The 142435-nt window shown below is 46.8% G+C and overlaps 4 protein-coding genes across 6 annotated transcripts; 3 read left to right on the top strand and 1 right to left on the bottom strand.

Annotated features, from left to right (window-relative positions):
• The first annotated feature begins 38156 nt into the window (after window positions 1-38156).
• On the top strand, window positions 38157-45094 carry fosb (FosB proto-oncogene, AP-1 transcription factor subunit). Its single transcript, XM_087983878.1, has 4 exons — window positions 38157-38626; window positions 42245-42526; window positions 43246-43353; window positions 44388-45094. The coding sequence occupies exons 1-4, from the start codon at window positions 38498-38500 to the stop codon at window positions 44832-44834; spliced, it is 966 nt and encodes a 321-aa protein (XP_087840004.1). The 5' UTR covers window positions 38157-38497; the 3' UTR covers window positions 44835-45094.
• A 21821-nt stretch (window positions 45095-66915) lies between these two features.
• Window positions 66916-108567, top strand: LOC122542835 (snake venom vascular endothelial growth factor toxin ICPP-like). 2 transcript variants are annotated; one of them, XM_043680918.2, is made up of 8 exons: window positions 66916-67141; window positions 69840-70019; window positions 85360-85381; window positions 89521-89717; window positions 93823-93902; window positions 98165-98194; window positions 98330-98395; window positions 102301-108567. In XM_043680918.2, the coding sequence occupies exons 2-8, from the start codon at window positions 69954-69956 to the stop codon at window positions 102338-102340; spliced, it is 501 nt and encodes a 166-aa protein (XP_043536853.1). In that variant the 5' UTR covers window positions 66916-67141; window positions 69840-69953; the 3' UTR covers window positions 102341-108567. The 2 variants fall into 2 exon arrangements, with proteins under 2 accessions (XP_043536853.1, XP_043536856.1); XM_043680921.2 differs by lacking the exons at window positions 66916-67141; window positions 85360-85381 and having other exon boundaries at window positions 69889-70019.
• Window positions 108568-112222: 3655 nt separating this feature from the next.
• Window positions 112223-127652, top strand: LOC122542834 (CLOCK-interacting pacemaker). Of its 2 annotated transcripts, none has more exons than XM_043680914.2 (4): window positions 112223-112365; window positions 118927-119131; window positions 122296-122462; window positions 125395-127652. In XM_043680914.2, exons 2-4 carry the CDS (start codon window positions 118933-118935, stop codon window positions 126352-126354), a joined length of 1326 nt encoding a protein of 441 aa, XP_043536849.2. In that variant the 5' UTR covers window positions 112223-112365; window positions 118927-118932; the 3' UTR covers window positions 126355-127652. The 2 variants fall into 2 exon arrangements, with proteins under 2 accessions (XP_043536849.2, XP_087840163.1); XM_087984037.1 differs by lacking the exon at window positions 112223-112365 and adding an exon at window positions 116276-116417.
• A 6987-nt stretch (window positions 127653-134639) lies between these two features.
• On the bottom strand, window positions 134640-138387 carry LOC122542833 (melanoma-derived growth regulatory protein-like). The gene is made up of 4 exons (XM_043680913.2): window positions 138137-138387; window positions 136195-136328; window positions 135679-135789; window positions 134640-134790 (listed from the first exon to the last, which is right to left on the bottom strand). Exons 1-4 carry the CDS (start codon window positions 138270-138272, stop codon window positions 134770-134772), a joined length of 402 nt encoding a protein of 133 aa, XP_043536848.1. The 5' UTR covers window positions 138273-138387; the 3' UTR covers window positions 134640-134769.
• Between the last annotated feature and the right edge of the window lie 4048 nt (window positions 138388-142435).

The following is a 142435-nucleotide window of genomic DNA, read 5'->3' as shown; positions in this document are numbered from 1 at the left end:
GTCAGCACTAGAAGCTCTATTGTAGACAGGGTCAGCTCTAGAAGCTGTATTGGACACAGGGTCAGAACTAGAAGTTCTGTTGTAGACAGGGTCAGCACTAGGTGCTCTGCAGTAGACAGGGTCAGCACTAGAAGCTCTGCAGTAGACAGGGTCAGCACTAGAATCTCTATTGTAGACAGGGTCAGCACTGGAAGTTCTGTTGTAGACAGGGTCAGCACTAGAAACTTTGTTGAAGATAGGGTCTGCACTAGTAACTCTGTTGTAGACAGGGTCAGCACTAGAACCTCTGTTGAAGATAGGGTCGGCACTAGAAGACAGGGTCTGCACTAGAAACTCTGTTGTAGACAGGGTCAGCACGAGAAGTTCTTTTGTAGACAGAGTCATCACTGGAAGCTCTATTGTAGACAGGGTCAGCACTAGAAGTTATGTTGAAGACAGGGTCAGCACGAGAAGCTCTATTGTAGACAGGGTCAGCACTAGAAGCTATATTGTAGACAGGGTCAGCAGTAGAATCTCTGTAGTAGATAGGGTCAGCACTAGAAGCTCTGCAGTAGACAGGGTCAGGACTAGAAGCTTTGTTGGAGACAGGGTCATCTCTAGAATCTCTATTGTAGACAGGGTCAGCACTAGAAGCTCTGTTGCAGACAGGGTCCGGCGCTAGAAACTCAGTAGTAGAAAGGGTCAGCACTACAAGCTCTGTTGTAGACAGAGTCTGCACTAGAACTTCTGTTGTAGACAGGGTCTGCACTAGAAACCCAGTAGTCGACAGGGTGAGCACTAGAACCTCTGTTGTAGACAGGGTCAGCACTAGAAGCTCCGTTGTAGACAGGGTCCACACTAGAAGCTCTGTTGTAGATAGGGTCTGCACTAGAAACTCTGTTGTAGACAGGGTCAGCACTAGAGACTGTTGTAGACAGGGTCTGCACGAGAAGCTCTGTTGAAGACAGGGTCAGCACGAGAACCTCTGTAGTATACAGGGTCAGCACTAGAAGCTCTGTTGTAACAGGGTCTGCACTAGAAACTCAGTAGTATACAGGGTCAGCACTAGAAGCTCTGTTGTAGACAGGGTCTGCACTAGAAACTCAGTAGTAAACAGGGTCTGCACTAGAACCTCTGTTGAAGACAGGGTCAGCACTAGAAGCTCTATTGTAGACAGGGTCAGCACTAGAAGCTCTGTTGTAGATAGGGTCTGCACTAGAAACTCTGTTGTAGACAGGGTCAGCACTAGAGACTCTGTTGTAGACAGGGTCTGCACGAGAAGCTCTGTTGAAGACAGGGTCAGCACGAGAACCTCTGTAGTATACAGGGTCAGCACTAGAAGCTCTGTTGTAGACAGGGTCTGCACTAGAAACTCAGTAGTATACAGGGACAGCACTAGAATCTCTATTGTAGACAGGGTCAGCACTAGAACCTCTGTTGTAGACAGGGTCTGCACTAGAAACTCTGTTGTAGACAGGGTCAGCACTAGAAACTCTGTTGAAGATAGGGTCTGCACTAGAAACTCAGTAGTAGACAGGGTCAGCACAAGAAGCTCTATTGTAGACAGCGTCAGCACGAGAAGCTCTATTGTAGACATGGTCAGCATTAGAAGTTCTGATGTAGACAGGGTCCGCACTAAAAACTCTGTAGTAGACAGGGTCAGGACTAGAAACTCTGTGGTAGATAGGGCCAGCACAAGTAGCTCTGTTGTAGACAGGGTCAGCACTAGAAGCTCAGTTGTAGACAGGGTCAGCACAACAAGCTCTATTGTAGACAGGGTCAGCACTGTAAGTTCTGTTGTAGACAGGGTCCAGACTAGAAGCTCAGTTGTAGACAGGGTCTGCGCTAGAACCTCTGTTGAAGACAGGGTCAGCACTAGAAGCTCTATTGTAGACAGGGTCAGCACTAGAAACTCTGTTGTAGACGGAATCAGCACTAGAAGCTCTATTGTAGACAGGGTCAGCACTAGAAGCTCTGCAGTAGACAGGGACAGCACTAGAATCTCTATTGTAGACAGGGTCAGCACTGGAAGTTCTGTTATAGACAGGGTCAGCACTAGAAGCTCTATTGTAGACAGGGTCAGCTCTAGAAGCTGTATTGGACACAGGGTCAGCACTAGAAGTTCTGTTGTAGACAGGGTCAGCACTAGGTGCTCTACAGTAGACAGGGTCAGCACTAGAAGCTCTGCAGTAGACAGGGTCAGCACTAGAATCTCTATTGTAGACAGGGTCAGCACTGGAAGTTCTGTTGTAGACAGGGTCAGCACTAGAAACTTTGTTGAAGATAGGGTCTGCACTAGAACCTCTGTTGTAGACAGGGTCTGCACTAGAAGCTCTGGTGTAGACAGGGTCTGCACTAGAAACTCTGTTGTAGACGGAATCAGCACTAGAAGCTCTATTGTAGACAGGGTCAGCACTAGAAGCTCTGTAGTAGACAGGGTCTGCACTAGAAACTCTGTAGTAGACAAGATCAGCACTACAAGCTCTGGTGTAGACAGGGTCAGCCCTAGAAACTCTGTAGTATACAGGGTCAGCACTAGAAGTTCTGTTGTAGACAGGGTCTGCACTAGAACCTCTGTTGTAGACATGGTCAGCATTAGAAGCTCTGTAGTAGACAGGGTCTGCACTAGAAACTCTGTAGTAGACAAGATCAGCACTACAAGCTCTGGTGTAGACAGGGTCAGCCCTAGAAACTCTGTAGTATACAGGGTCAGCACTAGAAGTTCTGTTGTAGACAGGGTCTGCGCTAGAACCTCTGTTGAAGACAGGGTCAGCACTAGAAGCTCTATTGTAGACAGGGTCAGCTCTAGAAGCTGTATTGGACACAGGGTCAGCACTAGAAGTTCTGTTGTAGACAGGGTCAGCACTAGGTGCTCTGCAGTAGACAGGGTCAGCACTAGAAGCTCTGCAGTAGACAGGGTCAGCACTAGAATCTCTATTGTAGACAGGGTCAGCACTGGAAGTTCTGTTGTAGACAGGGTCAGCACTAGAAACTTTGTTGAAGATAGGGTCTGCACTAGAATCTCTGTTGTAGACAGGGTCTGCACTAGAAGCTCTGTTGTAGACAGGGTCAGCACTACAAGCTCTGGTGTAGACAGGGTCTGCACTAGAAACTCTGTTGTAGACGGAATCAGCACTAGAAGCTCTATTGTAGACAGGGTCAGCACTAGAAGCTCTGTAGTAGACAGGGTCTGCACTAGAAACTCTGTAGTAGACAAGGTCAGCACTACAAGCTCTGGTGTCGACAGGGTCAGCCCTAGAAACTCTGTAGTATACAGGGTCAGCACTAGAAGCTCTGTTGTAGACAGGGTCAGAACTAGAAGCTCTATTGTAGACAGGATCAGCACGAGAAGCTGTAGTGCAGGGTCTGCACTAGAAGCTCTGTAGTAGACAGGGTCCGCACTAGAACCTCTGTTGTATACAGGGTCAGCACTAGAACCTCTGTTGTAGACAGGGTCTGCACTAGAAACTCTGTAGTATACAGGGTCAGCACTAGAAGTTCTGTTGCAGACAGTGTCATCACTAGAAGCTCTATTGTAGACAGGGTCAGCACTAGAAGCTATATTGTAAACAGGGTCAGCACTAGTAGTTCTGTTGTAGATAGGGTCAGCACTAGAAGCTGTATTGTAGACAGGGTCAGCAGTAGAATCTCTGTAGTAGATAGGGTCAGCACTAGAAGCTCTGTAGTAGACAGGGTCAGGACTAGAAGCTCTGTTGTAGACAGGGTCAGCACTAGAAGCTCTGTCGTAGAAAGGGTAATCACGAGAAGCTCTATTGTAGACAGGGTCAGCACTAGAAGCTCTGTTGTAGACAGGGTCTGCACTAGAACCTCTGTTGTAGACAGGGTCAGCACTAGAAACTCTGTAGTATACAGGGTCAGCACTAGAACCTCTGTTGTAGACAGGGTCTGCACTAGAAACTCTGTTGTAGACAGGGTCAGCACTAGAAGCTCTGTTGTTGACAGGGTCAGCACTAGAACTTCTGTTGTAGACAGGGTCTGCACTGGAAGTTCTGTTGTAGAGAGGGTCAGCATGAGAAGCACAGTTGTAGACAGGGTCAGCACTAGAAGTTCTGTAGTAGGCAGGGTCAGCACTAGAAGTTCTGTTGTAGACAGGGACATCAGTAGAAGCTCTATTGTCGACAGGGTCAGCACTAGAAGCTGTATTGGAGACAGGGTCAGCAGTAGAATCTCTGTAGTAGACAGGGTCAGGACTAGAAGCTCTATTGTGGACATGGTCAGCACTAGAATCTCTGTTGTAGATAGGGTCAGCACTAGAAGCTCTGTCGTAGACAGTGTCTGCACTAGAACCTCTACTGTAGACAGGGTCTGCACTAGAAACTCTGTTGTAGACAGGGTCAGCACGAGAACCTCTGTTGTAGACAGGGTCAGCACGAGAAATTCTGTTGTAGACAGGGTCAGCACAAGAAGCTCTGTTGTAGACAGGGTCAGCACTAGAAGCTCTGTTGTAGACAGGGTCAGCCCTAGAAACTCTGTTGTAGACAGAGTCTGCACTAGAAGCTCTGTTGTAGACAGGGTCAGCACGAGACCTCTGTTGTAGACAGGGTCTGCACTTGAAACTCTGTAGTATACAGGGTCAGCACTAGAAGCTCTGTTGTAGACAGGGTCAGCAATAGAAGCTGTATTGTACACAGGGTCAACACTAGAAGTTCTGTAGAAGACAGGGTCAGCACTAGAAGCTCTGTTGTCGACAGGATCAGCACAAGAAGCTGTATTGTACACAGGGTCAGCACTAAAAGTTCTGTAGAAGACAGGGTCAGCACTAGAAGCTCTGTTGTAGACAGGGTCAGTATTAGAAGCTCTGTAGAAGAAAGGGTCAGCACGAGAAACTCTGTTGTAGACAGGGTCAGGACTAGAAGCTCTATTGTAGACAGGGTCAGCATTAGAAGCTCTGTTGCAGACAGGATCTGCACGAGACGTTCTGTAGTAGACAGTCAGCACTAGAAACTCTGTTGTAGACAGGGTCTGCACTAGAAACTCAGTAGTAGACAGGGTCAGCACTAGAAGCTCTGTTGTAGACAGGGTCAGCACTAGAAGCTCTATTGTAGACAGGATCAGCACTAGAAGCTCTGTTGCAGACAGGATCTGCACGAGACGTTCTGTAGTAGACAGTCAGCACGAGAAACTCTGTTGTAGACAGGGACAGCACCAGAAACTCTGTAGTATACCTGGTGAGCACTAGAAGCTCTGTTGTAGACAGGGTCAGCACTAGAAACTCTGTTGTACACAGGGTCAGCACTAGAAGGTCTGTTGTAGACAGGGTCAGCACTAGATGTTATGTTGAAGACAGGGTCAGCACTAGAAGCTCTATGGTAGACAGGGTCAGCACGAGAAGCTCTGTAGTAGACAGGGTCAGCACTAGAAGCTCTATTGTAGAAAGGATCAGCACTAGAAGCTCTGTAGTAGACAGGATCAGCACTTGAAGCTCTGTTGTAGACAGGATCAGCACGAGAAGCTCTGTAGCAGACAGGGTCAGCACTAGAAGCTCGATTGTAGACAGGGTCAGCCGAGAAGCTATATTGCAGACAGGGTCAGCATTAGAAGCTCTGTTGTAGATAGGGTCAGCACTAGATGCTCTGTAGTAGAAAGGATCTCCACTAGAAGCTCTGTAGTAGACAGGGTCAGCACGCAAAGCTCTATTGTAGACAGGGTCAGGACTAGAAGCTGTATTGTGGACTGGGTCAGCACTAGACGCTCTATTGTAGACATGGTCAGCACTAGAAGCTCTGTTGTAGACAGGGTCATTACTAGAAGCTCTATTGTCGACAGGGTCAGCACGAGAAGCTATATTGTAGACAGGGTCAGCACTAGAAGCTCTGTTGTAGATGGGGTCAGCACTAGAAGCTCTGTAGAAGACAGGGTCAGCATTAGAAGCTCTGTTGTAGATAGGGTCAGCACTAGATGCTCTGTAGTAGAAGGGATCTCCACTAGAGGCTCTGTTGTACACAGGGTCAGCACGAGAAGGTCTGTTGTAGACAGAGTCATCACTGTAAGCTATGTTGTAGACAGGGTCAGCATTAGAAGTTCTGGTTGTAGACAGGGTCAGCACTAGAAGTTAAGTTGAAGACAGGGTCAGCACTTGAATCTCTGTAGTAGACAGGGTCAGCACTAGAAACTCTGTAGTAGACAGGGTCAGCACTTGAAATTCTATTGTAGACAGGGTCAGCACTAGAAGCTCTGTAGTAGACAGCGTCAGCACGAGAACCTCTGTTGTAGACAGGGTCTGCACTAGAAACTCAGTAGTAGACAGGGTCCACACTAGAAGCACAGTTGTAGACAGGGTCAGCACTAGAAGTTCTGATGTAGACAGGGTCAGCACAAGAAGCTCTATTGTAGACAGGGTCAGCACTGGAAGTTCTGTAGTTGACAGGGTCCGGACTAGAAGCTCAGTTGTAGACAGGGTCCGCGCTAGAACCTCTGTAGGAGACAGGGTCAGCGCTAGAAACTCAGTAGTAGACAGGGTCAGCACTAGACGATCTGTTGTAGACAGGGTCAGCACTAGAAACTCTGTTGTAGACAGGGTCAGCACTAGAAGCTCTGTTGTAGACAGGGTCAGCACTAGAAACTCTGTTGTAGACAGGGTCAGCACTAGAAGCTCTGTTGTAGACAGGGTCAGCAATAGAAGCTGTATTGTACACAGGGTCAACACTAGAAGTTCTGTTGTAGACAGGGTCAGAACTAGAAGCTCTGTTGTAGACAGGGTCAGCACTAGGAGCTGTATTGTACACAGGGTCAGCACTAAAAGTTCTGTAGAAGACAGGGTCAGCACTAGAAGCTCTGTTGTAGACAGGATCAGCACTAGAAGCTCTATTGTAGACAGGGTCAGTATTAGAAGCTCTGTAGAAGAAAGGGTCAGCACTAGAAATTCTGTTGTAGACAGGGTCAGGACTAGAAGCTCTATTGTAGACAGGGTCAGCACTAGAAGCTCAGTTGCAGACAGGATCTGCACGAGACGTTCTGTAGTAGACAGTCAGCACTAGAAACTCTGTTGTAGACAGGGTCTGCACTAGAAACTCAGTAGTAGACAGGGTCAGCACTAGAAGCTCTGTTGTAGACAGGGTCAGCACTAGAAGCTCTATTGTAGACAGAGTCAGCACTAGAAGCTCTGTTGCAGACAGGATCTGCACGAGAAGTTCTGTAGTAGACAGTCAGGACTAGAAACTCTGTTGTAGACAGGGACAGCACCAGAAACTCTGTAGTATACCTGTTGAGCACTAGAAGCTCTGTTGTAGACAGGGTCAGCACTAGAAACTCTGTTGTACACAGGGTCAGCACTAGAAGGTCTGTTGTAGACAGGGTCAGCACTAGATGTTATGTTGAAGACAGGGTCAGCACTAGAAGCTCTATGGTAGACAGGGTCAGCATGAGAAGCTCTGTAGTATACAGGGTCAGCACTAGAAGCTCTGTTGTAGACAGGGTCTGCACTAGAAACTCAGTAGTAAACAGGGTCTGCACTAGAAACTCTGTTGTAGACAGGGTCAGCACTAGAAACTCTGTTGAAGACAGGGTCAGCACTAGAGACTCTGTTGTAGACAGGGTCAGCACTAGAAACTCTGTTGTAGACAGGGTCTGCACTAGAAACTCTGTTGTAGACAGGGTCAGCACGAGAAACTCTGTTGTAGACAGGGTCTGCACGAGAAGCTCTGTTGTAGACAGGGTCTGCACTAGAAACTCAGTAGTAGACAGGGTCAGCACAAGAAGCTCTATTGTAGACAGCGTCAGCACGTGAAGCTCTATTGTAGACAAGGTCAGCATTAGAAGTTCTGATGTAGACAGGGTCCGCACTAAAAACTCTGTAGTAGACAGGGTCAGGACTAGAAACTCTGTGGTAGATAGGGCCAGCACAAGTAGCTCTGTTGTAGACAGGGTCAGCACTAGAAACTCTGTTGTATACAGGGTCATCACTAGAAGCTCTATTGTAGACAGGGTCAGCACTAGAAGTTCTGTTGTAGACAGAGTCATCACTAGAAGCTCTATTGTAGACAGGGTCAGCACTAGAAGTTCAGTTGTAGACAGGGTCAGCACAACAAGCTCTATTGTAGACAGGGTCAGCACTGTAAGTTCTGTTGTAGACAGGGTCCAGACTAGAAGCTCAGTTGTAGACAGGGTCTGCGCTAGAACCTCTGTTGAAGACAGGGTCAGCACTAGAAGCTCTATTGTAGACAGGGTCAGCACTAGAAGCTCTGCAGTAGACAGGGACAGCACTAGAATCTCTATTGTAGACAGGGTCAGCACTGGAAGTTCTGTTATAGACAGGGTCAGCACTAGAAGCTCTATTGTAGACAGGGTCAGCTCTAGAAGCTGTATTGGACACAGGGTCAGCACTAGAAGTTCTGTTGTAGACAGGGTCAGCACTAGGTGCTCTGCAGTAGACAGGGTCAGCACTAGAAGCTCTGCAGTAGACAGGGTCAGCACTAGAATCTCTATTGTAGACAGGGTCAGCACTGGAAGTTCTGTTGTAGACAGGGTCAGCACTAGAAACTTTGTTGAAGATAGGGTCTGCACTAGTAACTCTGTTGTAGACAGGGTCAGCACTAGAACCTCTGTTGAAGATAGGGTCGGCACTAGAAGACAGGGTCTGCACTAGAAACTCTGTTGTAGACAGGGTCAGCACGAGAAGTTCTTTTGTAGACAGAGTCATCACTGGAAGCTCTATTGTAGACAGGGTCAGCACTAGAAGTTATGTTGAAGACAGGGTCAGCACGAGAAGCTCTATTGTAGACAGGGTCAGCACTAGAAGCTATATTGTAGACAGGGTCAGCAGTAGAATCTCTGTAGTAGATAGGGTCAGCACTAGAAGCTCTGCAGTAGACAGGGTCAGGACTAGAAGCTTTGTTGGAGACAGGGTCATCTCTAGAATCTCTATTGTAGACAGGGTCAGCACTAGAAGCTCTGTTGCAGACAGGGTCCGGCGCTAGAAACTCAGTAGTAGAAAGGGTCAGCACTACAAGCTCTGTTGTAGACAGAGTCTGCACTAGAACTTCTGTTGTAGACAGGGTCTGCACTAGAAACCCAGTAGTCGACAGGGTGAGCACTAGAACCTCTGTTGTAGACAGGGTCAGCACTAGAAGCTCCGTTGTAGACAGGGTCCACACTAGAAGCTCTGTTGTAGATAGGGTCTGCACTAGAAACTCTGTTGTAGACAGGGTCAGCACTAGAGACTGTTGTAGACAGGGTCTGCACGAGAAGCTCTGTTGAAGACAGGGTCAGCACGAGAACCTCTGTAGTATACAGTGTCAGCACTAGAAGCTCTGTTGTAACAGGGTCTGCACTAGAAACTCAGTAGTATACAGGGTCAGCACTAGAAGCTCTGTTGTAGACAGGGTCTGCACTAGAAACTCAGTAGTAAACAGGGTCTGCACTAGAACCTCTGTTGAAGACAGGGTCAGCACTAGAAGCTCTATTGTAGACAGGGTCAGCACTAGAAGCTCTGTTGTAGATAGGGTCTGCACTAGAAACTCTGTTGTAGACAGGGTCAGCACTAGAGACTCTGTTGTAGACAGGGTCTGCACGAGAAGCTCTGTTGAAGACAGGGTCAGCACGAGAACCTCTGTAGTATACAGGGTCAGCACTAGAAGCTCTGTTGTAGACAGGGTCTGCACTAGAAACTCAGTAGTATACAGGGACAGCACTAGAATCTCTATTGTAGACAGGGTCAGCACTAGAACCTCTGTTGTAGACAGGGTCTGCACTAGAAACTCTGTTGTAGACAGGGTCAGCACTAGAAACTCTGTTGAAGATAGGGTCTGCACTAGAAACTCAGTAGTAGACAGGGTCAGCACAAGAAGCTCTATTGTAGACAGCGTCAGCACGAGAAGCTCTATTGTAGACATGGTCAGCATTAGAAGTTCTGATGTAGACAGGGTCCGCACTAAAAACTCTGTAGTAGACAGGGTCAGGACTAGAAACTCTGTGGTAGATAGGGCCAGCACAAGTAGCTCTGTTGTAGACAGGGTCAGCACTAGAAGCTCAGTTGTAGACAGGGTCAGCACAACAAGCTCTATTGTAGACAGGGTCAGCACTGTAAGTTCTGTTGTAGACAGGGTCCAGACTAGAAGCTCAGTTGTAGACAGGGTCTGCGCTAGAACCTCTGTTGAAGACAGGGTCAGCACTAGAAGCTCTATTGTAGACAGGGTCAGCACTAGAAACTCTGTTGTAGACGGAATCAGCACTAGAAGCTCTATTGTAGACAGGGTCAGCACTAGAAGCTCTGCAGTAGACAGGGACAGCACTAGAATCTCTATTGTAGACAGGGTCAGCACTGGAAGTTCTGTTATAGACAGGGTCAGCACTAGAAGCTCTATTGTAGACAGGGTCAGCTCTAGAAGCTGTATTGGACACAGGGTCAGCACTAGAAGTTCTGTTGTAGACAGGGTCAGCACTAGGTGCTCTACAGTAGACAGGGTCAGCACTAGAAGCTCTGCAGTAGACAGGGTCAGCACTAGAATCTCTATTGTAGACAGGGTCAGCACTGGAAGTTCTGTTGTAGACAGGGTCAGCACTAGAAACTTTGTTGAAGATAGGGTCTGCACTAGAACCTCTGTTGTAGACAGGGTCTGCACTAGAAGCTCTGGTGTAGACAGGGTCTGCACTAGAAACTCTGTTGTAGACGGAATCAGCACTAGAAGCTCTATTGTAGACAGGGTCAGCACTAGAAGCTCTGTAGTAGACAGGGTCTGCACTAGAAACTCTGTAGTAGACAAGGTCAGCACTACAAGCTCTGGTGTAGACAGGGTCAGCCCTAGAAACTCTGTAGTATACAGGGTCAGCACTAGAAGTTCTGTTGTAGACAGGGTCTGCACTAGAACCTCTGTTGTAGACATGGTCAGCATTAGAAGCTCTGTCGTAGACAGGGTCATCACTAGAAGCTCTATTGTAGACAGGGTCAGCACTAGAAGCTCAGTTGTAGACAGGGTCAGCACAACAAGCTCTATTGTAGACAGGGTCAGCACTGTAAGTTCTGTTGTAGACAGGGTCCAGACTAGAAGCTCAGTTGTAGACAGGGTCTGCGCTAGAACCTCTGTTGAAGACAGGGTCAGCACTAGAAGCTCTATTGTAGACAGGGTCAGCTCTAGAAGCTGTATTGGACACAGGGTCAGCACTAGAAGTTCTGTTGTAGACAGGGTCAGCACTAGGTGCTCTGCAGTAGACAGGGTCAGCACTAGAAGCTCTGCAGTAGACAGGGTCAGCACTAGAATCTCTATTGTAGACAGGGTCAGCACTGGAAGTTCTGTTGTAGACAGGGTCAGCACTAGAAACTTTGTTGAAGATAGGGTCTGCACTAGAATCTCTGTTGTAGACAGGGTCTGCACTAGAAGCTCTGTTGTAGACAGGGTCAGCACTACAAGCTCTGGTGTAGACAGGGTCTGCACTAGAAACTCTGTTGTAGACGGAATCAGCACTAGAAGCTCTATTGTAGACAGGGTCAGCACTAGAAGCTCTGTAGTAGACAGGGTCTGCACTAGAAACTCTGTAGTAGACAAGGTCAGCACTACAAGCTCTGGTGTAGACAGGGTCAGCCCTAGAAACTCTGTAGTATACAGGGTCAGCACTAGAAGCTCTGTTGTAGACAGGGTCAGAACTAGAAGCTCTATTGTAGACAGGATCAGCACGAGAAGCTGTAGTGCAGGGTCTGCACTAGAAGCTCTGTAGTAGACAGGGTCCGCACTAGAACCTCTGTTGTATACAGGGTCAGCACTAGAACCTCTGTTGTAGACAGGGTCTGCACTAGAAACTCTGTAGTATACAGGGTCAGCACTAGAAGTTCTGTTGCAGACAGTGTCATCACTAGAAGCTCTATTGTAGACAGGGTCAGCACTAGAAGCTATATTGTAAACAGGGTCAGCACTAGTAGTTCTGTTGTAGATAGGGTCAGCACTAGAAGCTGTATTGTAGACAGGGTCAGCAGTAGAATCTCTGTAGTAGATAGGGTCAGCACTAGAAGCTCTGTAGTAGACAGGGTCAGGACTAGAAGCTCTGTTGTAGACAGGGTCAGCACTAGAAGCTCTGTCGTAGAAAGGGTAATCACGAGAAGCTCTATTGTAGACAGGGTCAGCACTAGAAGCTCTGTTGTAGACAGGGTCTGCACTAGAACCTCTGTTGTAGACAGGGTCAGCACTAGAAACTCTGTAGTATACAGGGTCAGCACTAGAACCTCTGTTGTAGACAGGGTCTGCACTAGAAACTCTGTTGTAGACAGGGTCAGCACTAGAAGCTCTGTTGTTGACAGGGTCAGCACTAGAACTTCTGTTGTAGACAGGGTCTGCACTGGAAGTTCTGTTGTAGAGAGGGTCAGCATGAGAAGCACAGTTGTAGACAGGGTCAGCACTAGAAGTTCTGTAGTAGGCAGGGTCAGCACTAGAAGTTCTGTTGTAGACAGGGACATCAGTAGAAGCTCTATTGTCGACAGGGTCAGCACTAGAAGCTGTATTGGAGACAGGGTCAGCAGTAGAATCTCTGTAGTAGACAGGGTCAGGACTAGAAGCTCTATTGTGGACATGGTCAGCACTAGAATCTCTGTTGTAGATAGGGTCAGCACTAGAAGCTCTGTCGTAGACAGTGTCTGCACTAGAACCTCTACTGTAGACAGGGTCTGCACTAGAAACTCTGTTGTAGACAGGGTCAGCACAAGAAGCTCTGTTGTAGACAGGGTCAGCACTAGAAGCTCTGTTGTAGACAGGGTCAGCCCTAGAAACTCTGTTGTAGACAGAGTCTGCACTAGAAGCTCTGTTGTAGACAGGGTCAGCACGAGACCTCTGTTGTAGACAGGGTCTGCACTTGAAACTCTGTAGTATACAGGGTCAGCACTAGAAGCTCTGTTGTAGACAGGGTCAGCAATAGAAGCTGTATTGTACACAGGGTCAACACTAGAAGTTCTGTAGAAGACAGGGTCAGCACTAGAAGCTCTGTTGTCGACAGGATCAGCACAAGAAGCTGTATTGTACACAGGGTCAGCACTAAAAGTTCTGTAGAAGACAGGGTCAGCACTAGAAGCTCTGTTGTAGACAGGGTCAGTATTAGAAGCTCTGTAGAAGAAAGGGTCAGCACGAGAAACTCTGTTGTAGACAGGGTCAGGACTAGAAGCTCTATTGTAGACAGGGTCAGCATTAGAAGCTCTGTTGCAGACAGGATCTGCACGAGACGTTCTGTAGTAGACAGTCAGCACTAGAAACTCTGTTGTAGACAGGGTCTGCACTAGAAACTCAGTAGTAGACAGGGTCAGCACTAGAAGCTCTGTTGTAGACAGGGTCAGCACTAGAAGCTCTATTGTAGACAGGATCAGCACTAGAAGCTCTGTTGCAGACAGGATCTGCACGAGACGTTCTGTAGTAGACAGTCAGCACGAGAAACTCTGTTGTAGACAGGGACAGCACCAGAAACTCTGTAGTATACCTGTTGAGCACTAGAAGCTCTGTTGTAGACAGGGTCAGCACTAGAAACTCTGTTGTACACAGGGTCAGCACTAGAAGGTCTGTTGTAGACAGGGTCAGCACTAGATGTTATGTTGAAGACAGGGTCAGCACTAGAAGCTCTATGGTAGACAGGGTCAGCACGAGAAGCTCTGTAGTAGACAGGGTCAGCACTAGAAGCTCTATTGTAGAAAGGATCAGCACTAGAAGCTCTGTAGTAGACAGGATCAGCACTTGAAGGTCTGTTGTAGACAGGATCAGCACGAGAAGCTCTGTAGCAGACAGGGTCAGCACTAGAAGCTCGATTGTAGACAGGGTCAGCCGAGAAGCTATATTGCAGACAGGGTCAGCATTAGAAGCTCTGTTGTAGATAGGGTCAGCACTAGATGCTCTGTAGTAGAAAGGATCTCCACTAGAAGCTCTGTAGTAGACAGGGTCAGCACGCAAAGCTCTATTGTAGACAGGGTCAGGACTAGAAGCTGTATTGTGGACTGGGTCAGCACTAGACGCTCTATTGTAGACATGGTCAGCACTAGAAGCTCTGTTGTAGACAGGGTCATTACTAGAAGCTCTATTGTCGACAGGGTCAGCACGAGAAGCTATATTGTAGACAGGGTCAGCACTAGAAGCTCTGTTGTAGATGGGGTCAGCACTAGAAGCTCTGTAGAAGACAGGGTCAGCATTAGAAGCTCTGTTGTAGATAGGGTCAGCACTAGATGCTCTGTAGTAGAAGGGATCTCCACTAGAGGCTCTGTTGTACACAGGGTCAGCACTAGAAGGTCTGTTGTAGACAGAGTCATCACTGTAAGCTATGTTGTAGACAGGGTCAGCATTAGAAGTTCTGGTTGTAGACAGGGTCAGCACTAGAAGTTAAGTTGAAGACAGGGTCAGCACTTGAATCTCTGTAGTAGACAGGGTCAGCACTAGAAACTCTGTAGTAGACAGGGTCAGCACTTGAAATTCTATTGTAGACAGGGTCAGCACTAGAAGCTCTGTAGTAGACAGCGTCAGCACGAGAACCTCTGTTGTAGACAGGGTCTGCACTAGAAACTCAGTAGTAGACAGGGTCCGCACTAGAAGCACAGTTGTAGACAGGGTCAGCACTAGAAGTTCTGATGGAGACAGGGTCAGCACAAGAAGCTCTATTGTAGACAGGGTCAGCACTGGAAGTTCTGTAGTTGACAGGGTCCGGACTAGAAGCTCAGTTGTAGACAGGGTCCGCGCTAGAACCTCTGTAGGAGACAGGGTCAGCGCTAGAAACTCAGTAGTAGACAGGGTCAGCACTAGACGATCTGTTGTAGACAGGGTCAGCACTAGAAACTCTGTTGTAGACAGGGTCAGCACTAGAAGCTCTGTTGTAGACAGGGTCAGCACTAGAAACTCTGTTGTAGACAGGGTCAGCACTAGAAGCTCTGTTGTAGACAGGGTCAGCAATAGAAGCTGTATTGTACACAGGGTCAACACTAGAAGTTCTGTTGTAGACAGGGTCAGAACTAGAAGCTCTGTTGTAGACAGGGTCAGCACTAGGAGCTGTATTGTACACAGGGTCAGCACTAAAAGTTCTGTAGAAGACAGGGTCAGCACTAGAAGCTCTGTTGTAGACAGGATCAGCACTAGAAGCTCTATTGTAGACAGGGTCAGTATTAGAAGCTCTGTAGAAGAAAGGGTCAGCACTAGAAATTCTGTTGTAGACAGGGTCAGGACTAGAAGCTCTATTGTAGACAGGGTCAGCACTAGAAGCTCAGTTGCAGACAGGATCTGCACGAGACGTTCTGTAGTAGACAGTCAGCACTAGAAACTCTGTTGTAGACAGGGTCTGCACTAGAAACTCAGTAGTAGACAGGGTCAGCACTAGAAGCTCTGTTGTAGACAGGGTCAGCACTAGAAGCTCTATTGTAGACAGAGTCAGCACTAGAAGCTCTGTTGCAGACAGGATCTGCACGAGAAGTTCTGTAGTAGACAGTCAGCACTAGAAACTCTGTTGTAGACAGGGACAGCACCAGAAACTCTGTAGTATACCTGTTGAGCACTAGAAGCTCTGTTGTAGACAGGGTCAGCACTAGAAACTCTGTTGTACACAGGGTCAGCACTAGAAGGTCTGTTGTAGACAGGGTCAGCACTAGATGTTATGTTGAAGACAGGGTCAGCACTAGAAGCTCTATGGTAGACAGGGTCAGCATGAGAAGCTCTGTAGTAGACAGGGTCAGCACTAGAATCTCTGTTGTAGACAGGATCAGCACGTGAAGCTCTGTTGTAGACAGGGTCAGCACGAGAAGCTCTGTAGCAGACAGGGTCAGCACTAGAAGCTCGATTGTAGACAGGGTCAGCCGAGAAGCTATATTGCAGACAGGGTCAGCATTAGAAGCTCTGTTGTAGATAGGGTCAGCACTAGATGCTCTGTAGTAGAAAGGATCTCCACTAGAAGCTCTGTAGTAGACAGGGTCAGCACGCAAAGCTCTATTGTAGACAGGGTCAGGACTAGAAGCTGTATTGTGGACAGGGTCAGCACTAGAAGCTCTATTGTAGACATGGTCAGCACTAGAAGCTCTGTTGTAGACAGGGTCAGCACTAGAAGTTCTGATGTAGACAGGGTCAGCACAAGAAGCTCTGTTGTAGACAGGGTCAGCACGAGAAACTCTGTAGTGTACAGGATCAGCACTAGAAGTTCTGTTGTAGACAGGGTCATCACTAGAAGCTCTATTGTAGACAGGGTCGGCACTAGAAGCTATATTGTAGTCAGGGTCAGCACTAGAATTTCTGGTGTAGATAGGGTCAGCACTAAAAGTTCTGTAGTAGACAGGGTCAGCAGTAGAAGCTGTATTGTAGACATGGTCAGCACTAGAGGCTCTGTAGCAGACAGGGTCAGCACTAGAAGCTCTATTGTAGACAGGGTCAGCACTAGAAGCTCAGTTGTGGACAGGGTCTGCACTAGAAGCTCTGTTGTAGACAGGGTCTGCACTAGAACCTCTGTTGTAGACAGGGTCTGCACTAGAAACTCTGTAGTAGACAGGGTCAGCACTAGAAGCTCTGTTGTAGACAGGGTCAGCACTAGAACCTCTGTTGTAGACAGGGTCAGCACTAGAAGCTCTGTAGTATACAGGGTCAGCACTAGAAACTCTGTAGTAGACAGGGTCAGCACTAGAGGCTCTGTTGTACACAGGGTCAGCACTAGAAGGTCTGTTGTAGACAGAGTCATCACTGTAAGCTATGTTGTAGACAGGGTCAGCATTAGAAGTTCTGTTGTAGACAGGGACAGCACTAGAAGTTATGTTGAAGACAGGGTCAGCACTTGAATCTCTGTAGTAGACAGGGTCAGCACTTGAAACTCTATTGTAGACAGGGTCAGCACTAGAAGCTCTGTAGTAGACAGCGTCAGCACGAGAACCTCTGTTGTAGACAGGGTCTGCACTAGAAACTCAGTAGTAGACAGGGTCCGCACTAGAAGCACAGTTGTAGACAGGGTCAGCACTAGAAGTTCTGATGGAGACAGGGTCAGCACAAGAAGCTCTAATGTAGACAGGGTCAGCACTGGAAGTTCTGTAGTTGACAGGGTCCGGACTAGAAGCTCAGTTGTAGACCGGGTCCGCGCTAGAACCTCTGTAGGAGACAGGGTCAGCACTAGAAACTCAGTAGTAGACAGGGTCAGCACGAGAAGATCTGTTGTAGACAGGGTCAGCACTAGAAACTCTGTTGTAGACAGGGTCAGCACTAGAAGCTCTGTTGTAGACAGGGTCAGGACTAGAAACTCTGTTGTAGACAGGGTCAGCACTAGAAGTTCTGTTGTAGACAGGGTCAACACTAGAAACTCCGTTGTAGACAGAGTCATCACTGTAAGCTCTGTTGTAGACAGGGTCAGCACGAGAAGCTCTGTAGTAGACAGAGTCAGCATTAGAAGCTCAAATGTAGACAGGGTCAGCACTAGAAGCTCTGTTGTAGACAGGGTCAGCACGAGAAACTCTGTAGTGTAAGGGTCAGCACTAGAAGTTCTGTTGTAGACAGGGTCATCACCAGAAGCTCTATTGTAGACAGGGTCGGCACTAGAAGCTATATTGTAGTCAGGGTCAGCACTAGAATTTCTGGTGTAGATAGGGTCAGCACTAAAAGTTCTGTAGTAGACAGGGTCAGCAGTAGAAGCTGTATTGTAGACATGGTCAGCACTAGAAGCTCTATTGTAGACAGGGTCAGCACGAGAAGCTCAGTTGTGGACAGGGTCAGCACTAGAAGCTCTGTTGTAGACTGGGTCTGCACTAGAACCTCTGTTGTAGACAGGGTCTGCAGTAGAAACTCTGTAGTAGACAGGGTCAGCACTAGAAGATCTGTTGTAGACAGGGTCAGCACTAGAAACTCTGTTGTAGACAGAGTCTGCACTAGAAGCTCTGTTGTAGACAGGGTCAGCACGAGACCTCTGTTGTAGACAGGGTCTGCACTGGAAACTCTGTAGTATACAGGGTCAGCACTAGAAGCTCTGTTGTAGACAGGGTCAGCATTAGAACCTCTGTTGTAGACAGGGTCTGCACTAGAAACTCTGTAGTATACAGGGTCAACACTAGAAGCTCTGTTGTAGACAGGGTCTGCACTAGAACCTCTGTTGTAGACAGGGTCTGCACTAGAAACTCTGTCGTATACAGGGTCAGCACTAGAAGCTCTGTTGTCGACAGGGTCAGCACTAGAAGTTCTGATGTGGAAAGAGTCAGCACTAGAATCTCTGGAGCAGACAGAGTCAGCATTAGAAACTCTATTGTTGACAGGGTCAGCACTAGAAGGTCTGTTGTAGACAGAGTCATCACTGTAAGCTATGTTGTAGACAGGGTCAGCATTAGAAATTCTGATGTGGAAAGAGTCAGCACTAGAATCTCTGTAGTAGACAGGGTCAGCACTTGAATCTCTGTAGTAGACAGGGTCAGCACTAGAACCTCTGTTGTAGACAGGGTCTGCACTAGAAACTCAGTAGTAGACAGGGTCAGCACTAGACGCTCTGTTGTAGACAGGGTCAGCACTAGAAACTCTGTTGTAGACAGAGTCTGCACTCGAACCTCTGTTGTAGACAGGGTTTGCAGTAGAAACTCAGTAGTAGACAGTGTCCGCACTAGAAGCACAGTTGTAGACAGGGTCAGCACTAGAAGCTCTGTTGTAGACAGGGTCTGCACTAGAAGCTCTGTTGTAGACAGGGTCAGCACTAGAAGTTCTGTAGAAGACAGGGTCAGCACTAGAAGCTCTGTTGTAGACAGAATCAGCACTAGCAGCTCTGTTGCAAACAGGGTCAGCACTAGAAGCTCTATTGTAGACAGGGTCAGCACTAGAAGCTATGTTGTAGACAGGGTCAGCACTTGAAACTCTGTTGTAGACAGGGTCTGCACTAGAACCTCTGTTGTAGACAGGGTCTGCAGTAGAAACTCTGTAGTAGACAGGGTCAGCACTAGAAGCTCTGTTGTAGACAGGGTCAGCACGAGACCTCTGTTGTAGACAGGGTCTGCACTGGAAACTCTGTAGTATACAGGGTCAGCACTAGAAGCTCTGTTGTAGACAGGGTCAGCATTAGAACCTCTGTTGTAGACAGGGTCAGCACTAGAAACTCTGTAGTAGACAGGGTCAGCACTAGGAACTCTGTAGTAGACAGGGTCAGCACTTGAAACTCTATTGTAGACAGGGTCTGCACTAGAAGCTTTGTAGTAGACAGCGTCAGCACGAGAACCTCTGTTGTAGCCAGGGTCTGCACTAGAAACTCAGTAGTAGACAGGGTCCGCACCAGAAGCACAGTTGTAGACAGGGTCAGCACTAGAAGTTCTGTAGAAGACAGGGTCAGCACAAGAAGCTCTATTGTAGACAGGGTCAGCACTGGAAGTCCTGTAGTTGACAGGGTCCGGACTAGAAGCTCAGTTGTAGACAGGGTCCGCGCTAGAACCTCTGTAGGAGACAGGGTCAGCACTAGAAACTCAGTAGTAGACAGGGTCAGCACTGGAAGATCTGTTGTAGACAGGGTCAGCACTAGAAGCTCTGTTGTAGACAGGGTCAGGACTAGAAACTCTGTTGTAGACAGGGTCAGCACTAGAAGTTATGTTGTAGACAGAGTCATCACTGGAAGCTCTGTTGTAGACAGGGTCAGCACGAGAAGCTCTGTAGTAGACAGAGTCAGCATTAGAAGCTCAATTGTAGACAGGGTCAGCACTCGAAGCTCTGTTGTAGACAGGGTCAGCATAAGAAGCTCTGTTGTAGACAGGGTCAGCATAAGAAGCTCTGTTGTAGACAGGGTCAGCACTAGAAGTTCTGATGTAGACAGGGTCAGCACTAGAAGCTCTGTTGTAGACAGGGTCTGCACTAGAAGTTCTGTAGAAGACAGGGTCAGCACTAGAAGTTCTGTTGTAGACAGGGTCATCACTAGAAGCTCTATTGTAGACAGGGTCGGCACTAGAAGCTATATTGTAGTCAGGGTCAGCACTAGAATTTCTGGTGTAGATAGTGTCAGCACTATAAGTTCTGTAGTAGACAGGGTCAGCAGTAGAAGCTGTATTGTAGACATGGTCAGCACTAGAAGCTCTGTCATAGACAGGGTCAGCACTAGAAGCTCTATTGTAGACAGGGTCAGCACTAGAAGCTCAGTTGTGGACAGGGTCCGCACTAGAAGCTCTGTTTTAGACAGGGTCTGCACTAGAACCTCTGTTGTAGACAGGGTCTGCACCAGAAACCCAGCAGTAGACAGTGTCAGCACTAGAAGCTCTGTTGTAGACAGGGTCAGCACAAGAAACTCTGTTGTAGACAGAGTCTGCACTAGAATTCTGTTGTAGACAGGGTCAGCACGAGACCTCTGTTGTAGACAGGGTCTGCACTGGAAACTCTGTAGTATACAGGGTCAGCGCTAGAAGCTCTGTTGTAGACAGGGTCAGCATTAGAACCTCTGTTGTAGACAGGGTCTGCACTAGAAACTCTGTAGTATACAGGGTCAGCACTAGAAGCTCTGTTGTAGACAGGGTCAGCATTAGAACCTCTGTTGTAGACAGGGTCTGCACTAGAAACTCTGTAGTATACAGGGTCAGCACTAGAAGCTCTGTTGTCGACAGGGTCAGCACTAGAAGTTCTGATGTGGAAAGAGTCAGCACTAGAATCTCTGTAGCAGACAGAGTCAGCATTAGAAACTCTATTGTTGACAGGGTCAGCACTAGAAGGTCTGTTGTAGACAGAGTCATCACTGTTCGCTATGTTGTAGACAGGGTCAGCATTAGAAATTCTGATGTGGAAAGAGTCAGCACTAGAATCTCTGTAGTAGACAGGGTCAGCACTTGAATCTCTGTAGTAGACAGGGTCAGCACTAGAACCTCCGTTGTAGACAGGGTCTGCACTAGAACCTCTGTTGTAGACAGGGTCTGCACTAGAAACTCAGTAGTAGACAGGGTCAGCACTAGACGCTCTGTTGTAGACAGGGTCAGCACTAGAAACTCTGTTGTAGACAGAGTCTGCACTCGAACCTCTGTTGTAGACAGGGTTTGCAGTAGAAACTCAGTAGTAGACAGTGTCCGCACTAGAAGCACAGTTGTAGACAGGGTCAGCACTAGAAGCTCTGTTGTAGACAGGGTCTGCACTAGAAGCTCTGTTGTAGACAGGGTCAGCACTAGAAGTTCTGTAGAAGACAGGGTCAGCACTAGAAGCTCTGTTGTAGACAGGATCAGCACTAGCAGCTCTGTAGAAGACAGGGTCAGCACTAGAAGCTATGTTGTAGACAGGGTCAGCACTTGAAACTCTGTTGTAGACAGGGTCTGCACTAGAACCTCTGTTGTAGACAGGGTCTGCACTAGAAGCTCTGTTGTAGACAGGGTCAGCACGAGACCTCTGTTGTAGACAGGGTCTGCACTGGAAACTCTGTAGTATACAGGGTCAGCACTAGAAGCTCTGTTGTAGACAGGGTCAGCATTAGAACCTCTGTTGTAGACAGGGTCTGCACTAGAAACTCTGTAGTAGACAGGGTCAGCACTAGAAACTCTGTAGTAGACAGGGTCAGCACTTGAAACTCTATTGTAGACAGGGTCTGCACTAGAAGCTTTGTAGTAGACAGCGTCAGCACGAGAACCTCTGTTGTAGACAGGGTCTGCACTAGAAACTCAGTAGTAGACAGCGTCAGCATTAGAACCTCTGTTGTAGACAGGGTCTGCACTAGAAACTCAGTAGTAGACAGGGTCAGCATTAGAACCTCTGTTGTAGACAGGGTCTGCACTAGAAACTCTGTAGTATACAGGGTCAGCACTAGAAGCTCTGTTGTCAACAGGGTCAGCACTAGAAGTTCTGATGTGGAAAGAGTCAGCACTAGAATCTCTGTAGCAGACAGGGTCAGCACGAGAAGCTCTGTAGTAGACAGGGTCAGCACTAGAATCTCTGTAGTAGACAGGGTCAGCACTAGAAACTCTGTTGTAGACAGGGTCAGCACTAGAAACTCTGTAGTAGACAGGGTCAGCACTAGAAGCTCTGTTGTAGACAGGGTCTGCACTAGAAACTCTGTTGTAGACAGGGTCAGCACTAGAAACTCTGTTGTAGACAGAGTCTGCACTAGAAGCTCTGTTGTAGACAGGGTCAGCACTAGAAACTCTGTTGTAGACAGAGTCTGCACTAGAAACTCAGTAGTAGACAGGGTCAGCACTAGAAGCTCTGTTGTAGACAGGGTCAGCACTAGAAACTCTGTTGTAGACAGAGTCTGCACTAGAAGCTCTGTTGTAGACAGGGTCAGCACTACAATCACTATTGTAGACAGGGTCAGCACTAGAAGTTCTGTTGTAGACAGGGTCAGCACGAGCAGCTGTATTGTAGACAGGGTCAGCACTAAACGTTCTGTAGAAGACAGGGTCAGCACTAGAAGCTCTGTTGTAGATAGGGTCAGCACGAGGCCTCTGTTGTAGACAGGGTCTGCACTGGAAACTCTGTAGTATACAGGGTCAGCACTAGAAGCTCTGTTATAGACAGGGTCACCACTAGAAACTCTGTTGTAGACAGGGTCTGCACTAGAACCTCTGTTGTAGACAGGGTCTGCACTAGAAACTCTGTAGTAGACAGGGTCAGCACTAGAAACTCTGTTGCAGACAGAGTCTGCACTAGAAGCTCTTTTGTAGACAGGGTCAGCACTAGCAGCTCTGTTGTAGACAGGGTCAGCATTAGAAGCTCTGTAGAAGACAGGGTCAGCACTAGAAGGTATGTTGTAGACAGGGTCAGCACTTGAAACTCTGTTGTACACAGGGTCAGCATTAGAACCTCTGTTGTAGACAGGGTCTGCACGAGAAACTCAGTAGTAGACAGGGTCAGCACTAGAAGCTCTGTTGGAGACAGGGTCAGCACTAGAAACTCTGTTGTAGACAGGGTCTGCACTAGAAGCTCTGTTGTAGACAGGGTCAGCACGACAACCTCTGTTGTAGACAGGGTCTGCACTAGAAGCACAGTTGTAGACAGGGTCCGCACGAGACCTCTGTTGTAGACAGGGTCTGCACTGGAAACTCTGTAGTATACAGGGTCAGCACTAGAAGCTCTGTTGTCGACAGGGTCAGCATTAGAACCTCTGTTGTAGACAGAGTCAGCACGAGAAACTCAGTAGTAGACAGAGTCAGCACTCGAAGCACAGTTGTAGACAGGGTCAGCACTAGAAGTTCTGATGTAGACAGGGTCAGCACAAGAAGCTCTATTGTAGACAGGGTCAGCACTGGACGTTCTGTAGTTGACAGGGTCCGGACTAGAAGCTCAGTTGTAGACAGGGTCCGCGCTAGAACCTCTGTAGGAGACAGGGTCAGCACTAGAAACTCAGTAGTAGACAGGGTCAGCATAAGAAGCTCAATTGTAGACAGGGTCAGCACTAGAAGCTCTGTTGTAGACAGGGTCAGCACGAGACCTCTGTTGTAGTCAGGGTCTGCACTGGAAACTCTGTAGTATACAGGGTCAGCACTAGAAACTCAGTAGTAGACAGGGTCAGCACTAGAAGCTCTGTTGGAGACAGGGTCAGCACTAGAAACTCTGTTGTAGACAGGGTCTGCACTAGAAGCTCTGTTGTAGACAGGGTCAGCACGACAACCTCTGTTGGAGACAGGGTCTGCACTAGAAGCACAGTTGTAGACAGGGTCCGCACGAGACCTCTGTTGTAGACAGGGTCTGCACTGGAAACTCTGTAGTATACAGGGTCAGCACTAGAAGCTCTGTTGTCGACAGGGTCAGCATTAGAACCTCTGTTGTAGACAGAGTCAGCACTAGAAACTCTGTAGTATACAGGGTCAGCACTAGAAGCTCTGTTGTAGACAGGGTCAGCATTAGAACCTCTGTTGTAGACAGGGTCTGCACTAGAAACTCTGTAGTATACAGGGTCAGCACTAGAAGCTCTGTTGTAGACAGGGTCAGCATTAGAACCTCTGTAGTATACAGGGTCAGCACTAGAAGCTCTGTTGTCGACAGGGTCAGCACTTGAAACTCTATTGTAGACAAGGTCAGCACTAGAAGCTCTGTAGTAGACAGGGTCAGCACGAGACCTCTGTTGTAGACATGGTCTGCACTGGAAACTCTGTAGTATACAGGGTCAGCACTAGAAGCTCTGTTGTAGACAGGGTCAGCATTAGAACCTCTGTTGTTGACAAGGTCTGCACCTGAAACTCTGTAGTATACAGGGTCAGCACTAGAACCTCTGTTGTAGACAGGGTCTGCACTAGAAACTCTGTAGTAGACAGGGTCAGCACTAGAAGCTCTGTTGTAGACAGGGTCAGCACTAGAAGCTCTGTTGTAGACAGGGTCAGCATTAGAACCTCTGTTGTAGACAGGGTCTGCACTAGAAACTCTGTAGTATTCGGGGTCAGCACTAGAATCTCTGTAGAAGACAGGGTCAGCATTAGAAACTCTATTGTTGACAGGGTCAGCACGAGAAGCTGTGTAGTAGACAGAGTCAGCATTAGAAACTCTATTGTTGACAGGGTCAGCACTAGAAGCTCTGTAGTAGACAGGGTCAGCACTTGAGGCTCTGTTGTACACAGGATCGGCACTAGACATTCTGTTGTAGATAGGGTCATTACTAGAAGCTTATTTTAGACAGGGTCAGCACGAGAAGCTATATTATAGACAGGGTCAGCACTAGAAGCTCTGTTGTAGACAGGGTCAGCACTAGAAACTCTGTAGTATACAGGGTCAGCACTAGAGGCTCTGTTGTACACAGGGTCAGCACTAGAAGCTCTATTGTAGACAGGGTCAGCACTGGAAGTTCTGTAGTAGACAGGGTCCGGACTAGAAACTCAGTTGTAGACAGGTTCTGCACTAGAAGCTCTGTTGTAGACAGGGTCAGCATTAGAACCTCTGTTGTATCCAGGGTCTGCACTAGAAATTGTGTTGTAGACAGGGTCAGCACTAGAAGCTCTATTGTAGACAGGGTCAGCATTAGGACCTCTGTTGTAGACAGGGTCTGCACTAGAAACTCTGTAGTAATACAGGGTCAGCACTAGAAGTTCTGTTGTAGACAGAGTCATCACTAGAAGCTCTGTAGGAGACAGTGTCCGCACTAGAACCTCTGTTGTAGACAGGGTCTGCACTAGAAACTCTGTAGGAGACAGGGTCAGCACTAGAAGTTCTGCTGTAGACAGAGTCAGCACTACAAACTCTGTTGTAGACGGAGTCAGCATTAGAAGTTCTGATGTAGACAGGGTCCGGACTAGAAGCTCAGTTGTTGACAGTGTCCGCGCTGGAACCTCTGTTGTAGACAGGGACAGCACGAGAAGCTATATTGTAGACAGAGTCAGCACTAGAAGCTCAGTTGTAGACAGGGTCCGCACTAGAAGCTCTCTTGTAGACTGGGTCTGCACTAGAAACTCTGTAGTATACAGTGTCCGCGCTAGATCCTCTGTTGTAGACAGGGTCTGCACTAGAAGCTCTGTTGTAGACAGGGTCAGCACTAGAAGCTCTGTTGTAGACAGGGTCTGCACTAGAAGCTCTGTTGTAGACAGGGTCTGCACTAGAAACTCTGTAGTAGACAGGGTCAGCACTAGAAGCTCTGTTGTAGATAGGGTCTGCACTAGAAACTCTGTAGTAGACAGGGTCAGCACTAGAAGCTCTATTGTAGACAGGGTCTGCACTAGAAGCTCTGTTGTAGACAGGGTCTGCACTAGAAACTCTGTAGTAGACAGGGTCATCACTAGAAGCTCTATTGTAGACAGGGTCAGCACTGGAAGCTCTGTTGTAGACAGGATCAGCACTAGAAGTTCTGCTGTAGACAGAGTCAGCACTAGAAGCTCTGTTGTAGACAGGGTCAGCACTAGAAGCTCTGTTGTAGACAGGGTCAGCACTAGAAGTTCTGCTGTAGACAGAGTCAGCACTAGAAGCTCTGTTGTATACAGGGTCAGCACTAGAAGCTCTCTTGTAGACGGAGTCAGCATTAGAAGTTCTGATGTAGACAGGGTCAGCACAAGAAGCTCTATTGTAGACAGGGTCAGCACTAGAAGCTCTGTTGTAGACAGGGTCTGCACTAGAAACTCTGTAGTATACAGTGTCCGCGCTAGATCCTCTGTTGTAGACAGGGTCTGCACTAGAAGCTCTGTTGTAGACAGGGTCAGCACTAGAAACTCTGTAGTATACAGGGTCAGCACTAGAAGCTCTGTTGTAGACAGGGTCTGCACTGGAAGCTCTGTTGTAGACAGGGTCTGCACTAGAAACTCAGTAGTAGACAGGGTCAGCACTAGAAGCTCTGTTGTAGATAGGGTCTGCACTAGAAACTCTGTAGTAGACAGGGTCAGCACTAGAAGCTCTATTGTAGACAGGGTCAGCACTGGAAGCTCTGTTGTAGACAGGGTCAGCACTAGAAGTTCTGCTGTAGACAGAGTCAGCACTAGAAGCACTGTTGTAGACAGGGTCAGCACTAGAAACTCTGTAGTATACAGGGTCAGCACTAGAAGCTCTGTTGTAGATAGGGTCTGCACTAGAAACTCTGTAGTAGACAGGGTCAGCACTAGAAGCTCTATTGTAGACAGGGTCAGCACTGGAAGCTCTGTTGTAGACAGGGTCCGGCACTAGAGGTTCTGCTGTAGACAGAGTCAGCACTAGAAACTCTGTTGTAGACGGAGTCAGCATTAGAAGTTCTGATGTAGACAGGGTCCGGACTAGAAGCTCAGTTGTTGACAGTGTCCGCGCTAGATCCTCTGTTGTAGACAGGGTCTGCACTAGAAGCTCTGTTATAGACAGGGTCAGCACTAGAAACTCTGTAGTATACAGGGTCAGCACTAGAAGCTCTGTTGTAGACAGGGTCAGCACTAGGAGTTCTGTTGTAGACAGAGTCATCACTGGAAGCTCTATTGTAGACAGGGTCAGCACGAGAAGCTCTGTAGGAGACAGGTTCAGGACTAGAACCTCTGTTGTAGACAGGGTCAGCAGTAGAAGCTCTATTGTAGACATGGTCATCACTAGAAGCTCTGTTGTCGACAGGGTCATCACTAGAAGCTCAATTGTAGACAGGGACAGCACTAGAAGCTCAGTTGTAGACAGAGTCCTCACTGGAAGCTCTGTTGTAGACACGGTCAGCACTCGAAGCTATATTGTAGACACGGTCAGCACTCGAAGCTCTGTTGTAGACACGGTCAGCACTAGAAGCTCTGTTGTAGACACGGTCAGCACTAGAAGCTCTGTTGTAGACACGGTCAGCACTAGAAGCTCTGTTGTAGACACGGTCAGCATTCGAAGCTCTGTATGAATAGCCAGGGTTGCCACGGGGATTAAAGTACCTCAGCTGCTTGATGTGTCAAGTGCTTCACTGTGTGTGGGGAGGTCTTTGTTTTTTTTAAGATGTGGAGGAGCTGGTGTTGGACTCGGATGGAAAAGTTAAAAGTCATACAACACCAGGTTACTGCCCAACAGGTGTATTTGGAAGCACTAGCTTTCAGAGCACTGCTCCTTCACCAAGTGGTTGTGAATCACGAGAAGCATAAGACACAGAATTTATAGCAAAAGATTATAGTATCATGCAAGAAAAATGATACATTTAACAAACCTCGATTGTTGTTAAGTCTTTCATCTTTTAGAATGGGTTACAGGTTTTGGTTCATTCACACGTAGGTCCCAGAACTTCTTTTAAGTCACGTTCTCAAGATAAGCTAAGGGTTTATGAAAAAAGGTGACATCTCAGCTCAGACAATGCATTAAAGGTGTGAGGTCAGAGTCTGTCTGTATCCCAATCTTGACTCAGGCTGGTTCTGTTTCCAAAGTGGAATTTACAAAATATTATATGGATTGACTGTCTGCATTGACTGCCTACCGGTTGGGTATTTTTTTGAGCAAAATGGAATGTATCTGTAAATATAAGGCTGCACGTACAAATTCACCCCATAGTCCTATCCGTGTGCGCATGTTGCAGGAGAGAGAGAGAGTGAGTGTGAGTGCATGTGAGAGAGTGCGTGTCTGTGTGCAAGCTTGGTAAAGTATGTGTCTGAGTGTGATGGAGTCTAAGCCTGTGAGTGGGTGCCTGTGGGGGGTGTATATGTACGTTTATGAGAGAGGGTCTGCATGAGAGTGTGAGAATGTACGTGTGTGTGTTTGAGGGAGTGTATAGTATCGTGGGGTCACATGTAGTGTGACATGAACGCAATGTCTCGGTTGAGGCCACCCCCAAGGGTATTGAACTTGACTATCAGCCTCTGTTCAGCCATTGGTGACCATCCTCCAAGGTGGACTTCAGGACAGGCAACAATGCAAAGTGGCTGAGCAGAGGCCGATAGCTAAGTTCGGTGCCCATGAGGATGGCTTCAACCGGGTCAACCTTCGCCAGAAAGGCTCTAAAATCGGGAATTGTATGGCATTGTGGAAGCTGGGGTTGAGCAGAGGAGGCTGAGTGGAGATTTGATCGAGGTGTACATAAGAGTCTGACACCTGTAGATAAGGTGGAGAACAGAAATCTCTCCCCATTTGTTGCTGGACATGGGATTGATGCTCTGGGCGATGGCTTGCAAGAGTGTGAGGGAGAACTCTTCCTGAGCATATTCTCCCTGCTGCGGTTGGGGGGCAGAGGTGGAGGCTATGAATGATTTTAGAAGGAAATTAGATGGACTCCGGAGGTGGGGGGAAATAAACTTCTTGGGGCCTTGAGGGTGGACAGTTCAAGGAAATGGGATGAATTGGGTTTGGTCTATGGAGAGCTAGGATAGACCCGACGGGCTAAATGGCTTCATTCTGTGTTGTCAATGACTCAATGCCGATAGCAGGACAGTCTCCCTGGCAATCTGACATGTTTCACTCAGTGCTGACTGTGGGATCTTACTGTGCACCTGCTAGCCGCTCCCGACCAAAGTCTGAGCTGCGACCACTTCAGTTAGCTTCGAGGAGGAGGGTTCTAATGGGATCGTGCTCCTTTTGTGCTCTCTATCCCAGGATCATAAGCTGGAGATTCCACTGCAGGGGAATAGGCAGCCTCTCCATTGGTTGGAGTCACACTTGTCAACATTGAAGATAGTTTTGGTTGTTTGCCATCTTCAGCTGGGTCATGGTCATAGTGTAATACAGCACGGAAATAGACCCTGCTGACCAGTTTTCCCAACTTTAACTAGGAGTTAGCAATAACGTCCCGCCCATCATAAGCCATAGCGAGGGATGTCCACTGATGGTTGCACAGTATTTAGTACCATTCACAACTCCTCAGTTGCTGAAAAGTCTTTGCCCATTTACAGCATGAAGATCTTCTTTCCCATCACCATCTCATTGTAATCATCCCAACTAATGCTTAACATTGGACAAGTCAGATCCCAGTATAAAGCCTGGCTTGACAGCTCATAAGTTTCCTTTCCTTTAGTTGGCTAATGTGGAGGTTAGTGACAAACATATTCGTGTGAGACTGCAGATGCGTTTTAACAACAAAACAGAAGCCTACTACACAAAAGGCTCCACAGGTCATTGGTTGGGCCTCTTTTGGAATATTCCACTCTCCTTGATATAGGAAGGATATTGTAAAACTTGAAAGGGTTCAGAAAAGGTTTACAAGGATGTTGATAGAGTTGGAGGATTTGAGCTATAGGGAGAGGCTGAAAGGCTGGGGCTGTTTTCCCTGGAGCATTGGAGGCTGAGGGGTGACCTTCTCGAGGTTTATAAAATCATGAGGGGCATGGATAGGAGAAACAGACAAGGTCTTTCCCCTGGCGTGGGGAATCCAAAATTAGAGGCCATAGGTTTAAGGAGAGGGGAAAGATTTAAAAGGGATCTTAGGGGCAACATTTTCACGCAGAGGGTGGTGCGTGTATAGAATGAACTACCAAAGAGAGTGGTGGAGTCTCATACAATTACAGCATTTAAAAGGTATCTGAATGGGTATATAAATAGGAAGGGTTTAGAGGGCTAAGTGCTGGCAAATGGGCCTAAATTTATTTAGGATATCTGGTCAGCATGGACAAATTGGACTGAAGGGTCTGTTTCCATGCTGTAAATCTCTATGACTCTATAATTCTAAAATACAGCTTCCACAAACAATAAAATATATTATGCACTTCTCATCACAACATTGTATGATCTGAAACAAGTACAGAAATTGCTGGAAAAGTTCAGCAGGTCTGGCAGCATCTGTGGAAAGAAATCAGGATTAACATTTCGGGTCGAGTGACCCTTCCTCAGAACTGATGGCAGCTCGGAAAATGGTCTGAACTTGTCTCAGTTCATCTGCTGCAGAAACCTTCTAGAATACCTCCAGACCTGATAACTCCAAAGCAATCAGCGGTATCTCACCAAATATCCTAATCTCCATAAACTTCAGTTTACCCAGAAGGAGCCTGCCACAATTCCCTCCACATCAGGATGGCATTTGCTACATGGCTTGGTATCTACAGACCTGAAGGGTCACACAATTACTTGATGAAGGAGCAGCGTTCCGCAAGTTAGTGCTTCCAAATAAACCTGTTGGACTATAACCAGGTGTTGTGCGATTTGTAACTCTGAATGGAGGAAGCACAGAGAATCCCAGATTTCTGCCATTAAAACTATATGAATCAATTTTGATCTCTATTTTGATAAAATGTTTACTGTGTGGGGTTTATGATCGTCAGAGTAAATGCATTAAGGCAATTAGCTTAGTTTTGACTTCAGAACTGAAGGTTCAAAGCTTTTGTTCAGATAAATCAAGAGTTCAGTTTAGAGCTGGAATGATTTCTCCTGAAGGAGAATCAAGTCAGTTCAGAAATCCAGTCACTTCACTGTGAGGTGTTAGGGTCAAAATTTATTGGTATGTATTTGTGACAAGATCGCTAAAACAGATTATCTGGGCATTATCACATTGCTGTTTGCAGGACCTTACTGTATGCAAATTGGCTGCTGTGTGCCCTGCCTTAGAATAGTGCTTGCATCTCTAATTGGGAATGTGCAGAGGTGGGGTTGTGAAGGTTGCTTTAGAAAATCAAGCTCTTCCCTTCTGTCGGTTTTCCGCCATGATTTATTGAAAGCAATTTCGGAAATACCAAGAGTGACTGCATGTTCTGCAATGACACCGAGCCACATACGCAAGATTAATTTGTTCAATGTATTGTTTGATGGGTAAGCCCAGCATTTGTTGCCTTACCCTAATTAACCTTGAACTGACTGGCTTGCTAAGACCATTTCAGAGGCAGTTAAGCATCGATCACATTGCTGTGGGTCTGGAGTCACATGTAGGCCAGATCAGATTTTCTTCCTTGAAAGGCATCATTGACCCAGATGTATTCGAACAACAATCAGTGGGAACTGTCACAAGCCACCATCACTGAGAGTAGATTTCAAATTTACGAAGCTGAAAATGTGTTGCTGGAAAAGCGCAGCAGGTCAGGCAGCATCCAAGGAGCAGGAAAATCAACGTTTCGGGCATAAGCCCTTCTTCAGGAATGAGGACAGTGTGTCCAGCAGGCTAAGATAAAAGGTAGGGAGGAGGGGTGTTGGAAATGCGATAGGTGGAAGAAGGTCAAGGTGAGGGTGATAGGCCGGAGTGGGGTGAGGGCGGAGAGGTCAGGAAGAAGATTGCAGGTTAGGAAGGCGGTGCTGAGTTCGAGGGATTTGAGTGAGACAAGGTGGGGGGAGGGGAAATGAGGAAACTGGAGAAATCTGAGTTCATCCCTTGTGGTTGGAGGGTTCCTAGGCGGAGGATGAGGCACTCTTCCTCCAACCATCGTGTTGCTATGGTCTGGCGATGAAGAAGTCCAAGGACCTGCATATCCTTGGTAGAGTGGGAGGGGGAGTTGAAGTGTTGAGCCACGGGGTGGTTGGGTTGGTTTGTCCGGGTGTCCCAGAAACGTTCCGCAAGTAGGCGGCCTGTCTCCCCAATATAGAGGAGGCCACATCGGGTGCAGCGGATGCAATACGAATTCAATTTTGCCATGGTGGTATTTGAACCCGTGTCCCTAGAATTTAGTTTCAGATCTAACCCAGTGACTTTACCACTATGACACCGTCTTCCTCAAAACCTCAAAACATGTCCAACTTAATTCTCAAATTCAAATGGAAAACTATACTGGCTTTGTTTACCAATCCTAAAACAGCACACGTTAACCTCAACAACAACAACTTCTATCACATAGCAATTTAATGTCTTGAAGAATCTGAAAATACTTCATGGGAACACTGTCAAACAAAACATGACACTGAAACTGATAAGGTGGGGACCAGACATCTGGCTAAAGACGAAGGCTTTCAGAAACATCTTAAATGAAGAGAGAGAGATCTGAAGAGAGAATACTGGGGCTTAGTGCCTTTGTAGCTGAAGCCACGGACTCCAATTGTGGAGTGATTAAAACCAGGGAGGCTTAAGATATCGGAATTGGAAGAGGAAACCAACTTGGAGGATTGTGGAGCAGGAGGAGACTATAGAGACAGGGAAGAGTGACGGCACGGAAAGATTTGAACGCAAGAGTTTTAAGATTGATGTCCTTGCTTAACTAGCAGCCAATGCAGGTCAGTGAGAATAAGATAATGACAGGTGAGTGGGGATTTGGTGAAAACTTGAATGTGGACAAGAGAGGTTTAGGCAGCCTCGGGTGTGTGGGGAGTGGAATGTGGGTGAGTGTTGGAATAAACAAATTTAGACGCAACAAGGGAATCAGATAATAAGCTGAAAAATGTGTTGCTGGAAAAGCGCAGCAGGTTAGGCAGCATCCAGGGAGCAGGAGAATCTTGGATCAGATTCATCCTCGGATACTGCCTGATCTGCTGCGCTTTTCCAGCAACACATTTTTCAGCTCTGATCTCCAGCATCTGCAGTCCTCACTTTCTCCCAGTCAGATAATAAGGCCATAAGACAGTTTGACATTAGAAAGGTAAATAGACAAAGTCTTTTCCCTGGGGTTCGGGTGTCCAGAACTAGAAGGCATAGGTTTAGGGTGAGAGGGGAAAGATATAAAAGAGACCTAAGGGGCAACTCTTTCACGCAGAGGGTGGTATGGGTATGGAACGAGCTGCCAGAGGAAGTGGTGGAGGCTGGTACAATTGCAACACTTAAGAGGTATTTGGATGGGTATATGAATAGGAAGGGTTTGGAGGGATATGGGGCAGGTGCTAGCAGGTGGGACTAGATTGGGTTGGGATATCTGGTCAACATGGACGGGTTGGACCGAAGGGTCTGTTTCCATGCTGTACATCTTTATGACTCTATGACTATGACTAATTAGCCAATGTGAGCCTTAGAGAGGGATGAGTCAGACAGTAGAGGCATTAGACATTAAAAGCAATGCCATTCCCAGCAGACTGTGTCTGATGGTCACTACACCTCAGATATCTTAGAAATGTACCTACTGAACTTTCAACTTCTAGAAGCTTTGCTGTATCAGTTAGAGAGCAGTGTGAGAAGACAATGCACAATGAATCCATCTCTCACTGTTCACAAACAGGTGTAAAAACATGTTCAAATTGCTCTCCTAGAATTATAAACCCATTAGGTGTAATATGAAGGGTCATTGGGGAACTGATTGGCAGAACAGACACTGACCTTTCATTTTTGGGATGTTGGTTCAATTTGAATACAAACCAATGGATTTGAAATTTCTGTCAAACGCTGGGATGTGAAATGAAGTTGGACAATTTCAATCTAATTCCTAGTAAATGTCATACTATAATTCGGTGTTTCCCAAACTTTTTCCAATTATGACCCCAATTGGAAACATATACATTGTTGAAATCCTTTGGTGAGAACTGAAAAGGTGGGAATGGGGATTGTGGGGAGCAGAGAGAAGATCTGAGAGAGTTATGGGATTGGGGGAAGGCTCAGAGCCCTGTGATGGTCATTGCTGCCTCAGTCTCATGACTCTAAATTTCAGCTTGTAACCCCACTTAGTGTCCTCCACCGACACCCCCACCCAGCCCCCACGCACTGAGGGAAGTTGTGCTTTAATTGATTTAGCAATAATTAACAATATAAATACAGGGACGTCACAGGGTGGTTTGAATACTATATAAAAATATGTTGTAGAGTAGGGAGAGCTTTACTCTGCATCAGTGCTGTACCTGTTGTGGGAGTGTGTGATGGGAACCATGTAGAAGGAGCTTTATCCTGTATGTAACCCCATGCTGTACCTGCATGAGGAGTATTTGGTGGAGTCAATGTAAACAGAGCTTTATTTTCAGTTTAAACAGTCAAGGGAGTGTTACTCTGTATCTAATCCTGTGTTGTCTTGTTCTGGGAGTGTTTGATGAGGACAGTGTAGAGGAAGCATTACTCTGCATTTCAGACTGATACAGATTGTCTAAATGATCATAGACATTAGGAGAGATCATTTCACCTCTGAAGTCTAAATGCTCCATGTTTTCACTCAATATACTATCTTTTGTCCCATTTCATTTAATTGCCGGCTTATTTCATTTAATAGAGTTCCAAAATTCCCTGGTGTGCTGAAGTGTTCCCAAACTTCACTCCTGAACAACTCTTCAATTATCCAATCTGCAGAAATAATTTCTCACTATCTACCTCTTCTGTTCCCCTTAATAAATTGTACAATGAAATCACTGCTTTGATCTTCCAGACTCCAGGGAATAAAACATTAATTTGTGTAATCGCTCCTCATAACTTAACCCTTGGAATTTTGGCAAATATTTCTGGTAAATCTATATTGCACTCCCTTGAGGCTGCTGCACCCTTCCTAAGAATTGATGCCCAGGCTGAACACAATACTCCAGGTATAATGGAACCAAGGTTTTTTTTATAACTGTAGCATGTTTTCTTCTTCTTTCTATGATTAGACTCTGAGATGTAGAGGCCAGCATTGTGAGGAGCGCTTTGATCTTTTGTTACATAAGAAATATGAGGAGGCCATTCAGCCCTTTGAACCCTGCTCTGCCAATCAATAAGATCTAATGGTGCCTTAATCTAATTCCACATGTGCTTATCCCCCCACTTCCAATAACCTTTGAGTCCCTTGATAATCAAATCTAACTCAGTCTTGAATCTATTCAGCCTCCACTATTCTCTGGAAGAGAGAATTCCACAAACTAACAACACTATGAGAGAAGAATTTCCTAGGGGCTCCTAAAGGGCCATTTTAAGTAGGACACCTCTTACCATTGAACTGTGCTCCCTGGCTCTAGATTCCCCCATGAGGGAAAACATCCTTTTAGCACCTGCCCTATCAAGCCCCCTCAGGATCTTCTATGACTCAATAAGGTCACCTCTCCTTCTGAACTCCAATGTGGCACTGTGGCTCAGTGGCTAGCACTGTTGCCTCCTAGTGTTGTTGAAACCCCTTGGTGAGAACTAAAAAGGTGGGAACGGGGATGGTGGGGAGCAGAGAGAAGATCTGAGAGAGTTCTGGGATTGGGGGAAGGCTTGGTGACTGTCTGTGTGGAGTTTGCACGTTCTACGTGGGTTTCCCCCATGTGTCCCAGTTGTCTCCCAAAGCCCAAAGATGTGCAGGTTAGAATCATAGAACCCCCTACAGTGTGGAAACAAGCCCTTCGGCCCAACAAGCTCACACCGGCTCTCTGAAGAGTAACCCACCCAGACCCATTCCCCTACGTTTAACCCCTGACTAATGCACCCAACCTACACATCCCTGAACACTGTGGACAGTTTAGCATGGTCAATTCACCGAACCTGCACATCGTTGGACTTTGGGAGGATACCAGAACACCTGGGGTGAATGTGCAAACTCCACACAGACAGTCACCCGAGGCTGGAATCGAACCTGGGTCTCTGGCACTTTGAGCCACCATGCCATTAGGTTGATTGGCTATGCTAAATTGCCCATAGCATCTAGGGATATTCAGGCTAGGTGGGTTAGCCATGGGAAATGCAGGGTTACAGGGTGAGTCTGGCGGGCTGCTCTTCAGAGGGCTGGTGTGGACTCAATGAGCTGAATGGCCTGCTTCCACACTGTAGGGATTCAATGATTCAAAGAATGCAGGCCGACCATGTTCAATCTTTCCTTTTGACGTTTTATTGATAAATGCACACATGGACTCCTAAGGCTCTCTGCACCTTCAATTTTTTTATTAAGAGATTCAATCATTTTAGGAACCCAATGCAGGAGGGCTCACACTTGCTGTGACATTTGACACAGTTCTGACATATTCGCTCAATCCACTAATCCACCCCTTTGTGATGTTATGTTTCTATCGGTATGGCATGCAATCATTGTTTTATTAGGAGACAGTGAAGACTGCAGATGCTGGAGATCAGAGCTGAAAAATGTGTTGCTGGAAAAGCGCAGCAGGTCAGGCAGCATCCAAGGAGCAGGAGAATCGACGTTTCGGGCATAAGTCCTTCTTCAGGAATCATTGTTTTATTGACAAACTTGGTTGTGTGGTTCCTAACCCTATCCTATTGGTATTCACAACTGAGCTGCTATCCCCCAACAAAGGAGGATAGCAATTTAGCTGCCTACAAAATCTGCCCATTAATGCAAAGGGCTCCACAATCATCATTTAAGGGATGGTACTGAAACAAAACAGGAAGGGCATCTTGTGATTTCCTCTCAGTCGAACTTGTTTTGTAGCCGATAGCTTTACAGTTCCATGGTAAATGGTATATTACCATTTCTCAAGTATTGGTTTGTTCCATTAATGTTTCCAATTGAATTAAAAGGAATTAGAATTAGATTTTACATGTACTCAAGTACAATGATGCCATTCCTGGTGCCATCTTAGGTGTAAAGGTACCTCTGTACAAAATCTTAGGCACTAAAATCTAATCTACTTGGAAATTTGCATTGGTTTATCTCTTTGTACAGTGTTAACAAAGAACTTCATAAAAAGGGTAGGAAGATCCCAAGTTCCCATCTGGGATTGCTATTGTGTTGGCTGAAGCTGTGAGATTTGGGTCATCCTGAGCAGGAATTGTCCCATTGCCTCCCCAGCCTCTGGTGCAGATAAGCCAGCAGAATCCCAGCACACTTATAAGCACTGGCAATTCAGCCCACTGTGTCTATGGTATCTCTCTGTCTATGGCCTCTTCCCACTCCCCTGCCAATTGACCCTGCAGGTACATGGACACCAGGGTTTTATTGAATGGCGGAGCAAGCTAGGAATCAAGGCTTATTGGAAGCGAAGGGGGTGGGTGGGGAGAACACATGGAATTAGATGGAGGGATGCCTCCTCCTTTTCCTAATTCTCATGACCCCATCTTGCCTGGTGTGCAAAGTTGATTCCTAACAGCGGAAAGTACTTCATTAGTTGCAACGCCCATAGTGTCATGCAAGGCGCTAGGTAAATGCAAGTCAAAACGGCTTGACACGATCAATGTTTCTTATCAATGAACATGTTTCCAGTAGTTGAATAATACTTTCTGTCTTTGTAGGGACCGTGATGTTTTTTTTTCACGAAGCGGTCCTGAATGTCAAACTGGCTTTATCTCAACTCAGTCGCTCAGCCGTTTACAGGAAACCCACGTGTGTGTTCCGTTCTCAATCAAGGCCGCGTTCTCACAAAGTCAGAACGCCCAATGACTGACTGCTCACTCTTGGAATGTAAATACAAGTGTCTGTGGAAAGGCGAAAGTGAGAGAGGCAGTTGGAGGAGCTCTCTGCTTGCAAAAACAAACAAGGGGATTACTTTTCACAGTTAGAATACAAACCACAAACACAGACAGCAGACAAATCCACAAACGCAATTTACTGAAATAAGGCAAAGTCTTGAAAAAATATAACTACTGGTTGGCTATTGAAAGCCATGGTTTGGAGGGGCGTTACTGACAAACAGTTTTTGTGCAAAGACAATTCCTACTTAGGAGATGACAAATTGTGTTCTTTGTCGCTCTGACCTCTGGGTTGGAAGAATTGGGGACAGGAGTTCAAGAAGAAAGAAAGATAAACAAGGAATATTTTACATTTCGAAAAACAAAAGTTTCATTTGGTAAAAAATCGGCATTTTAGCGGAGGGTGGATCGACTCCTTTCTCTGCCTGTCAATTCAATTAAATAATGTTTGTGTGGGGTGGGGGAGGTGCTGACCCGTCGTAAAAAGGGCAACGGTGTGCGCACAGCAAGATCCCAGAAAAGCGTCCCCTTGCAGCCCAATCCTCCGCTTTGGATCAGAGGAGGTAACGGGGCCTGCGCCCCGAGGCGAGGATGTCGATCACCCCCACAATTCGAAAAAGGATAAATTTATTGCTTCTATTATAAAAATAAAGCTCGGGTTTCTATTTTAAAAACTTGCCTTTCTGATAAAGCTGCTGTCTAGAGAGGGATTCCCTCTGACGTCATTGCTTGGTTACCAGTAAACAGCGCGCTACACAGTTCCATATTTGGGCATGTACGTCAGGGATCCCGGATGGGCGGAGCTACCTCGCCGAAAGGGATTTTATCGCCTTTTCCCCGCAATAAAGGGCAGTGGGCAGGCTGCAAGCGGGCGATCAGCAGCATTAGCTCTGTCTGCCTCACTCCTGCCAGTCTGGTGGGTATCTAGGTCTCAGCTTCCAGTCGGAATTTGCCCGTTTTGCCTCCCTCCCCCCTCTCGGTGTGTTGCTATTCCACCTGACGTCAGAAGAACAGCGAGTATATAAAAGAAGACAGCCGAGGATCTGGATTCATTCATAAAGAGAGCGGCAGCACCGAGGAACTACTACAGCAGTAGCAGCAGCAACGCGTTTTATTTCCACTCAGACTATACATACAATAGAAAGGGGAAACAAAAGCCCAGAAACTGGATCCGAGGGGCGACAAATCCTGGGTCATCACCGACTGGGAGGACATGTACCAGGGATTCTCAGGCGACTTTGACTCGGCTTCCCGCTGCAGTTCCTCCCCTTCGGAGCCTCAGTACCTGTCATCCGTGGACTCCTTCAGCCAGAGCGTGGGCAGTCCGACCACCACAGCCCAGGTAAACGAATTAACTTTTTTTTCCCCCCCAGTTTGTTGAGGGGTGGGTGGGTGGGGAAGAGATTTCGGGTAGCTGCCTGTCTTGGTTAGTTTGCATGCTCTGTGCGGGAGGTCTGGTTGTGCCTCTTTAAAAGGGAATAATAGTAAAAGGACCGGAATCCAAACTTTCCACTGACATTCACCCACCCCAAACCTCCTCTTCCTTTTACCTTTTTACAATTGAGGCAAGCAGATGTTTTGGCAGCACCTCGGTGACTGATCCCTGCGCTAATGTCACACAATCTGGTGCAAGCGGCGGCGGTTAGTTGAAGGGCCGTTGTTGCAAAAAGAAAATCAGTCGGCGCGCCCCGTGCAATTGACGAGTGTGTCCGAGGCGTTGCATTTCCGCGATGGCATCAGTTAGAATCGGTTTATCGATCAGTTGCATCGATTTCCAGCCGACTTGGAAAAGCTGGCCGTTTGGGTCCGGGTGAGGTGCGTAAGGAGGTTGACGTATTGGAATGCTCCTGCTGACGTTACGCACGCACGCCCTCCCCCCCCCCCCCCTCACCGCGACGCGCTGACGTCGGCGACGTTCTATTTTGGAACGTTGCTAGGCAACCCCACGCCGTCAACGCGCGCCTGGGATATTAGCATACCATGCACGGGGCTCCAGGCCCCGCCCCCTCCCAGCTTCCTTCCCTCGCTCTCACGGCCTGCGCGCCCTTTTTTTTTTCGCTCAGTTTTATGAATGGACGGCTTTTGATTGACAGTTGTAGCCCGGGGACGCAAGAGGAGACGGGGGATCTCTTGCAAGCCGCCCAGCATCTCGATGCTTGCGTTTGCAATGCTCCCTCTAACTCACCGCACCTTCCAGTCCGAGAATTATGGATACTGGAGATCCGAGACTAAATCTCAAACAAAACAGAAATTGCTGGGAAGACTCATCCGTGTCCAGTTCTGAAGAAGCGTCACTCTGCTTTATTTCCTGCCACAGATCTGCTGAGCTTTTATCCAGCAATTTCTGTTTTTAGTTTGTGTTTTATTCTTGGATGAGTTTTTTTCAGCAATTTCTGTTTTTAGTTTGATCTCTAGCATCAGCAGTTTATTTATTTTTGCTCAAAGAACACATCTCGTTACCCTCTCACCACAAACGCTCCCAATAAACCTGTTGGACTGTAACCTGGTGTTGTGCGATTTTTAACTTTGTCCACCCCAGTCCAACACCGGCACGTCCTCAAATATTGCCAGAACTGCTGAGTTTCTCTAGCACTTGCTGGTATCGTTTGTTCCATTTTAAATCCTGCTTGATCTCAACGGTGTATTTCGGTTTTGGCAGTAAAATGTTCCTATCCTAAATTTTAACAAACAGTTAGACACAGAAGGTGCAGCAGAATTAATCGGGCTTCTACTAGTCACGGACGGGGGACAATCTCCCTCGTCTAACCCCAAAACAATAGATATACTGGAGGCGATCATTTCACCTCTTGGCTTTTCCCGTGGGCGTAAAACTGCAGCTGCGTGGAAACTGTCACTAATCTACCAAGGTTTTGTAGGGAAGCTTTTCTTGGTCTGGTTTGGGAGTAAGAAAGTGTGTGTGGGTAGAGTGTCCACAAAATGTGGGGGTGGGGTAGGGATGCGTGGGCGAGGCTCTCTCTAAGATTTTGGTATCGCGGTGTGGCGGCATTTAATGAGGGGGGAAAAAAGATTTTCTCATTCTGACGACACGAGTCTCAATTAGACGCAAAAATGAGCAGAAAGCGATGTGGTTTGGAAAGCTCCCTCACTGACAGCGATGAAGGCGTCCCCTAACGGCCAAGCGCGGAACTGTCCCTCTTACAGTCTCATCTCCTGGGCCGCCAGGACTTAGATGTAAGAAGCAGAATAGTAGTGCTGGATGCAGTGAGATAGGAATAAAAACTGGGATCCAGGGAGGACTAGTAACTGTTATCAAATAGGGGAAACTGTTATCAAATGTTTGTTGATCTTTCATGTTAACTTGCATGCAACCAGACTGGCGAGACCCCTTAATTAAAAAGCAAAAATACCCACGAATGCTGGAAATCCGAATCTAACATAGGAATTGCTGCAGAAATTCAGCAGTGTTCGGCAGCATCTGTGGTGAGAGCAACAGTTAACATTTCGGGCCCAGTGTCACACTTCCTCGAATCTGCAATTGGGTTCCGAGGAAGAGAATCCAAACTCGAATGTTAAGCAAAAACAAAAGCTCATCAGGTCTGGCAGCATGCCTCAGTGCCAGAGACCCCGGGTTCAATTACCGCCTCAGGCAACTGTCTGTGTGGAGTTTGCACATTCTCCCCGTGTCTGCGTGGGTTTCCTCCGGGTGCTCCGGTTTCCTCCCACAGTCCAAACACCTGCAGGTTAGGGTGGATTGGCCATGCTAAATTGCCCGTAGTGTCAGGTGAAGGGGTAAATGTAGGGGAATGGGTCTGGGTGGGTTGCTCTTCGGAGGGTCGGTGTGAACTTGTTTGGCCGAAGGGCCTGTTTCCACACTGTAAGTAATCTAATCTATGGAGAGAAAGCAGACGTTTCGGGACGAGCGGCCCTTCGTCGGAAATGTTCACTTTCTCTTTCCCTCCCGTTGCCAGAGCCTGCTGAGTTTGCCTGTGAAGCCCCCTTCACTCGTGGTTCTATTGGGGGCGAAAGTGAGGACTGCAGATGCTGGAGATCAGAGCTGAAAATGTGTTGCTGGAAAATGTGTTGCCCGAAACGTCATGAACTCAGACTTCTCCAGTTTCCTCATTTCCCCTCCCCCCACCTTGTCTCAGTCAAATCCCTCGAACTCAGCATCGCCTTCCTAACCTGCAATCTTCTTCCTGACCTCTCTTCCCCCGCCCCACTCCGGCCTATCACCCTCACCTTGACCCCCCTCCACCTATCGCAATTCCAACTCCCCTCCCCCAAGTCCCTCCTCCCTACCTTTTATCTTAGCCTGCTGGACACACTTTCCTCATTCCTGAAGAAGGGCTTATGCCCGAAACGTCGATTCTCCTGTTCCTTGGATGCTGCCTGACCTGCTGCGCTTTTCCAGCAACACATTTTCCGTACTATTGGGGGCATCAGGCAAAAGTCCCATTTCGCCGCGAGGTGAAAGGAGGCAGAATCTGGAACATTGTCTGTTTCTTTTGTCACTATCCCATACCTCTCTCTTGTTCACTCACCTCCCCCTCTACCCACACCTACCCAACTGGACCCTGGAGGGAGGGTGAAATTGACATCGGAACCTCCTGGCGTTGGGGATGTGATATAAGCAGGAGGCTGTGACTGGGATTGTTGTGGGGAGAGAGTATGATGCTGGAAAAGCAGGTCAGGCAGCATCCGAGGAGCAAGAGAATCGACGTTTCGGGCAAAAGTCCCTCATTGGAGAGGCTGATTAGGAAGGGATGGGGAGCAGTGCAGATGGGTGCTGGCAGGTGGGACTAGACTGGGTTGGGATATCTGGACGGGTTGGACCGAAGGGTCTGTTTCCCTGCTGTACATCTCTATGACATCTATGTGGTGATGGATCATGTTTAGCTGTAACAACGGGACACTTAGACTTTCGGGTGTCCCTGTCATTGGTTATTGCTGCACCCCATTCTCTCCCCATGTATTTGTAATATTCGGCCATCTCTCCCAGGAGTGTACCACGGGAGTCGGAGAAATGCCCGGATCGTTTGTGCCGACACTAACGGCTATCACCACCAGCCAGGATCTACAGTGGATGGTACAACCGACCGTCATCTCGTCGGCAGCTCAGTCTCAGGCTCAGGCTCAACTTCCAGCTCTCCCCCAGCCCAGCATCGATCCTTACAACCTTCCCGGGACCAGCTATTCCACCGGCGGCATGTGCCCCTATAGCAGGGGCGAGCCGTCCAAACCCACACGGTCCAGCCGGCCCCGGAGAGCGCGGGATGAAACGGTGAGAGGGCGAGGGGCACTGAGAATGTGAGAGTGAGAATGTGAGAGTGAGGCACACACACACACACACAGACACAGACTGAGAGAGACAGAAATTGAGAGCGGGTGTGAGAGTGAACAAAGTTTGAAAATCACGACACCAGGTTATATTGTACAACAGACTTATTTGGAAGCACTAGCTTTCGGAGCGCTGCTCCTTCATCAGAGTTTCCAATTCAACCTGTTGGACTATAGCCTGGCACTGCGTGATTTTTAACTTTGTCCACCCCAGTCCAACACCGGCATCTCCAAATCGTGAGAGTGAACGGTTGAGAAGGAGAGAAACTGAGTGTGTGAACGAATGACAGAGAGAAAGACTGAGTGAGTGTGAGTGAGTGATAGGGAGACAAGCGTATATGAGTGAGTTAGAGACTGAGGGTGTGAATGGATGGAGGAATGAATGTGTGAAAGGGCGAGGGAGAGTGGTTACAGTCCCGTCTCACTCAATCAGCGGTCAACCTTTATATCAAAGCCACTGAGGTTTTTAAAAAAATACCTTTTATTTGCAAAAAGGTTACAGTTCGTGAGCTGAGCATGAATTGTAGTCCAGTTTGACTACGCTCACTCTGTCCTTCAGAGTGTTACAGATACAGAGTAAAGCTCCCTCTACACTGTCCCCATCAAACACTCCCAGATACAGAGTAAAGCTTTGGAAATTGACCGTCTTTCTGTCTGCCGCAGCTCACGGCCGAGGAGGAGGAGAAGCGACGCGTTCGCCGGGAGAGGAATAAACTGGCCGCCGCCAAGTGCCGGAACCGGCGCCGGGAGCTGACTGACCGCCTGCAGAGTGTAAGTAGCAGACCCCGGGGGATCCCCTCCAGCAACGACCCCCAGGACGGGACGGGAGGGGAGGGGAGGGGCTGTGAAAGTAGCATCTTCCCGGGGAGCTGGGGGGGGATGGGGATTGGGGGGGGGGGGTCACTGCGTCCCAGGCCGCGCCTCTGGCGAATGGTGTTGGGGAGTCTGTGGGATCGTTAATGGGACGGTGTGGGGGTGGTTGCCGGAAGAATGTGGTGGTGGTTGGGGGGGGGGGGGGGGTTGTTGACCTGGAGTGACCCTGTTTCGGGAGGGTTCCGTCCCCCGGGGCTGGGGAGGACACAGCGACAACTTGGGGCTCGTGCACCAGCCGCGTCTTCACCCCCCCCCCCCCCCTTCATCTCTGTCTGTCTCTCTCTGTCTCTCTCTCTGTCTCTTTCTGTCTGTCTGTCTCTTTCCCCCTCCCCATTTCGCTTTCTCTCTCTCTCTGTCCATTGCTCTCTTCCACCCCCTCCCCCTTTGTCTCTGTCTGTCTCTGTCTCTCTCCCTTTCTGCCTGTCTCTCTCTCTGTCCATTGCTCTCTTCCACCCCCTCCCCATTTCTCCCCGTCTCTCGCTTTCCCTCTCCCCTATTTCGCTGTCTCCCCATTTCTCTCTCCCACCCCCTCCCAATTTCTGTCTCTCTCCCACCCCCTCCCAATTTCTGTCTCTCTTTCTTGTCTCTCTCTGCCTCTGCATGCGCCTGTGTGTGTCTCTATCTGTGTGTGCGTCTCTGTCTGTGTCTCTTTGCCTCTGTGTGCGTGTGTGTTTCTGTCTGTGTGTCTGTGTCTCTTTCTCTGTGTGTGTCTGGCTGTGTCTCCTTGTCTCTGTGTGTGTCTCTGTCTGTGTGCGTGTGTGTCTCTCTCTCTCTCCGTGTCTCTGTCTCTGTCTGTCTGTCTCTCTCTCTCTCTCTCTGTGTACCCCCTCTCCCCTTCCCCTGTATCCCTGTTTATAGCCCGCCCTGTCTAACGGTGAACCCTCCCGGCTGGTATCTTTTCTTCCCACCTCCCCCCGGCCCCCCGCCCCCAGGAGACGGACCAGCTGGAGGAGGAGAAGGCCGAGCTGCAGTCGCAGATCGCCGAGCTGCACAAGGAGAAGGAGCGGCTGGAGTTCGTGCTGGTGGCGCACCGGCCGGCCTGCAAGATCCCGTTCGAGGAGCCCGTGAGCCCGCAGGGGGGCGCCGTCACAGCCGAGGTGAGCTCTCTGCCGCCGCCTAGCGCGCTTGTGGAAACGAAGGAACCGCCTTTCACCGGGAGCTACCCACCAGAGATACCGCTGTCTGGCAGCTCTTTCTATCCGCACTGTGAAGCACTCCACTCGGCCTATTTGAATACCAGTAGCCCCAACTCCTCATACACATCTTCATTTGTGTTCACCTACCCAGAGGGAAGCAGCTGCGGGCTCCTGCACCAGCGGAACAGTAGCAGTGACCAGTCCACGGACTCTCTGAATTCGCCGTCGCTACTGGCTCTTTAAAAACAAACACACACTCTCCAAAAAAAACCTGCTTTTAAAAAAAGACCCCCCCCCTTTTTATCCCCCCCCTCCCAAAGACTTCACCTACACTTGCCCGCCCACCTTCGCCTCTCTCTCTACCACCCTCCCCACGATTCATCGTCTTTTATTTTTAGAAATAAGCACCCCCCCCACCTCCCACTTCATTCCAACCTCCTGGGGGAGGGGTGTTGGGGAGAAGAGGCTGCATCTTGTGTGTGTGTGAGCTTTACCCCCCCCCCCCCCCTCTCGGAGGGGGGAAGGAAGGAATGGTTTGAAGAGGGGGGGGGAAAGAAACAACGCGAATCGAGGGGGGAGGGGGTGGGTGGGAGGAGAATGGGGGAAGAAAACAGAACTGTGATGCCCCACGTTGCCGATCAGCCGGCCGAGGAAGAGAGCGAGTGACGGCGCAGAAGAGGGGGGGGGGGACAATAGAGGACCCGTTTGTGAAACCGGTGGAACAGTGTTTTATTCCCCCCCCCCCCCCCCAATTCTTTACGGCCTCGCAATATTTCGGGATGATGCAGGAATAAAGAAGATGAAGGAAGAAACCCCCCACCCTCACATTCCCCTCCGACCCCCCCCCCCCCCCCCCGCAATCAATGAAATGGGGGAGGGGGGAACTGGACAGAACTTTATTCCGGACACCAATCACCACCTAATTTTAACTCTTTCTGCTCTCCCACCCCCCGGGGAGTGGTGGTGGTGGTGGTGGTGGGGGGGGGTGTAGACGGTAAAGTGAGAGAAGAGAAAATAGACTCGATACCCCCTTTACCCCACCACCACCACGGACTTGAAATGATGTTTCTTCAAAGAAATTCCTTTATATTTGTTTAAAAAAAAAGGGGGAGAGGTGATTGTTAAATCCGATGCGGAGCAAGTTCTGCCGACCAGAATTCTGCTTGTGTTTATTAAATGTAAATGGAAAAATAGCTGCCTTCCTCGCTAAATATACTGTGAATCCAGACATTTTGTCAAAGAAGTGAAGGTTTTTTGGGCTTGACATTGGAGGCGTGGGCGTTGGGAGGGGGGTAAGAAATTCCCTTGTCCGCTCCTACTAAGGCGATGTGAAACAGCCCACTTTTAACTCAGCTGATTAGAAACTGACTCTCTGGATGACATCTGTATGTACACCCAGCCCCGATTTTGGAGTTTGGGCGGAATTTCCCCCCCCCCCCCCCCCCCCCGCCCCTCCACCCCATGTTTCTCCCCAGTCTCCTCGAACTTGGCTACAGATACCCCTTGTCAGAAATGGGTTAATTTTGTTTTTCTGACTTGGAGAAAAGCCAGTGTAGGAAGGAATGGGGTGGACAAAGCTTAAAAATCACTCAACAACAGGTTAGCTCGGAGCAAGTGAGGTGTGGAGATCAGAGTCGAGAGTGTGTGGTGCTGGAAAAGCACAGCGGGTCAGGCAGCATCCGAGGAGCAGGAGAGTCGATGTTTCGGGCATAAGCCCTTACTCAGGAATGAAGGATTCCTGATGTAACGTCGTCTCTCCTGCTCCTGGGATGCTGCCTGACCTGCTGTGCTTTTCCAGCACCAGGTTAACGTCCAGCAGGTTTCCTGATGAAGGAGCAGCACTCTGAAAGCTAGTGCTTCCAAATAAACCTGTTGGACTATAACCTGGTGTTGTGTGATTTTTAACTTTTTTTTTCCTCTGGCTGCTATAGAGTCTTGAAGCTGGAAAGGCAAAAGTTCAAGTAGATTTTCTTTTTGCGGCCTCCACTTGGAGTATTTCAGTTTGCCCCCTCTCCTGAGGTGCTGTTTATTGCCATTGCTTTACTTCACATTTCCAACTAGAGGCCATGCCTCTTTGGTCTGTGATGCCCCGCCAGGGTGAACAGCCACCAGGACTTTGAGGAAGCTGATAAAATTATCCCTTCTCATCTTAGAAGGCATGGGGGAAAGAGGGTTCTCTGTGAGGAAAGAACTGCATGAGTTAAGTTCCCTATAACTGGGACTGAGTCTGAGCTTCCGCCTTGGCAGCTCCTGGCTGAGTGCTTCTCAGTGGAACCTGCAGCAATCACCCCCCCCCCCCCAATCCCCACCACCTTCCCACAGCCCTGTTTCTAAACCGCCTGGGCCAGAACAGAATTATCCACGTGAATTTCCCCCCCCCACCCATTATCTGGAACTGGTTGCCAAAGCTCACTAGTTCTTCACTGAATGTCTTAGCTTGACTTTATGGCACAGAGGATGGGAGGTAAGTGGCACAGTCCCTAATGGATAGCACGTCCCACAGCACTGTAACATGCCAGGGTCCAGAACCGAGCTGAGTTAAGAATGGCCATTTGTTCAGCTGGCTCAGAGGTGATGGGCTGAATGGCCTCTTCCTGTGCTGTAACCCCTCTATGGTTCTGACACAGGACCCATTTAAAAAGTTTTGCTGACACCAGGTCACTTTTTAAATCACTTTTAAGTTATCATATTTTTGTCAATATTTTAACACCACATATGATGCAGATGACCCTCCAGTGGAGGGTCTCTCATTGAGTTTAAACTTTCACATGAGGCTTTTAAAATGGCTCCACTCCCCTTCCCTCGCCTATCCGCCACGCGGGCACCTTGTCACTGGGCCCTAATAGGTTATGCTTTTTGCCCAGGATCCTGCCCACGATCCACGCCTAGGCTGGTGCACACAGACTGCACCCAGGGGCAGTCCCACTTCAAGGGATGGCTGGCAAAAAGGAAAGTATCCAGCTGTGTTCCCCACCCATGCCTCCATTGTCTTCTGCAGGGTTAGGCTTGAGTTTGTGTAGGATGGCACACTTGTTTTGTGCCAATGGTGGTGTCTCCGTTAGCAGCATCTGTTTTTATAATTTTTTTTAATATTTTAATATTTATTTTTTTAATGGGTTCAAATGATCTGCATTTTTCCATTGGGAGAAAAAAGTATGAAGTTCTAACAAAAAAAACTTTAAAGTTAGATGGAATGCGAAACTTGCTGTACAAAATGTCTGGAGCTATCAAAAGTTTTACTGTCTTGTGAAAAAAAACTCTTTGGAGAGGGAAAGTCCACAGCTAGTCCTATTCTGTGCCAGCCAGTCATATATACAAAGCTACTGATCAATTCCATTCTATTTTTTTTTCACTGTTTAGTCTTGATGTGAAAGCAACTTGCTTCAAACTGCCACAGCTTATCAAGTGTTAGTCTATAAATAGTGTCTAGTTTTAAGCTCTATTACTGAGGGATTAAAAAGCTTTTTAACAACAAAAATGTTACAAAAAATATGTCCAAAAAACTGCATGGATACCAGCTAACATTTCAAACCGAAATCTGATATTTACTGTGACAGAGGACAATCTCAGACTGTGTTACAGCAGCCGATTATATACTGTATGTTCCTGTGTCTTGTACTGTGACAATATTCATAGTAGGTTATTGGAAATTCTATCGTAATTATTTGAAAAAATATTTTGAGATCTATTTCTGGATGTGTGACTGTATATGTATATTATGTGGCATTACAACGGCTTTTAAAAACCAGATTTGAGAGCAGGAGTTAGATTTTATTTTTGACTGAGTTTAAAGGGGGCCCATCGTAATATGATTGTGAGTCTGGGGTAGAAGTGTTACCAATATTCCTACCTGTATCCAGTGTTTGTGGAGCTTGATGCAGTTAAACAGTGGACAATTGTTGCGGGTTTTATTGCTTGCTTACAATGTCTGAGCACCCTGCAGTGGTACAACTGCTTTAACGTAGTAACCAGGGTGTTGGGAAATGGGTTTTGCTCTCGCTGTAGATGCCAGTCTGCAGCCTGACCCAGGCACAAGCCCTTTTTGAAAGTGTTTACTCATTTGGGTCATTAGGGAAGGAGCTGTTGTTGTGTGTGGACAAACCTTTTTTGGTTTGCTGTCCCTCCCCAAAAAAAGATCAGGATCTATTACCAGGCATTGTTCAGTGTCTATGCAACCTCGTCTTTGGTCTAACTGTAGCTCTCAAATCTGCCACAACTCTGGGAGACTGGCACCTATGTGGTCAGATCCTTCTCTCCAGTTTGTGAAGCCACTGGTGGGATCAAGCAAACCTTCTGGATAACTGGGCATAAAGTAAAGAAACCAATTCAGTCAGGAACATTCACTCTAACTCCCTCCTTTTCCATCGCAACAGCATTCCAGAGACTCTTGGCGATGGGGGGAGGGGGTTGGGCAGGAGTCAAGATTGTTTTTAAGTGAAACTGGTGTTGAGCCACATTGCAATCCTGAACAAGTAATAATTCTAATTGTGTGATAAGGACTCATCTCTTTGTCAGCCTACTGTCTCTATCTCTTTCTCATGGTCTTGCTGTCTGTATCTCTTTCCCTCTTTCCCTCTTTCCCTCTTTCCCTCTTTCCCTCTTTCCCTCTTTCCCTCTTTCCCTCTTTCCCTCTTTCCCTCTTTCCCTCTTTCCCTCTTTCCCTCTTTCCCTCTTTCCCTCTTTCCCTCCTTTATTTTGGTGTATGTCAGTCTCCCATTATGATTTCCGACCATGACTTTGACATGCCCTAGATCCACCAGTGTTTTATGCACTTTGTGAAATTAAGGTTTATTTTGATATTTGAGTATTTTGCTCCTGTTAACAAGGTGAAATCCGCGTTTGTTGGATCAATAATGTGCATGAATTGAGTTTTCCTATGTGTTAATAAAGGAACTATTGATGCTAACTTCAAAGGTGTCGTCTCATTATTCAGTAATTAGCAGCTAACATGAGCATGAAATGTCAAAAAGCCTCACAGATTTTGCTGGGTTATTGGGGCTCAAGGATTTGCAATTCAAACCCAGCTCAGACTCACTGAGTCACAGATTGATGCACCAGCAAAATATGGATCCATTTCTACAGTAACTCAGTCCATTTCTGCAGTAACTGTAATCTGACTGAGACCAGACCCTTCCTCATGTGGCAGGCGACCATCAGTACAAACAGTGTGGAGGGATCTTTGTATGTATTAGCATGCTATGTTTGCATTGGGAGTGTTTGAGGGAGACAGTGAAGAGGGAGCTTTAATCTGTATCTGATCCCATGTTTTGTACCTATCATGTGTGGTTGGCAATCTTTGTAGAGCAAGATTTACTCTATTTAACCCCATACTGTTTCTATCCAGGAAGTGTTTTGATGGAGACAGTGTCTTTACTGTTTATAATCCTGTGTTGGCGTGTGCTTGGAGTATTTGATAGGGTCAGGGTAAAAAGAGCTTTGCTCCGCATCTAACATCGTGCTGCTCCTGTCCTGGGAGTGGTTGATGGGGACAGTGTAGAGGGAGCTTTACTCTGTATCTAACCCTGTGCTGTCCCTGTCCTGGGAGTATTTGATGGGCAAAATGTTGCCCTTCTCTTCTCTTACCCTTGTCAGCCCCACTTTAAATGAAGACACTATTTGCTTTCCAATTCAATGTGTGAGGCATGTGGGGTTAGGTCAGATTATCAACCACGAAACTTGGGAACATAAGCAGGCCATTCAGCCCCTTGAGTCTGTCCTGTCAGTGCTGATCTATAAGCCAACCTCATATGTTCCCATAATCCCTTAACACCTTTGGCCATCAATCTCAGATTTAGAATTAGCAATGAGTTGAGCATCAATTAGTGAGTATTTCTATTATCCCTATCAGTCCATTTCATAGACTCATACAGCATGGAACAGACCTTTCAGTCCAACTAGTCCATGCCAACCATAATCCCAAACTAAAGGCACAGTAGCTCGTTGGTTAGCACTGCTGCCTCACAGTACCAGGGACTCTGGTTTGATTCTAGCCTCTGGCGACTGTGCAAACCCCACACAGCCATTGTCCCATGTCTGTGGGTTTGCTCCGGTTTCCTCCCACAATCCAAAAATATGCAGGTCAGGTGAATTGGCCATGCTAAGTTGCCCATAGTGTTCAGGTCTATATATGTTAGGTGCATTAGTCAGGGGTAAGCAGTAATAGGGTAGAGGAATGGGTCTGGGATGGTCACTCTTCGGAGAGTCGGTGTGGACTTGCTGGGCCTGATTTCCTCACTGTAGGGATTCTAAGATTCTAAACTGCTCCCACCTGCCTGTGCTGGGCCCATATTCTTCCAAACATTTCTTATTCATGAACATATCCAAATGTCTTTTAAATGATGTAATTGTACCCACATCCACCACTTCCTCTGGAAGTTCAAGTGTGTGTGTAAAAGCATTGTCCCTCAGGTCTATTTAAAATCTTACTCCTCTCACCTTAGAAATACACCCTCTAGTCTTGAAATCCCTCACCCTAGGGAACAGACACCTGCCATTCAGCTTATCTGTACCCCTCATGATTTTATAAACCTCTATAAAGTCACCTCTCAACCTGCTGTCTTCAAGTGAAAGAAGTCCCAGCCTACCTATTTCTGACAACATCCTGGTAAATCCTATCTAAATCTTCTCCAGCTCAATAATATCTTTCCTATAACAGAACAACCAGAACTGGACACAGTATTCCAGAAGAGGTCTCGTCAATGTCCTGTACGACCTCAACATGATGTCCCAACTCTTATATTCTAAGGTCTGAACAATGAAGGTAAGTGTTTAAAAGCCTTGTTAACCATTCTATTTGTTCTATTTCACAAATCTTTAATCATCCTTGACCTGAGAAATTCTAGAGGACACAAGTTTGTGTGATCTTGCAATTTAAGTTTGCAAATTATTTTTCAAAGCCTATACTGCTGTCCCTCAAAAAAAAAATCCTTGCGAAAGATGTGGTGTCTCGGACAGGAACCCTAGGTTTTGTGTGGCCTAACTTCTACTGGCCTGAGGGCCATGGAGTTTGGAAACAGGAGGCTGTCCAGGAATACATGCAACCAGGGTTGGCAACTCCACCACAAATGATCCAAATTTGGAGGACAAGTTTTGCTTTGGGCTTAAAACATTGCATTGTACTCTGACTAACTATGGTCCCTTCTGCCATCTAGTGTCCATAAATGGCCCAACACTTCACATTCCCAGAACGAGAGTCAGCCGGAGCTGAGAGGCTCATTGACTGCTTTGCATAGACCTCAGAACATAGAATATTACAGCGCAGTACAGGCCCTTTGGCCCTCGATGTTGCACTGACCTGTGAAACTAATCCAAAGCCCATCTAACTAACACTATTCCATTGTCATTCATATATTTATCCAATGACCATTTAAATGCCCTTAATGTTAGTGAGTCCACTAGTGTTCCATGCCCAAACCTGCTCGATATGACCTTATCATTTACTCATTAAGGTGCAAGAACAATCATCTTTATCTCTCTCCGTTTGTCTCCCTCTTTCTTTCTCTCTCTCTTTTACTCTGGGGGTCTCTCTCCTTTGCTTTTCCTGCTCTATCTCTCTCTGTGCTTCACCTCTCTCTCTACACTTATTTTATATAAGTTTATATAATAGTGTGTATAATTTTCTTTCTCTTGTATTCCTTCCCATATGTGTCTCCCTCACCCTCTCTTACTACCTTTAGCTCTCTGCAACTCTCAGTCTCCATATTCCTGTCTGTCTTCCTCTCTGCATCTCTCTCTTACTACTTTCATTCTTTAAATCACTGAGGCATATATTTGAGTAGAGCTTTTACCCAAACTGGGGCACAGGGGTCTACCTCTCACTTGGGGCGGGGGCAGGACCCCACTCTCACTGGGTTGAGGGGAGTGTGTGGCAGGGGCCCCACTCTGAGTACAGGTTCCAGATTCAAGTCACTTAAGTAATGACCATGGATAGTATACATTGCGTCTTTTGTATCCCCCAGAAATTTGGCGGAATTTCCCAGATTCTAAATGAGTGTCTCAGTGTCCATTTGAGAGGGAGGTGATAACCGAGTGGTATTAGTGCTGGATTGCTAATCCAGGGACCTGGGTAATGTTCCAGAGACCTGGGTTCGAATCCCGCTACAGCAGATGGTGGAATTTGAATTCAATAAAAATATAGTATTAAAAATCTAATGATGTCCATGAAAATCCCATCTGATTCACTAATGTCCTTTAGGGAAGGAAATCTTCCATCCTTACCTCGTCTGGCTTAAATGTGACTCCAGATCACATAGCATTGTGGTTGGCTTTTAACTGCCCTGTGGGCAATAAGATGCTGGCCTAGCCAGCGAGGCCCACATCCCCTGAATGAATTTAAAGAATGGCTGTAGAAGCTGTAGAGCCGCAATACTGGTAAAGGGAGGGAAAGTGGGCCCTGGCTTTGAAACAGACATTAGACCTTCCACACGGGGAAGCAAAGAGCCTGACGCACGGTCTGAGGACCCTGATGAGTAATTAATCCTGGATTAACTGCATTCTGTTTACTGCGGCCTTAACAACAGAACCTCATGGAAGAAAGTTCTGCTTTTAAATAGCTCCTAACTTTACAAAACCTGAAGGTGGCCAAAACGATTTTGCAATCAATGAAGTACTTTTTGAACTGTTGTCACCGCTATGATGACTGAAAATGGTGGCACAGCAACAGCAGTTTGATCCTGAACAGATTAGCCATTTTTCTTCTAGTCGTATTGGGTGAGTAACATCCAGGACAACCCATCTTCTCCAAAATAATACCTTGAAATCTTTTATGACCACCTAAGAGAGTAGAGTCAATAAATGTGAAGCTGGAAAAGCACAGCAGGTCAGACAAATCCGAGGAGCAGGAAAGTCAATGTTTCAGGCTGATTTGTCCGGGCCGAACAGATATCCCAAATTAATCAAGTCCCATTTGCCAGTACTTGGCCCATAGCTCTCCAGATGCCTTTTAAATGTTGCAATTGTACCAGCCTCCACCACTTCCTCTGGTAGCTCATTCCATACACACACTATCCTCTGCATGAAAAAGTTGCCTTTTGCATCCCTTTTAAATCTTTCCTCTCTCACCTTAAACCTATGCCTTCTAATTTTGGACTCTCTCACCCCGGGGAAAAGATCTTGTCAATTCACCCTATCTATGCCCCTCACGATTTTATAAACTTCTATAAGGTCACCTCTCAGCCTCCACTGCTCCAGGGAAAATGGCCCCAGTCTATTCAGCCTCTCCCTGTAACTCAAACACTCCAATCCCTGGTAATATCCTTGTAAATCCTTTCTGAACTATTTCAAGTTTCCCAAGATCCTTCCCAAAGTAGGGAGACCAGAATTGCATGGAGCATTCCAATTGTGGCCTAACCACTGTCCTGTACAGCTGCAAAATGACCTCCCAACTCCTGTACTCAATGCACTGACCAATAAAGGCAAGCATACCAAGGTTTCTTTGTTCAGCAATACTTCCCAGAACCTTACCATTAAGTGTATAGGTCCTGCCCTGATTTGCCTTTCCAAAATGCAGCACCTTGCATTTATCTAAATTGAACTCCATCTGCTACTCCTCAGCCCATTGGCCTATCTGATCAAGATCCCATTGTACTCTGAGGTAACCTTCTTTGCTATCCATTGCACCTCCAATTTTGGTATCATCTGCAAACTTACTAACCATACCTCGTAGGTTCACATCCAAATCATTGATATGAATGACAAAAAGCAGTGAACCTAGCACCAATCCTTGTGGCACACCACTGGGCATAGGTCATAGATCTCCAGTCTGAAAATCAACCCTCCACCACCATCCTTTGTCTTCAACCTTCGAGCCAGTTCTGTACCCAAACAGCTATTTCTCCCTGCATCCCATGTGATCTAACCTTGCTAACCAGACTTCCATGAGGAACCTTGTTGAACACCTTACTGAAGTCCATATAGATCATGTCCACCGCTCTGCCCTCATCAATCCTCTTTGTTACATCTTCAAAAAACTCAATCAAGTTCATGAGACATGATTTCCCACACAAAGCCATGTTGACCATCCCTAATCAGTCCTTGCCTTCCCAAATACGTGTGAAACCTTTCCCTCAGCATCCCCTCAACAACAAAAGATGAATCGAGGGGAGGTGAAAGGAAAAGAAAGGACTCTGATCAACAGTTGCCATCCAAAGTCAAAACTATGAGGGAAAAGAAACAGTGGAGACAGATATTCCAATCAACAAGCTCAACGTACCTGAGGACAATGACATTCATTGGAATATTATAGGAGACAGAACAGCTGAGCAATTGAGATGCCATAGCATTCAAGGTAATGTCCAAGAGCTAGAAAATGGTATTACGACTGTTACAGCCATAGAGTCATAGAGTCGTACAGCTCAGAAACAGACCCTTTGGCCCAACCAGTCCATGCTGAACATAATCTCAAACTAAATCAATCAATCCTACTTCCAGCCTATATCTGTCCAAACCTTTCCTATCCATGCACTTATCTCAGTGTCTTTTAAACTTTGTAACCGTGCCCATAACCACCACTCCACACACGGACCACCCTCTGTGTTAAGCATTTGCTCCTCATGTCTTTCTTAAATCTCTCTCCTCTCACTTTGAGACTTTGCCCCCATCTTGAAATCCCCCATCTTAGGGAAAAGACAACTGCTATTAACCTTATCTATACCCCTCATGATTTTATAAATGTCTATAAGGTCACCTCTCAACTTCCCTGTTCTCCAGTGAAATAAATCCCATTTTCTGGATTAGTGGTGCTGGAAGAGCACAGCAGTTCAGGCAGCATCCAAGGAGCTTCGAAATCGACGTTTCGGGCAAAAGCCCTTCATCAGGAATAAAGGCAGTGAGCCTGAAGCGTGGAGAGATAAACTAGAGGAGGGTGGGGGTGGGGAGAAAGTAGCATAGAGTACAGTGGGGGAGGGGATGAAGGTGATAGGTCAGGGAGGAGAAACCACTAATCCAGAATCTGGCTTCCAGCATCTGCAGTCATTGTTTTTACCTCTGAAATAAACCCCAGCCTATCCGGCCTTTCTCTATACCTGACATACCCAGCAAACCTTCCATTCTCAGCAACATCCTGGTAAATCTCTTCTGAACCCTCTCCAGCTTAATAATATCCTTCCTTTAACTGGGTGACCAGAACTGGATAAGATGATAGTCTCTTTCAATACTGTAAAACTCTATAACACCTCCATGACAGAGGTTAGGAACTACAATGGGGAGCATTCTGAAATTAGGTTTTACAGTTCTGTCTATATCTGAGTTACAATGGTGCATTCACAGGCAGTGATGATAGAGGGTCCACCATTGTCAGTATTACATGCCTGACCAGGAATCTCCCCTGCCCTTATTGCTTGCCGTGTGCAGGAGTTGGAAGCATTTGCAGGTCAAAACTCTATTTGACTGCATTATGTACCTTTCTTGTTTGTCAAGTTGTAGAGTGGGACTTGAACCCAGAGGCAGGGATGTTACCCACTGCCCCACCAGATCTCTCCTCCTACTGTGCTTGATTGTGTTTGTTAAGGATGTAATATGTCCCTGTTCTGATGAGTGATCAGAAATCCAAACATTAACCCTGATTCTCTCCGTAGATAACAGGTCAAAGAGTTTTTACAGCATGGGAAAAGATCCTTCAACTAATTTATCTGTCATAGCCATCAATTCTAATCTCATTTTCCAGTCTTGTAGTTTCAGGCGCTTATTTTGATTGCCACAGAGAGGCTGAATAGGCTAGCGCTGTTTTCCCTGGAGTGTCAGAGGCTGAGGGGTGACCTTATAGAAGTTTGTAAAATCATGAGGGGCACAGGTAGGATGATTGATCAAGGTCTTTTTCCCCAGGGTAGGGGAGTCCAAAAAACGAGAGGGCATAGGTTTAAGGTGAGAGGGGAAGGATTTAAAAGGGACTGAAGGAGCAACTTTTTCACACAGAGGGTGGTACCTGTATGGCATGAGTTGCCAGAGGAAGCTGGTACAATTACAACACTTAAAAGGCATCTGAATGGTTGAGACCGTAAGACCATAAGATGTAGGAGCAGAAAGTAGGCCATTCAGCCCATCAAGCCTGCTCCACAATTCAATCATGGCTAAGTTTCTCAATCCCATTCTCCTGTAACCCTTGATCTCCTTGACAATCAAGAACCTATCTATCTCAATCTTAAATATACTCAGTGACCTGACCTCCACAGCCTTCTGTGGCAGTGAATTCCATAGATTCCCCACTCTGGCTGAAGAAATTTCTCCTTATGTCTGTTCTGAAAGGTCTTCCCTTTACTCTACGTCTGTGCCTTTTGGTCCTGGTCTCTTCTACCAATGAAATATCTTCCCAAAATCTACTCTGTCTGGGCCATTCTGTATTCTGTAAGTTTCAATTAGATCTCCCCTCATCCTTCTCAACTCCATCGAGTATAGACCCAGAGTCCTCAAACGTTCCTCATATATTAAGTGTTTCATTCCTGGGACCATTCTTGTTAACCTCCCGAACACTCTCCACGGCCACACCGTCCTTCCTGATATATGGGGCCCAAAACTGCACACAATACTCTAAATGTGGTCTGACCAGAGCCTAATAATGCCTCAGGAGTACATCCCTGCTTTTATATTCAAATCCTCTCAAAATAAATGCCAACATTGCATTTGCCTTCCTAACTACTGACTCTACCTGCAAGTTTCTTTTGTTAGAATCCTGGACTAGATCTTCTAAGTCTCTTTGCACTTCAGACTTCTGAATTTTCTCCCGATTTAGAAAATAATCCATGCTTCTATTTTTTTTTGCACCAAAGTGCATGACCTCACATTTTCCCACATTGTATTCCATCTGCCACCTTTTTGCCCACTCTCCTAACCATGGGTACGTGCTAAGGAAAGGTTGAGAGGGTTTTGGGCCAAATGCTGGCAAATGGCACTGGATTAATTTAAGATATCTGGTCGGCATGGACGAGTTGGACTGAAGGGTCTGTTTCCAAGCTGTACATCTCTATGACTCTATGTACGGCACAGAAACGGACCCTTTGGTCCAACTCATCCATGCCGACCAGATATCCTAACCTAATCTAGTCCCATTTGTCAGCATTTGGCCCATATCCCTCTAAACTCTTCCTATTCATATACCCATCCAGATGCCTTTTAAATGCTGTAATTGTACCAGCCTCCACCACTTCCTCTGGCAGCTCACTCCATACATGCACCACCCTCTGCGTGAAAAAGTTGTCCCTTAGGTCCCTTTTATATCTTTCCCCTAAACCTATGCCCTCTAGTTCTGGACTTCCCCATCCCAGGGAAAGGACCTTGTCTATTTACCCTCTCCATGCTCCTCATGATTTTATAAACCTCTATAAGGTCTCCCCTCAGCCTCCGACACTCCAGGGAAAACAGCCCCAGTCTATTCAGCCTCTCCCTATAGCCCAAACCCTCCAACCTTGGCAACACCCTTCTAAATCTTTTCTGCACCCTTTTAAGTTTCACAATACCCTTCTGATAGGAAGGAGACCAGAATTGCACGCAACATCTCTATAAGTACTCTTCATAATTTTTAAGAATTCATTTGTGGGGCGTGAGCCTTTTTAAACTGGGCCTAGATGCCCCTTGAGAAGGTGGTGGTGAGCTGCCTTGTTGAATTGCTGCTGTCCATCTGCCATGGGTTGACCCACAATGCCATTGGGGAGGAAATGTCTTGAAGTTTGGAAACAAAAACTGCTGGAGATCACAATGGGTCAAGCAGCATCCACAGAGAGAGCCTTTCTTTGTTTTCAGTACAGATTCTGACATCTGCAGTAATTTGCTCCGATAGTGTCCTGGGGGTGGGGTGGGGTTCCTGCCTGGACCACCCTTTTTGGAAGCACGTTCCAGATACCCACCACCCTCTGGGCGAAGAAAACACTTTCCTCAAATCCAGACCTGCTGTGGATTTCCCAGCTTTGTCTGTGGGTTCATCTCTCACCAATCCCAGTCCCCTTTATTCTTGTCCAGACAATCTCTCACTCACTGACAATTTCCTTCCCAGTCACAGTGACTGGTAATTTCTTCACTGAGTTGCTGGTGAAACTGAATGATGTGGAGGTGCTGGTGTTGGGCAAAATTAAAAATCACACAACACCAGGGTTTAGTCCCAACAGGTTTTGATTAGATTCCCTACAGTGTGGAAACAGGCCCTTTGGCCCAACCAGTCCACACCGACCCTCCGAAGAGTAACCCACCCAGACCCATTTCCCTCTGACTAATGCACCTAGCACTACGGGTAATTTAGCACGGCCAATTCACCTAACATGCACATCTTTGGACTGTGGGAGGAAACCGGAGCACACCCACACAGACACGGGGAGAATGTGCAAACGCCACGCAGACAGTCACCCGAGGCTGGAATCGAACCTGGCGCTGTGAGGCAACAGTGCTAATCACTGAGCCACAGTGAAAGTACTAGCTTTTGGACCGTTGCTCTTTCATCAGGTAGCTAGTGGGGCAGGATCATAAGTCACCTAATTTATAGCACAAGATCATAGTGTCATGCAACTGATATGATGCATTGAACAAACCTGAAACTGACGGCATTATTAATCACCAGGGTTGGTGGCTGGGGAGCTGTAGTGTTGTGGGAAGCTGGTGAGTATGAAGGGCAGGGGGAGAGCTGAACAGTTCAGTGGTCTTGGCCTTTGTTTAGCTGTCAGTCTCTGCAGAGCTCCACTGAATTAGCTCTGTGTAAACATGCCCTGTCTACCTCCAGTCCCTTGATCTGTGCACTGGCGTTTGTGAATGAGATCTGACATGCAGATATCTCGCGTTTACAAATGAATCAGTGATGAGAGATAACAACCGATGCTTAGAGCAGAGCGATGCCAAACAGGAATGCCATGGATGCAAACTGAGCGGTGTGCTGGATGGAGGAGGGGTGGAAGGGAGAGACAGATCGCTCTTAGAAGTAGTACAGAGACAAACCAGTACAGTAAGAGACCATTCAGCCCACTGTGCCTCTGCTTAATTTGTCACAGAGCCATTCCCCCTAGACTTCTTCCCACATCACTGCACCGTCTTCCTGTACAGATCCAATTTAAAAAATTTCATTAATGGGAGCTTGTTATTTATGGGCATTGCTCCCTAGTTGGCCCCTGAGAAGGTGATGGTGAGCTGCTTTCTTGAACCACTGCAGTGCGTGTGCTGTAGGGATACCCACAAGGCTGGGATGGAGGGAATTCCAGGACTTTGACCCAACAACACAGAAGGAACGGTGATATAATTCCAAGTCAGGAAGGGGATCTTGCAGATGGCGGTGGGTCCCATGTATCTGCTGTTCTTCTCCTTCTGGAGGGTAGCGGTCATGGGTTTGGAAGGTGGTGTCAAAGGATCTTTGAGTTGCTGCAGTGCACCTTGTAGATGGTAGAGACTGCTGTTACTGAGCGTCAGTGGTAGAGAGCATGGATGTTTCTGGATATGGTGCCAATCAAGTGGGCTGTTTTGACCTGGAGGGTGCCAAGTTTTTTGAGTGTTGTTAGAGCTGCACTCATTCAGGCAAGTGGGGAGTATTCTATCACACTCCTGCCGTGTACCTTGTAGGTGGTGGATAAGCATTGGGGAGTCAGAAGGTGAGTTCATCTCTGCATGATTCTTGTAGTCACTCTATTTATAGAAGAACATAAGAAATAGGAGACAGCTCTCCGAATTTTGGTGTGACACCATCTTCCTTCCAGAAGGTTCCAGTAGTCTCTACCTCCTCCACACCCACAGGCAGCATATTCCAGACTCCAACCATTCGCTGTGTGAACATGTTTCCCCATGTGTCAGCATTGCTTAACTTGCCAGTTACCTTCAACCTATTGGCTTTACAAAATTAAAAATCACACAACACCAAGTTATAGTCCAACGGGTTTATTTGGAAGCACTAGCTTTCGGAGCGCTGCTCCTTCATCAGGTGGTTGACAACATCAGAGTGTTACTGGACAAGCACAGCAGGTCAGGCAGCATCCGAGGAGCAGGAAAATTGACGTTTCGGGCAAAAGCCCTTCATCAGGAATAGAGGCAGGAAGCCTCCAGGGTGGAGAGATAAATGGAGTGGGGGGTGGGGGTGGTGCTGGGGCTGGGGAGAAGGTAGCAAAGCGTACAATAGGAGAATGGGGGTGGAGATGGAGGTGATAGGTCAGAGAGGAGGGTGGGGGAAGGTAGCAAAGAGTACAATAGGTGAATGGGGGTGGGGATCGAGGTGATAGGTTAGAGAGGAGGTGGGGGAAGGGAGCAAAGAGTACAATAGGTGAATGGGGGTGGGAATGGAGGTGATAGGTCAGAGGGGAGGGTGGGGGAAGGTAGCAAAGAGTACAATAGGTGAATGGGGGTGGGGATGGAGGTGATAGGTCAGAGAGAAGGGTGTGGGAAGGGAGCAAAGAGTACAATAGGTGAATGGGGGTGGGGATGGAGGTGATTGGTCAGAGAGGAGCGTGTGGGAAGGGAGCAAAGAGTACAATAGGTGAATGGGGGTGGGGATGGAAGTGATTGGTCAGAGAGGAGGGTGTGGGAAGGGAGCAATGAGTACAATAGGTGAATGGGGGTGGGATGGAGGTGATAGGTCAGAGGGGAGTCAGAGGGGAGGGTGGGGCAGATAGGTGGGAAGAGAGATTGGCAAGTAGGACAGGTCATGAGGACAGTGGTCATTGGTCAGGATATTGGTCAGGCCACAGTGGGAGTACTGTGTGCAGTTCCGGTCCCCACACTACAGGAAGGATGAGATTGCACGAGAGGAGGTGCAGAGGGGACTCACTAGGCTGTTGCCTGGGACGGAGCACTTCAGTGATGAAGAGAGGTTGGATAAGCTCAGACTGTTTCCTATGGAGCAGAGAAGGTTTTGAGAGAGAAGGTGACAGAGGTGAATAGAAAGCAACTGATCTCTTTAGTCGAAGGGTCAATAACAATGGGGCATAGCTTTAAAATGAAAGGCAGGTGGTTTAGAGGGAATCTAAGGGGAAACTGCTTCACCAGGAGGGTGGTCGGAGTCTGGAATGCACTGCCTGGGAGAGTACATGGATGAGCATTTGAAATGTCATGACAGTCAAGGCTGTGGGGCGAGTGAGGGAAAGTGGCACCAGTGTAGGCAGTAGTGTCTTTTGGCAGGAGGGACTCGATGCCTAAAAGGCCTCTTGTGTACTGTATGATTCTGTACTTAAACTGGCAGCCTTCTGGCTCAGATATGAGACACGGCAATTGAAGGGGCTCTTCTTGGTTACAGAAAAGAAAGATGTTATTTTTTATTTCACAAATATACTTTATTCATAAAAACCTTTATCCATGTACATAGTCACTACAGTCTTGACATATGTGGAACAAACAAACCCAAGGCAATTCTAACTCATACAAAACTATATATTTGAGGCACTGGGAGGGTCCGATAACTGAACGGGACCCCCATTTAACTTCAGCAGGAAGACTTCAGACAGTGGACTTTCCCCACTGCCCCTTGGCAGCAGCTGCCCCAAGCTTCAGTGCGTCCCTCAGCACGTCATCCTGGACCTTGGCATCTGCCAGTCTGCAACACTCGATTGAGTCAAGATTAGAGTGGCGCTGGAAAAGCACAGCAGGTCTGGCAGCATCCGAGGAGCAGGAAAATCGACGTTTCGGGCAGGAGCCCTTCATCAGGAATCAAACACTCGGTTGAGGTCAACTCCTTGCTCTGGAAGACCAACACGCTTCGGGCAGACCAGATCTTTCACTGAATTGACTGCGCGGGGTGCAGTCGATGTTTGTCTTGGTGTGCGCCCCGGGGAACACAGCAGAGTCCTGTGTCACAGAGCCGCTCGGCATGAGCCTCAACAAAAACCACTGCATCTTTATAAAAGGAAGATTTTTTTTATTATTTCAAAAATATACTTTATTCATAAAATATTTTGATGGTCTGTACAGTTGGTCATGTCATACCTACGTAAACATTCAATTTCTTTGCTTACAGAGATCAGAATTTATCATTTGTATATACAGGTCTGTACGTTTATCAATCATATATCTATATATTTAGCTGACCCATCAGCAGAGCCCAAATGACTGCGTGGGCCTCCTGTTCTTCTTTAGGCAGGCAGATGTTACACGGTGGTCTTTCTCCACCGCGCCTTGGCGACAGCTGCCCCAAGCTTCAGCGCGTCCCTCAACACGTAGTCCTGGACCTTGGAATGTGCCAGTCTGCAACACCCAGTCGGGGTCAACCCCTTCAGCCGGAAGATCAACAGGAAGATTGCGTTTGTATTGTGTCTTTCATAACCTCAATCTGGCCCTAGGCACATTAAAACCAATGACGTAGCGTCAGGAGTGCACTCACTGTTGGAACATTGGTACCAGAATTTACTTGTACTGAGCAAGTTCCCACAAATAACAGCCAGGTCATCTGCCTTTAGTGACGTCAGCCGTGGGAATAAAAAGAATGATGTGCATTATGCTAAAGCACCATTCTGCACCACAGGACATCACAGTGGGTTTTACAGCCAATTAAGTGCTTTTGAAGTTGTGGGCACTGTTTAAAGTGGCAACTCAGAAACTGGGAATCACATGACTGCTACAGTGCCCATCCTGTCTGTGCTGGCTCTCCAGATAAACATTACAGTTCAGTGTCATTCTCCTGCCTTGACCCCCCTCACCTTGAATATTATTTCTATCCAAATAATCTCCACAGGAACAGAAATGTAATGGTGACCAAACAGTCTGCTTTTGTGACTTTGATCAAGGGATAAATCATGTCCAGGTCTCTGGGGAGACGCAGGCAGATTTTGTGAGCTTAGGGGCAGGAGTAGGCCATTTGGCCCCTCAATACTGCTATACCATTCAATTCATTCATGGCCGATCTGATGTTAACCACAGCTCCACACTCCCACTTTCCTCTGATAACCTGTTAACCCTCCCCTTATCAAAAATCTACCCGCCTCCATCTCAAAACAATATTCAAATATTCTGCTCCCACCATCTTTTGAGGAAAGAGATTGAAGAGACAACAGTGGGAGGGAAAAAAATTCTCAGGATCTCTGTCTTAAATGGGTTACCCCTTACTTTTAAACAGTGGATCCCTGCTTTCCACCAGGGGAAATATCCTTCCCACATCCACCTTGTGTGGGGTGATGAGGCATCACTTTAGACTCTCAGCTTGAAGAGAGCATCTTTGGCAGGCCTGTACTCCCTCAATCAGTTAGCTCAATTGTTTGGATAGCTGACTCACAGTGATAGCATAATGACAACAGCATGAGTTCAAATCCCACACCAGCTGAGGTTACCATGAAGGACTCTCCTCCTCAGTTTCCCCAGCGATGTAGTAACCCTCAGGTTAAAGCACCACCAGCTGTCTCTAAAGAGAAAGCAAATCTATAGCCTGATCATCACCATCATCGGCGGTCCCTTACAGTCGAGGATGACTCTCTCCCACTCTCAGGGTGAGTCTGCAGGTGGCTGTACAGACCGATGGGCCTACCGCAGGCTCTGTTACACTGGGGGCAGGAGGTGGTCATGGGAAGGGGGTGGGCGGGGCGTTGGTGAGGCAGCGCATTCCTTTCGCCCGGCTTCCGCTTCTTCCTGACGGCGAGTCTCCAGGTGCTCCACGCCTTCCCGGATGCCCCTCCTCCACTGTGGACGGTCTCGGGCCCAGTGATTCCCAGGTTGTCTGTGGGAAGGCCGCACTCGGCCCAGTGAGGCCTTGAGGGTATCCCTGAGGCGCTCCCTCTGTCCCACCTGGGGCTGGCCTGTCGTATGGGAGCTGGGAGTAGAGCACCCGCTGGGGGAGTCTCGTGTCAGTCATGGGGATGGCGTGCCTAGCCCATCGCAGCCAATCGAGGTGGGGTGGGGGTCAGGGCGTCAATGCTGGGCCTGGTCGTGGAGGCTGGTGTTGGTGTGTCTGTCTTCCCAGTGGATTCACGGGGTCTTGCACGGGCAGTGTTGGTGGGACTGGTCCAGTGCCTTGAGTTCTCTACTGTTGACAGTCCATGGACAATGGTGACTTTACCTGTTAGTAAAGTATTGTGTGAGTGTGTGTGTGCATCTGTGTGTGTAGGAGTGAGCATGCTGCATTTCCAATTTAGCCTCAGTCTGACTCTACAGTAACCCGGGTGCCAGCCAACACGGCCTGTTTGTTTTCACAGACCCACATCATTGAATAACAAAACAGAAGGATTTGTTGCCCCCAGGGAGACTCCAGAACTAAACAACAGGAAATCTAACCACCCGGTATCACTGATATCAAAACTCAGGAGTCAAAATACGCACAGCACCAGGCTCCTGCATTACAAGTGGTTGATTGGGGATCACTGGGGAGCATGTCAGTCAATGGAAAGACTTTGCGTTTACATAGCGCCTTTCATGACCACCAGGCACCTCCCGTGTCTCGCAGGTAATTTGGAAATGTAGTCACTGCTGTAACAGAAGGCCGAGTTACACACAGCAAGATCCCGTAATGGCCAAATAATTCGGTGTCCCATCTCAGCAACAACAACTGGCACTTGAGAGACTGAGGCACTTTACACCCCACACCCGAGCTGCAGAAGCACAAATGACCAAAGGTCAAAGAGGTGCATTTGAATATTTCCTGACCCATCTGAGACACACCTCTGAAGCTGGTGGGATTTGAACCCAAGCCTCCTGGCTCAGAGCTAGGCACACTACCACTGTGCCACAAGAGTCCTTAAAGAGTTTTGTTTTTAATCAACATATTATGACACACCTCCAAGGCGGGACAGGGAGTGATGTTTGAACCCAGATCTCCTGGACCAGAGGTAAGCACATTACCACTTTCTCACAAAAGCCCCCAAGAGGTAGATTTGGAGCAACGTCTATGGCTGGAGGGGGTGGCGGAGAGATTCATGGATTGGATTTCAGAGCTCAGGGATCTCAGGCAGCTGACGGCAGAGAGAAGGAGACAGGGATGAGCAAAGAGGCCAGAATTAGAAGAATGCAGAGATCCCTGAGGGCTGTAGGTCACAGAGATAGGGAGGGGCGAGGCCACACAGAGGCGATAAGCATCCTCTCTTGAATGTGGAATGCAGGGCTGCTGAGGCATGAGAGGAATTCGAAAAACAAAACTCCCTGAGCTTAGGTGTGAGACGGTTCAGTCTCTGCAGAGAATGGGTGCCAGGCGTTCAAACTGCTGATGTGACATTGGACCCAGACTGAATCTGAAATGCCGCAGGCCAGAACTCTGTGCAAGTCAATGTTTGGCTGCACCAGACCCCCACCCAATCTCTAGGGTCCTCCTGCCTCTTCCCTCCAAACCAAAATTTGTCCAATTCCCTTTCCCTGGCTGTTCTCTCTCCTTCTCGTGCATTCCCCTTGCACCACCATGCCTACTTTCTTCTCATTTGCTCGCTCCTAAATTCACTCCCAATTAGCTGCAGGGATTCGGGACGGTGAGTGGAGATGGGGGTTTAATGAGGAAAAGGGGCTTCTTGGCAAAATTGTGGGGCAAGGGGGGGAGTGGTTCAAAGGGGAAAGGATTCAGTGAGTGAGGGGATTCAGTGGGGATGTAGGGGGTGTTCAATTGGGGGAGGGGATTCAGTGGGGAGTGGATTCAGTGGGTGGGAGGAGGGGATTCAGTGGGGGGAGAAGGGTTAATAGGGGAGGGGGATCTAGTGGGGGGATAGTGTCAATAGAGGAGGGGATTCAGTGGGGGGAGAAGGGTTAATAGGGGAGGGGGGATCTAGTGGGGGGATAGTGTCAATAGAGGAGGGGATTCAGTGGGGGGAGAAGGGTTAATAGGGCAGGGGGATCTAGTGGGGGGATAGTGTCAATAGAAGAGGGGATTCAGTGGTGGGAGAAGGGTTAATAGGGGAGGGGATCTAGTGGGGGGATAGTGTCAATAGAGGAGGGGATTCAGTGGGGGAGGGAATTCATTGGCAGGGAAGGGGACCAGTGGGGGGGAAGAGATTCAGTGGGGAAGGTGGGGTGTTTACTGGGTGTGGGGTCAGTTTGTGGGGCGAGAAAGGTTTAGATGGAAGAGGGGGTTTGGGAGGGAGTTCAGTGAGGGCAAGAAGCTTCTTGGGGGGGGGGGGCGGTGAAGATGGGATTCACCAGGGGAGGGGTAAAGGAGTTGAGAGCAGATCAGCGGGAAGGAGGGAGTCAGAAAGTAAAGAGGGTTTAGTCGGGAGAGGGCTCCGTGAGCAGGGGAGATTGGCATTCAGCAATGAATGGTGCTCATTCAGAAGCTCGATGGGACGAATGGCCTCCTGCGATATAGGGTTGGGGTTGGGGGGGGAAGGGAGTGTGTTCCCAACGCCCAGGACAGGATCCAGGCTGTTGCGAGGAGTCCGGCTGGTTGACGTTTGATTGTTGAATGAATTGACACTTTCTGATGTAGACACGCCCCCGGCGGTTCAGCCCATCCCCTCTCCGCCTGGCCCCAGCTCTGTGCTCCCACTCTCTACAGATGGTCGCTTTGCTTTGACATTAAGTTGGAGGTTTTAAATCCGGAATCTCTGGGGATTTTTTTGAGCTCCACCTTAACACAGGGGTCGGGGACGAGCTGGGGATCCCGTGACTCGGGGGCGCGCCTGGGACTTGGCTCCAATGTGTAAAAGTTTGAAGTGAGGGAGATCAGGTCTGAGCTGAGGATTAACAGAGCTCTGTGTATCCAGGTTAGTTATAGACTCGGCTTTCTCTCTGTCACTGAGTCCGGCGCCGGCTCTCACTCTCTCTCTCTCGCTTTGTGTTACATTTCAGACAGATGTTAATGTGTCTGTCGGTTTGTCTATAACTAAATCAGGAATCTCTTTCCCCCCTGTTTATCTCCGGCCGGATCTGTCTGTCTCATCTTTCTCAATCTCTCTCTCTCTCTGACTCTGTCCCTCTCTCATCCCCTCATTACTTGTGCCTGTTTCTTTTCCCCTTGGCTGGCTGTCTCTCTCAGGCTGTTTGTACTCCCGTCTCCTCTGTCTTCCTTCTCTCTGACCCTTTGTCTGTATTTCTGTTCCTCTGTTTCTCCCCGTGGCCCCCCATCCTCTCTGTCTCTCCTGCGCTCACGCTGTCTGTACCCACCTCTTTCCCACCCCCCCCCCCCCCCCCCCCCACCACCTCTTTCCCACCCCCCCCCCCCACCACCTCTTTCCCACCCCCCCCCCCCACCACCTCTTTCCCACCCCCCCCCCCCACCACCTCTTTCCCACCCCCCCCCCCCACCACCTCTTTCCCACCCCCCCCCCCACCACCTCTTTCCCACCCCCCCCCCACCTCTTTCCCACCCCCCCCCCACCTCTTTCCCACCCCCCCCCCACCTCTTTCCCACCCCCCCCACCTCTTTCCCACCCCCCCCCCACCTCTTTCCCACCCCCCCCCCACCTCTTTCCCACCCCCCCCCCACCTCTTTCCCACCCCCCCCCACCTCTTTCCCACCCCCCCCCCACCTCTTTCCCACCCCCCCCCCACCTCTTTCCCACCCCCCCCACCTCTTTCCCACCCCCCCCACCTCTTTCCCACCCCCCCCACCTCTTTCCCACCCCTCCCCCACCTCTTTCCCACCCCTCCCCCACCTCTTTCCCACCCCCCCACCACCTCTTTCCCACCCCCCCCACCACCTCTTTCCCACCCCCCCCCCACCCCTTTCCCACACCCCCCCCACCCCTTTCCCACACCCCCCCCCACCCCTTTCCCACACCCCCCCCACCCCTTTCCCACACCCCCCCCACCCCTTTCCCACACCCCCCCCACCCCTTTCCCACACCCCCCCCACCCCTTTCCCACACCCCCCCCCACCCCTTTCCCACACCCCCCCCCACCCCTTTCCCACACCCCCCCCCACCCCTTTCCCACACCCCCCCACCCCTTTCCCACACCCCCCCCACCCCTTTCCCACACCCCCCCCCACCTCTTCCCCCAGTGCCCCATGTGTGTGTGTGTCTCTCTCTCCCCTCTGTGCCCCTTGTCTCTCTTTCTCTCTCTTCTCTTCCACCACCCCACCTTACACCATGACCCCACCCACCCTGTGCCCCTTGTCTCTCTTTTCCCTCCCCACCCACCCACCCTGTGCCCCTTGTCTCTCTTTTCCCTCCCCACCCACCCTGTGCCCCTTGTCTCTCTTTTCCCTCCCCACCCACCCTGTGCCCCTTGTCTCTCTTTTCCCTCCCCACCCACCCTGTGCCCCTTGTCTCTCTTTTCCCTCCCCACCCACCCTGTGCCCCTTGTCTCTCTTTTCCCTCCCCACCCACCCTGTGCCCCTTGTCTCTCTTTTCCCTCCCCACCCACCCTGTGCCCCTTGTCTCTCTTTTCCCTCCCCACCCACCCACCCTGTGCCCCTTGTCTCTCTTTTCCCTCCCCACCCACCCACCCTGTGCCCCTTGTCTCTCTTTTCCCTCCCCACCCACCCTGTGCCCCTTGTCTCTCTTTTCCCTCCCCACCCACCCTGTGCCCCTTGTCTCTCTTTTCCCTCCCCACCCACCCTGTGCCCCTTGTCTCTCTTTTCCCTCCCCACCCACCCTGTGCCCCTTGTCTCTCTTTTCCCTCCCCACCCACCCTGTGCCCCTTGTCTCTCTTTTCCCTCCCCACCCTCCCACCCTGTGTCCCTTGTCTCTCTTTCCCCTCCCCACCCACCCTGTGCCCCTTGTCTCTCTTTCCCCTCCCCACCCCACCCACCATGTGCCCCTTGTCTCTCTTTCCCCTTCCCACCCTCCCACCATGTGCCCCTTGTCTCTCTTTCCCCTTCCCACCCTCCCACCCTGTGCCCCTTGTCTCTCTTTCCCCTTCCCACCCTCCCACCCTGTGCCCCTTGTCTCTCTTTCCCCTTCCCACCCTCCCACCCTGTGCCCCTTGTCTCTCTTTCCCCTTCCCACCCTCCCACCCTGTGCCCCTTGTCTCTCTTTCCCCTTCCCACCCTCCCACCCTGTGCCCCTTGTCTCTCTTTCCCCTTCCCACCCTCCCACCCTGTGCCCCTTGTCTCTCTTTCCCCTCCCCACCCACCCACCATGTGCCCCTTGTCTCTCTTTCCCCTCCCCACCCACCCACCATGTGCCCCTTGTCTCTCTTTCCCCTCCCCACCCACCCACCCTGTGCCCCTTGTCTCTCTTTCCCCTCCCCACCCACCCTGTGCCCCTTGTCTCTCTTTCCCCTCCCCACCCACCCTGTGCCCCTTGTCTCTCTTTCTCATCTCTCTCTCTCTCTCTGTGCCTGTTTCTTTCCCTGTCTGCATCTCTTCCCCCTCCCATTCTTTGTGTGTTTCTCTCTCTTTCTCTGAATTTCCCCGTAGCTGTGCATCCTCTCTCTCTCTCTCTCTCTCTCTCTCTCTCTCTCTCTCTCTCTCTCTCTCTCTTTCTCTCTGAATTCAGTGTTTGATTTTGTTCCCAGGACCTTGTCTCGGGGATGGTGTCCCCCTGAATTGTTGACCTGTTTCCATTACCTCCCCCCTCACATTGGGACAGTACATTCCCTGTCGATGTGAGGCACCGGAGACATATAGCGATGTGTTGGACCAGTGTCTTGCTCCATCCAGCTGCTGCTTTGCTGCTGTTCATGCCCATCTGTCAGGTACTGTATTGCGTGGGGATATGCAGCTAGATTAGTGACTCTTGAATCACATTTAAAGAGGGGGGTGGCACAGAGCGCGGAAACCCTGAGAATGTGGAAGAGAAAGGCCGAAGGTCAGTGTTTCTGACCAGGAGTTGTACCGCAACTATGAAGTGTTCTTTTCTCCTAAGTGATTTCTGACCAGATTTTTCTGAATTTCAATAGGTCTGTGGTAAATGTGGACCTCAGCTCTCAGACAAAAAAAAACCCACCCCAGTCTCTGACTCACCCCTGACTCATTTGTCTATTGATGTTGTCACTGATGGAGCCATTTACTCCATAATCCTAAAGTCTGTTAGACTTAAAATATGTTTCACATGTAATGTACAGTACAGCTCAGATACTGGCCATTCTGCCCAATTGCTTCATGCTGTGTCCCCTCACTCTCTATTAACCTGTCGTCCTATTGTTTAATATCTCCCTATCAAGTTTCTCCCTCCATATTTATATGTTCATTTACATTTAAAACTGGGGGAGACAGATATTTGGTGTCAGGAACTATGTTATGGGGATTGGGCAGGAAAATACTTTTTTTTTAAAAGTACGTCCATACATTCAGGATGCGAATTGTTGCCCTGGAGAAAATGGGTTGGAAAGTGATCTGTCGTAGGTAGACACACAATGTAATAAAGGAATGAGTTCCAGAGCTTTGATCCAGCGATAATGAAGGAAAGCATTACATTTCCAAGTCAGGATGGTGGGGAACTCTCCGGGAGTGGGGTTCCCATGAATCTGCAGCCTTTGCCCTCCTTCATGGTTGGGATTGTGAATTTGAAAAGTTGTCTTGGTGAGTTGTTGCAGTGCATTGGGGAGGTGGCAACCTAATGGTTTTATCACTGGACTGTTAACCCAGAGGTCCGGGTTTGAATCCTGCCATGGCAGATGGTGGAATTTTTAATTAAAAAACCTGGAATTCAGAGTCTAATGATGACTGAGTCCATTACTGAATACTAGGAAAAATCCATCTGGTTTTATTAATATCCTTTAGGAAACTGCATACATGTGACTCCAGACCACAGTGATGTGGTTGACTCTTGACTGCCCTCTGGGCAATAAATGTTGGCCGAGCTGGTGATTTCCTCATTCCATGAATGCATTTAAAAGAAAAGTCTTGCAGATGGTACATACTGATCATTGGTGGTTGAGGGAGTGAACATTGAATACAGGGTCAATCAAGTGGGCTGCTTTGCTCTGGATGGTGTGGAACTTCTTGAGCATTGTTGTAGGCGCCCCCATCCAGGGAAGTGGGGAGTATTCCATAACACTCCTGACTTGTGCCTTGTGAATGTTGGACAGCCTTGGGGGAGACAGGAGGTGAGTTACTTGCTGGGGGATGCCTAGCTCTGACCCACTCTCGTAGACGCAGTATTTATAGATATTTTCTCATCAACCTGTTCAGAAATGTTATTACCCACCACCTGGAACAGAGAGGACTGGAACCTGGGCCTCCTGGTTCAGAGATAGGGACACTACCACTACAACACAACTGACCAGCTGCATGTATATGGCAGTCCAGTTGAGTTTCTGGACAATGATAACCTGCAGGATGTTGGTAGTGAGGGACCTGGTGATGGAAATGTATTGAAGTTATTGGGGGGGTGTGTTAGACTTTCTTTGATGCTCTCAGCCAAAGACTAAATGTTATCTAGCTGTCACTACCAATGATGTTAAGACTTCACATAAGCTGCAATCATATTGAATGGCAGTATGCACTCAAGGTTGTATGGTCTACTTATATTCCTATTTCTTAGTTTGTTATATATTGAACTACACTCTGTTTAGAGAAATTTCATCATGGAATCTGTACAGTGTGGAAGCAGGCCATTCAGCCCATTGAGTCCACACTGACCCTCCGAAGAGCATTCCACCCAGACCCACCCCTCTACCCAAATCCTCGAACTGTGCATTTCCCATGGCTAACCCACCTACCCTACACATCCCTCATCACTATGAGCAATTTTAGCAAGGCCAATCCATCCTAACTGTACATCATTAGACTGTGGGAGGAAACCGGAGCACCCGGAGGAAACCCATGCAGACACTGGGGGAAGGTACAAACTCTGCCTGAGGTTGGAATCGAACCCGCGTCCCTGGTGCTGTGAGGCAGCAGTGCTAACCAATGGGTTGCTGTGCCACTCCTCCTCCGTTTCCTTTATTGGTGACTATACATAAAATATATCCCGGTATCAGCAAATTTTCATCTTCTCTACAATTGAGGGTATTCTTCTCTGCTATCGTAAGAACTAGGAGCAGCAGTAGGCCATTTATCCAAGCCTGCTCTGCCATTCATTATGATCACGGCTGATCTCACTCTCTGCCTCAACATCTTTCCTGTCCATTCTCCATAACCCTTTTTGCTCATTTAAAAATTAGTCTTGTCCTCAAGTTTACTTGATGTCCTGGCATCGGCTGCACTCTGGGGTAGTGAATTCCACAGATGCACAACCCTTTTGAGAAAGTTGGTGCGAACCTGATGGGCTGAATGACCTGCTCCCACACAGAATCATAGAATGCCTACAATCACTGAATGCCCTGTTAATAGATTATGGTGGCTACTTTGCTGAGACAGTTAAGAGTCGACCACGTTGCTGGGGGTTTGGATTCGCATGTAGGCCAGACTGGGTAAAGATGGCAGATTTTCTTCCCTGAAGAACATCAGTGAACCAGGTGGGGTATTGTTTTTACAGTAATCGATGATCATTTCACGGTTGCTGTTACTGTTAAGATGTGTTCTCATTGAAATATGCAAGATTCCAAAGAATCCTGATGGGACAGAGGCTGGTTGTTTCTCCCAGGCGGAGAATCTAGGGCACAGGGTACAGTCTCTGGCTCTGGATAACAGGTTGCACATCTAGCATTGAGGTGAGTAGGAATTTCATCACTAAGGGATGTGACTGTTTGGAATCCTGTCCCCCATAAAGGTGTAGATTTTCAGTTGAATTTTAGTTAAAGATGAGGTTAGTAGACAGATTTATGATCTCTCAGAATTGAGGTCTATTCCTAAAGTTTCAGATTAGTGTAATTTTTATTGGGGTTTCTGGTGGGATTTGGAGCTGGATTGTGAGAACCAGAGATACAGCTAACCAGAGACTGGGTTAGCTGTACCTAGTGTGTTGTCTTGCTAAGGTTTTCTGATGGCTATCATTTTGGGCAATATTCCCTTTGAACTGTATGTCTGCTGGGAGATTTCATGCATTGCCAATTGGCTTCCACTTTCAGAAGCTGCTGCCATACACAAACCTAGGTGGTCCACGTAAAGAGGCAAAGAAATGACAGGGAATGTTGATTTTTTTTTTTTTGGGTGCAGACAATTCAGTTCTGTCATTGCTTCGCTTAGGATCCTGGGAGGTTCATACACAGGTACAGCAAGTGAGCAGGAGTTAGAATTAGAATCCCTGCAGTGTGGAAACAGGCCCAACAAGTCCACACCGACTCTCTGAAGAGGATCCCACCCAGACACGTTCCCCTACCCTATTACTCTACATTTCCCCTGACTAATGTATCTAATCTACACATCCCTGAACAGAATGTAGCATGGCCACCTAACCTGCACATTGAACTTTTGGGAGGAAAGTGGAGCACCCGGAGGAAACCCACAGACAGTGGAGAATGTGCAAACTCCACACAGACAGTTGCCCGAGGCTGGAATTGAGGCAGCAGTGCTAACCACTGAGCCACCAGGCCGCCCATGATGGCAATAGAATATTGTTTATTTCAAGGAGAATGGAACATGAAACTATGCTTGGAGACCTAAACACCATAAACACAGAAACCAGAAAATTGGAGCAAACACCTCGGCTCAGTGGTTAGGACTGCTGCCTGTCAGTGCCAGGGACCTGGGTTTGATTCCACCCTCTGGCGACTGCCTGTCTGTGCGGAGTTGGCATGTCTTCCCTATGACCGCGTGGGTTTCCTCCTGGTGTTCCAGTTTCTTCCCACAGATTAAAGATGGTGCAGGTTTGGGTGGATTGGCCATGCTAAATTAACCATAGTGTCCGGGCATCTGCAGGCTTGGTGGATTAGCCATGGAAAATGCAGAGTTACAGGGGTCTGGGAAGGATGCTCTTTGGAGGGTCGGTGTGGACTCGATGGGCTAAATGGCCAGATTCCACACTGTGTAGGCATTCTATGATTGCAGCTGATCATCCAACTCAGTCCCCTGTTCCTGCTTTTTCTCTCTCCATATCCTTCGATCCCTTTACCTCTAAGAACCATATCCCAATGCTTCTTGATAACATTCAATGTTTTGGCCTCAAATGCTTTGTGTGGTAGAGCATTCCACAGGCTCCCCACTGTCTTGGTGAAGAAATTTCTCCTCATCTCAGTCCCACATGGTATCTTTGGACTGTGACCCCCCACAGTTCTGGAAATGTTTTATCACAGTTACACAGAGACCACATTGAGAGCACTGTATGCAAAGTTGACTATTTGAAGAAGAAATGAGGGCTGCAGATGCTGGAGATCAGAGCTGAAAATGTGTTGCTGGAAAAGCGCAGCAGGTCAGGCAGCATCCAAGGAGCAGGAGATTCCTGAAGAAGGGCTCATGCCCGAAACGTCGATTCTCCTGCTCCTTGGATGCTGCCTGACCTGCTGCGCTTTTCCAGCAACACATTTTCAGTATTTGAAGAAGGAATGTAATTGTATTCAAAGTCTTTCAGAGAAGTGGATGAATGTGTTTTCTTATGAGGAAAAGTTGGGTCTGTATCCACTGCAGTTCAGAGGAATATAAGGTGGTCTTACTGAAACATCCTGAGGTGATTTTAATTGCTAGGTTAACTGCTGAAAGGAAGTCTTCTGTTGCAGGAGAAATTAGAACTAGAGGACACTTTTGAAAATCAGGGGTCTGACTGACGTGGTGAGCATGATGGACCACATGCAGAAAGATAGCCTGATTTGGATTCTTGGAGATGACAAAAATACAGAGACCAGTTTCATCAGCAGCTCATGTGGGAAAGAGTAATGTTACAAGCTGAGTTTGTGACACAGGAAGCCACCACAACTGCTGCTGAGCTTTGGAGTAAAGCTCACTAACATTCTGAAGTCTCCTACTCTACTTCCTAGCAACTCCTAGGAATGTGGGTGATCTCAGCTGGTACTTTGCAATATATGGGGTAAGAGAAAGCATTTGGGGTCTCTGATTGAATGGGATCCAACAAAGTCTTCGTCATTCGGCAAGGAAACAGACCTTTCAGCCCAACCAGTCCATGCTGACCATAATCCCAAATTAAACTAGTCCCAGCTGCCTCTGCTTGGCCCATTTCCGTCTAAAGCTTTCCTAATCATGAGAAGGGCTTAAGCCCGAAACGTCAATTCTCCTGCTCCTTGGATGCTGCCTGACCTGCTGTGCTTTTCCAGCCACACATTTTCAGCTCTAATCATGAGCTTACCCAAATGTATTTTAAATGTTGTAACTGTACCTGCATCCACCATTCTCTCTCTGGCAGTTCATTCCACACACGAACCTCTGTTTATTTAAATAAAAAAAGTTGCCCATCGTTTCTTTTTACAATCTTTTTCCCCTCTCTTTTTTCTTTTTTTTAAAAAAAGGTCCCCTAGTCTTGAAATCCCCCACGCTAGGGAAAAGACACCTGCTATTCACCTTATCTATACCCCTCAAGATTTTATAAACCTCTATAACGTCATCCGTCAACCTCCTGCACTCCAGTGAAAAGACGTCCCAGCCCCTCCTCCTAACTCAAACCCTCCATTCCCCAGCAACATCTTGGTAAATCCTTTTCTGAACCCTTTTCAGCTTAATATCCTTCCTATAACAGGGCAACCAGAAATGGACACAGTATTCCAGAAGCGGCCTGACCAAGGTTCAGTACAACCTCATTGTAACGTCTCAAATCCTATATTCATAGGTCAGAGCAATGCAGGGAAATGTACTAAACACTATTTTAACTGCCCTGTGATGCGAATTTCAAAGAACCCCTAGGTGTCTCCAGAGACATTGTGCACTAAGGATATTGAGGACAGGGTTAGGCTATCCAGTGATGCCCTACTTGGTCAAATACCCTACTGAGAGTTAAGGGTTCAAGTCCCACTACAGGACATTGGAGCTTAGACTCCAGTGCGCCACCAGATATGTGCTGCATTCTTGGAGGTGCCACCACATCAAACTGATGTCCTGCCTACCCCCCTCAGATGGATATGAGAGATCCCATGGTGTCATTTCAAGAAGAGCAAGCATTTATTCCTGGACTCCTAGCCATTATTTATCCCTCAACGAACAGAAGTGTCTGATCACTATTACCATTCCATTTATGGGAGCTTACAAGTGCGTACGTTGGCTGTCACATTTTCCTATTTTGCCACAGCAATTGTGTTTCAAAGTGCATTCCATTGCCTGCAAAGTGCTCTGGGTGGTCCAAAGGTTTTGGAAAGGGCCTATATAAATGTAACTCTTTATAAATGGTGGGGGAAGAGATAAAAGTGGCTAAAGAACTGCTCATGCCCCTGAGTTTGTGTCTAATGCGTTTAGTTTGAACAGGTCAGCACCTTCAGGCAAGAAAGAAAATAGCTGCGAGTCAGTCAGCAGATGCTTAAATCCCCAGTCATTTGCTTTTTCTGCTGACAGAAAAAAATTTATTGCTCTTTGCATTGTATTTTGCAACCGATACAAATAATGAAGTCTGCCAATAAATCCCTCTGTGTATCTGTGTCTGTGTGTGTATATACAGCTGGGCCTCCTGATTGCCAGTAACCTGAATAAACACTGTCTCTGTCTGTGTGTGTGCGTGTGTGTCTCTCTTTCTCTCTCGTATTATCACTGCATAGATGCTGTAACTGTCTGTGTGTTTTGATCCTGCATCTGAGAGTGTGTGCACTCGACAATTGTATTGATGTGATGACAGGCACAGAAAGGAAAATGTGAATCTCACTGTGGCAAAGGGATTTGTAAAATGAGCAGAGCCATGAAGGTTGAAGTGCCCCTGTATGTGTTGATAAAAGCAGCCTCTGAATCTAACTTCACCCTACCCCGGCCCAGGTTGATAGTTCAAGGTCGTTTTCTCGAGTACTGGGTGGGGTGAGGGCTGACACTGTGTGTTACTGAGGGAGTGCTGCACTGCTCACAGTGCTATAGAGTCAAGAAGCATGGAAACAAACCCTTTGGTCCAACCAGTCCACGCCAAACATAAACCCAAGCTAAACTAGTCCCACCTACCTGCTCCTGGCTCATGTTCCTCCCAAACTTTCCGATTTATGTACTTATCCAAATCTCTCTTAAATGTTGTAACTGTACCTGCATCCTTAGAGAGTTCATTCCACATGCGAACCACCCTAGGTTCTGTTCAGTCAAGCAAACGGATAGAGTCATACAGCATGGAAACAGACCCTTCAGCATGTCCTGTGATGCTGTAGGGAGATCTAGCAGTTGAATGATTCCGGTCAACAGTTATCCCTTGCCCTACGTCCCCTAAAAGTAGTGGTCTGGTCACGATCACGTTACTATTGTGTGGGATCTTGCAGTGCAGCTGACATTGAAATAGTAATTGTTCTTTGTAGCCCACCAAGCCCTTTGGGCCGACTTGGGTTGTGACAGGTGCTACGTAAATGCAAGCCCTTTTTCAAACAGAATAAGATCCTTAGTATGGAATCAGGCCATTCAGCTCGTCAGGTCCACACCAACCCTCTAAAGAAACCATCCAGACCCATCCCCTACCCCTGTAACCCTGCATTTCCCATGGCGTGTCCACTTAGCTGAGACATCCCTGGTCACTACGGTATAAATTATCACGGCCAAACAACCTAACCTGCAAATCTTTGGACTGTGGGAGGAAACCCACACAGACAATGTGTAAACTCTACACAGACAGTCACCCAGCAGTGGAATTGAACCCGGGTGCCTGGTGCTGAGTGCTAATCGCTGAGCCAGTGTGCTGCTGTACTTGAGTCCTCCCCCTTCAGGGCCATGATTATAGTGAAAACTGTTGATTTTGGAACTTGCGGCTCATGTGAATTTCATGCAAAAGAGGGAAAGGCTGATGCAGGGGGACCATTAAACATTGCATACTCCTTTGGAATGGCTAGCCGTCCCAAGTGTTTGGGGTTGGAACCCAAATATCCACACTCTTCCAATTGGGAACCGGACAGTCTGCATTAGTCAAATGTTCATTTCTTGTGGGAATCTCAAACCAGCTCCTTCTGCCACTGGTGAAACAGAAGTCACAGAATTAACCCACTCCTCTCGCCATTCTGTTAGTGTTTGTGCCGCACCCATATGCAGTCAGTTCCCCTTGCTTTGCTGACAAGCTAGTCTCTCTTCCCATTGCCCTCACGTGGCCAGATTTAATTGAATGGGCTTCCTCGTGGATTGCTGAGATCGTACTTGTTAAACCTGCATTTCCGAACGTGATGGTGGCATTGTTCTGTGTTCCCGCTCCCTCCCCAACAACCTCCTGGCCACTGCCTCAAAATTGGTTTCCGTTCTTTCACCTCTTCAATCAAAGTCTTCAAAAGAGAACACTGGTTATTTTACTCTTTCCGTGAGAGGTGAAGAGAATAGAATCCCTACAATGTGGAGAACAGGCCATTTGGCCCAACAGCTTCATACTGACTCTCTCTGAAGAGCATCGCACCCAGACTCACCCCATCTTTGTACCCCTGCATTTCCCACGGCCAATCCACCCTAACCCGCACATCTTTGGGTGATCTGGTTTCCTCCAACAATCCAAAGTAAACCTATGCAGACACGGAGAATTTGCAAATTCCACACAGGTAGTTGCCCGAGGCTGGAATTGAACTTGGGTCCCTGATGCTGTGAGGCAGCAGTGCTAATCACTGAGCCGCCATGCTGCCCAAACCACACCGCTATGGGCCTGGAGTGACATGTAGGTCAGACCGGGTAAGGATGGCAGATTTCCTACCTTGAAAGGCATTCGTGAACCAGATTTGGTCTTCGCAATAATTGTTCCATGCTCCCCATCACGGAGGCTGGCTTTGTGTTCCATACCTTATTTTATTGGTGGCTGTGATAAGGTTTCACCCCATGTCATAAATAGGAGACTGCATGCACTTGGTTAGCACTGCTGCCTCAGCATCAGGGACCCGGGTTCCATTCCCGCCTCGGGCAACTGTCTATGTGGAGTTTGCACATTCTCCCTGTGTCTGCGTGGGTTTCCTCCCACAGTCCAAAGATGTGCAGGTTAGGTGAATTGGCCATGCTAAATTGCCCGTAGTGTTAGGTGTATTTGTCAGGGGTGAATGTAGAGGAATGGGTCTGGGTGGGTTGCTTTTCAGAGGGTTGGTGTGGACTTGGGCTGAAGGGCCTGTTTCCACACTGTAGGGAATCTAAGCTAAACATCCCCTCTTTTTCAAGCCTCCCTTCATGAGAAGCAGCTTCCTGTTGTCATGGAGCCAGAGTCTTGCAGCACAGAAATGGACCCTTCGGTCCAAGCAATCCATGCTGACCAAATCTTTCCAAACTAAAAATTCAGAAAAGATTTACAAGGATGCTGCCAGGATTGAAGGATTTCAGCTATAAGGAGAGGCTGAACAGGTTGGGGTTGTTTTCCCTAGAGCGTCAGAGGCTGAGGGATGACCTTAAAGAGGCTTACAATAATATGACGGGCATGGATAAGATAAATAGGCAAAGTCTTTTCCCTGGCGTCGGGGAGTCCAGAACTAGAGGGCATAGATTTCAGGTGGGAGGGGAAAGATATAAAAGAGACCTATGGAGCAATGTTTTCACACAATGTGGTACAGGTATGGAATGAGCTGCCAGAGGAAGTGGTGGAGGCTGGTACAATTGCAACATTTAAAAGGCATCTGGATGGGTATATGAATAGGAAGGGTTTAGAGGGATATGGGCCGGGTGCTGGCAGGTGGGACTAGATTGGGTTGGGATATCTGGTCGGCATGGACGGGTTGGACCGAAGGGTCTGTTTCCGTGCTGTACATCTCTATGACTGTATGATCCCATTTGCTTGCGTTTGGTCCAAATCCCTCCAAACCTTTACTATTCACGTACCTGTCAAATGTCTTTTAAATGTTATTCATGTACCTGCATCTACTGCTCTTCTGGCCGTTCATTCCACATATGAACCATCCTCTGTGCGAAACAGTTGCTTGTCAAGTCCTTTTTTAAAATCTTTCCCCCCTCGTCGTAACAATATGCCCTCTAGTTTTGAACTACCCCACCCTAGAGAAAGACCTTTGCCATTCAGCTTACCTATGCCCCTCATAATTTTATAAACCTCTACAAGGTCAGCCCTTGACTGCTCCAGGGAACATAATGTTCCAGCCTGTCCTTTATAATTCAAAGTTCCCTCTGGATTGACCCTGTCTCTGAAGTGGGGCTTGGAACCCACAGCCTTGGGACTTCCAAAAACAAGGAGCTGCTCACCGAAGTCTTCCTGGAATACTCAATTGGATCGCTCCATGGATGAGGAAAGGCCCCTGATGTTTAAATCTCTTTCACCAGTTAATGCACAGTCAAATGTCAGTTGGGAAGACTGCAGATGTAGCATCCCAGGGAAGCTTTAGATTTCAGATCACGGAAGAATAGATGGGAATTCTGTCCCCAAGACCACATTCACCTTTCACCTCAGGGATTTGCGAGGTCCTTACAAGGAACAGGGGTAGGCCATTTGGCCCTGTGAGCCTGCTCTAACATTCAACAGATTCATGGCTAATCTGATATTGCTCCCATCAACCTGCCTGCCCTTTCCCTGTGACCCTCAATTTCCCCAATTGATCAAGAATTTACCTCTGCCTTGATTAGACACAAGCCACTCTCCCCCAAACCCCCACAGCTCTCTCTGGCCATGATTATGAATGTGCGCTAACACCCAGAAGCTGCTTTTCCTGTGCAGTTATTTAAAATGAGGTGCTGCTCGTCAAAATAGCAACAAGAGGAATTCAAAAGTGAAAGCAGTAACCGGCTTAAAATAACCAGCTGAGGAAATTAAGCTCCTCATCTTGTGATCGGCTGCTGTCCCTCTCCTAATGTAGAATTTCGCTTTTGGTTGTCTTTTCCAGATGATCTTTCAAAAAGCAAAATTGGCACTTTCTTTCTCGCTTCTCTCCGTCTCTCATTCAGACCCTTGCTGGTGTTTCTTTGTCGTTGGTTTGTATCAGGACTTTGTCATTTGCCTGGCTCTCCCTCATGATCTCTGTCTCCTGACAAGAATCTGAACTTTCCCAGAAGGAAGAACCGCTTAAACTTGGGAAGAACGGGTCTGACTGTGTCTTGTGTTCCGGGCGGCACGGTGGCTCAGTGGTTAGCACTGCTGCCTCACAGCGCTAGGGACCCGGGTTCGATTCCATCCTCAGGTAACTCTGCGTGGAGTTTGCACATTTGTCCCCTTGTCTGTGAGATGTTTCCTTCGGGTGCTCTGATTTCCTCCCCTGCAAAGATGTGCAGGCTAGGTGGATTAGCCAAAGGAAAGGCATGGTTACAAGGATGGGGTGGGTCAGGCTGGGATGCTCTTCGGAGGGTTGGTGTGAACTTGATGGACTGAATGGCCTGCTTCCACACTCTAGGGATTCTATGACTGTTCTTCAAAATGGAGCTGGAGTAGCAGCAATGTGTACCAGGTACAAGATGTACTCCAGCAACACACTCAAAGCTCCTTAAAGAGCACCTTCCAAACCCATAACCACTAACATCTAGAAGGACAAGGGCAGCAGATATATGGGAATACCAACCCATGAAAGATCCATCTAACCTACCCCCCCATTCTGACTTGAAATATATTCAGTATCGTTGGATCAACATTCTAGACTTCCTTCCCTTATGGTATTATGGGTGACCATACATTCCCAGGGCAGCAGTGATTCCCTGAGACAGCTCACCATCATCTTCCCTATGGGAAATCAGGGATGGGCAATAAATATTGGACCCAGCCAGGGACACCCACATCCCATGAACAAATATATATATATTTTTAAAAGGTTGGATCATGTCCAAGTATCACTGTTTTTAATAACTGGATTTTTCCCTGACTGAGTTGGGCAACCACAAAATGGGTAATATTTCAAAGCTGATTATACTGAGTATGTGTGAGAGAATGTCTCGTTTTGCCCTTCCCGCATTCTTTGTCCTTTCTCTCAGTATCCCTGAACCCCAGGTAAGTGAAGAACTCTGCATCCATGTTCGCAATGCCACAGATTAGATTCCCCAACCTCGTCAGGAGAAAACTGTCTTTGTTTTTGCAGCCAAGAACATTTTGTCCTTTTCTTGGAAAGTTTCCATGTGACAATTCATCAAATCCCAACTGCGGGTAACCCTGGAAACAATTAGAAACCAGACAGGATTTTTAAAAAAAAACAAAACTGGTCCAGTGTTTCAATGGGAAGTTTGGGAGCAGTGAACTTTGATCTAAGTGCTGAGTTCGGGGCTAGTGATTCTCAAGGCCCTGCGTAGGCCTTGCTTTCCCACGAGGCACTGGGGGAAGTTGGCTTGTTCTGAGAGGCCCCTGGCCTTCTGGGACCAAAGTCCTAAGCCAAAATGTGGCTGAGCTTCTGAAGGCCTGGGAATAACCCTGTGTCTTTCTGATTGCCAAAACCCCAAAATAGTCTTGGAGTCTCCAGAAACTGAAACTTGAAACCTCCAACAGAAGGGCCTGAGCACATTCAGGAGTAAAACTAGAGCTGCCATTTAAAATTAGAAAAAAAACCAAATTATTTTTTGGTTAGTTTAGACACAAGTCGCTGGCGGTTCAGTCCTTGAGTCTGCTTTGTTTTTTGATTTTTAAGATTTACGTTTGATCTGATTTGTGGTTTTAGCTCCTTTTTTCCAGTTTATTATCCACCTCCCAAACCCACCCTACTACTTCTGCCTCCATTAGGGTAGCCATGATGTGGAGGTCCCAAGGTTGGACTGGGTCGGACAAGGTCAAAATAATGTTCAATTCATTGGCATCAGTTTTATGACCCTTTGATCTTTTCCTTATAAATTCAGTGTCTAAGGTCTCCCCCTCTCACTAGAACCTGATGAAGGATCAGTGCTCCGAAAATAAACCTGTTGGACTGTAACCTGGTTACATGTGATTTTTTACCTTGTCCGTTAGGATATATTTACCTGATGTGGCAATGCTTATTGCTATCCCCAATAACCTAAGAAAATAGGCATGGATAATGTGGTATTGAAAGATCCAACAGATGTTTAATACAGCTGGCTATTATACGTATTATAGTACATTCACCGGGCACAGTAGTGTCTGAGCTGGTATCAAACTATTCTGTTACAAAGAGCATCACACTTCCATCAGCATGTTTGCTTCAGTTGGTCCAAGTTAAGATGGATTCTGAGATTTTCGTCATAGAACTCCTAAAGTGGGGAAGCAGACCATTCGGCCCATCAAGTCCACTCTCTGAAGAACATCCCACCCAGACCCACTTCCCACATAGCCCACTGCTAACCCACATAGCCTGCACAGTCCTGGACAACTTAGCATGGCCAATCCACCCAACCTGCATGTCTTTGGACTGTGAGAGGAAACCGGAGGAAAGCCACGCAGACACAGGGAGAATGTGCAAATTCCACGCAGCCTGTCAGCTGAGGGTGGAATTGAACTGGCGCTGTGAGGCAGCAGTCCATAGGGTCTTAGAATAGTCAGGTTGTAGAATCCCTACAGTGCAGAAAGAGGCCAATTGGCCCACTGTGCAGGCTCATAGTGAGTGTGTTTGTTAAAGGTATACCGAGCACGAGATCTAACATGAGACCTCCCCCCACACCCCCAGCCCCATCAGCTTAAAAGCAAATAATTGGCAGTCAATAATCTGGGTATCTCAGACTTGAATATGCTCAATGATCCAACCACTCACCCTGTCTGGGGATGTGACTTTTGACCTTTTAGCGAGAAGGAATTACTCTTCATCGTGCTGTTCATTTTGAATCTGTTCCCTGCAAACAAAAACACTGCCCCTCAGGATTTTTAGATGTTCAAAGTTTGTGTGAAGATTTGTAGCTCGGGTGCTCGTTGCTGTGGTTCTGTTCGCCGAGCTGGAAGTTTTTGTTGCAAACGTTTCGTCCCCTGGCTAGGCGACATCATCAGTGCTTGGGAGCCTCCTGCGAAGCTGGCTTCACAGGAGGCTCCCAAGCACTGATGATGTCGCCTAGCCAGGGGACGAAACGTTTGCAACAAAAACTTCCAGCTCGGCGAACAGAACCACAGCATCTTTAGATGTTTCTGGAAGATCATCGCTCCATGTGCTATATAACAACAGAGAGAGTTAGGGCTGGCCTAACCTTATCACAGGCAACCCCTTCACCCCGGGAATCAGTCGAGTGAACCCCCTCTGAACTGTTATTTCCTTGAGCTTTTCAAAGAAAAATAGAATTGAAGGTGGATGTTGATGGCCTAGTGACTGACAGGTTGTCAAATTTAGTGACGAGTTTGAGAAGGTAGAGCCCCCTGAGATTGACAAGTCAAGTATCCAATGGGGCCGGTTGGGGTGGCATGGTGGCTCAGTGGTCAGCACTGCTGCCTCAGAGCCCCAGGGTTTGATTCCAGCCTCGGGCGACAATCTGTGTGGAGTTTGCATGTTCTCCCCACGTCTGAGAGTTTACTGCGAGTGCTCCGGTTCCTCCCACAGACCAAAGATGTGCAGGGTCGGGGGAAAGGCCAATCTAAATCCAGGGATGTGCAAGGTAGATGGGTTAGCCATGGGAAATGCAGGCTTACAGGGAAAGGATACAGGTTTGGATATGGGTGGGATGCTCTTTGGAGGGTTAGTGTGGACTCAATGGGCCTGCTTCCACACTGTAGGGATTCAATGAATGGGAGCATAGAGGTGGGGTAGTTGGAGATGTGGAATTTCCAGGAATCGCCTAGAGAAGTTGGGAACCCTGTGCGTCATTTACCGCCATGTCTGGGCTGATACAAATTTTGAAATTTGTGTAGATTATGGGTTGAGAGGGGAGAGAAGTCAGTGGGTCTCATCTAGTAAGACATGGCTTTAAATTGAGGGAAGGTAGATATAGGACAAATGTCAGAGGTAGTTTCTTTACTCAGAGTAGTAGGGGCGTGGAATGCACTGCCTGCAATAGTAGTAGACTCGCCAACTTTAAGGGCACTTAAATGGTCATTGGATAGGCATATGGATGAGACTGGAACAGTCTAGGATAGAAAGGCTTCAGATTAGTCCAACAGGTTGGTGCGACATTGAGGGCTGAAAGGACTGTACTGCGCTGTAATGTTCTACGTAACACAAAATGCACAAAAAATTATAGTGGCTCCAGCATTTTGGTAGTTTCGTCAACACAACTTGTTTTGAGTTGCTAGTGGGAGGGAGAAGGGCATTTTCAAAAATGAAACAGTGATTTATTTCTTTCTCTCTCTCTCTCTTACAGCTGTCTAAATACACTCCAGGAGGTAAGCTGCAGATAACTAAATATTTCCTGTTTATGATATTTAATTCCAGGGTGAAGGCAGGGGTGAAATGAATTGATTGTGCTCAAGGGCTGTCACAGAACTTGATGAGCCAAAGCTCTGCCGCCTTTGCTGTTCTAGTACTAGAACAGTTTGAGCAACGTTGTGGAAATGCCCCATATACATCTAGATTTACCCATCAGGCAATGATTTAAGCACTGATAGGTAACCAAGCCAAGTTCTACAATGGAGCAGAGGGGGTCAAAGGGGGAGAAGCTGGGGAGTGAAGGTGAGCTAGAGATTACACAGCAACAAACCTTTACCTAAAAATCCTCTTAAACTTCAGGACACCTTGCAAAATGCATTTAACCAGAACAATTCTGAATTTTTCTCTCAATGGGCTGTGGCAAGGCCAGTATTTGTTGCGTATCCTTAATTGCCTTTGAAGTGAGCCATTCACTTGGGCCAATTCAGAGAGCAGTTAAGAGTCGACCTATTGCTATGGGTCTGGAATCACATGTCAGGTAAGGATGGCAGATTTCCCTCCTGAGCCGGTTGGCTGTAGCTATCAATGACACAAACATCTCAGGAAGAGGCCAGCAATCACTTCCATAGCTTCCCACAGAATTCAAGGGTACACCTGATTTGATCCTGAGGATTTATCCACTCTTATGCAGTTTAAGACAACCAACACCACCTCTGTAAATATAGATATTTTTCAAGATGTTGCTATTTATTTCCCCATTTTCTCCATCTTCTATGTCCTTCCCCGCAGTAAACACTGATGCAAAATACTTGTTTAGTATCTCCCCCACCTCCTGCAGTTCCACATACAGGCAGCCTTGATTGGTCTTTAAGGGGCCCTATTCTCTCCCTAGTTACCCTTTTGTCCTTTAATGTATTTATAAAATCCCTTTTGGATTCTCCTTAACCCTTTTTGCCAAAGCTATCTCATGTCCCATTTTGCTCTCCTGATTTCCCTCTTAAGTATACTTTTAATTCATAGTGAGAACATCGAACAATACAGTGCAGAACAGGCCCTTTGGCCCTCGATTGTTGTGCAATCCCGTGAACTATTCTCAGCTCGTTTCCCCTACACTATCCCATCATCATCCATGTCCTCATCCAAGGATTGTTTAAATCTCCCTAATGACTTCCTTCATACCCTTCTAGGGATTCACTCTATCTTGCTGTCCATCCTTGATATATGTTTCCTTCTTTTCTTGACCAAAACCTCAATGTCTCTAGTCATTCAGCATTCCTTACACCTGCCATCGTTGTCCTTCACCCTAACAGGAGCATACTGTCTCTGGATTCTCACTATCTCATTTTTGAAGGCTTCCCATTTTCCAGCCATCCCTTTACCTGCAAACATGTGTCCCCAATCAGCTTTTGAAAGTTCTTGCCTAATACTGTCAAAATTGGCCTTTCTCGAATTTAGAACTTTTAACTTTTAGATGGGAGAGCGTTTGTAAGTGTGAGCCTTTGTAAATTGGGGACCACGTTTATCAGTTAAATGTTTAAATGTTAACAGGTGTATTTACAAAAATAAAATGCCATACACTTCTTTCAACTCTATATTTTTTTAAAATTATCCTCCATTTAGGTGAAGAGGAGCTGTGGATATATCTGCAGGAACAACTTTTAAGAATGTCCTGCAAAACATCCTCAAACATTGTTAATGCCTTTGCAAAATAAGCCCCTTGTCTGCAATTTTTATTTTTAATCTGTTTTAAAAATTAACTGCCCCAATATATTAATGGCAAGACCGTCATTAGTCGATTTAACTGTTCACCATTCTACATTCCTAGATCACTTGCAATTATAAATAATGTTATAAAACACCCCAGGCACTTTCTAGGAGTATACGTCAGACTAAGATTGATGTTGAGGTAAAGAAAGCATTTCAGACAGGTGGGTAAAAGCTGAAGCAAAGGGGTATGTTTTTGAGGAGAGAGCTGTTTTGGGAATGGAATTCCAGAACCATAGAGTCGTAGAGATGTACAGCACAGAAACAGACCCTTCAGCCCAACTCGTCCATGCCGACCAGATATCCTACATTAATCTGGACCCATTTGCCACCACTTGGTCCATATTCCTCTGAACCCTTCCTATTCACGTACCCATCCAGATGCCTTTTAAATGTTGTAATTGTACCTGCCTCCTCCACTTCCTCTGGCAGCTCATTCCATACACGTACCACCCACTGTCGAAAAAGTTGATCCTTGGGTCCATTTTATATCTTTCCCCTCTCACCCTAAACCTATGCCCTCTAGTTCTGGATTCCCCCCCCCCCCCAACCCCAGGGAAACTACCTTGTCTATTTACCCTATCCATGCCTGTCATGATTTTATAAACCTCTGTAAGGTCACTCCTCAGCCGCCGATGTTCCAGGGAAAACATCCTCAGCCTTTTCAGCCTCTCCCTGTAGCTCAAGCCCTCCAACCCTGGGACCTCAAGCTTTTACAGAATCTCAGAACTGTTTCAGTGCAGAATGAGTCCACTCAGCCCATCCTGTCTGCACCAGCTTTCTGAATAAATGTCTCACTTAGTACCATTCCATAGCTTTGTCTCCTTAACTCAACGTAGACAGCAATCTATCTGGATCATCATGCAATTGTCTGCCCAGGATCATAAACTAGAGAGTTGTGAACATAGCTCAGATCATTACACAAGCCAGTCTTCCATCCATTGACTCCATCTACACTTCATGCTGCCTTGGAAAAGCAGCCATCATCATTAAAGACCCCTTCCACCCCAGTTACAATCTCTTCCAACCTCTTCCATTTGGCAGAAGGTACAAAAGCTTAAACAGGGGTACTAACAGATTCAAGAACAGCTTCTTCCCCACTGTTACTCGAGTTCTGAATGGACACCTCAAATTTTTAATTTAATGTTGATCTCAGTCTTTGTGCACCTTCTCCACAGCCATAACATTATGTTACTTGCTCTGTTCTATTACCCTAATGCACTTTGGTAAGATCTGCCTGTACTTCACACAACACACAAACTTTCTCTGTACCTTGATACAAGTGACAATAATAAATCAAATCAAACTTACACGTTTTCTTTTTGAATTTTTAAATATTCTTTTTCTCGGTGCCCATCCCTAATCGCCCTTGGGAATGTGGTAGTGAGCTATCCTCCTGAATCTCTGCACTCTGTGATGTAGGGACACTATTAATGCCCTTAGGGAGAGAATCGCAGGATTTCAACCCAGCGACATTGAAGGAACGATGATATATTTCCTCGTCCGGGTGGTGTGTGGCTCGGAGGGAAGTTGCAGGAGGTGGCGATCCCGTGTATCTGCTGCTCTTCCCCTTTTAGATGGAAGTGGTCATGGGTTCAGAAGGTGCTGTTTGAGGATCTTTGAGTTTCTGCCATGCATCTTGTAGGTTTTGAACACACTGCTGCTGGGAGACAGTGAGGTCTGCAGATGCTGGCGGTCAGAGTTGAGTGTTTTTCTGGAAAAGCACAGCAAGTCAGGCAGCATCCGAGGAGCAGGAATATCGACGTTTCGGGCCAGAGTCCTTCATCAGGAATGCGCTCCTGCCCGAAACGTCGATTTTCCTGCTTGGATGCTGCCTGACCTGCTGTGCTTTTCCAGCAACACACCCCACACACTGCTGCTACTGAGCGCTGGTGATGGAGGGAGTGGATACTTTTAGATGTGATGCCAAACAAGTGGGCTGCTTTGTCCTGGATGGTTTCGAGCTTCTTATGTTTTTGGAGCTGCCCCCATCCAGGCAAATGGGGAATATTCCATCACACTCCTGACTTGTAGATGGTGGTAGCCCTTTCCTGAAGAAGGGCTTATGCCCGAAACGTCGATTCTCCTGTTCCCTGGATGCTGCCTGATCTGCGCTTTTCCAGCAACACATTTTCAGCTCTGATCTCCAGCATCTGCAGACCTCACTTTCTCCTCCTTGTAGATGGTCGACAAGCGTTGGGTTAAAAGAGAGTTACCTTGCAATCAATGGTGCATTTAATTTGATTAAGTGTTGAGTCTGAATCCGAAACAGTTGCTGGGTGAGGGGTCCATCCAGAAACGACACCCTGTCATTGGCCGATTTTCCTAATAACCTGTTTGAGTTCAAAACCGATGGTTGCCATACAGCTGACATTCCTCTTGTCCCCTTCAGTGATGCCGTTTGAGGAGGTTTGGAATCGCAGTCACTGTCGGACCATTGAGGTTTTGGTGGATGTTGCTCGAGAGTATCCAAACGAGGCGGAGTATATTTTCAAGCCCTCCTGCGTACCCCTCCTACGATGTGCTGGCTGCTGTGGCGATGAGAAATTACGGTGCACAGTACGGGAGATGTACAACGTAACTATACAGGTAAGGTTTTGGGTTTGAGGAGAGACCGAGTAGACTGGGGACTATATTCATTGGAATTGAAGAATGAGGGGGGTGGATCTTATAGAAACATGTACAATTATGAAAGGAATAAATAAGACAGAAGTAGAGAGGATGTTTCCACTGGTGGGTGAAACTAGGACAAGAGAGCATAGCCTCGGGGGAGCAGACTTAGGACTGAATTTGAGAAGGAACTTCTTCACCCAGAGGGTTGTGAATCTGTGGAATTCCCCGCACAGTGAAGTAGCTGAGGCTTCCTCATTCCTCATTTTTTAAAGTTAAGGTTTTCTGAAAAGTAAAGGAATTAAAGGTTATGGTGCGAGGACGAGTAAGTGGAGTTGAGGCATTGATAAGATCAGACATGATCTTATTGAATGTAGGAGCAGGCTCTGAGGGCCAGAGGCCTACTCCTGCTCCTATTTCTTATGTAAGAAGGGCAATTTGCAGCTTTACAGGTAAACTGTTATCAACGATGGTAGTGTGGCTCAGAACGGAGTTGGGCAATTGCATATCCACGAAGGAATGGCAGGGGGAGCTATTCGGATCTATTGTGGGCTCAATGTGCACTCTAGCTCCTGGGTGTATTCCAATATTGAGTCAAAAAGAATAAAGAACAGCACAGGAACAGGCCTTTTGGCTGCGCCAACACATGTTTTTCCAAACTAAAAACCTGTTTTAGATTATAGATTAGATTAGATTACATAGTGTGGAAACAGGCCCTTCGGCCCAACAAGTCCACACCGCCCCGCCGAAGCGCAAACCACCCATACCCCTACATTTACCCCTTACCTAACACTACGGGCAATTTAGCATGGCCAATTCACCTGACCTGCACACCTTTGGACTGTGGGAGGAAACTGGAGCACCCGGAGGAAACCCACGCAGACACGGGGAGAATGTGCAAACTCCACACAGTCAGTCGCCTGAGGCGGGAATTGAACCCTGGTCTCTGGCGCTGAGGCAGCAGTGCTAACCACTGTGCCGCCCATGTTGTCTGTATACCTCTAATCCCTGCCTACGTGTATCTGTCAAACTTTGCGCCTGTATCTGACTCTATAATCTTGGCCACAACCAGTGTTCAGGCAGCACAAGGTTCTTGCACGAGCTCTGACATGAGATGCGAGACTTCCAAGAACTAAGTAGTCAGAATCCTCCTCAGTGGAGAGAAAATTAGACAATATTGAAGGGTACGTTTTAAAGATCTGTGTGATTGAGGGGAGAATTGTGTGTGTCAGTCAGTTCACTACCCATTCATTACACTTTGGCAGGGAGATGGTGTATTAATGGTAAAGACAACAGATCAGTCATTCTGAAGCCCAGGTTATTGCTGTGGGGTCATGGGTTTAAATTCCATAAGACATCGGAGCAGATGTAGGCCATTTGGCCCATCAGGTTGTCTTTGCCATTCAAAGAGGTCGTGGCTGATCTGATAACGCCCCTTCTTTTCTCATAAGCAAAAACAGAAGTTGCTTGAAAAACTCAGCTGGTCTGGTAGCATCCGTGGTGAGAAATCAGAGCTAACATTTCAAGTCCTTTCCCCATAAGCCTTGACTGCTGTACTGATTTTTACTATATTTAACAGCCCAGTCCTTGACTATCCCCTGAGAAGACGAGAGTGTGGTGCTGGAAAAGCACAGCAGGTCAGGCTGCATCCGAGGAGCAGGAGAATCGACGTTTTGGGCTTATGCCTTTTATGCATATTCCTTTCATCAGGAATGAGGCTTGTGCCCGAAATGGCGATTCTCTTGCTCCCCCGGTGCTGCCTGACCTGCTGTGCTTTTCCAGCACCACCCTCTCGACGCTGATCTCCAGCATCTGCAGTCCCCACTTTCTCCTATCCCCTGAGAAGAAATTCCTCCTCTTCCCTGTTGTTCAGGAAAACCCTTTGTCTGAGATGATGCCATCTTGTCCTCGGCGCTCCCATAATGGGAACAACCTGTCTGCATCTAATCTGTCAAGCCCCCGAGGAATCTTCGTAGGTTTCACTAAAGGTTGTCTCTTTCTTTCATTCTTTTAAACTTGAACCTATCCTGATGAAATCCATCCATAGCTTGTGTCAGCCTCTAATGAACTGTATCCAGTGCCTGTATATCTTTTCTTCAATACGGGGACTAAAACTACATTCTAAGTGTCGTCTAACCTTTTACCTTGTGTATTTTTAGCAAGACCTCCCTGTTTTTATATTCCATTCCCTTTGAAATAAAAGCCAATATTCCATTTGCCTTCCCTGTTAACTGCTGAACTTAGACGCTAGCATTCTGTGATTCATCTACAAATCTCTTTCTCGTTGTAGCTTTCTGCAGTTTTTGTCCACTGAAATAATATTCAATTTCTCTGTTCTTTCCAAAGAGCATAACCTTGCATTTTTCCAAAAGATATTCCAAGTTTCTGCCCTGATCTGTCCATGTCTCTCTGCAGATTCTGTAACAATCTCGCCACTTCCAAACTAGAATCATGGAATGGAATCATAGAATCCCTACAGTGTGGAAGAAAGTTGTTCAGCCCATTAAATCCACACTGACAACCACCTGCCCCACTCACCATCCTACCCTATCCCTGTAAACCTGTATGTCCTATGGCTAACCCACCAAGCCTTCACATCCTTGGACATTATGGACAATTTAGCATGTCCAATCCACCCTAACCTGCACATCTTTGGATTGTGGGAGGAAACTGGAGCACCCAGAGAAAACCCACACAGACACTGGGAGGATGTGCAAACTGCAAACAGATAGCCACCTGAGGCTGGAATCGAACCTGGGTCCCGGACGCTGAGAGGCAACAATGCTAACCAGTGAGCCACCGTGCGGCCCTAATTTGGTACAATCTGCAAACCTGGCTATTGTACGTTTACTTTCTCATCCAATTAGTGCCTATGTACGGTAAATAATTGTGGCCCGAGCACTGATCCCTGTGGCACTTCACTAGTTGCAGGTTGGCATCCTGAAAACTCTCCCTCTTTATCTCTTTATCCCTCTTTGTCTTCCATTCGTTACCCAATCCCGTAGTGATGCTAATGTACCACTCCCAACCCCATGGGTTTTTACCTTTTATTAAGCAGCTTAACATGTGGTACTTTATCACAAGCCTTCTGGAAATCTAAATATATTGCTTCCATTGCTTCTCCTTTATATCTGTCCCACTTGTCACCACTTCAAACCCCATGGGCTTTTACCTTTTATTAAGCTGCTTAAAATGTGGTACTTTATCACAAGCCTTCTGGAAATCTAAATATATTGCTTCCATTGCTTCTCCTTTATATCTGTCCCACTTGTCACCACTTCAAAGAATCCTATCAAATGTGTCCGGCATGATTTCCCCTTCTGGTGGCCATGCTGATTCTGCGTGATCAAAGTTTAAGCATTTCTAAATCCCAGCAAAACTGGTGGAATCTAAATTCAATTAATAAAATGTAATTTAATACATTAATGAAATGTAAAGCTAATCTCAGCACTGATGACTATAACAAAAATTCATTTGAGGAAGGGAATTGACCTTATCCTGTCTATGCAGCATTGCCTTCAGACCTACAGAGTGGGGTTGAGTCTTAATTGCCCTCTGGGCAATTAGGGATGGGCGATAAATTTTGGCTTTGCAGGTGATGCTTGCATCCACAAAAAGGGCAGCACGGTGGCTCAGTGGTTCGCACTGCTGCCTCAGCACCAGGGGCCTGGGTTCGATTCCACCCTCAGGTGACTGTCTGTGTGGAGTTTGCACATTCTCCCCGTGTCTGTGTGGGTTTCCTCTAGGTGCTCTGGTTTCCTCCCACAATCCAAAGGTGTGCAGATTAGGGTGAAATGACCGTGCTAAATTGCTCTCACTTTCCAGGGATGTGCAGGCTAGGTGGGTTAGCTATGGGAAAGAGGGTCTGGGGTGGGATGCCCTTTGGAGGGGCGGTATGGATTCAGTGGGCTGAATGGCCTGCTTCTACACAGTAGAATTATAATAAACAGGTTCCTGGAGTATTTATTGAGTGACTGACTCAATTAACTCAGCCACTCTACTGTTGTTAATCACGGGTGAAATGTTGCAATAATTCCCCCGTTGTTTTTAAGGTAGCAAATCAATTTGCATCAATCTTTGCCAGGTCATTAAATTGAAACCTTTGGATCATGTGACCAGCCAAGAGGAGAAGATCTTCACTGAGCACAGCAGCTGTGAATGTCGGTGAGTCATAATCATAGAGATGTACAGCATGGAAACAGACCCTTTGGTCCAACTCGTCCATGCCGACCAGCTATCCTCTCCTCGTCTAGTCCCATTTGCCAGCACTTGACCCATATCCCTCTAAATCCTTCCTATTCATATACCCATTCAGATGGATTTTAAATGTTGTAATTGTACCAGCCTCCACCACTTCCTCTGGCAGCTCATTCCATACATGCACCATCCTTTGCGTAAAAAAGTTTTGTAAACCGTGTATTTTTAGATTAGATTACTCAGTGTGGAAACAGGCCCTTCGGCCCAACAAGTCCACACCAACCCGCTAGAGCGTTGACAAGAGAATAGGGCCCCTCAAAGCAAAGCAGCCTATGTGTGGAACTGCAAGAGATGGGGGAAATACTATGGGTGTTTTGCATCTGTGTTTACTATGGAGAAGGACATGGAAGATATAGAATGTGGGTAAATAGATGTGACATCTTGATAAATGTCCGTATTACAGAGGAGGAGGTGCTGGATGTCTTGAAACATGTAAAGGGCTGAAATTGACCTGCATCAGATTTCATGTTGACTCTCTCAAGGGATGTGGATTTATCTGGAGGGGCTGAACTCAATAGACTGTTTATTCAGTAGGTGTGTATTCTTACAGATTATGTAGGCTTTCACATGACATATGGCACAGGAACAGGCCATTCGGCCTAATTGGTCCATGCCAGTTTTAATGTTTGAAGCGTCTTCCGATCTTTCCTTGTCTAAAACTTTCAGATAGAAATTACAGCAGAGAAAGAGGCCATTCAGCCCATCATGGCTGTGTGTTCTCATTAAACTAGCCGCCCATTCTCATCCCGCTTTCCAGTGCCTGGTCTGCAGGTTACATTGCTTTAGGGAGCAGATCTTTTTCCAAATGGGATGTTGGTTGCCAAACTGGCAATGAATTCCAGGCACCCACCAGCTTCTTGCCCAACACCTATCCTCGTCACTATCCACCACCTGGCCAATTTTTGTGTTGTCTGCAAATCTCCCAATCATGCCTCCCACGTTTAAATCATGAATGTATACCATAAACAGCAAGAGACCCAATACTCAGTCCTATGGAACACCATAGGAAACTGCTTTCCATTCACAGAAACCTTTCATCAACAATTACCCCCTGTTCTTTGTCACTGAGTCCACTTTAGATCCAACTTGCCTCATTATTCACTCTCCCATGGCCTTTTGTGAGCCGCCCATATGTGGAACCATGTCAATCCCTCTATTCCGTTCTCCCTCATCGCTGTGTCTAATTCTCCTTAATCACATCGAAACTACTTGCTTCTGTGGTCCCCTGTGGGAGCAAGCCCAACATTCTCCTCGCTCCATGGTTTCGTCTGAATTTTCCTATTGGATTTCTTGGGGGCTATCTTATATGGATGGCTTCTAGTTATGCTTCACCACCCCACCCCCCCCAACAAAAGGAATATTCTCTTCGTGTCCACTCCATCAAACTCCATTCAGACTTCTAGGTCTTGATGCTTCTGTAGTAAGTGATTCACACTGGGGTATAGATGCTCCCCTTCTCTAATAACAGTGGCCCATCCAGCCCTCTCCTAACATCTCTCAGGGAGTGGTCACTGGACAGCAGGGCTGCAGATGCTGGAGATTACAGTCAAGATTAGAGTGGTGCTGGAAATGTACAGCAGGTCAGGCAGCATCCGAGGAGCAGGGAAATCAACGTTTTGGGCAGGAGTCCCCTTCATCAGGAATTTGGGATTCAGTGACTACTCCTGATCTACCCAGGAGCACAGAGCCCAGTTTGTAATGTCGACCCCTGCAGTAGCTTTGGGCTAATCCATTATCCATAGAGGAAGCAATGAAACCTGAATCATCTTGGAATCTGTGCCCATCTCTCCATTCTGTTTGGTTCAATCTGTATCTGGGCAGATTCTGGTTCGTGAAGGCCTTGGAAAGGAGACAGAAAAGACTTTTTCTAGAAGTGGTTCCAGTTGCGTGTGATTTTGATTAATGTGGTCAGGGTAGAGAATGTTGACATAATTTGATTGAGATGGTCAAAATCATGAAGGGTGGTGACATCAGAGTCAATAAGGAGTAATGTTTTTCCAATGGCTAGAAGGTCAGTAACCGGACCACACCGATTTTACAATAATTAACGAAAGGAGCAGAGGAGAGATAAGACAATAAAATATAGAGTGGATTTAGGCCTTTTGGCACATTGAGTCTTCCCTGCCATTCAATCATGGCTGATGTGTTTCTCAACCCCATTCTCCTGCCCTCTCCTCATAATCCTTTGATTCTCCCTACTGATCCAGTAAGAACCTATCTATCTCGAAGTATACTCAACGACTTGACCTCCACAACCTTCTGTGGCAATCAGTTCCACAGATTCACGACCCTCTGGCTGAAAAAGTTCCTCCACCTCTCAGGTCTAAGAGTCGTCCTTTCATTGAGGTTGTGCCCATGGGTCCCGGTCTCTCCTACTAGTGGGAACATTTTTTCCATGTACACTCTATCCAGGTGTCTTAGTATTCTCTAAGTTTCAATCAGATCCCACACCTCGCCATCTTTCTACACTCCATGTGCAAACCAGAGTCCTCAACTGTTCCTCATACGACAAGCCCTTCATCCCTGGGATCATTCTTGTAAACCTTTCTGGATCCCCTCCAATGCCAACACGTCATTCCTTGGATACAGGGCCAAAAACTGCTTACAATATTCTAAATACAGTCTGACCACAGCATTATACAGCCTCAGCAATACATCTCTGCTCTTGTATTCTAGCTCTCTTGAAATGAATGATAACGTTGCATTGCCTTCCTAACCACCAACTGAACCTGCATTAAGAGAATCCTGAACAAGGACTGCCAAGTCCCTCTGTGCTTCAGATTTCCAAAGCCTTTCCCCATTTAGAAAATAGTCTACATCTCTATTCCTGTTACCAAAATGCATGACCTCTCACTTTCCCACACTATAATCCATCTGCCACTTCTTTGCCCACTCTCCCAGCCTGTCCAAGCCCTTCTACGGTCCCCCTCCTTCCTCAACACTAGAAAATTTTTCCACAGAGAGCTCTGGTCTGGAGTTTCACTGCCTCAGGTGTTGGAAGCAGATTCAGAAGTAACTTTTTAAAGGAAATTGGACAAATACTACAATTTGGGGAGACGGTATGTAATAATAATGTCACTGGACTGGATCATCTGGAGCTCCATAGGTTCGAAGTCATCACTCTGAATTTGCCAAAGATCCTCTGACAGTATCTTCCAAACTCCCAACCACTTCCACCTCGAAGGACAAGGGCAGTCAATACATGGAAACATCACCACCTGCAAGTTCCCCTCCACGCCACTCACCAACCTACTTTGGAAATAGGTTCCTTCAGTGTCACTGGGTGAAAATCCTGCAACTCCCTCCCTCATGACCTACAGCACAAGGACTGTAGTGGCTCAAGAAGGCAGCTTGCCAACACCTTCTCAAGGACAACTAGTGTCAGACCAGCCAGCAACACCCACATCCCACAAGTGAATAAATAAAATTAACGTACACTTACTAAAGTCACATCTAGAAGTGACAGTGACAACCTCAGTACACAAAACTATAATTGTTATAAAATCCCATCTGTTTGGGGTGGCATGGTGGCTCAGTGGTTAGCACTGCTGTCTCACAGCACCAGGGACCCAGGTTCGATTCCAGCCTCGGGCAACTGTCTGTGTGGAGTTTGCACATTCTCCCCATGTCTGTGTGGGTTTTCTCCAGGTGCTCCGTTTTCCTCCCACAGTCCAAAGATGTGCAAGTCAGGTGAATTGGTCGAGCTAAATTCTGCATTAGTCAGAGGGAAATGGGTTTGGGTGGATTACTCTTTGGAGGGTTGGTGTGGACTTGTTGGGTCAAAGGGCCTGTGTCCACGCTGTAGAGGATCTAATCTAATCTGGATTAATGCCTTAAAAAAGGAAATGTGGCATCCTTACCTAGTCTGGCCTACATATGACTCTAGATCCACAGCAACGTGGTGACTCTGAACTGCTTCTGGGATGGCCAACATGTCCCTTGGTCGAAGGGTAACTAAGATGGGCAACAAAGGCTGACCTTGCCAGCCATGCTCACATCCCATGAAACAATAAAATAAAATTTGCAGGGTTTTTGGAAAAGGAGTAGGGTGTGAGAATAATTGGGGTTTTTAAAGTCCCAGTATAGCTATGATGGGCCAAATGGCCTCTTTCTGCATCGCCAATCTATAATCAGCATGAATTGCCTTCTTTTTCTTTCTTTCTCTTCAGGCGGCGACGGAAGCGGTTGAAAAGTGACAGGTATGGGAAAGATTCCTCCTCCTGGAGAGACTACCACCAGGATTCCAGAATGAAGCATCTACTGTTTTTTTTTAAAATAGAATTTATAACATGAATATTTGGTGTCTTTTGCTCAAGAAATGTTTTTTTTTTCAGGAGAAACAACAAGAGGAAAGGTCAGAGGCAACGGACAAAGATAGGAGACATGCCTGAGCTTAACCAGTAAGTGTATAATCACTATGTATGATATACTGAAGGTGAAAGGTCAAACCTTATTCTGTTACCAGGAGTAACTCCTGGTTCTACATGAGGTGTTGTCTCCAGATACAGTCAGTAAATGGGTGATTATATCTGTATAGAGTCTTTAAACTGCTCCTGTCTAAATTGCCTAAATTACAACCATTTTTATTTGCTGTTCAAATGTCAGAAACTCTGCTTCATTGAGCACAGTTCTTGCATACTTAACACCCTATTCCTAGGCCAACAGCTTAATGTGATGGGGTACTGTTCCTGTTACTCATTGTTTTGGTTACTATAGGAACCAGATTTTCATTGCACGACGGTGTTCAGGGACATGATGGAAAGTTAAGCAGCCACTATCTGTTCTTCAAGGGGCTGAATGGCCTCCTATTCTTTGTCTCCCTAAAGTACATAGATCATTACAGCGCAGTACAGACCCTTCGGCCCTCGATGTTGCGTTGATCTGTGAAACTAATCTGAGGGTTTCTTTATAGTCTTTCACAGGATTGTAGGTGTCGCTGTGGTTAAGAAGGCGTTTGGTACGCTTGCCTTCATTGAGTATAGGAGCTGGGATGTCATGTTGAGGTTATACAGGATGTTGGTGAGGCCTCTTTTGGTGAGGCCACTGTGTGCCCTGTTATAAGAAAGATATTATCAAACTGGAGAGTATTTGGAAAAGATTTATCAGGATGTTGCCAGGACTGGAGAGTTTGTGATAAAATAATAGTCTGGCAAGACTGGGACTTTGTTTTCTCCAGGTGCATAGGAGGTTGAGGGTGTGACTTTATAGAGATTATAAAATCACGAGGTGCTTGGACAAGGTGAATAGCAAAAGTATTTTCTGTGGGGGGGAGTTCAAAACCAGAGGGCATATTTTTAAGGTGAAATGAGAAAGATTTAAAAAGGACAAGGGCAACTGTTTCTCAGAGGGTGGTTCATGTGTGGAATGGTCTACCAGAGAAAATGGTGGATGCAGGCACAGTTGCAAAATTTAAAACACATTTGGATAAGTTCATGAATAGGAAGTGAGGACTGCAGATGCTGGAGATCAGAGCTGAAAATGTGTTGCTGGAAAAGCGCAGCAGGTCAGGCAGCATCCAAGGAACAGGAGAATCGACGTTTCAGGCATAAGCCCTTCTTCAGGAATGAGGAAAGTGTGTCGAACAGGCTAAGATAAAAGGTAGGGAGGAGGGACTTTGGAAATGCGATAGGTGGAGGGAGGTCAAGGTGAGGGTGATAGGCCGGAGTAGGGTGGGGGCGGAGAGGTCAGGAAGATGATTGCAGGTTAAGAAGGCGGTGCTGAGTTCGAGGGTTGGGACTGAGACAAGGTGAGGGGAGGGGAAATGAGGAAACTGGAGAAATCTGAGTTCATCCCTTGTGGTTGGAGGGTTCCCAGGCAGAAGATGAGGCGCTCTTCCTCCAACCGTCGTGTTGCCATGGTCTGGCGATGGAGGAGTCCAAGGACCTGCATGTCCTTGGTGGAGTGGGAGAGGGAGTTAAAGTGTTGGGCTACGGGGTGGTTGGGTTGGTTGGTCTGGGTGTCCCAGAGGTGTTCTCTGAAACGTTCCGCAAGTAGGCGGCCTGTCTCCCCAATATAGAGGAGGCCACATCGGGTGCAGTGGATGCAATAGATGATGTGTGTGGAGGTGCAGGTGAATTTGTGGCGGATATGGAAGTGTCCCTTGGGGCCTTGGAGGGAAGTAAGGGGGGAGGTGTGGGCACAAGTTTTGCATTTGCGGTTGCAGGGGAAGGTGCCGGGAGTGGAGGTTGGGTTGGTGGGGGGTGTGGACCTGACGAGGGAGTCACGGAGGGAGTGGTCTTTTCGGAACGCTGATAGGGTAGGGGAGGGAAATCTATCCCTGATGGTGGGGTCCGTTTGGAGGTGGCGGAAATGACGGCGGATGATACGTTGTACATGGAGGTTGGTGGGGTGGTAGGTGAGGACCAGTGGGGTTTTGTCCTGGTGGCGATTGGAGGGGCGAGGCTCAAGGGCGGAGGAGCGGGAAGTGGAAGAGATGCGGTGGAGGGCATCGTCGACTACGTCTGGCGGGAAATTGCAGTCCTTGAAGGAGGCCATCTGGGTTGTATGGTTTTGGAACTGGTCCTCCTGGGAGCAGATGCGGCGGAGACGAAGGAATTGGGAATATGGGATGGCAGGGTGGGAGGAGGTGTAGTTTAGGTAGCTGTGGGAGTCGGTCAGTTTATAGTAAATGTCCGTTCCCAATTCCTTCGTCTCCGCCACATCTGCTCCCAGGAGGACCAGTTCCAAAACCGTACAACCCAGATGGCCTCCTTCTTCAAGGACCGCAATTTCCCACCAGACGTAGTTGACGATGCCCTCCACCACATCTCTTCCACTTCCCGCTCCTCCGCCCTTGAGCCCCGCCCCTCCAACCGCCACCAGGACAGAACCCCACTGGTCCTCACCTACCACCCCACCACCTCCATGTACATCATATCATCCGCCGTCATTTCCGCCACCTCCAAACGGACCCCACCACCAGGGATATATTTCCCTCCCCTCCCCTATCAGCATTCCAAAAAGACCACTCCCTCCGTGACTCCCTCGTCAGGTCCACACCCCCCACCAACCCAACCTCCACTCCCGGCACCTTCCCCTGCAACTGCAAGAAATGCAAAACTTGCGCCCACACCTTCCCCCTTACTTCCCTCCAAGGCCCCAAGGGACACTTCCATATTGGCCACAAATTCACCTGCACCTCCACATACATCATCTATTGCATCCGCTGCACCCGATGTGGCCTCCTCTATATTGGGGAGACAGGCCGCCTACTTGCGGAACACCTCTGGGACACCCGGACCAACCAACCCAACCACCCCGTAGCCCAACACTTTAACTCCCCTTCCCACTCCACCAAGGACATGCAGGTCCTTGGACTCCTCCATCACCACACCATGGCAACACGACGGTTGGAGGAAGAGTGCCTCATCGTCTGCCTGGGAACCCTCCAACCACAAGGGATGAACTCAGATTTCTCCAGTTTCCTCATTTCCCCTCCCCCCACCTTGTCTCAGTCAAATCCCTCGAACTCAGCATCGCCTTCCTAACCTGCAATCTTCTTCCTGACCTCTCCGCCCCCACCCCACTCCGGCCTATCACCCTCACCTTGACCTCCCTCCACCTATCGCATTTCCAAAGCTCCTCCCCCAAGTCCCTCCTCCCTACCTTTTATCTGAGCCTGCTGGACACACTTTCCTCATTCCTGAAGAAGGGCTTATGCCTGAAACGTCGATTCTCCTGTTCCTTGGATGCTGCCTGACCTGCTGCACTTTTCCAGCAACACATTTTCAGCTGGAGTCACATGTAGGCAAGGTGAAGTAAGGACAGTAAATTTCCTTCCCTGCAGGGCCATTAGTGAACCATTATGCTTTTTACAACAATGAATGATCATTGTCATGGTTACCATCACTGGCTAGCTTTACTTTTTAAAAATTCTTTCATGAAATGTGGTGTCATTGGCTCATCCAGCATTTATTTCCCATCCCTAATGACCTAAAGGCTATTGTATAGTCAAGCACATTGCTGTGGAGCTGGAGTCACATGTAGGCCAGACCAAGTAAGAACAGCAGATTTCTATCTTCACAGGACATTAGTGAACCTGATGGGTTTTTATGACAATTGTTAATAGATACATGGCTACCATTTTATTCTGGATTTTTCTTCTTGTGAATTTGGATCCCACCATCTGCAATGGTGGGATTCGAACCAGATTTTCTCAAATTAGCCTGTGGTTCTGTATTACTCATCTAATGGCATTACTACTGTGCCACCATCTCTGTAGTTGTTTCTGTAACTGAAACCTGGAAAGGGGGGGCAGCAGCAGTGTGGAGTGAATCCTGATTTCCCTCTTCTGTCTCTCTTTCAGATGCCCCTCAATGAGTAGGAGGCACGTCCAAGCAGTCTGAGGCCTGGATTGTGAGATCACCGAACTGTAGAGAGACATTTGAATGGGGAGCTGCGGCAATGACGTGCAACATTGGCAACAGCTCCATGTTGCTGTGGCTGCCTTTCATAGTGTGGCTGTCTGAGTGAACCGGAATTTGCTCATTTTTGAGGGGGGAAAGGAGGCAGAGAGGGAGAAGTTCTGAATTGTCCCAGTGCAGGAGGAGGCCATTCCTCCCGCAGATCCTGCATTGGCTCTCCGAGCGAGCGTCTTACCTAGCGCTGTTCTCCTGCCTTCTCCCTGTCACCTTGCACATTCTTCCTACTCTTAAATCAATCCAAACGCCCTTTTGAAAATTGAAAGTGAGCCTGCTTTTTTTTTTAAGGCAGTGCATTCTACATTGCTTAAGAAAATAGATTCTCCTCTGTTTTGCTTCATCGACCAACTCGGCTTTTAAATCTAACCTTTCGCTTTGCAAGTGGGAACGGTACCTCCCTATCTCCTGCATCCAGCCCCCTGTTGATTTGGAAAGTCTCTCTCTGCCATATTTTCACCAAGGAACACCGTTCCCTTCTGTTAACTGGAAACTGTAAAAGAGTGACTCTTACTTCAATTGTGATTTTTAACGAATATCCACTCAGCACGATATGTTTTAGAACTCCAATCCAGAAACCTCGTGAGCAGCACGAGTTGAAGAATTGCGTGTGTCTGTATTTTTAAACTAATCTGGAATTCCCCTCTTTTATATCTAAGAAAGGGACTTCCATTTATTTAGCACCTTTCGCAGCTTCAGGTTGTTTCCCTGGTTGCTTTCGAGGTGAGAGATTGAAGCATAACCACCGCCCTGCAGGAAGTGCCAATGAGTGCACAGCAAGATCCCAGAAAGCGGTGTGTCACAAATGGATGATTGCAGAAGGCACCTCTTAAACAATCTGGGCAGTAGATTCATGGGGTCCCCTGATCCTTTCACATTACCCTAGTCACTGATTTCTACTGGGGTTTAGTTGTAGTTGTGCTGACCTGTGTGTGGTCTCTGTGTGGATATACTGTGACATCTGCTGAGGCTCCTGTGGCACACTACCACTGAGACAGAAGGCCTAGGTTCAGGTCTCGCCTGCTCCTGAGGCGTATCATAACATTTCTAAACCGGTTGGTTAGAATTATCTGTAATGTGACACCTGTAGCAATTTGTCGCAGAGTTATTCCAGCATTGAAGAAAGCCATTAGGTCTCTCTTGGTCTGTACCAGCTCTGAATGAACAATTTACTTCTTGCCATTCTCCCACCTTTTCCCTCTAATCCTGCAATTCTTCCTTTTTCAGATGACAGTAGCCCAACTGAGCCTACCTCCACCACAGCATCAGGCAGTGCATTCCAGACTGTGACCGCTTTGAGTGAAAACTATATTCCTCATTGTTTTTTTGCTTATTTACTTTAAATCTGTGCCCTCTTGTTCACCATTGTTTCAAGAGTAAGAACAGTTTCTCCCTATTTACTCTGCCCAGACCTCCCAGTTTTGATCCCCATATTTAAGAAAGCATACGCTGGCATCGGAGGCAGATTAAAAGAGACGGATGATACTGATTCCTGGGATGGAGGAGTTAGAGTCAGAGAGATGTACAGCACGGAAACAGAGCCAAACTCGTCCGTGCCGACCAGATATCCTAAATTAATCTAGTCCCGTTTGCCAGCACCCGGCCCATATCCCTCTAAACCCTTCCTATTCATATCCCCATCCAGATGCCTTTTTAAATGTCGCCATTGTATCAGCCTCCACCAGTTCTTCTTGTACTTCATTCCATGCCCTCTGTATGAAAACGTTGCCCCTTAGGTTCCTTTTAAATCTTTCCCCCCTCACCTTAAACCTATGCCCTCTTGTTTTGGACTCCTCCCAACCCAGGGAAAAGATCTTGTCTGTTTACCCTATCCATGCCCCTCATTATTTTACAAACCCTGAAAAGGTCACCCCTCAGCCTCCGACGCTCCAGGGAAACAGCCCCAGCCTGTTCAGCCTCTCCCTATAGCTCAAACCCTCCAACCCTGGCAACACTCTTGAAAGGGTTCAGAAAAGATTTACAAGTTTCGGAACGTAATTCCTATAGGAGAGAGAGACCAGAATTGCGCACACTATTCCTAACCAATGTCCTCCACAACATGACCTCCCAACTCCTATACTCAATGCTCTGACCAATAAAGGCAAGAATAGCAAATGCCTTTTTCACTATCTAATTTACCTGCGACTCCACTTTCAAGATACTGAGAGTCTGCACTCCTAGGTCTCTTTGTTCAGCAACACTCTCCAGCATCTTATCATAAAGTGTATATGTCCTGCCCTGATTTGCCCCTCACACGTATCCAAATTAAAACTCAGTTTGCCACTCCTCGGCCCATTGGCCCATCTGATCAAGATCCTGTTGTACCCTGAGCTAACCTTCATCGCTATCCACTACACCTCCAATTCTACTGTCATCTGCAAACTTACAAGAAAAGCTAAAGAGCTTTGGCCTTTATTCAGTAGAGTTTAGAAGATATGAGAGATGATTTTGTTGATATATACAAGATTCTGAGCAGGCTTAACAAGATAAATATTGAGAAGATGTTTCCACTAGTGAGGAATCTTGAACTATGGGTATGTAGTTACAGATTAACAGGATAATAACTGGGATACAAAGGATGGATGATGTCTGGAAGTCTCTACCCTAGAGAGTTGTGGAGGCTTGATTGTTTAGAGGAATTAGATAGATTTCTGAAATAGCCTTCAACTCCTTGATATGAGGAGTTGGCACAAAAGAGGAGTTGAGGTCTGGGGCAGATCAGTCGTGACCTTGTAGAATAGAGGTGTAGGCTTGAGGGGCTGAATGGCCTATTCCAGCTATTTACATTCTTCTGATTTTGAAAACCTCAAACAAATCATCTGTCTTCTCTACTCTAGGGAAAACAGTCCCAACTTTTCTCCAATCTGTCCTCATAACCAAAGTTCCTCATCACTGGAACCATTGTTGTAAAGCTCTTCCACACTCTCCAGTCCCTTCACATCCTTCCTATAGTGTAGTGCCTAAAGCTGGACACAACACTGCACCTGAGGCCAAACTAATGCCGTTTGATATTTTCCAAACAACCTGCTCTGATGTGATGACACACCTCTGGAGCAGGTAGCACTTGAGCCTGGGTCTCCTGACTCAGAGATAAGGACACTACCACTGCACCACAACAGTCTTCAAATGTGTCTCTCCCATTGGGCCCTCTAGCCCTTTTCTCGAGAAAGTACAGTCACTGTAAAAGAACTGCTAGCTTTCCAAAAAAAGGTTTTGCATCCTCACTTGCAGTTGACCTTGAGTATGGATTACCATTGGCATTTTATGCAAGTGAACCGTGAAATTCTGCACACGTTTATCATATTATTCTCTCAAAGATCCCAAGGCAAAGGTTGAGCTATTCTGATGTATGCAAAAAAATGCCTTTTCTAAATAAAAATTTGCGTATTGCTAATTTTAATTTGGAGGAGAAAGATTATGCACTTCTTAATCCTGTTCAGTTCTTTGCTTAATGTTAAGTCTGACCTACAATGTTAAGGTTTGCCAAGGGCAGGTTCCAAATGCAAGTCAGCCAGAATGGGAGTTGACCCCATGTTATTGGGAGCTGTCTGATTCAATCCAGCCATAGCCAATGTCCTTGCCACAACCCCAATCACCAACACCCACCACCACCACCAAAGTGAGACTGTTGACATGGGAATGTATACTTACAGGTGATGGCTTGATGGGAGCCAAATGGACACCACCTGCTCTATTACAATTCTGTACGACTGGAGTTATGAATGATGGCTCCAATCTCTCTTCATCCCACAATTGACCAGGAATCTCTAGCATCTCTCTCACTTTCACCATCTGCCATTGGTGTTGGAAGGATTTACAAATTGATACTACTCCTGGAGTTGGACTTTAACCTGGAGCTCCTGGTGCTGAACCAGACCGAAATACCCACTGCACCAAAAGTCTACCTTCATTGGACAGTAAGCCAAGCCAATTTACATTGTAAGCTATGGTGGTGGTGCAGGAACTGGGGGCTGTAAGCTGGAAATAAAGTTCAGATACGACATCAGATGGCTGACGGACAAGTTTCTAGAAGTTTCACATTCTAAAATTGGAGAACCTACTTCTTAAAGCAACCACGTGCTATGCTGGTGCGGCTTTGGACCGGTTGCACTGAAGAGTCTGTTTCTGGGCTGTAAGACTCTGGCTGAAGCATGCTTTTGGGCCAGAACAGAAGAATCATTGCTCTTTTTCTACAAAGTGTGAAGGAACGTAGGACTTAGGGGAAGGACTGAATCGTGGCTGATCAGATTTTGGACCTTTGCTCCACTTTCCTGCTTGCACCCAATGACTCTTCATTCCCTTGTCTGTTGAAAGTCTATTTCAGCCTTGGGGTTAAATTCAATGACTGACTCCATGATCCAGCCTCTCCAATGTTCTGGGGAAGAGGCTTCCACAACCAAATGACACTTTTGAGAGTCTGAGATATACAGGGCGGAAACAGACCCTTCTGTCCAACTCGTCCACGCCGATCAAATGTCCTTAATTAATCTAGTCCCGTTTGCCAGTATTTGGCCCATATCCCTCTAAGCCCTTCTTATTTGTATACACATCCAGATGCCTTTTAAATGTTGTAATCATACCAGCCTCCACCACTTCCTGTGGCAGCTCATTCCATATACCCTCTCTGAAAAGGTTGCCCCATAGGTCCTTTTTAAATCCGCCCCCCCCTCACTTACAGCCCCATGCTCTCTAGTTTTGGCCACTCCTACCCTAGGGAAAAGACCTTACCTATTTACCCTATCCAAGCCCCTCATGATTTTATAAACCTCTATAAGGTCACCTCTTGGTCTCTGATGCTCCAGGGAAAACAGCACCAACCTATTTAGTTTCTCCCTATAGCTCAAACCCTCCAACCTGGCAACAATCTTGTAAATCTTTTCTGAACCATTTCAAGTTTCAGAAGATCCTTTCTATAGCAGGGAGACCAGAATTGCATGTAGTGTTCCAATAGTGGCCTACCCAATGTCCTGTACAGCTGCACCATGGCCTCCCAACTCCTACACTCAATGCACTGACCAATGCAAGCATATCATCAAATGCCTTCTTCACTTTCCTATAAAAACAATTCCCCTTGTTGATAAAGGGATATCTTTTATGTTATTTCTCTTAGTCTTAGTGTTCACCCACAAGAGGAAACATCCTCTCAAGATCCTTCTATGTTTCAATGAGATCACCTCTTATTCTTAACTCCAAAAGATTTGGGCCCAACCTGTCCAAGCTTCCTTCCCTAGTTCCACGTGAAGGGAAATGACCAAAGGGGAATTCAATAGAGGCACTATTTTCAGAGATGGTGGTGGGAAGGTAATGCAATTATTAATGGATTAGACCAGAGGCGAGAAATCCTGCAGTGAGTAATTCATCTGCTGACTCCCTAAAGCCTGTACACTGTCTACAAGGCACAAGTCAGGAGTGTGATAGAATACTCCCCACTTGCCTGGATAAGTGTTGCTCCAACAACACTGGAGAGGCATGACACCATCCAGGACAAAGCAGCTGATTTTATTGGCATCACATCCATTCCCCTTCTCTCCACCTTCCCCCCACCCCCCACCCCATATCACCAATACTCAGTAGCAGCAGTGTGTACCATTTACAAGATACACTGCAGAAATTTGCTAAAGATTCTTACACAGCACCTTTCAAACCCACGACTATTTCCATCTAGAAGGACAAGAGCAGGAGATACATGGAAACACCACCTGCAGCAAACTCCTCTCCAAGCCCCAGACCATCCTGACTTGGATATATATTTCTGTTCTCTCACTGTCTCTGGGTTAAAAAAAATCCCTCGTTAGGGGCATTGTACATCTACTTACATCACGTGGCCTGCAGTGGTTTGAGAAGACAGCTCCCCACTGCCTTTTCAAGGGCAATTAGAGACGGGCAATAAATAGTGGCCCAGTCAGCCATGTCCACATCCCATGAGAGAATTTTAAAAAGTTGAATAAATGCAAGGATATGGGGTAAAAGGTTTGGGGAGGTTCTCATAGAGAACCAGCCCAGACACAATGGACCAAGTGGTCTCCTGTGCTGTGTTTCTCTAGGTTGAATAAAAATCAGTCATCCACAAAGCAAGTAATTCCAAGTGGATGAGCAATGGACAGGAATATAATGTACTGTTACTGTGTTTTAAAAATAAATGGTCAGAACGGTCAGTGGGATTCTAACTATCTGACAAGACCTCTATAAATACATGTGGCTTCAAACAATTGGGTATTTTGAAAGGCACCATTGGGAAGGTGATAGTGCAAATATGTTGAGCAGCTTTTTTTTTCGGATTACAAAAGAAGCTTGCACAAGCTGAGTCCTGGAGGCCAGGTTTGGCTTTCCAAATGTATTACCTGCTTGAACATTCTGTGAAAGGAGGAGACACGTTTGAGACAGAGAGCAGAAAAACTGGGGATGCTGTAAATCAGAATCAAAAGTAGGAGTTAGTGGAAATGCTCAGCATTTGTGCAGAGAAATCAAGAGTTCGTGTTTCAGATCCAGTGATCCTCACCAGACCCGAAACATTAACTCTGATTTCTCCTCACAAATGCTGCTAGACCTGCTGAGCTTTTCCAGCAACTTCTGTTTTTGTGACATGTTTGCGACAACTGGGATCATGGATGTGGAATTGGTGGAAATTGTAGTGAGGGACCGTGCTGAAGGAATTGTCAACATTGATGGTTGCTCACAGACTAAGATGACTCTCTGTCACTCTCGGGGTGAGTCCCAAGGTGGCTGTACAGACTAATGTGGCTACTGCAGACTCTATTAGACTTGAAGCAGCTGGTGGTCACGGGATGGGGTGGTTGGGGCATTGGTGTGGCAGCACGTTCCTTTTGCCCTTTTCGCCCAGCTTCTGCTTTCTCCCAGTGGCAAGTTTCCAGGTGCCTTCCCAGATACTCCTCCTCCTCTTTGGACCGTCATCGGTCAGTGATTCCGAGGTATCTGTGGAAGTGCTGCATTGCGCCAGTAAGGATAAGGGGCTGTGTATTTGGAGGGCATCTTATATAGAAGTTGGAACCTCAGCAATTTACAACCATTTATAAGGTGCATTAAAGCTAGTGTTGGGAGGGGGTAAAATGTTTGAGTTGATGCACTCAAAGAAAGTGATGAGAATGGGAGTGAAAGTGTATGTGTAAGGGGTTCTTGAGGAATACTGACCTGCATTCAAGTTCCAGCTGCTTCAGAAAGTGAGGACTGCAGATGCTGGAGATCAGAGCTGAAAAATGTGTTGCTGGAAAAGCGCAGCAGGCCAGGCAGCATCCAAGGAGCAGGAGAACCGACGCCTCGGGCACAAGCCCCCCCCCCCAATTGCTGCCTGGCCTGATGCACTTTTCTAATAACATATTTTTCACCAGCTGCTTCAGAGGTGAGTCTGAACAGTTGATTACAAATGTTTAAAATATGAAGGAATATGTGTGATCCCTGTCTTCAGAGCAGGAGCAGTAATCTGCTCAGCAGCTGAAACCCTATCAGTGGATACTTAACCTTTAGCCTGCTGCATTCTAAGCTCTCGAATTCCTGCCTGTCACTAGAAAAGAGGTTCTGCTACGGGAATATGAACAGTAAGGGACTGAACTAATAAGTGTTACCACAAAGGAAATGATCTTTGGATTATGACCTGAGCAACAAGTAGATAATTGGCAGCAGATAATTAAAATCAGAGAGCTGAGCACATGGCTCAAGGATTGATGTGGAAGATATGGATTTTGATTCATAGAGCATTGGTACCATTGGGAAGAGCAAGGGTGGCCTTTAGCTTTGGTTAAAAATCACACAACACCAGGTTATAGTCCAAAAGGTTTATTTGGAAGCACTAGCTTTCGGAGCGCTGCTCCTTCATCAGGTAGCTTAAGATCTAAATGTTTTCTTACCTTCTTGCTCTTTCTTTCTGTTGTTTGTTTAATTCTGGTTTTGTAACCAAGATGTCACCGGATAATAGCAACTTTCTCCACTTTTAAATGTACTCCTATACTCCTGATGAAGGAGTAGCACTCTGAAAGTTAGTGCTTCCAAATAAACCTGTTGGACTATAACCTCGTGTTGTGTGATTTTTAACTTTGTCCACCTCACTCCGACACCGGCTCCTCCACATCATTTTAGCTTTGGTGCCATGGCTCCCAAAACTACAGTCAGTCACCTCTGTCAGAATGGGGAAAGAGATAGAATCATAGAATCCCTGCAGTGTGGAAGCAGGTCCTTTGGCCCAACAATTTCACACCGACCCTCCGAAGAGTATCCCACCCAAACCCATTCCCCATTACTCTCCATTTACCCCCTGACTAATGCACCTAACCTACACATCCCTGAACATTATTGGCAATTTAGCATGACCAATCCACCCTAACTTGCACATCCTTGGACTGTGGGAGGAAACCACAGCACTCAAAGGAAACCCACGCAGACATGGGGAGAATGTGCAAACTCCACATAGACAGTTGCCCAAGGCTGGAATTGAACCCGGGTCCCTGGCACTGTAAACTAAGATAGACATAGAAGCAGAAATAGACCATTTAGCCCATCAAGTCTGGTCTGCCATTCAATGAGATTGTGAGACTCCTTTATGGAGATAAGACTTTAGACCTTAGATCCAAATGTTTTCTTACCTTTTGGTTCTTTTTTCATTATTCTGTTATTCGTTTAATTCTGGAGAAGAACAACTTCCTACACTTTTCATCATAGTCCTACACTTGAGTAGGAATTGGTTTAGCTCAGTTGGCTGGATTGTTGGTTAACAGAGCACTGTAATGCTAATCGTATGAATTCAATTCCCATCACTGGTTTGAGGTTACCATGAAGGACTCTTCTTTTTCAACCTCTTCCCTCACCTGAGGTCTGATGGCCCTCAGGTTAAATCACCACCAGTTGCTTCTCTCTGGTGAGACTGTGGTGACACAATAACATGCTTGAGTACACATGACAATAAAATTTAATTCTAAACCCCATTTTCCTGCCTTTTCCCCATAACTCTTGATTTCCTTACAGTTTAAAAATCTGTCAATGACAGTTTTGAATAAAATTTCTAATCAACCTATTCAGATATAATGTCTCACTCTGGGACTTAAACCCAGGCCTTTTCCTAGCTACCATCAGTTCTGAGGAAGGGGCACTGGGACCCCAAAATGATAACTTTGATTTCTCTGCACAGGAGCTGCCAGACCTGCTAAGCTTTCCAGCAACTGATGTTTTTGTTCCTTAAACCCAGGCCTTTGGTCCACAGGTAGAGACATGACCACATGCCCATAGGTTTGTTCGCCGAGCTGGAAGGTTCATTTTCAGATGTTTCATCACCATATGAGGTAACATCTTCAGTGAGCCTCTGGACCACCACTCAACAGCCTTAATTTTAATAAATGGTTGCCCAAATACCCTGCGTCTAACTCCTTATGTTCAGATTTCCATCTAGGTGCCCAATCTGTTGCTCAGTATGACCATCAATCAAAGCTCTGCAAAGATTTTTACGCTTTGCACTGCCCCACCGCGTACAATTATTTCCTGAAGACCCTGCTCGTTGCATTGCACTGTTTGCACACGTGCCTGCCACCCCACACTGCCTCGGGGCTGCATGCATCACTGCTGCACCTTTGCACTTCGCCTCTCACTCTGCAGCCCGCTCACGTTGAAGTGCCTCAAGGAGCAGCGCGGACCGGCCGCCTGAGCGGTCGCCATGGAGACGGCCTGTCAATCACGCCAGCCTCGCACGAGGCCGCGCACGGGCGGCGCAGCCGAACACACTGGGCAGGGGGGGGGGCGGAACACAAGCTGGGCGGTTCCACCGGGTCGGATTGGTGGAGGCGAGGAGAGGAGCGCCCCTCCATTGGTCAGGACCGTGGTCATTCAGTGGGTTTTGGAGGGCGGGATGATCAGCAGCAGCAGCAGGTTTGGGTGAGAGGCGGCGGAGGCAATCGGGAGAAACCGAGAGTGTCCGAGGACGAAGGCGAGTGGGAGGTCGGCGCGGCAGCTCGGTGAGGGGAACGGAATTAAAACATCGGGGTCCGGGACATAAACATCCTCCACTCCCCTCAACATCGGGCACAGGGACCGGAGAACGAGCGGAGCCTCGGGGTGGGGGAGGGGATCGCGATCTGACAACTGAGGAACCCCCCCCACCCAGAGTGAACCTCCATGTACCAAGGGGAGGGGGTCCCATTGGGGAGGGGGCTAGAGAGTGTGGGGATCCCATTGGGGAGGGGGTGAGAGTGTGAGGGGATCCCATTGAGGGGGTTAGAGAGTGAGGGGATCCCATTGGGGAGGGGGCTAGAGAGTGTGGGGATCCCATTGGGGAGGGGGTGAGAGTGTGAGGGGATCCCATTGGGGAGGGGGCTAGAGAGTGAGGGGATACCATTGGGGAGGGGGCTAGAGTGTGAGGGGATCCCATTGGGGAGGGGGTGAGAGAGTGAGGGGATCCCATTGGGGAGGGGGCTAGAGTGTGAGGGGATCCCATTGGGGAGGGGGCTAGAGAGTGAGGGTATACCATTGGGGAGGGGGCTAGAGTGTGAGGGGATCCCATTGGGGAGGGGGCTAGAGAGTGAGGGGATCCCATTGGGGAGGGGGCTAGAGAGTGAGGGGATCCCATTGGGGAGGGGGCTAGAGAGTGAGGGGATCCCATTGGGGAGGGGGCTAGAGAGTGAGGGGATCCCATTGGGGAGGCGGCTAGAGAGTGTGGGGATCCCATGGGGAGGGGGCTAGAGTGTGGGGATCCCATTGGGGAGGGGGCTAGAGAGTGAGGGGATCTCATTGGGGAGGGGGTGTTTAGAGAGTGAGGGGATTCCATTGGGGAGGGGTGAGAGAGAGGGGATCCCATTGGGGAGGGGGTGAGAGAGTGAGGGGATCCCATTGGGGAGGGGGTTAGAGAGTGAGGGGGTCCCATTGGGGAGGGGGCTAGAGTGTGAGGGGATCCCATTCAGGGGGTTAGAGAGTGAGGGGATCCCATTGGGGAGGGGGCTAGAGAGTGAGGGGATCCCATTGAGGAGGGGGCTAGAGAGTGTGGGGATCCCATTGGGGAGGGGGTGAGAGAGTGTGGGGATCCCATTGGGGAGGGGGCTAGAGAGTGTGGGGATCCCATGGGGAGGGGGCTAGAGAGTGTGGGGATCACATTGGGGAGGGGGGTAGAAAGTGAGGGGATCCCATTGGGGGGGGGGTTAGAGAGTGAGGGGATCCCATTGGGGAGGGGGCTAGAGAGTGTGGGGATCCCATTGGGGAGGGGGCTAGAGAGTGTGGGGATCCCATTGGGGAGGGGGCTAGAGAGTGAGGGGATCTCATTGGGGAGGGGGTGTTTAGAGAGTGAGGGGATTCCATTGGGGAGGGGTGAGAGAGAGGGGATCCCATTGGGGAGGGGGTGAGAGAGTGAGGGGATCACATGGGGGAGGGGGCTAGAGAGTGAGGGGATCCCATTGGGAAGGGGGTTAGAGAGTGAGGGGGTCCCATTGGGGAGGGGGTGAGAGAGTGAGGGGGTCCCATTGGGGAGGGGGGGTTTAGAGAGGGGATCCCATTGGGGTGGGGTGAGAGAGTGAGGGGATCCCATTGGGGTGTGGTGAGAGAGTGAGGGGATCCCATTGGGGAAGGGGGTGAAAGAGTGAGGGGATCCCATTGGGGAAGGGGGTGAAAGAGTGAGGGGATCCCATTGGGGAGGGGTGAGAGAGTGAGGGGATCCCATTAGTGAGGGAGGGTGTTAGAGAGTGAGGGGATCCCATTGGGGAGGGGGGTTAGAGAGTGAGGGGATTCCATTGGGGAGGGGTGAGAGAGAGGGGACCCCATTGGGGAGGGGGGGGGGGTTAGAGAGTGAGGGGATCCCATTGGGGAGGAGGTTAGAGAGTGAGGGGATCCCATTGGGGAGGAGGTGAGAGAGTGAGGGGATCCCAATGGAGGGGGCGGTTAGAGAGTGTGGGGATCCCATTGGGGGGGAGGGAGTTAAAGAGTGAGGGAATCCTACTGGGGAGGGGAGGGGTGAGAGAGTGAGGGGCTGCCATTGTGGAGAGGGGATTAGAGAGTGTGGGGATCCCATTGGGGGTGGGGAGGGGCAGGGGGGTTTAGACATTGATGGGATCCCCATTTGTGATGTGGGGATTCTAATGGGAGTGGGGGGGATGGAGAGAGAATGTGGACATCCCAGTGAGGGGAAGGAGGGTAAATAATGTGGGGATCTCAGAGAGGGTAGGGGGGGGTGGAGACTGTGGGGAACGCAGTGAGGGGAAGGGGGTAGAGAATGTGGGGATCCCAGTGAGGGGAAGGGGGGGGGGGGGGGGTAGAGAACGTTGGGATCCCAGTGAGGGGAAGGGGGGTAGTGAACGTTGGGATCCCAGTGAGGGGAAGGGGTGTGCAGAATGTGGGGATCCCAGTGAGGGGAAGGGGGATAGAGAATGTAGGGATCCTGTTGGGTGTGGGGGCAGTGGAGAGAGAACGTGGGGTTAGAGAACGTGGTGTTCCCAGTGAGGGGAAGGAGGGGTAAAGAATGTGGGGTTCCCAGTAAGGGGAAGGGGGGTAGAGAACGTGGGGATCTCAGTGAGGTGAAGAGGGGTAGAGAACGTGGGGATCCCAGTGAGGGGAAGGGGGTTCGAGGATGTGGGGATCCCAGTGTGGGCAAGTGGTGTGCAGAATGCGGGGATCCCAGTGAGGGAAGGGATGTGCAGAACGTAGAGATCCCAGTGAAGGGAAGGGGAGCAGAGAATGTGGGGATCCTATTGGGTGTGGGGAGAGAACGTGGGGTTCCCAGTGAGGGGATGGAGGGTAAAGAACGTGGGGATCCCATTGAGGGGAAGGGGAGTACAGAACATGGGGATCCCAGTGAGAGGAAGAGGGGTGCAGAACATGGGGATCCCAGTGAGGGGAAGGGGGGTGCAGAATGTGGGGATCCCAGTGAGGGGAAGGGCGGTAGAGAACATGGGGATTCCAGTGAGGGGAAGGGGGGTGCAGAATGTGGGGATCCCAGTGAGGGGAAGGGGGGTGCAGAACATGGGGATCCCAGTGAGGGGAAGGGGGTTGCAGAATGTGGGGATCCCAGTGAAGGGAAGGGGGGTAGAGAACATGGGGATCCCAGTGAGGGGAAGGGGGGTGCAGAATGTGGGGATCCCAGTGAGGGGAAGGGGGGTGGGTAGAGAACGTGGGGATCCCACAATGGGCATGGAGGGTTTGGTAGGAAATGAGGTAGGTAGAGGAGGTGCATACTCATGGTTGGAATGCAAGTAGAGACTAATGGGAAAAGGGTGTCCGTTGGGTGCAGCTTGATAATGGAAGGGTCCCACTGGAGAGGAGGGTCGTGGATTTGGGTATCCTAGGGATAAAGAGGGGTTTACAGAATTTGGATGTCCTCTGGATATGGTTTTAGAGGTTATGGAGGTGGCGGGGTAAAGAATAATGGGGAGAGCAGATTGTGTGGCAGTCCTGGGGTGAGAGCAGATGGCATATGGAGGAATGGGCAGAGGATGTGGGGGTCTGGTGGGCAGCAGACATGAGTGTCCTGGGGAGAGGGGAATGAGAATGTGGAGTTCCTGGTGGGGACAATGTGGGGTGTCTCAGGGTCAGAGGGCATGGGAATGTGGGTTGTGGAGTGTGGGAGCAGCTTTTGGAAGGTCCTATGGCTGGATTCCCATGTGGGAACAAACACGTTGACAGTCTAGGTTTTAAATGTGAGCATAATGTGGTATTTGGGGAGAGGAGTTGCAAGTTCTGATGAGGGCATAGAGGGAAGGAGATAAAGAATTGAATTTAAAATGTGGAGAGTTTCCTGCAAACTGAATGTAAACTTGGGATTGAATTGCATGGTTGTTTTGGTCAAGGTATCAGTTTTCACTGTATTTGTGCATTATGGGATTATTTTACAAAATTATTCAATTTCAAAAGAGCAGTTTGTCAGAGGGAGCATTGTTTTGATTTGTTTATATATCTTTACAGATTTTTGTTGCTTCAGCTGTTCAGGGTTGGGGACAGCAGGAACTCTGCAGGATTGGAAAGCAGTTTATCAGACAGACATAAGCTCCATGTGACGCAGCAAGTCTCTACCTGCCTCTGAGTCATTACAGTGAGGAAACGGGCACAAAGATGTTTAAAAATACTAGTAAAAAGGGCCTTAATCTGAAATTGCTCAGGATCTGCTTTTTAATTAATTGAAGATTTTAGACTTGCGATTCTCATTTAGTTAAATCTCTTATTTCGCACTTTATTTCATTTCTGTTTTCACTGTGCTGCTCCCTGAGGCACTCATTAATTGCAGACTAAATCTCAATAGTTGCTATTGTGAGGTGGCTTATGGCTACCTGACCTTAATGCTTTCTTCACCCATCATAACGTTCGTGGCCCCAGGAAACTTGAGAATGTCCAGTAAAATTTAGGTAACTGATAAGGGATATCCATTTTGGTTTTGGTGTCATAAATTTTCAATTCTCAGATTGCTTGTTTTGGTGAGCTGCAGTTTGCACTCTCCATTCTTCCAACATACTCTTGTGAAAATCTGGCTTTTGACCAGTCACCTCAGAGTTGTTGTTATCCGATACGTCAGTGCCGTCCCAGGGTTGATGAACAAAGCTTCTCTCCAACTCAAGGAAGCTGATTAATTACAAATAATCTTACAGCATTGAGAAACTTTCGCCAGTCCAACTGGACTTGGTCAGTGTTGATGCATCTCACAAGCCTTCTCACACTCTCCTATTAGCGTGATCTTATTAGCGTGATATTTTCTTCCCTTGAACTCCTCATACACATTTAGCTTTTCCTTAAACTCAACTATTCATTGGTTAGCACTGCTGCCTCACAGCGCCAGAGACGCGGGCTCAATTCCTGCCTCAGGCAACTGTCTGTGTGGAGTTTGCACACTCTCCCTGGGTCTGCGTGGGTTTCCTCTGGGTGCTCCGGTTTCCTTCCACAGTCCAAAAATGTGCAGGTTAGGTGAACTGGCCATGCTAAATTGTCCGTATTGTTAGATGAAGGGATAAAGGTAGGGGAATGGGTCTGGGTGGGTTGCTCTTCGGACGGTCAGTGTGGACTTGTTGGGCCGAAGGGCCTGTTTCCACACTGCAAGTAATCTAATCTAATTTAATTATAGTAATGAGTTCTATATTAATCCCAGTTTGTGGGTTTAAACAAAAAAGTTCTCTTGAATTGCCTATTGCATTTAGCATATATGACTAATAAAATCCCTACGATGTAAAAGGAGGCATTTGGCCCATTGACTCATCACAGATCCTCTGAAGAGCCCCCATCCAGACTCAGCCCCCCACCCTTTCCCTGTAACCTCGCATTTACCACAGTTGATCCACTTAGCCTGCACATCCCCGGAAACAACGGGGTAACTTAGCATGGTCAAATCCATCTCACCTGCACATCTTTGGATTGTGGGAGGAAAGCGGAGCACCTGGTTGAACTACATTCAGACACGGGAAGAACATGCAAACTCCACGTAGACAGTCACCTAAGGCTGAATCAAGCTCAGGTCCCTGGTAATGTGAGGCAGCCTTGCTAACTACTGAGCTGCCATATTGCCCTTGGATATTGATAAGATTTGACAAACAAAATGCAGGGCAGTGGGTTAGACTTGGAGAAGGTCAGTGGGCCAGATTGTTGCCTACTGTGCCATTTAAAAAAAATACATTTATGGGATGTGGGCATTGCGGATTGGTCAGCATTTATTGCCCATCCCGAGCTGCCCTTGAACTCAGTGGCTTGCTAGGCCATTTCAAAGAGCAATGAGAGTCTACCAAGTTGCTGTGGATCAGGAGTCACATGCAGGCCAGACCAGGTGAGGATGGTAGATTTCCTTCCTTGAAAGGCATTAGTGAGCCAGATAAGTCTTTTTTCTGCTATTTGGCAATGGTTATGTAGTAATCAGTAGATTCTTAATACCAGTTTTTAAAAAATTGAATTCAAATTCCAACACCTGGGGAATTGAACCCAGGTCCCCAGAACATTAGCTGAGTTTCCACATTAATAGTCTAGCAATAATACCACTAGGCTATCACCTCCACGTGTCCTTTGTTAGAAAAGAAGATGGGGGAGGGCAGGGTAAAGAACAGCATCAGGCCATACAGAGTATCAGTGGACAGGCTTGCATTCAATTTCCAAGTGTGTTTTTTCATTCATCACAGAATGTGGGTGTTGCTGATTAGTATTCCCCAGATAATAATCAAGAGTCAGCCACACTGCTGTGTCTCTGGCGTCATGTGTAGGCCAGGTTGGAAAAGGATGGCAGATTTCCTTCCCCAAAGGCTGTTAGCGAACCAGATCGGTTTTTACAACAATTGCCAGTTTTTATGTGGTTGCCATTAGGCTAGGTCTGTATTCCAGAATTTTCTTAAAAATTAAATCAACATCTACCATGCTGGGGTTCAAACCGATGACCCTGGAGAATTAGCCTGGGAATGTGAATTCCTAGTGCAGTGGTATTATCATGATGCTACCCTCTCTGCCTCACTCACGCCCTCACTCACTCTCACTCATATATGCTCACATACGCTCTTTTGCTCTGTCTCACATATACCCAGACGTGCACACATGCCAATAATGATATTCCTTATAATTCTGGATTTCTCTTTCAGAGAAACATGTCTCTGGATAAAGTGCCTGTCGTCACAAGAATCTCTCGCAGAAGCCTAAAGGACAGGATGAATGGGGTTTCTGTTAAATTGGAGAGTCTGCCAAGGAGTTGGTACGAAGAGACGGAGAAAATAAATCACATGGGAAGTGCCAGGAAGAATCGGAAAATGTCATTGGAGGAACCAGAGAAAGATTCTGGTTTTTCAGGTAACTAGTTGGGAGAAGGTGTGTGTGGGTTGGGGGATAGTGGGTGGGACGGGGATGGAACAGTGGATTGTATTGAGTGATGATTTAAAGTGCACGCCGGCTGTCTCTTTGAAATACTGTGACAACCTGAAGATGACCAGGTGCCACATTTACCAGTTCAATTCAACAACTGTACAAAAAGTACCACTCCACTACAACAGTTCAGTTTACAACAACCTGATGTGCAGGTTAGGTGGCCGCACTAAATTACCCATGGTGACTACATGAATTAGCCATGGGAAATGCAGGGTTACAGGGATAGGGAGTGTCTGGGTGGGAATGAGCTTTGAAGGGCAGAATAGCCTGAATGGTGGACTCAATAGCCTGAATGGTGTGCTTCCACATCATAGGGGTTCTATGATTCTTCTAAATGTTCCTTTGGGGCAGCACGGTGTCTCTGATTAGCACTGCTGCCTCATAGCGCCAGAGAGCTGGGTTCGACTTTACCCTCTCATAGCTGTGTGGAGTTTTGCACATTCTTCCCGTGGCCGCATGGGTTTCCTCCAAGTACTTTGGTTTCCTCCCACAGACCAAAGATGTTCAGTTTAGCTGGATTGATCATGCTAAATCTCTAGTATGTAGAGATTTGTAGGTTAGGTGAGTTAGCCATGGGAAATGCAGGGTTACAAGAATAGGGTAGAGGATTGGGTCTGGGTGGGGTGCTCTTTGGAGGGTCAGTGTGGACTCAAAAGGCTGCATGACCTACTTCCACGCTGTAAGGATTCTATGACAAGTACCTTGCCATAAAATGAGAGACAATGTACCTGTATGATGAGAAATAGGAGTAGGCCATGGGACCCATGTGGCCTATTCTATTTTTCACTAAAGTAGCTTATTTCTGCCTCTATATCTCCACACAGTCCTTGGATTCCCTTACTGCCCAGAAATCTGTTTTAAAATTTTCTTTGTTCATTCATGGGATGTGGACATTGCTGACTGGGCCAGCATTTATTGCCCATCCCTAATTGCCCTTGAGACGTTTGTGGTGAGCTACCCTCTTTAACTGCTAAAGTCCCATTTGATGTGTGCTGTGGGGAGGGGAGTTCCAGGGTTTTGATTCTGTAACAGTGAAGGAACAACAATATCTTTCAAGTCAGGATGTGAGAGACTTGAGTGGTGTTCCAATGTCTGAGTTTGCTGTTGTCATTTCTACTGCTTTGGTCAATATTAGGTGGTCTGTCTGGTTTTATTCCTGAATTTCTCTTAGCAATTTGATACAAGTAAATAGCATGGCATGCCTTTTCAGAGGGCAGTTAAAAGTGAGCCAACATCAATCCCATCAAAGTGAATCAATATAGACCAGACCAGGTAAAGAATGGCAGATTTCCTTCCCTGAAGAGCGTTAATGAACCAGGTGGGTTTTTCCGACATGCAACAATGGATTCCTGGTCATCATCAAACTTTTAATTCCAGGTTTTTAAAAACTCAAATCCCACCATCTGTTTGGTGGGATTTGAATCTGAGACCCCAGAGACTTATACTGGATCACCAGTCTAGTTAAACCACTGCAACATCACCTTCCCCATGTTTCCACCTTGCACTGCTTACTGCTTTGTGTTTGATATCATGATGAGCTGAAAACGTGTTGCTGGAAAAGTGCAGCAGGTCAGGCAGCATCCAAGGAGCAGGAGAATCGACGTTTGACCTGCTGCGCTTTTCCAGCAACACATTTTCAGCTCTGATCTCCAGCATCTGCAGTCCTCACTTTCTCCATCATGATGAGCTGACAAAGTTGAAGACTGTTTAAAGGGACACTTGTAGAGTGGGCTTAGATGTAATGCTGATTTTTTTTCTTAATTTATTGATGAAAAGATTAACCTTTATAGAGGTTTATAAAATCATATGGATTGGAAAGTTTTAGAGGGACATGGACCAAATGTAGGCAAATAAGACTAGTTTACTGTAGGAAACCTGGTTGGCATGGACACGTTGGGCTGAAGGGCCTGTTTTTATGCTGTATACCTCTATGACCCTATGGGCATCAATGACAAGGTCAACATTTGTTGCCCATCCTGAAGTGTACCTAAGTTCAGTACCTTTTCAGATAATTTCAAATGACAGTTAAGAATCAACCATATTAGTGTAGAGGCGCAAAAGTTTGCAATGACGTAGTGGTATTCTTGCTGGACTAGTAAGCGAGAGTCCAGATAATGATCTGGGGATCCAGGTTCAAATCCCATCATGGCACATGATGGAATTCAATAAAAACCTGCAATTAATATTCCTTAGGTAAGGAAAACTGCTCTGGTCTAGCCTATAAGTGTCTTTCCTGAAGAAGGGCTAATGCCCGAAACGTCAATTCTCCTGTTCCCTAGATGCTGCCTGACCTGCTGCGCTTTTCCAGCAACACATTTCCATCTATAAGTGTCTTCAGACCCACAGAAACATGGATTACTCTTTGAAATTGCCTAGCAAGCTACAATAAAAACCACTAATAATATCAAACTAATGAATATGAATAGACAACCTAGCATCGACACTGGAAATTGCAGCAAACTCCACCATGCTGGCCTTGCAAAATCCTCCAGACCTGCACCTGGGAGTTAGCATCATAACTGGGAGAACTGACTCATAGTCTAGTCAAGCAACAGCCTGATATACTCATAGAATCATACCTAACAGATAATGCCCAAACTGTACCATTAACATTCATGTGCATGTACCATACTGAAGGGAGGTCAGGCTGACCAGAGATGAAATAGTTGTACAATTGGGCATTGTCCTGGGAGTTCAAATGATCAAAGCTTCATGACATCAGGTCTGAATATGAAGTTGAAATTAAAATAAATTATTTTCACTGGCAAGGTAGGATCTAGAATGTATTGCCCGAGAGAATGGTAGTAGTAAATTAAACTACAACTTTCAAAGAGAATTGGATAACTATTTGATTGGGAAAAAAAGCAGGATTATGGTGAAAATAGGTCGAAATGTTCACTTCTTTCAAAAACCCAGCGCATGTACAGTAGGCTGAAGCGGTTTCTGTGCTATGTCATGTGCAAGCAGAGATTATTTTGTACATTAATTTCCACCAAGTTGTAATGATTTGATGGTCCATGTTTGAAGATAGTTTGTATTATCTTTGCATTACCTTTGGATGCATCACTTCCTCTCTGCTTTGCCCTCAGACACGAGTTCAGACTATCTGAGTACACTGGAACAGACCGACTTGGAGGATCCACCTTCGCAAAAGAGGCCAGCTGTGTCAAACCACATGGAGAGAACAACAGCTGTACAGAGCTCACTTTCCAGCCTGACTCCTGTATACATTGTGAAGAATGTTCTTCTTAAAGAGGTACAGACCCGCCCCCTGCTCCACAATGTCCTGTAGTAAACCCTCTTTAAGATGTGGATTAGTTAGGGGAGAAACATAAGGACACAAAGTGTGACGTGTGCAGGCCTAGACTCCTTACCTCTACTTGTTCATGATTCATGGAGAGCCTCACTGGGTCCATTCTAGTAGCAAGTAGAAAAAGAAGGATCAACTGGTCCTGCTGATCACTGTTCCTGCTGCAGAACCCCTGTCTGTGCAGTGATCTGGTGAAGAGGGACTTTTGCAATCACTGTGAATAATCTGTATATAAAACTATAAGGTGTAGGAGTGGAAACAGGCCATTTGGCCCATCACATCTGCTCTGTCATTCAATGAGATCAGGGCTAGTCTCAACTCCACTTTTCTGCCTTATCCCCATGACCCTTGGTCTCTCATTCACTAAAAATCTGTCTATCGCAGCTTTGAATACTCTTGACTAACCCAGCCGCAACAGCCCTTTTAAAGAAGTAAAGAATTCTAACATGTTCACCATCCTGAAAGAACACGTACTTCTTGGCTTGATCTTAGACAGACAAGTCTTTACTCAAGATTATGTCCTCTGGTTCCAGACACTCCGATAAAAGGAAACAATATCTTTGTATCCACACTATCAAGCCCCCTAAGAATCTTGCATGTTTCAATAAAGTCATACCTCAATTCTCTAAATTCCAATGAGTGTACACTCAATCTACTCAACCTTTGATCAACCTGGTGAATCTTCTCTAGACTACTTCCAATGCCACTCTGTCTTTCCTTAAATAAGAGGCGTAAAACTGTTGACAGTATTTCAGCTGTGGTCTGGTTAATACCTTGAATAGTTTTAGCAAGACACCCCTATTTTTATACTCCATTCCCTTTGAGATATAGACAAACATTTCATTTGCCATCCTTATTATCCATTGAATGTTTTTTTTTGTGAATCATGCATGTGTATCCCCAAATCTCTCTGCACCACAGCTTTCTGCGTTTTTCTCTATTTAAACAAAATCAGAACTTGCTGGGAAAACTCAGCAGGTCTGGCAGCACTGTGGAGAGAAAACAGAGTTTACGTTTTAGGTCCGGTGACCCTTTTTCAGAACATTCCTAAAGATGTTTTTCAAGCAATTTATGGTTTTGTTTCTGATTTCCAGCATCTGTAGTTCTTTGGGTTTTTTTCCATTTAAATTTCCTGCTAAAATACTTAATCACACATTTTCCCCATGTTATATTCCATCTACCAGCTTTTTGCCCACTTACCTATAAATATCACTCTGTACTCCCTCTTGTTATCATTACTACTTGCCTTCCCAAGAATATTTTTTGTCATCCAGACTTGATGTTAGTGCATTAGCTTTAGTCAGTACAGGTAGACAATCCCTTTGTCCAAAATTCTGAAATCCGAAAAGCTCTAAAGTCCAAACGTTTTTTGTGAAGTTTTTTTTCTCATTAACAAGGTTGTTTTGCGTGCAAACAGTTAACCCAAATCAACACCCACTTGATGCGTGTCACTCAGATGTGACGTTGGGGGGCAGGGGGGGGGGTGGCCCAGCATCAGCAGACCTCAATTCTCTCTCAATTCTGAGTGGGAATGCTCTTCCAGTAAGATTTTTTAAAACGTCACCATCAAACTGTCACTTATTCTGAAATTCGAAAAACACTGAATTCCAAAAACCAGCTGGTCCCAAGAATTTCAGATAAAGGATTGTGCACCTGTAATATATATTCTAAATAATTGTGTTCCCAGTACTGATTCCTGTGCCACTCCATTCATTCTAGTTTGCCATGCTAAAAAGGCCCCCTTTTTCCCAATTCTCAGTCTTTTATCATTTATCTTCTGTCTTCATCCTCTACCAATCTAATATGCTACTCCAGACCATGGACTTTTGTCTTATTAAGTGTGTACAACACCTTATTGAAAGGCTTTTGGAAATGCAAATATATTGCATCTACTGGTTTTCCTTGATCCATTCTGCATGTTACCACTTCAAAGAACCGTAAATTTGTCAGGCATGATTTCTCCTTATAAAGCTATCCTGACTGCTTGGTAATATTTTGCATTTCTAAATGCTATGCTATTACATCCTTTATAATCAACTTTGACATTGGGGAAAATTACAAATGCTAAGCTGACTGGCCTATAAGTTAGCTGTTTATTGACTCTCCTTTTTTTTGAATAAGGATATTACATTGGCAATTTTGTAATCCTCTGGGACTTGTCCAAAATCCAATGATTCTTGGATGATTACTGCCAGTACAACCACTATATTAAAGTATTAGAAACATGACCATCTTTAGCCCCATCAGTTTCCCTAGTACTTTTGCTCCAGTGATATTTTTTATTTTCTCCCCTGACCTTTACCACTTTCAGTGTTTAGTACTTTTGGAATGTTATTAGTATCCTCTACCATGCAGATTGATACAAAGTATTTGTTCAACTCTTCTGCCATTTCTTGATTCCCTACTATTATTTCCCCAGCCTTAATTATTAAGGGGCTTGGGCTCACTTCTTCTGCCTCTGACTTTTTATATATTTAAAGAAGCTCTTTCTGTCTGTTTTTATGTTACTTGCTATTTGCATTGTACTGAATGAGAGAAACCTTTCCATTACTGCTCATCATCTGCCCACTGTGCTGGCAATCCTGACCTTGCTATTGTTAGTCAGTGTTTGTTCACTGACAGGATGGTCACACACAGGTTGTGTGAATGGTGACGTGATGCCCAGATGCAATATTTCTATTATACCAAAGGTGTGCTATCTTGTAATGTACTTATACTGAATAATAATGAGATGCGTAGGCAGTGGCTGCAAAGGGGCTTATTTTGTGCTCGCGTGGAGTCGTTGCATGGAAGGCTTGTTGCATGCTTACAGGGAATGGCAGTTCCTTTAAATCACTGGATCTTAATTCTGCTTTACCCATTGCCATGTTTTAAACAGCCTCTGTCCGTTCCAACAAGGAGTCAGCTTGTCCAAGCCCAGCTACAGACCTGGGGAAGTCAGCACTCCCTCGGGACGTCAGGCCAGACCCGAGTGGTCTTCATCGGACAGCCTTTGGCAGCTTCTTTTAAACCGCAGAAGATTGAGGCAAAGGCTGGGACAGGGAAAGATACCTATCTTCCGATCTTAAACTCCTACCCAAGGATAGCGCCTCACCCAGACAAAAGCCGGGATGACAACAGTAGCCGGGGTCAGGAAGGGAACTCTCCGGCTCAGGACGACAGGACTGCAGATCACAGCAAGAGCAAACGTTTATGCCTGGACGAGTTGGGAGAACCCCCGCAGGAATATCACCGAAACAAGCAAACCTCGCACGTCCCACCAGTGGGCCACTGCCAGCAAGCTGAGAACACGCAGCAGACACCCCCTTTTGGGCCAGCGCACTTTTACACTCAGTTTGATGACTCCGTCTCCCCATCACCAGTAGTTTCTCCGAATCCTGTTCTCCAGTCTGAATCCTCTGAATCTGTGCATTCATCATCGTCATCATCCTCCCCTGCCTCCACATTTTCCCATGCTTCCAGTGCCCAGTCACTCTGTAGTGACACCACCCGACTGGCTGACAGAGGCCCCAGGCGACCAGTCTCCAGTCCCGCCAAGGAACGGCGCTTCCGCAATACGGTGGAGATCCTGAGTAGGTCAGGGCTACTGGAGATTACGCTGAAAACCAAGGACCTCATCCGGCAGAACAATGGCACCCAGCAGCAGATTGATGAACTGAAGGAGCACGTCCGGCTCTTCTGCAGCGCTGCCCAGAGCCGAGACCCACGGGCACTGCTGAGGCTCCAGGAGACAATGAAATGCTCTGGGAATTATGCATCGGTGACCAATGCTCCCTCTTCCTGCTCGGCCACAAATCAGCCACTTCAAGCCACTGCTGAGCAGGCACCACTACTTTAACCAAGAATCTTCAAAATAAAGGCCTTGTGTTAGTGGAGGGAATGAGTCAGAAACTGGAGTTCAGCTCTCATCTCAGTGAATGATGGAATGGTTTCAAGGGGCTATATTTTTCATTATTCCGTGGGACGTGGGTGCTATTGGTAACTCTTGGATGCTGCCTGAACTGTTGTGCTCTTCCAGCACCACTAACCCAGAATCTGGTTTCCGGCATCTGCAGTCATTGTTTTTTACCCCGCTATTGGTGTTGCCTATCCCTAATTGACCCTGACCTGAATGACTTGCTCTGCAATTTCTGAGCACAGTTTAAAAATTAACTACAGTCACTGTGGATCTGGAGTCCCATGTAGACCAGACTAGTTAAAGACACCATCGTTTGATCCCTAAAGGACGTTTGTGAATCAGATTTTTATGACAGTGGTCTCATGGCCTCCATTACCAGGACTAGCTTCTTTTTCGTTTCATTAGCTGCCCCGGTGGGACTTGAACTGAAATTCCCCAGCATTTTAACGTGGGTGTTTTGATTACTACTGTTTCATTGCCACTACACCACTGTGCACTACATATCGAAGGACAACCACTCATACCTGTAACTGCCTCCCACAAAACATGCCATGCATATTTAGATGTAAATGTCACAGATTCCAGATTTTTAAAACAAAAATTCACCTTTTATGATGTTTTCACTTTTATTTTGTGAAAAGATAGTTTGGGCTCGGCAGAAATGTATTTTACTTGCTGTAACTACTGGGTTATCTGAAGAACTGTTGTTGTTTTGACTGGTACCCTGGTAGTTCTGTGCAGTTTGCTGGGAGAGACACCTGAATAACTTGCAATTCTACTCTTTGATGGCTCCAATTTGGAGTAGTAGTGCTGTGTGAACTGGATGCATGCTAACATACTCGACACACACAGACACACACATACACCTCCCACCCACCCCTTGATGTGGCTCAGCAATCCGAAGATTTAACTTCAGGTGGTTCAGTACACGTGTTGACACTGCCAGTGCGGTATTGAGGCAGAGTCACAATGCCAGATAGGCTGTCCGTTGCGTGAGACTTTAAAGTGAGACCCCACATGCCCCCTCACACAAGATGAGAAAGATCCCTGGCCTCTAATAGAAGGGCAAGGGGAGTCCTGTCATCACACTGCACTAAAACCCTGGTTGACCGACTGATCTCGCTGTGGTTTGTGTTCACAATATGATTATAATGCCTTGTTGTAATAAACCACTGAAAGTCAATAAATGGACAGGGGTGTTTTCTGACCAGGGTAATAAACTGTTGTGTTTAATGCAAGATTGTTTTGTAGTAGTTTGCTGATAGAATTCCATATTATCAAGGGCTTGGGCTGCTTATTCTAACTATCTTGGGATAACGAGGTTTGGTTGGTTGGGATCTGCAACCCACACGTTGTCTGGAAGGACCGGCAGTGATTTTCGTGCAGCCTGTAGTGTTACTGCGGTTCGGAGTAGTTCTGATTTCCCGATCATCTCTAATGTTGGACTCACTGGACAGAGAACAGAAACCAGCGAGCGGTTCAAGCTGCACCTGACTGTGCAAAGAGCAAGTATAATTCATTGGCCTGATACACAAGACTAAACCTGCCACTGCCTGATCTGCTGCACTTTCCGGTATATATTTTCATTTCCAACATCTGTTGGATTGGACTCCTGTTGTCGTAATCTGACTGACTACCTGATTGTAAGCAGAATTCTTACATGAAACCTTTAACACAATCCATTAAGATGCTGGCACTGAGAGCAAAAGGCTAACTATTGCAGACACTGAAACGTTTTTAATGGTTTCTGATGCAAGCGCTCAGCAGGGTTTGTGAGCATGGAATCCAAGTTTGTGACCCAGATATCGAGCATTGGCAATCACAATCGGATTGCTGCTCTGCTCCATGTTTTTTTTCTGAGCTGTGTATTTCTAGTTATGAATTTCAATCCTAGTTCTTCCAGAAATACAGAGCATACCTGAAATTTAACAGCTCCTTTGTAATGCAGGATAGTTGAGGGAAGCCAAAACAAGAAGACTTTACAGCAATCAGTGTGCTCTGTTATGCAATTTAAATGTCCAGCAGCACACTTAAACAGCTACTGTGAAAGGGTAAATAGAGTCATAGAGATGTACAGCACGGAAACAGACGCTTTGGGCCAACTCGTCCATGACGGCCAGATACCCAAAATTAATCTAGTCCCTTTTGCCAGCATTTGGTCCATATCTGTCTGAACCCTTCCTATTCATATACCCATCTAGATAATTGTACCCACCTCTACCACTTCCTCTGGCAGTTCACTCCATACATACACAGAAAGGTTGCCCCTTAGGTCCCTTTTAGATCTTCTCCCTCTCACCTTAAACCCTGTAGTTTTGGGGATCCCTTACCCTGGGGAAAAGACCTTGTCTATTCACCCTATGCAAGCTCCTCATGATTTTATGAACCTCTGTAAGGTCGCCCCTCATCCTGCGACACTCCAGGCAAAACAGCCCCAGCCTATTCCGATTTTCTCTATAGCTCCAACCCTGGCAACATCCTTGTAAATCTTGATGATAACATGGGCTTGCAGGTGGCATCTGGTTAAAGCAATATGATCGAGGGTGTGGTGCTGGAAAAATACAACAGGTCAGGCCGCATCCAGGGAGCAGGAGAATCGACGTGTCGGGCATAAGCCCTTCATCAGGATTACGCCTGAAACGTCGATTCTCCTGCTCCTTGGGTGGAGCCTGACCTGCTGTGCTTTTCCAGCAATCTTCAGTTTACCGGGCACTTCCCACAGAACCTGCTGCATCTGGGATTCTGCAGGATTTCGAGAGGTCTGTGCTGCTCCGACAAATACTTGGGCTAGTGTTATGAGTTGGTGAGTGCTCTTCAGAATTCCAACCCTTTTCTCACGTGGAAGTAAATGTGAGCCATCTGAAAAGGTGCATATGGTGAAGTCTTGGTGGAACAGCCTATCGTCTTAATTAGATAAGGTGTTGGAGAGCTGCAGGTATTTGTGGAACTGTGTTGTACTTTTAAGTGATGGGGTGCTGATGGCTTTGTTGCCATGGGCATGCATTCTCAGTATTTTGTGCCATAACATACTTGCACTTTGTTTTAGTCTCTTTGAGTTTGGGTTGTTTGGTGAAAGAATGCTGAGTGCATTGGATATCTGCAGCTGTTCTTTGAATATTTATTCTTTTAAATGGGATTTGTTTTTAAATTCGCTTGTGGGATGTGGGCCTTGCTAGCTGACCTGCATTTATTGCCTGTCCTTTTTGCCCTTGAACTGAATGGCTTTGCTAGGCCGTTTCATAGGGCAGATGAGAGTAACATTGTTGTGGGTCTGGAGTCACGTGTGGGCCAGACCTGGTAAGGACGATAGATTCCTTCTCTGAAGGACAAATTAGTGAGCCAGTTGGGGTTTTCCTGACAATCAGCAGTGGTTCCATGGTCATCCGTAGATTTTCAATTCCAGTTCCTTTCTTTCATCAAATTCAAATTCCACCATTGTGTCATTCGAACCCGGGTTCCCAGGACATTTAGCCAAGTTTTCTGGATTAATCATCTAGCGATAATACCATGAGGCCATTGCTTCCCCTTAAATAAGGTGGCATTGTTGGCAGAGTTAGAATTTATTTCCAAGCCCTGGTTGTTATTGAAGTATGTGGTTTGCTAGGCTATTTCAGAGAGCAGTTAAGAGACAACTGTGTTGTTGTGACTCTGGATTCACATGTAGGTTAGACCAGATAAGGATAACAGATTTCCTTCACTAAAGGGATTGGGGAACTGTTTATTGCAATCAATAAAATCCAGTGACAATGGTCATCAAATTTAAATTTCACCAGCTACTGTGGCAGGATTTGAACCCTGGTCCCCAGAGCCTCTATACATTACCACGACAACACTGTCTCACCTTTAGTGATGTGTTTTAGACATCACCGTAACCAAATACACTACTTTGGATCCAAATGGCACTATGCAAAATAAGTGTAAGGAAAGGAAGCGCTAAGTTACTATGTCTTGAACTGAGGCAGTGGTTAATTAGTTGGATTTGAAAGATCTCTCTGCACTATTTGATGATTTATGGTGTCCTGGTCAATATTTTTTCTTTGACCAAGATGTGAAAAATCAAATTAATTTGTTGATTTATTTCACTGTTTCTTGCTGTGTGAAATCAGCTGTCATTTTCTTCTATGTGAATAACTCACTTGATGTAATGCACTTTGAGAAGTTCTTGGAAAATTAATAAGGTGCCAGAGAAATGAAAGTATTTTAATTATGAGACCCTGGAGTCTGCGGCTGTCAAGGTGTCCAAAAAGTCAGTATTTCTGCAGAAAAGTTTAGAACATTTTTCAAAAATACAATAGGAGTCTGTTAGGGACGGTGGCCTGTACCCAAACCAGAAAGTATAGATTAGATTCCCAGCCTGTTGTTGTGCAGGGGACTCTCTCTGGCTCAACCCTTTTAATGTCAAGCAAATATTTGAGGTAGCTCCTGGGGGGAAACAGTCTAAAGAAGAGCCCTATCAGACTCCCTGTTAGATCTATGTCTCTCTCCACTGATTCACCCAGACCTGGATTTTAGTAGCATTTTGTACTGGGACAGCTTGGTTCCTGATGTATAGAAGCAAGTTGTGTCTTTGCATGCGAGTTTGCAGGAGGGGTGCTGTTGATGTGAAAACAGGGCGAAGAGAATAACGAACAATAATTACCAATTTTTGTACAGTGTATATAGATGTGGGTTAAATTCTTAAACTGCATTGGAATTTGTGATAGAAAACACTCTCATGGGTTTAATTTGCTAATTTTAAGACTTTAACATAGTAGAGATTAGGGTGACTTATCTGATAGGTTAACTGGACAGGTCTTTATACTGAAGGGAGAGTTAGGGAGTTTCTACAGCAGAAGACCTTTATTCTGAATGTTCCTCCTACATGATGTTTGAGGTGAGGTATGCCATTAGTGTTCCATCCATGTACATCTGCAGGAAGTGCACCCAACTCTTGCTCCTCCAAGACTGCATTAGGGAACTGGAGCAGGAGCTGGATGAACTTCAAGTCATTCGGGAGGCAGCGTCTATGATAGATAAGAGTTACAGGCAAGTAGTTACTCCTAGGCATGAAGAAAGCTGGGTAATTGTTAGAAGGGGGGAAAACAGTTAGCGTAGTGATCTCTTGTGGTCGTACCTCTGAAAAACAAGTATACTGTTTTGGATACTGTTGTGGGGCATGACTTACCGGGGCATGGACTGTGGTGCAGGTCTCTGGCACAGAGTCCGTGCCTGTTGCACAGAAGTGGAAGGGGGAAAGGAGGAGAGTGTTTGTCATTGGGGACTCAATAGTGAGAGGATCAGATAGAAGGTTTGTTGGGAATGAACGAGACTCACGGTTTGTGTGTTGCCTCCCAGGTGCCAGGGTCTGTGATGTCTCGGATCATGCCTTTGGGGTCCTGAAGAGAGAGGGTTACCTGCCCCAGTCGTGGTCCACATAGGTACCAATGACATAGGTAGAAAGAGGGATAGGGATGTAAGGCAAGATTTCAGGGAGCTAGGGTGGAAGCTGAGAGCGAGAACAGAGTTGTTATCTCTAGATTGTTACCCGTGCCACATGATAGTGATGTGAAGAACATGGAGAGCTATCTGCTGAACACATGGCTGCAGGGATGGTGCAGGAGGGAGGGTTTCAGGTTTATGGATAATTGGAGCTCATTCTGGGAAAGGTGGGACCTCAACAGGTCTTCACTTAAACCTGCGAGGGACCTGTGTTGTAGTTCCAGTACACAGGAGGGTGAGAGTAGGGAAAACAGGGACAGGATTTCACAGTCACAGGAATGTGGCAGACAGCAAGCTGGTATGAAGTGTGTCTACTTCAATGCCAGGAGTAGCTGGAATAAGGTAGGTGAGCTTGCAGCATTGATAGGTACCTGGGACTTCAATGTTGTGGCCATTACTGAGACATGGATAAAGCAAGGGTGAGGAATGGATGTTGCAGGTTCCAGGATTTTGATTTTTCATTAAGATGGTGGTAAAAAAGGGGGAGGTGTTGCTTTATTAGTCAAGGACGGTATAACAATGGCTGAAAGAACATTTGATGAGGACTGAGGTGGTACGGGCTGAGGTTAGAAACAGGAGAGGAGAGGTCACACTGCTGGGAGTTTTTTTTTTTATAGGCCTCCACAAAGTTCCAGGGATGTGGAGGAGAGGATTGGCAAATCGATTCTGGGCAGGAGTGAAAGGATAGTCATTATGGGGGACTTTAACTTCCCCAACATTGACTGGAAATGCTATAACTCTTAATATGTTGGATGAATCACCTTTTGTCCAATGTGTGCAGATGGGTTACCTGACAGTGGAGCTGGGTTAAGGAACAGACATTGCATGTCTTTGATAGGTGTGTCCCTGTCAGGCGAGGAGGAAGAGGTAAGGTGAGGGAATTGTGGTTTACTCAAGAAATTGTTTCTTTTGTTAAGCGGAAGGAGGCGGCTTATGTGACTTTGAGATAAGATGGTTTAGATGAGGTGATGGAGAGTTACAGATTAGCTAGAAAGAGAGAGTTAAGAGCAGCAAGGAGGGGACATGAGCAGTCTTTAGCAGGTAGAATAAAGGAGAACCCTAAAGTTTTCTATAGATATGAGGAATAAAAGGATGACGAGGGTAGGAATAGGGCCTGTCAAAGACAGAAGTGGAAAGTTGTGTGTGGACCCTGTGGAGATTGGAGAGGTGCTAAACGAATACTTCTCATCTGTTTTCACTCAGGAAAAGGAGAATATTGTAGAGGAGAAGACTGAGATATGGGCTATTAGACTAGAAAGGATCGAGGTTAGTAAGGAGGAGGTGTTATCAATTCTAGAAGGTGTGAAAATAGATAAGTACCTGGGCCAGATGGGATTTTTCTGAGAATTCTCTGGGAATTTAGGAAGGAGATGGCCAAGCTTTTGGCCTTGATCTTTGAGTCACCACAAACCTCAGTTTTTTGAGCAGGTAACTGAGCATGTGGATGAGGATAGGGCAGTTGACATGTTGTACATGGACTTCAGCAAAGCCTTTGATAAGGTTCCACATGGTAGGCCACTGGAGAAAATGCTGAGGCATGGGATTGAAGGTGATTTAGCAGTTTGGATTTGGAACTGGCTTTCTGTAAGAAGGCAACGAGTGGTGGTTGATGGAATACGGTGTGTTAGATTTTATTGGTAGAGGGATTGAGTTCCGGAGCTGTGATGTCATGCTGCAACTGTACAAAACGCTAGTGCAGCCTCACTTGGAATATTGTGTACAGTTCTGGTCGCCCCATCATGGGAAGGATGTGGAAGCATTGGAAAAGATGCGGAGGAGATTTACCAGGATGTTGCCTGGTCTGAGTCTTATGAGGAAAGGATGAGAGACTTGGGTCTGTTCTCATTGGAGAGAAGGCTAAGAGACGATTTAATCGAGATAGGTAAGATGATCAGAGGATTAGATAGGGTAGATAGAGTCTTTTTCCTAGGACCATGACGTCAGCTTGTACGAGTGGGCATAGCTTCAAATTAAGGGGTGATAGATTTAAAACAGATGTCAGGTAGGTTCATCATTCAGAGTGATAAGGGCGTGAAATGCCCTGCCTGCTAATGCAGTTAACTCATCTACATTACGGGAATTTAAACAGTCTTTGGATAAGCATATGGATGATTGAACAGTGTAGGGTAATCGGCTTAGATTAGTTCACAGGTCGGCGCAACATCGAGGGCTGAGGGCCTGTTCTGTGCTGTATTATTCTATGTCCTCTCCCTTAACTCTCTAATTGAGCAGCATGTTCTGAGGTGGGGCTATAAATGCCCAGGTACCAGGAGAGAACTTTTTAAAAAGCATTATTTCTGTTTTATCTGTCCCTCCTATCTCCTTTTGATGAATACAGTAGGTTTAAATGGGTGTTACAGGCAGCCAGTGGCTATATTGTTGATGGGTTTTAAGCCAGAGGGATGGCAGAAGGTTGCTCCTTCTCAACAGGCTTCTTTTATCCTCTGAGCACAGACAGAAGCCAGTTGCAGAATTGGTTCACAAGGATCAATGTGCCTGCCAGGAGAGGGGATGAGAGATTCCTACAGTCCAGTGACCTCATGAATCTGGCATCCAGAGGTGATGCACAGCAATAGTGCTCTGCAGGATGTAGGTTTAGCTAATTAGATTTGGCTACTTAAAAGGTGGATCCATACAGAGAGCTAATGTATTCCAATCTTTGTCTCAAAGTTAGACTAAAATCCCAACTTTATGTCAGTAGCTCACAAGTGCCATCGTGTGGCAGAGTGCAAGAACTACAGTTAACAATTAGACACCACTTTATTACAAGTCATTGGGCAAGACAGTTTATTGTAAACCTAACTCTGCAATGGCACTCCATGGCATTGACTGGCTGGTTTTGTGGGAGCCCGATTTCTTTCTGATCCTCTTCTTTCACTAACAGTAGAAATCCCAGTCCTACAAATACAAGTGAGCATTGTCAAAAAGGCTGTAATAAACTCATCTCTATAACTGAATTTCTTTTCATTTTTCCCATTGAATACTGACTCCTACTGGAGAACAGTTTCCACATGCATCAATTGCCCTCTGCTGCTCCACCCTTCATGTATGAGCACAGCTTTGGTATAGTATCAAACTTAAAATGTCGGCTTTACCACAATCTAGGCCAACATGCACATACTTATCCATGGCGATTTTTCTGGGCAGTGAACTAGGTCTGCGCTGGACAGAGAGTGGGAACAGGAATCCTGTCTGATTTTCCTACTTAATTGAAATTGGAGTCAGTGAGCATCGAGCAGAAATGCAGGCTGATTTCCCTGCTCACTTTAAGCTGGGGTCACTGGGCAATAATTGAGGAGCAACTTTTGGGTTATTCTCCTTTTTCTCAGCCTTGGTGAAAACAGTTGTTTCAACTTGCTGCTGTTCTAACAAAGATCAGCATAGATATGAGAGCCATCCGGAATTCTGTTCTCTTGTAGCCCAATGCCACTATGGATGTGGTATTAGTGAAGCAAGAATGGACCATCCTGGAGAGAGGCTCTACAGATTTAACACTAATTTGTCCATTCTGCCTGATAGTAATGAACATCGTACTGTTTGTTCTGCATTTTCTGTTCTCATTTCAGGTAGGCAGCATCAGCAATGTTTCTGCTTATTTGTGACTTGCTGTCAGGAGAATGAGCTGCTAGACAAAACATCTTTTATTGCGTCTTGTAACCTTCTGTGTGGCTCCACTGTGACACTAATTGTCCTGTGATTCCAACTATTGCCCCACTGTGCCATTAATTATCCCTCTATGCCAGCAGACATGAATAGCTGATGAAAGAGAAAGTAAAATGCTCTTACAACTGTTGGCATTTCCACAAGTTCAGTCCCTAGATGTTGGAGCTCTCTCACAATCGACTTTGGGAAAAATCCAAGTGTTGTTGATTGCTCCCCAAAATAATCACCTTGAACCTAAACACAAACATTGGTTAGTCTTACAAATACCCATCTGTCTCGTAGTGGTCAGTCACACAGATATTAGTCAGTTTCACAGAAACACTGGTCAGTCTCAGTGTGGGTCAGTCCCATAGACACGTTAGTCTGAGATACTTGTCAGTCTCATAGACAATGGGTCAATCTCACAGAAATTCTAATCAGTCTCAAGACGGGTGGTAGTCAGTTTCACACAGATACTTGTCAGTCTCAGACAGACTTTGCTTGGTTTTACATAGACATCAGACAGTAACCACAGCCCAAACACCAGCAATGATAACCAAAGTACCACAACCAGCCCCAGAGCCAAGAGTGAGGGGCAGAAGTCGGTGTCAGCACCAAACACCTAAACAGACTTTATAGAGGTACTTGTCTCAGACTTACAGTCCCTTGCCAAAAGTTGCGTCCTTTTCCTCTAAGTTTTCCATAAATGTAAACGATCTGTCCCTGACGGATGTTGATGAACCTGCAGTCAGGACCTGTGTAATCTGCCAGTGCTCGAGCCATTGAAATTGGATCTACAAGGAAAATAATGTTTAACAGAGCATGCATTGTCCAGCTTGTGCACCTTTGGTTCAGAATCAAGCCCAGAAATATCCAAGGCATTATTTATCAATATTTTGAGGGGAAAAAGTCAGACAAGTTCCCTGCTCCTGATTGCTGTTCAATGCTGGGAATATTTAAGGGAATAAATGCCAACATTCCTTGTCTAGGTCCTCACATCAAGAGTAGTGGGGTCAGACGCCAAACTATATCTCCAGCAGCAGAACAAGAGACAGTGAAGAACTGACATGAGCTGCCTTCTTCCTATGGGAACACACTGAAAAGAAAGCACAAATCACAAGGAGTCTGGATAGAGCAGATAGGGAGAAGAAGTTGTTCCCACCTTCTCAAGAGGATTGACAATGAGATAGAGTCATAGAAGTAGACTATTTTGCTATTTAGACTATTCGGTCAAACCATAGTCCGAATGGCCATAATCCCAAACTAAACTAATCCCATCTTTCTGCGCTGAGCTCACAAGCCTCTAAAACATTTATTCATATACCTATCCAAATGTTACATGAACAACTCTGTTTATAAAAAACACTGCCCCTCATTTTTAAAAAAATATTTCTCCACTCACATTAAACGAAAGCCCCCTAAGTCTCGAAATCCCCCACCCCAGGGAAAAGACACCAGCTATTCAGCTTATCTATACCCCTCATGATTTTATAAACTTCTGTAAGGTTACCCCTCAACTTCCTACACTCTGGTGAAAAAAAACCCAGCCTCGCCTTGTAACTCAAACCCTCCATTCCTGGCAATTTCCTTGGAAGTCTCTTCTGAGCCCTCTCCAACTTAATAGATCTGAAGCAATTGGCAAAAGAAGCAAAATTTGTACTGAAAAGCTTATACATGCAGTGAGTACTTAAGAGTCTAAAATTCACTGCCCGAGTGTGTGGTGGATGCAGGTTCATATTAGCATTCAAAAGGGAATTGACTTAATTGAAAAGGAAGAATGTGCAAGATTATGGGGAGAGTGGCTCTTGGTGAAATGCTGTTTTGAAGTCCTGGAGCAGTAAAGATGGGCCAAATGACCTCCTTTGTGCTCTATAACAATTCTGAAAGAAAACCAAGTCTACCAAAGTGAAATCAGATTCTGATTGTTGTAATAAAAATGGATAATGTTGGAGAAACTCAACAGATCTGACATTATCTGTGCAGAGTGAAAGAGTTGACGTTGAGTCCGACATGACTTATTCAGAACCAAAAGGGGCTGAAAAACGGTGGGCAGAAGGGTGGGAGGACCGAGTGGAACAGATGGTGAAGGTGATTTCTGAAGCTCAGTTCATTCCGCTTGCCTGTGGAAAAAAAGTCACACCTTTTTACCCTCTCAAAATGAAGAGTTTTCACAGAACAAATAAGGGGAGAAATTTCTTCTGTTGGGGGTGGGTTTGTAAATAGAAGGCAGACATTTAAGAGAATTGGCATAAACAAAAGGGGTTAGTGGAAAGACCTGTTTTGTCTAGCAAGTTTGTGATTGGAAATGCACTGCTGCAAAGTGCTGTAAGCAGAATAGCTTTCAAATGGGGAAATCAAATAAATACCTGAAAAGAGACATTTTGCAGGATTGGGGGGGGGGGTGGGGGGGGGAAAGAGGGAAAACCAACTGGTGGGACTAATTAGATAGTCTTTCCAGGGAGACATTACTGACATGATGGACCAAATTTAAAACTTGTCAGTTGAACCAAGTAATGTTCAGCAAGGTTTCTACTTTCCAAAGCAGTGTTAAACCCATCCCTGCAGCGAACTGATTTTCACTTATATGTTGAGGATTACTTACGGCTGCATTCCTCATCTGCACACAGCTTCCTTTTAGCCAGTTTATGCATCACTTCGCCCCTGGCGGAGAAGACACCACCAGCACAGAAGACAATCACACAAAAGGCCATTACTGTCAGAGACATCTCTCGTTGCATTATTTTTTCAGACCAGCACAAAACTCTGAAACCCCGAGTCCTGGAGAGCAGAGGCAGCTTTGCTTGAAATACCGACTCTGTGGCCTCTCGGGAGCCCCAGCTTAATGTTTGCTCAGTTTAATGAACTAGTTTTGCAAGCCAAAAAAAATGGTGTGGAATGTCCTTCCCGACAGGAACTGGCTGGAGGCAAAATCACAACTGCCTTTCTAAATAAACTCAAAGCACAGCAGTGTTGATACCTTCTCAACACAGAATAAAAATATTTCTCTAATTCTGATGTTTGAGTTGGATTTGAAAAGCTAATTGGAATGTTGAGTGGTTTCTTTTAAAATCTCTTCACCCTCTTTCAGAGTAACAAATAAACCACACTGATAATATCTGGGCACCTGACAGTCCCTTAGACAGACAAGGAGCATTTTTCAAATTTGCTCACCCTGGAAATAGAGCAAAGCCTGTGTTCTCAGGGCTGCTTCACTATGGCTTAAATAAAGCTTCCTATATATTATCCCAAATCAAACACTCTCAATGTAGATATTGTGAACAGTCGACAAAACTCTCGTCTACACCAGGGTAGTCCAAAGCTCACCTGATGAGCCACATCTTGATTTTGTTTTTCATTCAAAGTTTTGTGCGTTGAAGATTTTTAAATAAAATATACATTATCCTTTGAAAATATGAATTTTAAAGCAGAGGTGAAATATGTGGTTGCAGTTCCGTGAAGATTATTTTTAAAGAAAGAAGGCTGGAAAGTCATTTGGACAAATGTGCTAAAAACAATTTCCAATGAAGCATGTGATTTCAGATGAATGTGTAGCAGTATGCCCATGGAGTTAATTGATGCAGTGTTTACAAAGTTGAACTCACATGACATACAGAGAAAACAGACCAGGGATGTGTTTTTTTTTCCCCTCATCGAATTCTCATAGAATCACTACAGTGTGGAAACAGGCCGTTCGGACCAACAATGCCCACACCGATCCTCTGAAGAGTAACCCACCCAGACCCATTCCACTATCCTATTATCTTATACTTACCCCTGACTAATGCACCTAATCTACACTTCCCTGAACACTATGGACAATTTAGTATGGCCAATTCACCCTAACCTGCACATCTGTTGAAGGAGCAGCAACTTGAAAGCTTGTGATTTCAAATAAACCTGTTGGATTATAACCTGGTGTCATGTGACTTCTGACCTTGTCTATCCCAGTCCAACACTAGCACCTCCACATCATTAGTTCAGTTCAGAAGAGCAGGTAAGTGTATGATGTCTCAAAGCTGTACGTTTATTAGTTTTCAAGCTGTCAGAACTGAAGAAAGGTCCAGGCCATGAGAATTGGAAAGTCTGTAAGCCGTCAAAACTATAAAGTCAGTTAAGTAAGACATTTAAGATTTAAGAAAGAAGTGGTTCTTCATGAGGATCAAGAATCAGTATATTGTTTGAAAAAATGGTTGCAACTTTGTTTTGCTGTTTAATGTTAAGATCTTTCTAAAGTATCATATGTAGCTTGTTTGCATGATAAACTTGTGTTCTATAGAACAAAGATCACTGGTAGATTCATTTACTTGTGACTAACCACACGGTAAACTGCAAACATTAGGATTGGACTTGGTCAATATTAGAATCAGCTGGGAAAATGTTTTGCACAACACAAATCATAAATTTGAAAATAAAAATTAAGTATGAAAAAAAACATTCAATCACTAAGAAAAGTCAAAGCAATAAATTGGTGAAGTTAAAAAAATTTTTTTAAACCCATCAAAATACCGTTTAGCAAAGTTCACAAAACCCTACTTGCCTTTTGACTTCACATGATACACTAGAGAGAAGGACAGACTAAGCCCCAACTCTTGGTCAGCAGGGCGTGGAGTGAAGCTAAAGAGTTGCATTTAACTGACACGTTCAACTTTGGCTGCACACTTTCAAGCTGGCCTCGGTAGAACTCATGCAAAAACAAAAGCCCAGACTTTCCATTTCTCCCAGTCTGGTATATGGATACCTTTCTGGGGTCAGTGCATGTGTGGCTCACACCCAGTCTCAGGGATCTCAAATATTCATCCATCTCTCTCCTGCTCCCTTCTGTGCCTGTTCACTTTCTCTCACCCTCCCGTACATGCGCACTCCACCTCATACATTTCTCCTTTTCTCTCTTCTGAAACTGCCTTTGTCTCACATCTCCTAGGACTGAGCATCCACTCTACCATTTTGACTGCAGACTGCATGGAGAGCAAGAACCTTGCCTTCCAGCCCAGGGGCCACTGAGCCGCTCATTTGCAGACTTTTCCCTGCACCCACATGCTTACAGTGGATGTTCGTGTCCAGATCTCAAGTCTGAATGAAACCATTCACCTTCATACTGTTCACTGCTCCTCCAAATCAATTCAGCAAATCGAACACCGACATGGCAGGTTGGATTCTGGATTGTGGGTCATTTGTTGGACAGGACTGTTCGACACTGTCCGCGTGATGTTCCTCTGCTGTTTGCATCAACACTGTCAGGACAGGACAGGCATATTAGATATCTGGTTTGACTCCCCATACGAGCTGTTGCATGAAGCTGCCAGTCCTGTCCATCCCTGAGCCATGTTTCTGTAATTACTATCATATCCCAGTCCCTCGTTCCTAACCATGCTCTGAGTTCATCAGCCTTTCCTGTTAGGTCTTTTGCACTGAAATAAATACAGTTTAATTTATCAGTCCTACCTTGTTATCTGCTTTGTCTCTGACTGTTTCAGTCACTTCTTTTCAACTGTACCAGTCTCATTGATTTCTTTCCTCACCCCCTCCTTGGAAACCACCCCCCCCCAAATCTTACTAGTTTAAATCCTGCCGAAGGGCTCTAGCAAATGTCCCTGTCAGTACGTTAGCCCCCTTTCAATGTAGGTGCAAGCCAACCTTCTTGTTTAGGTCACTTCTACCCCAAAAGAGATTCCAATGGTCCAAAAAGGTGAATCCTTCTCCCATACACCAGCACCTCAGCCACGCATTCACTTGCTCTATTCTCCTATTCATACCCTCACTAGCTCGTAGCACCCTTATTACTCTCAAGGACTGCCTTTTTAAATTCCTGCCTATTACTATATTCTCCCTTCAGAATCTCATCCTTTCCCCTTCCTATGTGATTGGTTCCAATATGTACATGACCTCCTGCTAGGCCCTCTTCCCCCTTGAGAACATCCTTCAACCTCTCAGACATCCTTGATCCTGGCACGAAGGAGGAAACACACCATTCTAATTTTTTTTTACTGCTGGCCACAGAAACATTTGTCTGTGCCTCAGACTACAGAGTCCCCTAACACAATCGATCTCTTGGAACGCGATGTACCCTTTATTGCATTAGAGCCAATCTCAATATCAGAAACTTGGCTGTTCATGCTACATTCCTTTTAGAATCCATCACCCCTTCCATTTCAAACAAGTATGCTGTTTTGGAAAATGTAAATAGCCACAGAAGACTCCTGTACTACCTGCCTACCTCTCTTACCTTTCCCAGAGTTAACCCATGTATGTATATGACTATCTGCAACTTTTTCCCCTTCCTATAACTGCCTTCCATCACACCCACTTGCTCTTGCAAATCCCTCATTGCCTCCGTCGCTGCAACTGATCCTTCTGATCTGGTAGGATTTGCAAACATTGGCATTTTTACTAATCCTCAGTAAAGCAAATTCTCCCAAAACCCACATCTGACAAGAGCAACATATCACTAAGGGCCATTTTGCTTCTTCCAATCTGCAGACCCAGAAAATAACAGTCGTATTCATCTCCAAAGCACTGCTCCGGGCTAACTTTAAACTTAAATATAAGCCATAAGTATTATCAAAAAACATCTCGATAAAACATAGAACCTACTCTACTCACTAGAACCTTCCTCTACAGCAAGACCCCAAGGATATGAGCTTTCGGGAGAGGTTGAATAGGCTGGGACTGTTTTCCCTGGAGGGTCAGAGGCTGAGGGGTGACTTTAGAGAGGTTTATAAAATGAGGACGAGCATGGATAGGGTAAATAGACAAGGTACTTTCCTGGAGGTGGGGGAGACCAGCAACCAGAGGCATAGTTTTCAGGTAAGGGGAAAAATATAAAAGACCTAAGGGGCAATTTTGTCCATGCAGAGGTGGTGTATGGGGAATGAGTTGCCAGAGGAAGTGCTGGAGGCTGGTA

The sequence above is a fragment of the Chiloscyllium plagiosum genome, unplaced genomic scaffold (genome assembly GCF_037043375.1).
Source record: "Chiloscyllium plagiosum isolate Xiang-an unplaced genomic scaffold, Cpla_swu_hap1 HiC_scaffold_47, whole genome shotgun sequence".
In the NCBI taxonomy this organism is placed as follows: Eukaryota; Metazoa; Chordata; class Chondrichthyes; order Orectolobiformes; family Hemiscylliidae; genus Chiloscyllium; species Chiloscyllium plagiosum.
Note: the sequence above shows the minus strand (reverse complement) of the source record. Positions and strands in the feature narration are given on the sequence as shown.

Coding starts and splice junctions, on each gene's coding strand:
- fosb (XM_087983878.1), top strand. CDS start 38,498: ATGTACCAGGGATTCTCAGGCGACTTTGACTCGGCTTCCCGCTGCAGT. Junction 42,527..43,245: donor GGAGAGCGCGGGATGAAACG/GTGAGAGGGCGA, acceptor TGTCTGCCGCAG/CTCACGGCCGAGGAGGAGGA. Junction 43,354..44,387: donor TGACTGACCGCCTGCAGAGT/GTAAGTAGCAGA, acceptor CCCCGCCCCCAG/GAGACGGACCAGCTGGAGGA.
- LOC122542835 (XM_043680918.2), top strand. CDS start 69,954: ATGTGTTGGACCAGTGTCTTGCTCCATCCAGCTGCTGCTTTGCTGCTG. Junction 89,718..93,822: donor TGTACAACGTAACTATACAG/GTAAGGTTTTGG, acceptor AATCTTTGCCAG/GTCATTAAATTGAAACCTTT. Junction 93,903..98,164: donor CACAGCAGCTGTGAATGTCG/GTGAGTCATAAT, acceptor CTTTCTCTTCAG/GCGGCGACGGAAGCGGTTGA.
- LOC122542834 (XM_043680914.2), top strand. CDS start 118,933: ATGTCTCTGGATAAAGTGCCTGTCGTCACAAGAATCTCTCGCAGAAGC. Junction 119,132..122,295: donor GAAAGATTCTGGTTTTTCAG/GTAACTAGTTGG, acceptor CTTTGCCCTCAG/ACACGAGTTCAGACTATCTG. Junction 122,463..125,394: donor AGAATGTTCTTCTTAAAGAG/GTACAGACCCGC, acceptor TGTTTTAAACAG/CCTCTGTCCGTTCCAACAAG.
- LOC122542833 (XM_043680913.2), bottom strand. CDS start 138,272: ATGCAACGAGAGATGTCTCTGACAGTAATGGCCTTTTGTGTGATTGTC. Junction 135,790..136,194: donor GCAACTTTTGGCAAGGGACT/GTAAGTCTGAGA, acceptor GTTTGTGTTTAG/GTTCAAGGTGATTATTTTGG. Junction 134,791..135,678: donor TTGTGGAAATGCCAACAGTT/GTAAGAGCATTT, acceptor TTGTATTTGTAG/GACTGGGATTTCTACTGTTA.